At 40.1% G+C, this 143,351-nt stretch overlaps 6 protein-coding genes and 1 long non-coding RNA gene across 16 annotated transcripts; 5 read left to right on the top strand and 2 right to left on the bottom strand.

The window, feature by feature from the left end:
* Positions 1–30,820: 30,820 nt before the first annotated feature.
* lipg (lipase, endothelial) lies at positions 30,821–36,474 on the bottom strand. The gene is made up of 10 exons (XM_038704061.1): positions 36,252–36,474; positions 35,018–35,205; positions 34,586–34,765; positions 33,477–33,588; positions 33,165–33,383; positions 32,802–33,044; positions 32,506–32,626; positions 31,812–32,039; positions 31,611–31,715; positions 30,821–31,507 (listed from the first exon to the last, which is right to left on the bottom strand). Exons 1-10 carry the CDS (start codon positions 36,340–36,342, stop codon positions 31,495–31,497), a joined length of 1,500 nt encoding a protein of 499 aa, XP_038559989.1. The 5' UTR covers positions 36,343–36,474; the 3' UTR covers positions 30,821–31,494.
* Positions 36,475–40,006: 3,532 nt separating this feature from the next.
* LOC119891961 (E3 ubiquitin-protein ligase KCMF1-like) lies at positions 40,007–52,995 on the top strand. Its single transcript, XM_038703980.1, has 7 exons — positions 40,007–40,161; positions 41,810–41,977; positions 44,350–44,489; positions 47,457–47,558; positions 49,378–49,558; positions 50,518–50,836; positions 51,421–52,995. Exons 1-7 carry the CDS (start codon positions 40,146–40,148, stop codon positions 51,746–51,748), a joined length of 1,254 nt encoding a protein of 417 aa, XP_038559908.1. The 5' UTR covers positions 40,007–40,145; the 3' UTR covers positions 51,749–52,995.
* Positions 52,996–53,422: 427 nt separating this feature from the next.
* Positions 53,423–61,670, top strand: LOC119891990. Of its 2 annotated transcripts, none has more exons than XR_005442498.1 (3): positions 53,423–53,567; positions 53,788–53,950; positions 61,035–61,670. It is a non-coding gene; the product is annotated as an uncharacterized LOC119891990 (long non-coding RNA). The 2 variants fall into 2 exon arrangements; XR_005442499.1 differs by having other exon boundaries at positions 53,524–53,664.
* slc20a2 (solute carrier family 20 member 2) lies at positions 55,962–106,464 on the bottom strand. 8 transcript variants are annotated; one of them, XR_005442497.1, is made up of 12 exons: positions 106,182–106,464; positions 77,345–77,898; positions 74,446–74,586; positions 73,746–73,831; positions 72,043–72,139; positions 71,678–71,809; positions 69,453–69,686; positions 68,656–69,286; positions 68,224–68,409; positions 65,220–65,304; positions 63,635–63,719; positions 61,059–61,195 (listed from the first exon to the last, which is right to left on the bottom strand). XR_005442497.1 is itself a non-coding variant. In XM_038704030.1 (11 exons), exons 2-11 carry the CDS (start codon positions 77,631–77,633, stop codon positions 61,031–61,033), a joined length of 2,046 nt encoding a protein of 681 aa, XP_038559958.1. In that variant the 5' UTR covers positions 77,634–77,898; positions 106,182–106,463; the 3' UTR covers positions 55,962–61,030. The 8 variants fall into 8 exon arrangements, 7 of the variants coding, with proteins under 7 accessions (XP_038559958.1, XP_038559957.1, XP_038559960.1 ...); XM_038704030.1 differs by lacking the exon at positions 63,635–63,719 and having other exon boundaries at positions 55,962–61,195; positions 106,182–106,463; XM_038704029.1 differs by lacking the exon at positions 65,220–65,304 and having other exon boundaries at positions 55,962–61,195; positions 106,182–106,462.
* Positions 106,465–111,629: 5,165 nt separating this feature from the next.
* Positions 111,630–124,472, top strand: mthfd2l (methylenetetrahydrofolate dehydrogenase (NADP+ dependent) 2 like). Its single transcript, XM_038704790.1, has 8 exons — positions 111,630–111,787; positions 113,304–113,488; positions 113,709–113,831; positions 114,211–114,363; positions 116,351–116,458; positions 121,260–121,352; positions 123,424–123,549; positions 124,141–124,472. Exons 1-8 carry the CDS (start codon positions 111,645–111,647, stop codon positions 124,254–124,256), a joined length of 1,047 nt encoding a protein of 348 aa, XP_038560718.1. The 5' UTR covers positions 111,630–111,644; the 3' UTR covers positions 124,257–124,472.
* A 2,049-nt stretch (positions 124,473–126,521) lies between these two features.
* On the top strand, positions 126,522–129,171 carry LOC119891215 (epigen-like). The gene is made up of 5 exons (XM_038702593.1): positions 126,522–126,955; positions 127,264–127,395; positions 127,761–127,881; positions 128,033–128,185; positions 128,755–129,171. Exons 1-5 carry the CDS (start codon positions 126,922–126,924, stop codon positions 128,807–128,809), a joined length of 495 nt encoding a protein of 164 aa, XP_038558521.1. The 5' UTR covers positions 126,522–126,921; the 3' UTR covers positions 128,810–129,171.
* A 1,683-nt stretch (positions 129,172–130,854) lies between these two features.
* Positions 130,855–140,492, top strand: LOC119892240 (proepiregulin-like). 2 transcript variants are annotated; one of them, XM_038704416.1, is made up of 6 exons: positions 130,855–131,115; positions 135,608–135,691; positions 136,533–136,659; positions 136,734–136,880; positions 139,149–139,253; positions 139,344–140,492. In XM_038704416.1, the coding sequence occupies exons 1-5, from the start codon at positions 131,076–131,078 to the stop codon at positions 139,213–139,215; spliced, it is 465 nt and encodes a 154-aa protein (XP_038560344.1). In that variant the 5' UTR covers positions 130,855–131,075; the 3' UTR covers positions 139,216–139,253; positions 139,344–140,492. The 2 variants fall into 2 exon arrangements, with proteins under 2 accessions (XP_038560344.1, XP_038560343.1); XM_038704415.1 differs by having other exon boundaries at positions 130,856–131,115; positions 139,149–140,492.
* The last annotated feature ends 2,859 nt before the right edge of the window (positions 140,493–143,351 follow it).

Genomic DNA, 143,351 nt, shown 5'->3' with positions numbered 1-143,351 from the left:
TGTAACGCTGTATAGTACAAAACAAGCCAAAAGAAGGAAGACCATAGAGGAGAGGAGAGAGAAAAAGAAAGCACTAAACAAAAACAGGTCAGATGAAGATCAACAAATCATCAAAGTGTCATTTTCAAGATGGCAAGTGCAGCAGGAGTGTTAAAGGCTGAAGAGCGATGGGGAGGTTCCCCTGTTCCTTCTTGACAGGTAAGTGCTAAAGGCAGCAATACAGCTATGTTACTTTGCTAGTTAGTTACAAAGGTTGTCAATCTTGATGTTCTGCTTCAAGCCCAGCAACAGTGAAGGAAAGTAACAAAGTACAAGTTACTGTACTTAAGTAGTTTTTTTCGGTATCTCCACTTTACTTGAGTATTTTAAGTTGTTACAACGTTTTACTTTCACTTTGCTACATTTCAAAGTCAAATATCGACGTTATATTCTGCACGAGAACTCGTTACATTGGTCTTAGTTGCCTATGCAGCGCACCTGAGTGGAGCAGCATTGAAAAGCAAATGTAAAACTAATAAAGCCAACTCGGCGCATATCAACTTCAGCCAGCTGATGCAACAACGCCATATGCAGTGATAGTCCAGCACAGAGCTGGATGGCCCCGCCTCACTTTCCTGTCAAAGGTGAACGCGAATGTTTACAACTTTGATGAGAGGATGAAGAGGGACTATCCTTCTGGGCAAGAGAAAAGAAAAACGAGAATGAAACGCGGGAACGGCAGTCAGGTAAACATGTTCTCTGCTCTCCAAGTCTGATGTAGATTACACTTAGCCAGTGCTTGAAGTGGAAAAAAATAGGTGCCAGTACCCAGTATGAATGACACCTATCTGTCAATATTTGTAAATGTCCCGCCCCATTCAGGCTGTGAGTGGTCGGTTCACAAAAAGTGACAATGAAGAGCTACATTCAGCATACTGCTGCTTGAAAGGCACCCAAGCTTCTCTGCTCCCTCGTCTCTCTCCGTCAACAGAGATTAGCAGGGAAGCGAGAACGTGAGCAGGTGAGCATCACGTAGCGCCCAGAGAACCTAATATGGAGAGGGCAGGAGGGCAAGAAGAGAGTAACGGCAGCTTAGGCGATGTCCCGGTGCGCAAGAAAATGCCTCGGTACTCCAAAAGAGTAAAATTTCAAAGTGCCGGTACTGTGAACCGGTACTGGCCTGCTTCAAGCACTGCACTTAGCCTAATATGCAGATGCAGGGAATCTCTCTGTGTGTCTGTCCTGCTAACCAGCGCAGCTCTTGTTTGTCATGTCTTGGTTGCTTGCCAGACTGTGACTGAACAATGTTGAGTGAAATACAACCATTTATTATGTTTGAAAAGCGCAGACGGGCCACGGTGTTTCTGCTTGGAAAGATGACCGTGTTGCGTGTGGAAAAACGTTCATATGCGCTTGCAAGAAAACTCATGCAGTCGAGCAAGAAACACCTGTGGGACCAGTCCAGACAGGATGTGATGGCACTCCTCATACATCATTTAAAAACAAGAAGTTTAGTTACAACTCTAGACTAATGCAAGATGGTAAGCAGTGCATCTTAGTGAACAATAAGCATCACCTATTCAGCCCAGTTATTTTATAAATGGTATTTTATTTTGAAAATGTATTGAAGGAAACCTGGAGGAGCCAGTTTGAATGGGCCTGATGCAGAATATAACATTAATATCTAGAAAATATTTAAAATTTACAGGGGCGATGCTTTAGTTTGTCAGTAGAGTAGATGCTGGATCATCAGCCAGTCAGACAGTAAAAGCACAGCTGATCCACATCCAGCCTAAGTCAGTACTAGCGCTGACCCAGTCCAGACGTCTTTAGCAGGTCACACAGACCCAGGTGAATTACAGGCAGCCTCAGGCAGTATGAGCACAGCCAGAGATGTACGGCCAGCATCAGATGCATGTAGGTTAGATGAGAAGCTCTGGAAACTCCAAGAAACCGAGCCCAAGAAACCCCACAAATGTTTCAGGGTGAAATGTTTTGTTTAAAGGTACATTCACACTTGCACACACATGCGCCCCAACTTTAACAGTATTATGGGATCCTGCAGCCTGGTATGTTTGAATTCAGCACCTCTTGTTTACATTTCAGCTCTGTGCGTGCAGTGTCCACAGTTAAGATTTAAGACATTCTTTCCACAGCCTGAACCAGTATCAAATACTGTTGAACTGAAATACATAAACACTCTTTCTTAAATTGAGCTAAATTACTGTATTTTATAGATTTTTATAATTCCGGCATAAATACTGGAATTATATAAGGGACAATTACTTTCGCTCACCGATTCCGGCTTGGCCTTCAAACCGCCTCATACAGAATTATATTAAATTGGACATTCCTTACAAAACCCCATGGGAACAAAATCCTCAGTGAAGTGCACAGGGGGAGCGAGTTGATGACTCCAGCACTGTTCTCTTTGATATACATCGTCATGGAGCTCCAACTGTAAAGGCTAACAATGAGCACCGACAAGTGCTGAGCTCTGCCTCAGGCATGCTGACATTTAGGTGCATGAAATTACCCCAGTGCAGAGAGGGGAGCCTCAGTTTGTCTCAACATTTAACCAGCAACACTTAAAAGTAGAGCTAATCAAAGACCATTGATTGCCCAATAAAAACTGAATTGGTGTAACCAAGCCCAAGGCATGTTTCATAGTTAGGATCATTTGATTACCTGCTTTCAGCTCACCTAATTATTGAGGCACATAGACACAATGTCAGGAGTTCAACGTCACTCACGGCCTTTGAAATAGTTTTACATACACCTGTTTGAACTATTAAAGGCTGCAAATTAATGTGCGTGCTTAGTATAGGGATATGGGGCTAAGAGGAAAGTTTGTAAATGTGGAGAGAGATGTAGATTCCAACTCAACTGGATGAATTCTTCTATCATTCATATTTTATTTTTTTAAATCAAGACTAAGATTCTACATCAATGCGAGTGGTGTGCACAGTGTTGTTGATCAGCATGCTGACATGCTCACGATGGCAATATTAACATGCTGATGTTTAAAAGGTATTGTGTTTCCCATCTTAGGTGTGTTTGCATGCTAACATTTGCTAACGAGCTCAAAACAGAAACTACAGCTGAGGTTGATGGGAACAGTGACCAGACGTCCCAGTTTGTCCGGGATTGTCTCGGTTTCAAGCTGGTTGTTCCAAGTCTCAACAAATATGTGTAAAACACTAAAATGCACCTGTTTTCCACATTCACTACCAAATTGTTTATGCCACCACATGAATCACATTCATGCAACTTTAGGTCTGCTCAGCATCCATGCTTGCAGTGGCACTGTGCTACCCCATGGGGGCCTGCCCACCAGTATGAGAACCACTGGGTTAATGCGAGGTTTACTTGGCGAATGTTCAGAAACCACGTCACCAACAGGGAGGGCCAAAGTCCTAAAGGTGAGTAGGCAAAATCCAAAAACAGGCATCATGTATAAACAAACAGAGAGGCAAAAAAGAACAATCTGGGAGCTCAATCTGGCCCATGTCTAGTGTTTGTGGGCAGGTATGTAAACTGAGTGGAGTTCAGGTGAAATAGGTGCGGCATGATGTGGGAATGACGAGCAGGTGTGGGAGTGGGTGTGGAGATCGGGTGACTCTGGTAGACGTTTGGTGAAAGGGAGGGACACTAATCTAGTCAATTTATTTAAGCATTTAATTGGCCTGATAATTAGATAATTATGTAATTAATTAAATTATATATATTACATAAATGAGCAATTATGTGTATTTAAGCCCCTTAATTAAAATTCTGACTGTGTGTGATGAATGTGGCAGGGCTGACACATGCACGGAGACAGAAATTGTGTCCTTCTAACAGACACAGAATTATCTTTATAACGGAATGGAATAACACTAATGGAAATGGAAAAACACTTAGGAATAGAGATTAACACCCAACCCAATCCTGCATAAGAACATTGTACAACCTTAAAACACAGGTAACTATTTAATCTGGCAAATAAACTCAATGTGACATATTTACTAGAGTTTTCTCACGGCTTTGGCATTGTATCCAGGGAAAAGAACACATTCGCACAAAGCCGCACATTGAGTATCATTGTGCATTTTCTTAATATGTAGCCACGTCACACCTAACACTGTACACAGTGTTCTTCCAAAAGTGCTTCAAATATTTGAAGCAGTCTTTTGCAGGGTCTTTAAAACTGTTATGGACAACTTTGCAGCTGACTCACTGCACTTTTCAGGGAGTAGTGCAAATGTTACAAGGATGTACTGAGATAACATCATATGATAAAAACATTTGTTTTCCTGTATGTGTATCCAGGTATGAGGTTTTTTGTTACCCAACCACAGATGATGTTTCCCACTAAGCGTGTCTTGTTGGGAACGTACATTCCTGAAATGCTGAAGGTCTCTGTCACTATGAATCTGATCTGTGTCATTCTCTGTACAGTAGAACAGATGGATATCTCTCAAAGATAGGCCTCTGCCTGACAGCAGAGTTTCACCTTTGTACAACTTGATCTACTTCCCCCTGGGGTTTACTGTAAGTCTCAACACTGGACTGAAATTAGTTCCCAAGAGTGCACTTTCTCCATTACCTAAGCGATCACATCAAGTTCATTGATATTGACACATAAAACTGCATTTTGAGCTGCTGCAAGTTTTCACACTGTTACAATAAACCATGTAGTGTTATTTTATCTACCAGAGACACAGAAGGCACTGTGGTGTCTTGTCACATGTTGAGGAAGGTTTCCAAAAGACCTAGCTGGAAGTGATCAACACGCCTGATTTGCACAGAATTTTAACTTCCTACTTCTATTCTATTAGGAAATGTCTGATGACCTGAGATCTGCATCCACATTCAAAAATAAACTGATAATGTTTCAGTTTTTTCATGCTTGTGATACTAGGCTGCTCTGATTTGTGCCTGTGGTATGGTTGTGTGGCTGTTTGTCAATGTCTTGTGGAGGGTCGGTGGTTGTAAGTGTTGTTTGTTCTTGTATTTTATCTACTACGTTATGAAATGTGCTATGTACATAATATAGCCTTGCCATGCCTTATTCTTGGTAGGGAGACATGAACCCTCGAACCACTTCTCTGGCTGTCCTGAAGTAAACATTTTATCGAAAATTATATGAAAACTTGCCTGTTAACATGCTTACTATAGGGCTGATAGCATGCTGTTATTGACATTCAGCTAAAGGCACACCATTGATAAAGCAATACTAAACTAGTTGTTCCCAACATTTTTGGCTTTAAAACAAAGTTGTGCCCCTTATCACCTGTTGCATAAGTCTACTGGCGATGACCAGTTCACAGAGTAATGTTTTCCCTTGATTTATTTTCTGTCCTGAAGGAAAATGATCCAACAATTTACCAGAAGAAGACAAAAGAAAAGCTGAAAAAATTAGTTAAATAAACTTTGTGCCGAACAAATATGCTTTTTCAGCCTTCCCCCTGCTGCTAATTATCTTGCAACCCCCAGATATGAGACCTCTGGCTTAGACTGATGAAAACTGACTCCGACCATGTAGAGCTGCCTGTGCTCAGTATGAGATGTCTTAAATAAGGCTCTTGTTGATTCAGGTAACACAGCCGTTACTCTTGCCAAATGGTGTGCAAAGGGCATCACAGCCTCATGTAGCTGTTTGCGCCACTGATTATTATAGCCTTGTTGTTTTATCTTTGCGCTCTTGGCATGGTGGCCCGCTGTATGTATACTTGTATTACTACAGAATTGGAGGCCTGCCCATGAACCACTTATTGCTAAATATACACCAAATACAATCACAATACGAACAGTAAAAAGTAGCCTGTCAATAACACCTCCAATGATAATCTCACAAGACTCCCAGCCAGTTCTGAAAGCATTTGAATCCTAGCGGTTAAGGAGACCAAACTGAAACACACAGTGTCCATAGTGCCCCTGTGCAACAAACTGACTTGCTCACTCATCTTAAGGTGCTCTGGCTGTGTCTCAGCAAAAGGCCTAAAAAGTAAATGTAAAATGAGATCTAATGTATGACTCCATTAATAGCATTGCAATTCTCCCAGGAGTATCAGCTTGTGATGTGTTAAAACTGAGGTGATGCCCTCATGCTTGCTTATGTGGCCAGAATATGGCTTGAGCGTATTAGTACAGATAAATTGTTCTCAGAAAACCACAAGACTGATGCCATCAGAAACACAGTAAATGCACATTTTAAGACCAAAACCCGTGTCAGAGATGGAAACTGAGAGCAGACGCTCTGCAGGGTGTCACTGGTGTCAAATGTCAGTACAGTCAGGAGAGCTCATGGCTTATTTAGTCAAAAAATAAAGAATTGAAAGCAAAGAAACTTTCCATTTCTTTTCAAAAGGTCATAAGAATGATATTTCACATCCCTTTCGTTAAAAACCACAGTGGCACACATGACAGGAAGGCACTGCCAGTGGAGGTGGTACTACAACCACAGCTTAACCCACACAGGTGAATTCAAGACTGTATGGGCATGTTTATATATATATATATAGGTGTGTGTGTGTGTGCAGTGCTGCCAGCGCCTAAACATAACATAACATATTTACATAACATAAAAAAGTTTCATAACACTATGATCACTATAAGCCTATTGCATGATCAGATATTTTGGAGGAAAACAAATGAAATACTGAAAAATAAATCAGATTTTGTCAGCGATCATTTTATTGATACAGATTTTGGAATGTGCTGGATTGATATCTTCCTCCCTCTTCTCTTAACTTTGTTGCACTTCTATCAATTAAAATTTAAAATGAAAATCACCTTTTTCATGAGTACATGTCTGCAGAGGTCTAAAACACCTGTGTAGATGTGCAGGGCCTTCAGCACAAATTTGTGCTGGTGGTGATTTGGAAAAACATTTAGTTTTCTCTTGGTACTGTCACTTTAAAGTCACACTTGACTGATGGCCATCAGCTCATGCACATATTGCATTATTTCTTGTTAGTGTAAACAGTAAAGTAAACCGTGTGAGTTTGGGAGTGTCTTCACTGTGTTCCCTCCTCAGCCCATCACGTAATCCTGCTCCTCCCTGCAGATCTGGCTCACATTCCTTCATTAAGCTCTAGTGTATATATACTATAGCTGCTAAAGTAATTGTACACATCAGTACATAATGTTTACATTCAGGTATAACGCAGTTGTTAGTACAGCATGTCCAAAGCGGAAAAAGGTTGAGTAGAAATGAAATAGGGTGCAGTTATAAAAAAGCTATTTGACTTGCAGTGTGTTGAGCAGAAATCATATATTCATATGTTGCCTCACCCCACACGTGAAATGTTATCTCTGCCTTTGCTAAGGTATGTTAATTATATGTTGACTCCAGAGGCAAAATGAATTTGCTTAGACTTTAAATCAGCCTGTAATTTTGTTTTTCATTCCTGCAGTTGATTTACAACGTCAGCTTGTATTTTACTGTTTGTGTATCCACTTTTCACCACCAGCCTCTTCTACAGTCAGTCACTTCCTACATTACAAAAATTGACCTTTTTTAAATGTTTGATTACATTATTTCTTTATTTAACCAGGTAAAGGTAGGTAGGTCTCACTGAGGTTAAAATCTCTTTTCTTTTTTCAGGAACTACTGCATGTTGTGGCGGCATTGCATTTGGAGGCAATGCGATTGCTGTCAGTGACCCTCCAACTCTCTGTTGGATGGGATTGTTGATTATCAGAAAGACATGAGATCATGGTCTGACAGCAAAACCTGATATACAGTGTTGATGTTTTTAGTAGGCTTAGTTTACAGTATACTCTTTAAACTATTCTTAAACAATGACATGGATGTTTTCTACAGGAATAAGATGAAGCCACCAGCAGACAACAAAATGTGTCTAGAAAAAAAGTGTTTAGACAGTTTTAAAATGTCAGCTTTGTCTGTAACCACTTGATGACCATGGTGACATTGTTGTCCATAAATGTAGTCACAGGCAGAGTCAACATGTTTAGGACTGGAGACAATAAAAACTAACAGGGTTTCATGGCAACAATTTGAGCAAGTTGAACACACCAAAATTGTTCTTGCTGAACCAAAAGACAGTCAAAACATGCAGAGATTGTTCAGGATATGGAATAATAAAAACATCCAGGAGGGCTGAACCTTTTATAAGTACATGTTTACATCAACAAACTTATCAAAAATATCTTCAAATCTTTAATCCCCAGCAGTTGAACACCGAGAACTGGTTTATGTAAAACTAGACTCCCAAAGTACATGTTCAGTTCTAACACACACAAATACTATACATGCTGTATAAAAAGCGGATGTAGATGTTATTTGCCTCTGAAAAACTTCAAAGCGGATGATGAACAATGAAACTACCACCCCACCCTCCGAAACAACAGAAATGAAAAGCTTGTTGGATGTTGGATTTTTTTGAAACTATAATTTTATTGTGAGTGAGACGTTTTGCAGTGCATGCTTGCAAAAACACATACACCCACATAACACACCCACAAAACAGCTGTCACTGGAGACTTCCTGACAACCAATTGGTGAGAAGTGGTGTGATGTGTATGAGGTGACTGGTGTGTTAATATCCATGTGTGTGTGTGTGTGTTTAGCAGAAACAGCAGAGAAGACTACGCAAGGTAGTAGGGGCAGAGGTGTGTTTGTGTATTTGCTATTGTGTATAGGCGGGTGTTTTCAGAGGGGCTTTGTGTGGCAAATTACGTGACAGACAGATTGGTGTGATATCAAGTCTATCTTTCAGATGGCTGAACACACACAGACACACACAGACACACACACACACACACACACTCGTTGTGATAACCCCAGTCTGCTGGGAATGCTCATCTGCAGCCAAACTTTTTGTCACAGAGAACAAAGGTGTTAAGCACTCCAATTTTTTCTGAACAATGTGATCTGATGAGCACATTCCTTTCCACTTGTGGATATTGCCTTCATTATATAACAGTCTACAATCGGTGCCTTAAAACCCACCATGCTACCAAGGCCCCCAAGCAAATTTAGGTAATTTATTCCAGTGCTTTGGAAAATCACCAGAATGTGGATGTGGTGGGCGAGGGCTGTTATGATATATGAGCGAAAATATACCGGGAGGTGTCCTGATTTGCAAAAATAAAGGAACGTGTATAATGCCAGTAATAGCACGGTCATATACCAAACCCCAAAGGTGTGTTTAAATGATTATCCATTTTCTAAAAGTTCTATATAAATACTTTTTATAGTAAAATATTACTGTGGCACAATATTGTTACCAGCGTGTATCGGAGCATAATGCAGCACACAACAGACTGCAATTGGAAATTCTGACCTGTTTGTGGTCATGGTCCATAAATGGTCCATAAATGGTCCATAAATGGTCCATTTCACTAGTGACAGTTTTGTGCCACAAAACAGAAGTGATGTGGTTACCTGCAGTTGAGTACAGGTTAAGTGTACCTTACAGATTTAGAAATGTGGTCGACCGCAGCTATGCCTGAGGTGTTACATGATTTTTACAGATATCTGTCCACCAATCAGAAACAATGTCCATGACTATGGTATAAATGCAACACTTCACCTTTGGCTGGAGGGATACTTCACAGGACACTGAAAGATTTCCTGTAGATGCCAAGTGCACAAGACAAATATCAGAAATTCAGTTTCCGTTTTACATCTTCCGTGTGACGGCTTTCTTGCTAGCAGACAAGAGTATTTGAAAGAGGCGCTCATTATCAGTCATGAGTTTGTCTGGGAATTTGTATAATGGGACAATTGATAAACTTCTATTCCAAAAATGGCCATTATTTCCTTAGCAATCAGTGAAAAAAATCAGAAAAAAAGTCTTCATCAATCATACTGTCCCTTTCATAAACTCTTTAACTAAATTTAAATTTTGGAGTCATGAAATATTGTATTATGCTCTTCCAACAGAACTCTCTCCAGGACCTTGGATCTTAGGATGGATTCCCTCTCACCTTTGTTTTTCTTGTCTATGTTATGCCTCCCCATGGAGAGCTAAAGACGCTGCGCAGGAAACGGGCGTCTGAGCCTCTCTGCTGTGCTTCTGAAACACTGACCTGAATGGATCGATGGACTTAAACCAAAGGAACTGTCCATTGGTCCTTCTGGCCAATTCAACAGCATTCAAAATGTCAAGTCGTTCCTTTAGGCAGACACAGACAGGTTGTGTTCATCATTTAATTATTGTGAAATGTCTCTCTTGCTTATAGCACTGAGGCAAACCCTAGTTGCTGAAAGTTTCAGCATTAGTCTGAATTAGGTCTGTTCTATGCATGTTTGCATCTTACCGTTGCCCTGGCTGCACAGAAATTGTGCATGAAGCAACAGGTGGGAATACTACACCTGATATAGCAGCTCTATACCCTCTAATTACATTTAAATCAACTGAGAGAACTTTATGGAGTTGCACACAAATATTTGTGTGACTTCTGCCTTAGTGAGAGCAGATCTAAATGTTTGTGGAGGTTTTGAAAGGTTCACTTGCTGTTTGTCAAAAGTATTATCATTAATTATTATTAAAGGGGTTATATGTAGTTTTTCAATGAAATCACTCTTAATAAATCACTTCTTTACTGCCTATTTGTCAATGGGCTGTAACCTCAATTAGAAATGAACGACATGCCTGTTTTTTACTATTCTGCTTCTTATGTGATGGAATCGGTTCGGGTCCTCTGCATGCACACTCCCCACTACAGCGACATCATCGCAGAAAAAAAATAAACAAAGGAGTTTTAGACAGCTGAAGAATATTTTGACTTTCTAAATTTTCACTCTATATTATACATTTGTGTCATGAAACAGAGCCGGCCCGTGGCATAGGCGGTTGCCTAGGGCGCAAAATGTCGCCACAAGAAAAAGTTTTCGACTCTTTTGCAAAATAAAAATTTAATAACTGAGGCGCACACTCTGGGACTGTGAGCTGCACTTTGTTGGAGGTGCTGAAGTTAACATTTGTGAGGATTTGTGGTGACATTTCTGCCTGTGTTTTCAGTTAGTTTAGATTTTCGTAGTTTTACGTAGTTTTTTCACCTGCTTGTCTCATCCAGTTCTGTGTCTGTAAGATGGTCTGATTGTATCAGCCGAGCAAAAACGTAAGCAAATGCACAGAGTAGCTATAGGACAGGTTAAAATATTATTAATTCTAATTAAATGATTGTAATTTTGCAACTTTTATGTCAGAGAACACAGATATCTGGGAGAGATTCTGAACATGCAGAAAGTTTTGACCATGAGCAGAAAACCTGCTGAAACACAGGAGCTATTAAAGTCCAGGAGTTTATAACTGAATTAAAATGAATTAATTTATCATTGAGGTGAAAAGGTGCCACTTGCACATTTAAAGAGGTTACTTCTGCAAACAAAGACACAAAAGAGAAATGAAGACTAAATCATGGTGCCCCAGACCCCCCACTTAATAACTGTCCCCTCCAGTTTTCAAATAAAACCTATGCTCTTGCATTTCTACAACAAAAGAACCCCATAAATTTACTAAATGAAGGAAAACAATCTCTGTTTGATACATTGTTCCCAGGGGAACATCCCAAATACTAGGTTAGGTTTGGTGTCCCATTTAAGGCGAGGATTTCTGGAGCATGGCAAGTATGCTTATAAAACTTATTGACCATGATTATTCACTTGGCTTTTCAGAAGTTCGGCTGCAGAATTTTAAGCCCATGGTACGAGCTCAACTCGCCTCGACTCTACTCGCCTTTTTTGGTTTTCCATTGGGGAAAAGGTGTACTTGTACCTCTTACCTGTTACTTCCTTTCATATCACCTCCGTCAAGGTTCCAAGGGAGCTGAGGCGATACTGAACACAGCAGACTACTGACTGGTCAGAGAAAATGGCAACTATTCACTGCATCATCATTGCGCGCGCCTGACAGAGGCCAGCAGCAGTAAGTTTTATATTTTACAATTTTCATACATTATTTCATCACTAAATCCACTTCTGAGAAGTTTTGAGGTGAGAAATCAACTGTGTAGACTTCGAATGTTGGCAGTTTTACAAAAAGTGATGGAGGAACAAAAAGGTGCTTGAAAGTTTTCGGAGTTAAGAAAACTATCCAAGTCATTACAAAAACAAGGAATGACCTAAATGCATTAAGACAAGGAGAACTACATCAAACTAAAATTCAAAGATCTATTTCCCTAAATTGCACCTCTCACCCATTATTTGCATATTGCTAAGAACAAAAGAGCTCCACCAAAATAGACATGCTTTGAAGGGCCTCAGAGGCAGATGTCTGGCCACTTTGTTGTATTTGCATCAACCGTTGGGTGAGGTGTGACCTGGATGGTATATAAGAGTGTGTGTGTGTGTGAGAGTGTGTGTGTGTGAAGTGCAGGTATCATTTACACGGTGAGGTGGACATCTGTGGACTCGTGTTCTCCAGCTGTCCTGTAACAGCCCTGCAGTTTAGTCTGTACTTCCGTTTACTAGCATTAACCGCTCCTATCTCTCCTCTTCCCCATCTTCACACATGGGTGTGATGGACCATGTTAACCTGCTCGCACTCTGTGTAAAGGTACATCTCTTAAAACAGATTCTATCTTGTCGGTTTCATCGCTTTATGAGCTCAGCGGGGGCCTCTGGGGAAAAGTATTCTAGAGAAATACCCCAGAATTATGTTTTACAAAATAAGACATCATTTCCAAACATATAAAATAATAAAATACAGTAACAAATCACAGATATTTTGGTAAGCGAGGGGGAAATACAGCACAGACTAAACAAAAATGGAGCCACCAGTTTTGCCAAAGCTTATACTTAAAGCAATTACCCAAAAGTGCGGCTCTTCTGATGAAGTTATGTTTGAGTAAACAGAATACAGAAAACACTCTTTCAGCTCTGATTCAACCACCCACTATAGAGGCTCACTTTCAGTTTTGACATCAAACAGCAATGGCTGACATCATGGCTGCTGGCAAGTGAATTAATATTTTCTCTGTGAGGCAACATCCAAACAGCAACTCAAACATGTTGTTTCAGACTTAGTTTACAAGCATCCTGCCCTACTGCAGTGAAGGTACAGGTACTTTTCTGGCTACAGCAGCTGGCTTTGATAAATCCACTGTACACTACCTGCCCAACACCAAACAGACAGACATAGTTAATGACTAGTTGGTGAACACGGTGGAGCGTTTAGCAGGTAAAGAACCAGATACTCTTCAGGAGATTCTGTTCACATATGCTGCCCAGTGAATGGGCATTCAGACATCAGCCTACTATAGTCCAGCTCACCTGCAGAGCAACTGTCCCACACTGAATTACTACAGCAACCTTGATGATGTTGTTGTGTGACTATCAGATGTTGAGATAGGCAACTATTCACTTACATGTTCACATATAGTTTAAAAAGATTAGCAAAACTGAGGCCGTTTTTGTTTTAAAACGCAGACCTTTTGCTACGTTTGCACCTCCCGTCCAGACTAAAACAGCAAATCCGAAGACCTAAAACAGAGAAGTTTGAAAATGCTTCTGATTCTGTTTTCGTTTTATAACTCCCGGGTAGCGTTTTGAAAAACGCTCACAGACGAATTTTAAAAAATTGTACTGTGCACCACTTACAGCCTACACTTGTACTGTGCATGTCATCGTATTTTCTTTAAGACGACTTCCAGCCTGTTTTCCGCCGCAACAGTCACTTTGGACTCCTGTGTTAATCTCAGTAACAGTTCCACCTTGTTATTGGTCCATGCTAAAAACATCTGGTGTGGTTCATCTGTATTACTTTATTCTTAAGCCAAATTTTCTACAACTGCTTGTTTGTTTACACCGGCACGCGCTTGCCCAGTGTACGTGAACGGCCACTAGATGTGCGTTTTCAAAACAAAAACATAGTAGTGTGGATGTGGCCTAAGCTTGTTCATTTCGCTCAGTCACAACAGTGGCAACCAAGGGACTAAAATATAAAAATCTAATTAGAACCAATGATTGTTGAAGTCCTTTCTCAAGTAGTAAAGACACATTAGGAATTTTGTCGGGAAATAACTCATCACGGTCAGTTTCCCACCAAGCGCTCGGTTTGGATTTGACACAAAGTCCCTTTGTTCGACCAAGTGCCACACATTCAACGGGCTAACATTCAAAGAGAGCACAGGGTCACGGTCGAGGGATTAGGGTCAGTTTAAAGGTTTGGTGGAGGAGAGTGAGGAAGGGGTCAGCATTAAGGTTAAACTTGGCATGGGGGGATGGCGCCACGACACAGAGTAGGAATGTGTAGATGCCTACAAATGAATTTAATTTGAATGCTGATTTTATGGTCCCTGTTGATGTTTTCCAAGCTATTACTTTACTTGCCATTGCTGATCAGGCTGACACACAGCCTGTCACATTTGAATGCCTGAATGGTGTAACTGAGAAGGAAGGTTTTTTTGTTAAACCTTACTAGTGATAGTTTCAAACTGCTTTGGATTTTTCTTAATCAGGTTGTTCAGCTTTAGTGTATTATCTATCAATAATTTGTGGATTAAGATGATTTCCTGTTACAAATACACACCGGGATCCTTTGCTGTTTGATCAAAACCTTTCAGGGGTTTGCTGACAACTAATGGAGCAAATATGTAATTGTCCTTCCTGGATTCACAGTAAAAACACAATATAAATGAAGTGACTAAAGGATTGGGAATGCACAGATCGATGTTGCTTCACTGTCTGCTGCTGATTTGAAGAGCATGCCTTTCTTGTGAATGTAGGTTTTTCAGCCATGCCACAACACGCACAGAAACCTCAAAGTCATTGAACTGGAGTAACCCTCTTTTAAGGTGAGGCCATACCTCTCAGCCAATCACAATGTGCCTAGAATCAGGCACCCTGTCCTGAGCCAATCAACATGTCTGTGCTTTCTCTCCCCTCTCTCCCCTCTTAGCTCTCTCAGTTTCCCGTCTCCTTTTCATTCTTTCTGAAATACTATGAGTAACAACCCACCCCCCAGAGGCGGAAGTGGTTACCATTTGTTGGTGTGTGCCAGTCAGTCACTTTTTGTTTCTCCTAAAGCTCTCGTCCTTGTATCTCCTAAGCTTGCTGCCACGCCATTGTGTGCTACTCATTCATTCACAAAATACACTATCCCGGGGGAAATCCCTCCACCTCAGAGGCCATTTTGCTCATGACTATATCTGTGTTTGCACTGAAAAGGAGTGTCCCAGCTTTGATCTTTTCCTCTTTGGAGAGTTTGTAGGTGTTAGGAGCCACGTGTGAGCATGAGTGTGAGCGTGAGAGTGCTTAGGTATGTGCACAGTGTGTACATGCAGTGTCCCTCTGCATGTGTAATTTGAGGTGGGAACACTGTCATCTGCCTTCAGGGGTTGCATAATCTATGTCAAGCTAAGACACGGTTGTCTCTGGTTTTTTTTCTCAAGAGAATACCATAACATACAGTAAAGATCAGGTGTTCCATTCCCACACATCAGGACGATGGGAAGGTTGAGAGTTGAGCTTTTCTTGATAACAAGTCTTTGTTTTATTTGGAGGGGATCTTTGGAGGAAAGTAACAAAACCAGCTTTTGGAGGATATGTTTTAATCTGATATGGAGGGAAAAAATAGCAATGGGAAAGAAAAATTTAAAACATGACAGCTGCACAAATGACAGCAATACAAGTCAAACCAAGTTCAGTGTACTATATCCCATTCATTGTGTATGGCTTGGTTCAGCCAGAGGAACATGCACGCGCTCAATGGGCTCAGCCAGAGAAGGATGCTAGTGCACATGCTCTATAGACCCAAAAACATGGAAGCATGAGAAAACCCTTGGAGACTTCCTTTTTTTGGCATACAACCTGAGACCCTTTGACAGGAATGAATAGAGTACCCTCTTGTAACTTGGCATCTAGTTCTCCTTAATACAATGGAAACTGCTTTCAGTGATCACGGTCAACTGCTTATATGGATCAAAAAACTTGGGACAGAATCATTTTCATAAAAATGCTGTTTAAATAATTTGTTTATAGTAGTCCCCTTACAGTGTTCATTTTGGGTCTTTTTATACATGACATCATCTGAATTCTTTATTAATTGGCGTAAATTTTTTTATCAAAAACTGCTGCCAGTTGGGCATCGGTAGCCTACTGTTTATTTTTAAGCCTGTTAAACCAAGGACAAGCTGTGGCACATGGGTGAAGTTTGCCCTGAGGGATTTCTGCCAGAAAGCCCAGAAGCCCTGAATTTGCCAAGCTGTGGCTTAGTAGCCCATTTGCACTACAGAAGCTCTGTGTAAGTTCCAGCAGGAAGACTATCTTCATGCTTCATTCATTCACAACTCTCTCTCACTCTCTTTCTCTCTTCCTGCCTCTCTAATCAGCTGACCATGGGCGTTCTCTCTACCAATCAGATTTTGCCACATTCCCTCTCAGCCAATCATGTAGTCACTGTCAAACTTTAAAATCTGTTCTCCTGTGTGCAGCTGTCAGCTGTCTTTTCCGTATAAAATCACTTCTCTACCCCATTCACCTCCTGCTGCTGATCAGATCCAGGTCCGGTTCAAGCCCAGCAGAAGTCACCTCCTCATGCAGCACGTCCAGATATTTACATTTCTCCTATTCATTGTACACATCAATAAATTATTATCAGTCACTCAAATTAAGTCCCTTCTGAATAAACTGATGTTACAGTATTTGTAATCAGCACAATAATTAAATATAATAATCATTATAATTTAAATTACAGTAAACTATTTTTTATATACAGTACTGTACTGTATTAGAGTATTGAGTAATTTAATTAAATACAGTAATTTCAGTTGTACTGTATTTTGAAATGGTCAATAAAATTCAGTAAATAGCAAATCTGTCTGTTTCATTAATTCATATTCATGTAATAAATATGCAAATGTCAATAAGATGGTAATCTGCATGAGAAATACAGAGAAGGAAGAACAGTTCTGTTGTAACAATCATCTGCTTGACGTGACAAACACTACAGTGGTAACCGCTGTACATCTATGGGCTAACATGTTAGCAAACAGTTGCCTATTTACACATGCAGGAGACACGAAGCAACATTAGCATTACCTTTATTTTGGTCTCCACCATCTCCTGAGGAAAATACTGTATCTTGCTCTTTAATTGCTTACTTTGTCTCCTGTTTGGTGTTGAGGTAGGGTACAGTGGGTTTATCTGTGCTTTTGCCTGCTGTGGCAGTAATGAGGTTGATGGGAATAGTGAAACTAAGCAGTAGCCTAAAGTTGCGGGCTGAAAAACCAAAACAATGAGCTGAAATGTGCTAAAACGCTCTGTCACATACTCATTTGACCCATTACTTAGCACTGTGGTGGAAAACACTAGAACACAGAGCCTCAAACAAACAAGTGCTGCATCTTCTAAATAGCTGTCAAAACAACACTTCCAAACAGTTCTTCTGTTTGATGTATTGAGTTCCCACGCTCAGTGCATCTGGTTTGTCGTCTTTTCCAGGAAGGTGTGCCTCAGGTTTATGTTCATTCCTAGACTAAGAAAATATAGGGTGGGACTTCTTTGAATATTGTCAACAGATTAACAGCATGTTCAGGCTTCTCCCTAACTGACAGACAACAAATTTATTTTAAGTTTGTGCTACATGATGATCATGCGATCGAGAGACACTGAGTAGCTACACTCAATTTTTATGTCAAATAAATTTTATTACACCAAGCGATAAATATATTACTTCTTAGCCTACAATATACAGGATACCAACAAAAAAACTAAACTGCCAGCTGCCATGTTAGCAACAGGCATATGCTGCAGCTCCGTAGTGGCAGTAGCGCAATTTAATAATAGTTCCTCCATGTTGTCTGTTGCCCTCCTCTTTGTCTTGTTTTTGTTACATAGCCTACTTTTAATCATGGAAATGTAATGCAGATGTACTTTTGGCTCAGACACTTGTTATCCTTTTTGCCTCGCTGCTGTGAACTTCTTTCTTTTCTTTGGCTGTTCTGCCATTGCTATTTTTCATTGATCATATAAATGACAAAATTACTCTTTAAGCTTAAACAGACAACTGTTTCTGCCGCCAGAATCATGAAAAGCATGATGTCACTTCCTGTGGGAAAAGAGGATGCTTATGAAGTGAGTTAGTCTTGCATAGCAGTTTAGAACTGAAAGAAAACATACTGCTTATTCAGGTCTGAAATTAACAAATATTTTCCAAGAAAGTTTCCTGGAACGAACACTTTAATGTGTTACCACTTACAGTACATTCTTGAGTCATGTTGGGCCAAGTCTGTTCACGTTTCCCAGTGTTTCATGATGTTATCCCCTCTCCCTATGTTTCTGTCTCTCTTGTATATTAAGTCCATTTATTTTGCAGTATGCCGGGCTTAAGGTTTAATCAATGGAAATTTTCCTACCCATACTAGATTATGGTGATCTGATAAACATGAGTGCTTCTGCTCAATGCCTACAGACAAAGTCAAAGGACACATCATTTTACCCTTTTCTATAAAGCTTAATGGTCTTCTCTCTATGAAAGAAGATACATTGTATATTCCTCCTTGTCTGCCACTGATGCAGGGATGTTGCTGTTCACCATTTCAAAAAACTGACCGGTTGGGAGACTGATATGTACCATGCGTCTTCCTGCTCGGCCTACGCACCTGCCTCCAATCATCCTGCCTTGCTGCTGTACATCAGCGCCGGCTTTCAATCCACTTTTCAGCAGATTGTTGTTCAGCCCTAGTGGTAGTTATTCTCGGCCAAATTTCTTGCTCTCTCGTAACTTTGTCTGTTCTGTGCTTCAGGATCTGCCTGCCTGTTTGCTCCTTGCCAGCCTGCCATCTCCAGTTGACTCCATTGTCTCTGTCAGGCCGCCTTCACTACGACCTCTGCCATTCTTTCTGCCTTCCCGACAGACACCAGATTAAAACACTCTGGTGTACTGTGAGTACAGAGATGATGCTAAATCAGCATTGTGTCAACTGAGTGTAACAGAATTCGTTCCGAAATCAGGATTGTACTTTTAAAAATTTAGCCAACTTTGCAAATACAAGGGTGGAGTTTCATTTTAACAGGGAATTGTGTCATATCAAACTACAGTAAATTAGTCTGTAGTACTAATAAAGCTCAGAATAAGCTAATTTTGTCATGGATATGGTGAACTACTTCTGGCCACTACATTTTCACTTGTTTGTTTATATTACATTTACATTTATTCATTTAGCTGATGCTTTTATCCAAAGCGACTTACAATGGCTATACATGTCAGAGGTCGCACGCCTTTGGAGCAATTAGGGGTTAAGTGTCTTGCTCAGGGACACAATGGTGGATGTGTCACAGTGGGAATCAAACCCAGGTCTCCCACACCAAAGGCAAGCATTTTATGTATCTCTGGCATTTCCATTTTATGTTCAAAATCAAATACACATAAAAACAGGTGGAAGGAAACACACCTATTGTTTCTATTGTCTTTATAATTAGTATAAATTATTGTACATACTACATACATACATGTTATTTTCAGGAAACCTTCCTTGGAAATTATTAGGAAATTGTTGACTAAAAACATCGTTACCAAATTATTATTTTAAATGCCCTCTGTGCACTTAAATTGCCTCCCGTCCCACTGTCTTCCCCAAGAAAAAAAATGTGTCTTTGGAACGTAGAGTTGGTATTAAAAGATTAACAGTAAATCCTCATTCCAAACCAGTGTAGCTCTGATGAAAAGTGAAGTTGCCTTTGAGGTGGGATCTGTCATCTGCTGAAATGAGTTGGATCGTAGACACTCCATTGTGTTTGATCTATTGTACAAGTGATTTACAATCTTCAAGTCATATAAATCAAACCATGTGACTTCAAAGCCAAAACCTTCATAAACACTTCATGGATTTATCTCAGCAATCGCACAATGTAGCTCTAGCATGAATCCCCGCCATAAAAGCCCAATGTCCATTTGGAGGCTGTTGTTCACAGTCTCATAAGGCTTTAGTGAGTGTAAGTTAAATGTTAAACGTGTCTGTATTTACAAAGCTAGCCAAGAACCACATGCAAATTAGACTAAATTTGAAACAATAGTAAGTGCTTATGCCTTCGTCATAAAGCTGCTTATTGCGGCAAAATAGGGGCCATAATCATGAGCTGCTTATAGACGTAACTGGCCTTAAATTACTTATAGTCCATGTGCACAAAACTCATGGTATCAGTAGTATTGACAGTATTGATTGTACTGACAGTGCTGATACATACATCGACACCCCGCAAGTCAGGTCAAAGTTATATCAGCACAACTCGCACTCATGCCGAATCCAAATAACTATCATAGCAAAATTACACCTAAAACTCTGGATATCCATAGTTGAGCAAAACACCAACAAACTTAATTAAAATCTTTAAAACTTACAAAATGTTATAAACTCCATAGCACAGTTTGGCTAAGTGATTTTTGTCATAAACATAGCAGCGTCCCAACTATTAGCTGACCTGCTTTCTCATGCCCAGACTGTATTTGTGCCTGTAAATGAATAAGCGGATTTCAAGCAGTATAGCTAAATCAACATGAAAAAAAACACCCTGGACGGGGACCCGTACGTATTCTTTTGTAACATGTGAGAATTACGTAAATCCTATTCTCAGCAGATTATAGTATTTTCATTTTCTTTCTGATAGAAGGGCATTTCTCTGCATTCCTTACTCTCGTCTGGCTCGTTCCCATGAGAAAGTCTCAGCCTACGCTTCTGACAACATAAAACAGCCAAAGCAGTAATGGCGGTGCTCTGACCGGCCTCAGAGACTCTGTTGGTGTGCGTGTGTGTGTGTCACTGTGTTTCAGTCCACCGTTGTCCCATTAACACTGATGTTCTCTGTGATAGTGTGGGAGAGTTTCATCATGGTTCAGTTGCGAATATAAAAAAAAAATGACATGCTGTACTTTGTCATTTTTTTATTTGCAGTTTTACAGAGAAGATCCAACAGTTCAAGTGCTTGTTTATAATACAATGACAATAAAGGCTTTTAAGCCTTTACGAGGTAGCGCCAGTAGAGAGATGACAGGAAGTAAGGGAGAGAGATGCAACAACGTTTTTTGTTGAATGATTAATTTGTTCTTAGTAACATTTTTGCAATTACCTGATATATAAAAAATATATTAGTAGTGATAAAGCAGGTAAGCATTTTACGTGCTACGTGTGAGCACAGTAAAATGCACAGGCAAATATAGAAGTCCTTGTTGCGGAAACAGTAGCTTCAAAGAATATGTTGCCATGAGGAACATTTACCTTTCTATCTTGGATTGGATGTGCAATGACTCAGTTTGACACCATGTGTTTACAGAGCTGCTGAGTAACGTCAATGAGAGCGGCAAATCTGACGCACCTGCTCATTTTTGATCTCAAACCCTGTGAGCATCTCAAAATCTGTACACAGACAGAGTTTTGATGTTTTGGCTGACAACAGATAAGCACTAAAAATGTTCTAATGCTAGAGATGCCACACATAATTGCTGAGCAAATGAACTGTTGTTTGTAGTTACAGCGCTGAGCTTTAGAGTAGGCTACTAGACATATTTTTGACCTGGAGAGAGCCAGACTAGCTGTTTCCTCTTGCTTTCAGTCTTTACATTAAGCTAGGCTAAGAGAGTGGCACTGATATCATCTAACTCATGGAAATAAAGTGAATATGTTTATTTCCCTGTCTACATGAACATTTGAAGTAAGCTGAAAAACAAGACAAGATCCCACAGAGTTAAATGAGACCAGCAGAGGACGGTAATGAACAAATCACAGCCTATGAACATAGCGCAGCCGAGTTCATCAAACTCTCTGAAACAGGTTGGTTGGGAGGGTGAACTTATCTCTGCATGTAAACGCCATCGGGTTTTCTACTGCAGATGGAAATTGCTCAAATTTGGCACAATTTCTGTTGTGGAGTTCCCCCCACAGTATATTACATTATCTTACGTGCGAACATTGTCTATGTTTCTCTTTGTAAGATCATCCTATAAGTGCCACTTGACATTTTCTGAGCAAAAGTCGTGGCAAATATGTGACATTCAGGCATGGACAATAATTTTTCTGTTTATGGGGGAAATTCCATGAGAGAAAGTTATGAGAACTGATTCTGGCTCACTGCTGACTGGGTCAACTGGGTTTACCAGATGGCCAGCTCTTCCACCATTGGCTCACCAGTCTCTCCAGTTGTGCCTCTGTTGGCACTTCGTGATAGGGGGTGTGGTCATGGTTAGATATGGTATGATACAATAACTCCCCGGTGGGGTGGGGCTTGGGGGGTGAAGGGACACTGAGGACAGCAGGGAGTGGGCAGCTCAGCTAGGCAGACGTCCAGCTATTAGTAGCTGCACTTCAGGACATTGACCGGCAGCCCTGCCCTCTTTCTCCCAACTCAAAATTATGAGTTTTAGGTCTGGGAAATACTGTTTTTTATCAAAGCATGATAACTACAACATAGGTTGTAGATGAACCTTGCGGCAATAACCTTGAGTCATTTCCAGAAAGTCATTCCAAGTGTTCTTGTTATAGCAAAATCTTTAAAATGAGTCAGCTACCAATGAAGGCAAAATATTTGAATTTGAGTCAGAGATCTCTTCATACCATCATTTATTTCACTGGTTGTACAAAAAAATAGCAGATAAATATAATAAGTAAACTAAAATCTCATCTATTTACAATTTTTGACAAAACAATCTCACGTCAAGGTCAGTTAGAAGCTGTTGTGGCGCTTTCTATAATATCACATGATTTTTATCAGGTAATGTTTGCTTAGTGGTATTGGAGATGTCCAGGTTGTTCTATGTTGGCTTTTAATTCAACAAGTTTATTCCTGGTAGTTACCAGTGGGTTTTTTTGACAGTCGTTTTAGGCCCTCTTTTGCCTGACAACTGCTTTTTGATTTGAGTAAACATTATAGGTCTGTAGTAGACTCTGAAAGCATTTTTCTGAATGTTTGTATGTCCAAAACCCACCAAAATATATACAAAAAAATGATGTTAAATATAACATTATATAACTAACATTCTGTCTATGCACAAGTCAAGACTTAACCCACATCAAATTTCAGTAACATTTATGCTATATATACTGTATATATATATATATATATATATTTATTTTATTTTTTAATATATTTTTTATTTTTTTAATACAAACATACGGTTTGATTACTTTGCGCTTTAATTACTTGTTTAATGAAATGTATGGGGTTGATTGTTCTTATGTAGTTTGTATGACGCTTTGGCAATATTGTTGTTACACATTCATGCCAATAAAGCTAATTTGAATTTGAATTTGAATTCTGCACATAATGAGATACTGTGTGAAAGCCACATGTCAACATTGTTCATGTGTCATGCCTGTAGAAATGTATGTAAATAAATATGCTAAATGTTGATGTCCAAGAATCAATTCAACATCTCAGCCAGCCATAACAACGTTAACGCAAGTCTGACCTGAGATTGGATGAGTTTTCATTCTGGCAAATGCATCTTTAATTAAAACCTGATAATTTCAAGATTAAATTTTGAGGAACAGAACATTGATAAATATGACTCAAATTATGATTCAGTTTGTTTTTTGATGACCTCTGTTTCCCCTCATAAATTCTTCCTTGGAAGTCGTGACGAATGACTTAATGACTTAAACAACAGCTGACCCTGACTCCCCTCTCAGCCAGTCACAACATCAAACAACCCAGCACTGATCCCACATTCTCTGAACAATTATGGTAAGCACAAAGGAAACAACCATAACAGTGGTGTCAAGTTTTGACATATGCACCAATGGGAGCTGAGGGCACTCACGGAAAATTGCCTTCCCTCCCACTCCCTCAAACTCTCACATACATATATATACACAGAGAGACCAGGTGACAGTGAAATCATAGCTGGCTGTAAACAAAACATTGTGTGTACTGTGAAAGTGTAAACATAGACTTCAAAACATGTGATCTCTGATAGGCTGTTCCTTTTGTTTGCTATTTTACGACTGGTTAATAATAATACTCAATGTCTTAGAAACAGCACTGTTCTCTTGCATGTGAACACTGTTCTCTACTTGACTTTTGATGTGACAACATCCCTCAGCTATATAACGGGGGGCGGTGTACAAGGACATGACAAGAAATAAGGGAGATATTTGAAAACTACAACAAGTTGCTTCAGATTTTAAGTCTGCTGAAGCTCAAGAGTGTTGATCATCTGCAGGCTAGTTCCACCTTCATATGCAGACAATTCAGATGATTGTAAGCTAGCGGCATGGCTTTAGAGAAGGCAATATCAGAGGGTCAGTTGGTCCAACATGTTGGTCCAAACTGAAATATCTAAAAAACTTTTGGAAGGATTGCAATTAAATTTTGTAGTGACGTCCATGCTCCCCAGAGGATGAATCTCACAGACTTTGGTGATGCCCAAACTTCTCCTCTAGCACCACCATGATGATCACATTTGTGGTTATCATGTCACTTCATTACTCAGTGATCTCCACTCGCTATCCATGGCCTCCCGAAACAAATTCAAGTCACTTATGCTTGCATAAAGAATGACTACTGGCTTTGCAAACTTATGTTACTTCTCGGCCACTGCGCTCGCTCCGCCGTTCGGCTCTGCCATCCCTACACACAAGGCAGTCTCAGTCCCAATCTCAAAAACTACTGAACGGATTATCATGAAATCTGGTACTGACTTTCAAGTCCCCTTCAGGATGAATTGTAACAGATTTGGTGATCCCCTGACTTTTTATCTAGTGGCATCATCAGGTCAAAATGTCACTTAGTCGAACAGTCTCGTGACTTGTGAAACTACATTCCCCTACGCTTCAGCTGTAGTGCTTAATAACAAATATTTGCTTGCTACCAAGATAAACTAGAGGGTGGACATAGTAAACATTATACCTGCTTAAAATACGCATGTTGGCATTATCATTTGGAGCATGTTAGCATTTTGACATCAGCGTTTAGCCATGGTAATATAAAAAAAAAAACGTGGTGTGTAGGATGAGTTGTTCTGACCATGGGAAAAGTGTTTATAGTTGTTCTGAACAGCAGTTCGAAGGCAGAGCGAAAAGGAAGGGGGGTTAAACATGGTGCACATTTCGAGACAGTCTCTCTTCTAGTGTTGCAATCATTTGTACATGCAAAAAGTGAAAGAATGAAAAAAGAGCTATAGAGAAAAGTTCAAACCATGGCAACTTTCTGACCTCAACACAGTTGGCCAACCATAGCCTGAAGTGGATGTTAATGTTGAATTGTCATTTTTGGAAAGTTACAGAAGTGGTCTGGCAGCAGCCATGACAAGTACATAAGTACAGCCCTACAGAACAGCTAGCATGGCTGTAGAGTCTTTTTGGCAGTGGTGGAAATACTAAGTCAACATGTGTAAATAAAGATCTGCTTTTGATCATATTTATCAGCATGTCAGTTTGGCTTTTTACTGCCAAAATGGAAAAAAGACTTCAAACAAAGGATATTTTATGCTGACGTATCCAGTGTAAACCTCCACTGCTCCAACCTTTTATTATCACAACACGTCTTCAACAAAAACATGATTCTCACATCAAATATCCAATGGTATTTGTTCAAATAATCATATTTAAGAGCATATTCCCTGAAAACAAAAGTCTGTCCAGCTTCGTCCTTCTCGCCTCTCAGATTCCTGAAAAATTTGGAGGACGTCTTTCTCGGAAACACAGACAGTCCATGTGACCTCCATGCTTTCAACTCTTGCCAGACTCTGACTGTCATGCCATAGTGACTGAATTGGCATTACACTGAGTACAGTATAAGCAGCAGGTGTTTGGAGTAACAGCTGACTCTGCTGAAAGTGTTTCCACTGTGACCACTGTGGTGTTAGGAAATATCTGAGAAACATTCTTCAAGTGGTTCCTTTTCTCTGATTTACATCAGTGCGTGCATGGACTGCTGGGATCACGTGAGCTGACCTGCCCCACCCCGCCCTGCGCCGCCTTACCTCCCTCTCTCACTCTGTACAGTTGATCCGCAGGGCAGCAGCTGATGTGATGCTTGAGCCAACATCCCAACATGTGGCAATATGTGCACCACTATCCTTTAATCTATGAGGCACGTGGCACCGGGTTAACCAGCTACACAGAACATGGCTTGCTGCTCCATACGATCTCGGAAGAATGATAGAAACGATACATGAAGGACCGCGGTACAAAAACATTTAGATTTGAAACTTTACTCAAGTTTCTTCTTCACAGGACATGCACAAATTAATTCGCTGTTGGATTGCATATGTTGCACAAGTTTGTGTTAAATCTCTTTCAATCATGTGATTCGACTTCAGAGGCTTTAGAAACTGTGGCGCTGCCTTTTTGGTAGTGCTGAAATATTTCTTGGAAAATGGCCAGAAAAGTTGCACAGTATGCAACAGTGGTTTATGAATTCCTTGTTCCTTTTTAAATAATGAACCTATGGTCACTATAGCTGGTATACAAACCCTCTTGGTTTTTGTGTCAGTGTTTGTTTCAGTTTAAATTTTTTTCTTCCCCTGAATTGTGGGGGTTTTCAGTCACAACAGTTATACAGTAGAGTTGGGATGACATATAGTCAGGCTATGCTGCAAACAATATATCTATTAGTGAGCTTTTAGGTGCTGTTAGGTGGGTTTTGTCACCTTTGGACAGAGCCAGGTTAGCCGTTTCCTCGTTTCAAGTCTTTGTGCCAAGCTAAGTCAACTGGAAGTAGCTTCATACTTATGCTGTATTCCAGACTGCTCGGAACTGGGAGATTTCCAAGAAATATCTGACTTCCGACCTCAAAGCATTCTAGGTGCGTAGTGGTGCATGAAGCCGAAGGTGAGCAAAAAACACGGCTGGCCGTGACAAACTAATGTTTCTTTATGAAGCGTGCACACAATTGAACCCTCAACAGTGCTTTTTTGACATAGCTTTTGTAGACTGTATAAATAACTATATGTAGGCTATTGTTTTAATATTACTTTTATAAATGTTACCATATTTTATATAGATTTAATTGTCTGTGTAGCATGACGGGTCTACAAACTTTTGTTTAGATATACAATCTTGTGTTGTAGGCCTATAATGACAAATTAACAACCTTGTAACATTTCTACATCAAATTACATGCAAAACAGGTTTACAATATATGATAGTATATGCACTTTTAATTGAATACATGCAAATATGATTTATGTTGCCTTTTAGGTTATGATATATCATTTACAATGTGTGCTTCCATGGGCGCTGCCATTGTTGTGTGACATCATTCAGCTGCTACTCCTGGAATCAGGGTACATATTTTTCACACGTAGGATTTCCGACTTCAGGTGGCATCCCACAGTAGTTTTTCTAGTTGGAGGTCGGACATTTTCCACTTCCGAGTTACCTGGAACGCAGCATACAGACATGACATAACAATCCTCTCATCTAACTCTCAGTGTGAAAGCAAAGTTAGCAAAATGTCAACCCTTTCCTTTAGCTACCATCCATGGGCATGGTACATCAGTGAAATGGCAAGCACACTAGTCAGAATTACAGTTAAGAAGCTTTACTGGCCAACCACATGATGACGAAAGAAGTTGTGGTTCGTTATAAGTGAGAGGCAGATGGCATCATGCACAAGTGAGTCACCAAACCAACACTGGCTGGGAGACATGGCAGCTTCTCACTAACAGACAGATGTGTCGGGTTTTTTGCCTTAGGAAAAATGGGTTACTGCTGCAATGACTTTCACACAAGAGTGGAAGAGAGTGCTGGAGGTAATTGCAACCAGAAAACACACTAAGTTGGTAAAGATTGAAAAGCTGGCTGATAGCAGCCACAATAACCAAGGATTGACATTTATAAACAACCACTTAATGTTATGTGCATAGTTTTGTTTTGAGACAATCCTCCTTTTACTTACCTTCCAGGTCTTTCGATGTTGCAACTTCACGGCACCAACAAATGCAGATGTGTCATTATACACTAGGTCAAGAATGTTGGGGGGCATTCCTGATTTATTATTAATACTCACAACCCACTGGTGTCTTTTTAACTGTTATGATTTTAATTGTTCTTTATCTTCTGTGAAAGCACTTTGTACTCTGATAAATAGTGTTGTAGTACTCAAGACCGGTCTTGGTCTTAAGACCACTTTTTGATGGTCTTGGTCTTGTCTCGGTCTCGACCACATTTGTACTCGGTCTTGTCTCGGTCTCGGACATTGAGGACTTGGAATTTTATTTCAAGACCAGTCAAGACCATAACTTTGGCAATATCAATAAATTTATTTTGCATTGTCTAATTTGTTCACATCCTAACTTCAATTGGAAGTAAAACATATTGCTTCAAATGCAACCAATAACCCTAATTAATGACTGCCACCCGTCCCTGCGATGCTTACGTTGATTTCAGCTCTTCGTGTTTGTATGTGGGTGTTTTAATGGGAATGTGGAACTTTCAGATCAGTTTGAGAACTACCTATGATCTCGTTTCACATTTTATTGCGTGCCATGCAATGCAGGGAACTGGTCTTGGTCTCGACTCGGTCTTGGTCTCGGCTGCTCTCAGCCCCTAAAAGTCTTGGTCTTGTCTCGGTCTCGATAAACTCTGGTCTTGGTCTTGACTACAACACTACTGATAAGTGCCCTACAAATTGTTATTACCCAATTAGTGTATTACAGAGAGCCTTTACTTTATGTTGAAAGATTACTAGTGAACAAATCAAGTACACCTGTGACAACAAATGTTATACAGGTGAAACTCGAAGAATTAGCATATCGTGCAAAAGTTTATTTCAGTAATTAAACTTAAAAGGTGAAACTAATATATTATATAGACTCATTACATGCAAAGGGAGATATTTCAAGCCTTTATTTGATATAATTTCGATGATTATTGCATACAGCTTGTGAAAACCCCAAATTCAAAATCTCAGAAAATTAGAATATTACATGAAATCAAAAATCTATCAAAAAAGGATTTTAAATACAGAAATGTCAGCCCTCTGAAAAGTATAATCATGCATATGTATTCAGTACTTGGTTTGGGCCCCTTTTGCATGAATTACTGCCTCAATGCGGCGTGGCATGGATGCTATCAGCCTCTGGCACTGCTGAGGTGTTATGGAAGACCAGGATGCTTCAATAGCGGCCTTCAGCTCTTCTGCATTGTTCGGTCTCATTTCTTTCATCTTTCTCTTGGCAATGCCCCATAGATTCTCTATGGGGTTCAGATCAGGCGAGTTTGCTGGCCAAACAAGCACAGTAATCCCATGGTCATTGAACCAGGTTTTGGTACTTTTGGCAGTGTGGGCAGGTGTCAAGTCCTGCTGGAAAATGATGTCAGCATCTCCATAAAGCTCGTCTGCTGAAGGAAGCATAAAGTGCTCTAAAATGTCCTGGTAGACGGCTGCGCTGACTCTGGACTTAATAAAGCAAAGTGGACCAACATCAGCAGATGACATGGCTCCCCAAACCAACACAGACTGTGGAAACTTCACACTGGACATCAAGCATCTTGGATTGTGTGCCTCTCCATTCTTCCTCCAGACTCTGGGACCTTGGTTTCCAAATGAGATGCAAAATTTGCTCTCATCAGAAAAGAGAACTTTGGACCACTGAAAAACAGACCAGTTCTTTTTTTCCTTAGCCCAGGTAAGATGCTTCTGGCGTTGTTCGTTGTTCAGGAGCGGCTTGACAAGAGGAATACAACATTTGAAGCCCATGTCCAGGACCCGTCTGTGTGTGGTGGCTCTTGATGCAGTAACTCCAGCCTCAGTCCACTCTTTGTGAAGCTCCCCCACACATTTGAATGGCCTTTTCCTGACAATCCTCTCCAGGCTACGGTCATCCCTGCTGCTTGTGCACCTTTTTTCTTCCACACTTTTCCCTTCCACTTAACTTTCTATTAATGTGCCTTGATACAGCACTTTGAGAACATCCAACTTCTTTTGCAATTACCTTTTGAGGCTTTCCCTCCTTGTGGACAGTGTCAATGATGGTTTTCTGCACAACTGTCAGGTCAGCAGTCTTCCCCATGATTGTGAATTCCACTGAACCAGACTGAGAGACCAATTAGGCTCAGGAACCATTTGCAGGAGTTTTGGATTAATTAGCTGATTAGAGTGTGACACTTTGAGCCTACAATACTGAACCTTTTCACAATATTCTAATTTTCTGAGATTTTGAATTTGGGGTTTTCATAATCTGTATGCCATAATCATTGGAATTATATCAAATAAAGGCTTGAAATATCTCACTTTGCATGTAATGAGTCTAATATATTAGTTTCACCTTTTAAGTTGAATTACTGAAATAAATGAACTTTTGCACAATATACTAATTATTCAAGTTTCACCTTTACTAGAACCCTTACTCAGATTACTAGTTAAGCCCCACCCCCAAGAAAGCTGGAACATGGGGTATATCTTAAGCTTTCCGGTTTAGAGGGAGCAGTGTTGAGGTTGGCTAAATGAGAGCTGACAAGGCCTTAGGAGGCTAAATAAGTTGTGTATCTAGAATGAAATAAACCATTTAAATAATCCTTATTCTGGTGTAGCTTCTGAAGAGCTTAACAATAACTAGTTTACTGAGATTTGACAAGTATCTCAGGGCTGCATGAAGGTGAACGGGGTTTAAACACTGTATAGATTTTGAGCATGACATTTGCTTGATGGTCAGGCACCGTTTCACAAAAGTGATTTGTGAGCGCAGCTTACGAGCAGAATCACAAATGACGGCAGTGCCCCTTTCTACAAACTGTTGTGTATTCTGATTCATACGGGGCTCCTGCATAGGTTGCACGTTTGCAATTTGTTTAACTTAGTGAAACGTAAACATTTATAGCAAAGGAAATGATCTTGTGATGCAAATCATGTTTGTAATGTTGCCGAAGTCCATCCTTACCAAGGCAGATCACAATGAAAGACACCATGCAGTCTTTCGATATGAGACAGTTAATTGATAGGCAATAGTTTCTACAAATAACAGGTGGATTTATTTTTCCAAAAGGTTATTTACATTATGTACATAAACACACCCAAAATAAGCCACATACAGTAACACTAGAGATCAGGTATATCCTTCAGTTACACAGTGTATCAGTAATCTCAACAGAAAGAAAAAAAAAAAAAAGGCACACTAAAACCCCCCAAAAACTAAAAACCACAAACACACAGCCACACATAACATACACACACACACACACATACTGCATCTGGGAGAAATGCATTCACTATATGCTTCATTATGGGATGTGTTCCGATAAATAAACGTTGGTCGTGCAGTGCTTCCATTTTTTCATAAATAAAACAAATATTTTAAAATGTACAGTACAGTGACTACAATTGCTGGTGTATGTCCACTGGCACAGATGTGTATTCGTCACTAGCCCACACAAAAGGAACATTCTGCAATCCTTTGAGCATTAACACATTTTACACTGTCCCTCGCCTCCAACCTGTGCGTCGTTTTCCAGTCTCAGGCTGGACAGACCCCCGGAAACCAATGAAACCTTCCAGGTGCAGTTAAGCCCCTCCCATCGCGTGCTGATCATTCTTCCTCCATCAAAAAGTGCTCATAAAGAGAAGGCAGTGCTTCTCCGATCCATATTCAGTCTGCCATGGTGATTGTGTGTTGGAAGTGGTCGTTACATGACAAGCCTGCCGATCAAAAACATGGTTTCATTTACTTAGACTCACACACACGACAATAGCTAAATTTAACATTATTCTGACAAGATAGCCAACATTTTATGTTTTGTACCGTTTTCTTGGATTCACCTCCCAGCCATCACGACACTTCACAAAAGTTAGCGAGCCCCCTGGTGAAATTTCGGTTTTTGCAGGGTCCTGGGTGCAGAATGTAAACCTGAGACAACCAAAAAAATCTCAGTAAATGTTTGTCAAAAAACAAAAACCACCACAACAACATCGTGGGGGTGTGGCATCTACCAGCCCTACTTACTTCTTCTGCGTTTCGCCAGCTTTTACACGAATCCGTCTGACTTGCAGTATAGGTTTTGGAGGCTTAGTGTTCCAGGCCCAGAAAGTCTTCTTAATGTTCTTCCAGACGGAGTTCCAAGATTCAGATTCTCCTTCCCAGCTCAGACTGATCTTCAGCAGGTCGCCAATATCCTCTTCAGTAAACACCAAGAAGGTGTTTGTCAGGTTCAGACTTATTGTGTCCTCATGGCTGGACAAAGGGAGGAGAAAAAGACGCTAAGTCAGGTGGTCAGAAAAGTTCTTGCAGCTGTGTGTCAGTCAATCATTTTAAAACTAATTTTTAAAAGAGTAGTGTGTGACTAAAGCAGACGTTACATGCTGAACAATCTGAACTGCTGTGTCTGATTGCGGACATACTGCCTTGCCAAGTCATGCTTTTACATTCAAGCTAAATTAGCTTTAGCAGCTATGGAAACCTGAGTACTCAAGTTCTTTTTCCAGTCTAAGCTTGTTGTACATCTTTGAAAAAGGTCAGTGCAAACAAGGTTCAAATTCCAAGTATGCCAGATTGCGTCTCAATATCACAGGCAGCGTAGCTACCAGGTTGAACATAAGGGACCATAGCCAAGCCAGTGCATTAGTAGTTTTATGGATAGTCATGCGGAAGTGTTGTGAGAAGAGACCAGTTTTGCAGGAGGAATTTAATTTGTACTTACACATCGACAAATATGTTTCCTGTATCATTATGGGCTCCGTACAACTTGACGTGGAAGGTGGGATCTGCATTGTCGAAATGTTTTCTGTTGAACACGTGCATCTTCATCTGGTAATGGTAGCCTTCAAAGAGAACACAAAAACAGTTAATGTTTGACCCAGTAGTCAGTGTAGTAGTCTACGCTGGCAAGTGAGGCTAAAGATAGAACGGAGCTGCTTATCAGTTTTTACTGTAGGAAGTACACATAGTAGTAAGATAAATTGATAGATTACAATGCATTTCCTTGTTGTGACTCACCTCCGAAGGGCGTGTCAGCACGTGTCTTCAGATACATTTTACTGTTGCGCCTCTTGCGCATCTTTCTGGTGTTGTAGCCAATGTTGTTGCAGCGATTTTTGCGGCAGCTGAGGCAGATGCCCTTCTTGAAGCGATCGGGACCAGTGCACTGGAAGGCAAAGCTCATGTGGTCCTTGTTCATCAGGGAGTCCACGAATAAGTGTACTGCCCGCTCATGTTCACATTTCATGACCTCCATGAAATCTGAAGGAGAAAGGCATGTTAGGTCTACTGTATATGGTCAAATGTAGAATAAAAGGATAGGTTTGATGTCACGACAGCCAAACAAATTGATACTGAAAAATGGAGAAACAGAAAACTTACTTCCAGCCACCGCCAGCACATCACCCAGAGCACAGCCAGGCTGCACGTCACCACCATTGGGGTAGATATCAATGTCCCCAATTGGCTGCTGGATCCCAATGCTGACACCCAGAGCCTCTCGAGTGTATGTGTGCAGAACGTCCACAAAGTCAGCATCATCTGGGGAGAGGCGCCTCGATTCCTCTACACCCTCAAACATTGGTCCTGCTGGGTCTAGACCTAATAGAATTAAATGATGAAACGGATAGTCAGTAAAATGAATCAGCATGATGTTTGAGGAGCATTTGCCAATTTGTGTTGCACTTCACTTGCCAGTGATTCTGCCGATAGTCCCTCGTACATACGTTCCTGCGTAGCCGGCTACGTGAGCGCCTAAACTGTAGCCAATCAGGTGCACGTTCTCCAGAGGCAGTTGCTTCTCATCCTGTTGGGAGAAAAAATAAAGAAGTTGCACTCACATCTGCAGCTGACACCATGAGCGCCAACGTACAATCCTGGAATTCCGCCAGCAATAATCAGTCGTGCCTGCAGCTGAGCCAGGCTCAGTTAACCCAGACAGAATCTACTGACAGTCCCTTCCATGCAACAGCGCCTCCACCATCTGTCTCCGTTTGTCTCCATGAAATACTCTTTGTCCATGTTTACAACTACATGGCAGGATGCCTGAATCTCTCCTCACTCGCCATTCGTGCACAGTCCAATTTTGTGGCAATCCTGCTGAATGAGAATTGTTGTCTTTGCCTTAGAAGAATTGAATAGACCGTGATCCTTATTAGATGCTCTGAAGAGCATTGAGCTAAAGAAAAGGATACTAGAGGCAAACTTTCAACTATCTAAAGCCGTGAAGACAACATGCCAGAAAGAAATTAAGCTACTGCCTCAGTGTGACTTTAAAAAAAAAACATCCAATAAAAGTGTATATTTAGCATCTCATTTCAGGTCTTGAAATGTGTTTTGACAGCTCTGTCATGCTCACAAAAGGTTGTGATTGCTTAAAAATCACACAAATGGAAAGACAGAAGGGGGACAGGTCTTAAGGATTTGTAGGTACACAGCTGCTCTTCTGTCACATAGCATTACTGTCTTAAATGCCAAGATAGCTCAGGTCACAAAAATAATTTATAAAGAAAACCACATGACACTTGAGACCCACCTACATACTAAAGACACCTTGCTTTTATAAGACCAAGCTATGTCAAGGGTGAGTGACAACACATGCATGAACCTCTGGTATGCAGTGTAGTGTTGCATCCAACTGGTTCAGAGCTATTGTAAATGATTTTTGACACCCAAATAGAAACAGTGGTGTATTTGCATGATTTGTTCAGTTGGTTTTAGCAGAACACTCCGTACATGGATTCAAAAGAAAACCAGATTGATTTTACAAGGTGCTTCTGGAGCCTAAATGACCACACACGCACCTGAAGCCAGTTGAGCATGGTGGCAATGTTGAGGCCGACGTCATTAGTTCGGTTGACTGCATCGGGGTAAAGCTGCTGAGCCATCACTATCCAATCAACCACCACCACATTGGCATCGCTTTCACGCTGCATCACTGCAGAGACCAACTTGTGCATCCAGCTTTCGAACATCCCGCTCATCTGAGAGAAAAAGATAGCAAGTCATTCAGCCAGATTACTTTAAACCCGGTGACTCAAGTTCTCTCACATTCACATGATATGTTCAAAGAGCTCTAGGTGGAGAGACACCACTTCCACCAATGCAATACACACATTTCCCCTTCTCCCAGTGGAGAGAGGTTGCGGTTTGTCAAGGGTGACCCACATAGAGAAAGAGGGGGACTGCAGCTAGATAGTGGTGATTGAAAAAAAAACAACATAATTTCAACTCACTGTCCAGCCATGGATGATGAAGATGGTCTTGGCTGTAGCATTGAAGCCACACTCCTCTAGACACTCCTTCTTGCCTGTCTGCAGGTAGCAGCCCTCATGGTCCAGATCCAAATTCTTCCTCATGTTGTACTTGATGCCATTGACAGCCTTGTTGTCTGTTGACAATTCATCAAACCCACCTTCTTCACCTGAAGGATAATTGGTTAGATTAACTTTATTTCTCTCCTGCTTTTCAGATTTTTCTGCTTCCTGAAGTTTGTTAATTAAGACAAAACATCTCTCCAGGAAAATGTTCCAAAACACTCAATTCAGCTAATCATCCCTCACATTTGCAGGAAGCGTCTGCCGATCAACTTGCTTTTGCAGCGAAGTGCTATGCCGGTTGAGTGCAGGTTGTACAGTAGATGCAGGCGCAGGACTAAAATGTCACCGCCACCCTTCTTTTATGTCACCGTGTCTTTCACACAGTTGCTGCCAGGGCTCCTATAATTATCTGACTTTAACACTGTACTCTCAGGCCTGAGGCTAAAACGGCAGACCTACAAGAACAGCAAGAAGGGGACGAGATTGCCGACAGTTTATCCAAAATAATTATTGAAATGTTAAGAAAGAAAAGGTTATTTTATCACTGTATTTGGTCTTTGTGTTTGATTCTCGATGAAGGGGATAAATATTTTAATACCAGTCTGGATTAGTCTCGCGCACACAGCAGTAACGTCAGACCTTAATTTAAATGAACTCGACACCCTTTGGTAAAGGGCCACACCGACCTAAATGACTTCAGCTGGGTTGTAAAAAAGCTGGTGAGCGGTCAGTGGTAAAACGCGGATTCAGCGGAACATCTTTCCTAATAGTTCACACAGACGTGGCGTTGTGTGTCCCCCACTTGAGCTTTGCGTCAAGACGCCTTTGGTGCTCTCCCAAAAAAGGACATGTTGCAGTCTCTTAAAACTCCATTCCCGTTTTTCCTAGTTCACTCCCCGCCACACTTGTTCGTATTTGTAATTTATCCTCAATAGCCCAGAAATGCAGATTAATTAAGCATGTTGTGTGTGGGGAAAGTGGAGGTTTAAGCTGCCTATTAGATTGTTTCATTCATAGATGTTTCACAAGCGCATATTCAGCTTTCTTTACGCATGTGGTGTTAGATTTTGACACTTTGTTTTGAGGCTGGCAAGGAAATTGCCTAAAAGAATAGTAAGAATTGGACAATAGACACAAAGCCGTTTCTTACCTTTAAGAACAGCGTTTTCCCCAAGAGCGGACGAAAAGAGCGTAGTGGCACACTGTAGGAAAATCCACAGTAAAAGGGCTTTATGATTCATTTCTCAGTCACAGACTAGTGTTCCTGGGAATATAACCAGTTTTGCCGGTGGTAGCGCGGTAGACCAGGCCTATGTGAATGAGTTTAGATCCGGTGGTGACAAAGAGCAACGGAGCCGGTGATGCGTCTTGGTGGAAGCACCGCGTAAGAAATGTATTAGCATCAAGTGTATGATTAGAGTTTTAAATAGTTTCCCCCTTTTCAGTCATCTGATCATCGGCTGATCTATCGCGGATCTTATTGGTCAAGCCCCCGTTTGTTTACGTTTAAAGGCGTGGCAAAAGCTGAATGAAGTAGTAGTAGGCTGCTCACGTTGCGCGTATTTTAACCCTTGTGGGTATGTACGACTGACGCAAGCCTCCATAAACCACATCCAGTAGCCTGGTGTTTGTATAGGCTACTGAAAGTCATCCTGATCACACCTTTGTTGCTCAACAGCATTCCAACAATGTGTAAAAATAATATCAATAGAGGAAATGCCAATGGGAGGGCTTCCATAGAACCAGTCCCGGTACCCACATTAGGTTACTTTTTAAATCTTACAGTAGCCCAATACAAACTACAAATATCTTTCCGTGCCCATTATTATTCGTGGGAAACCCACAACCCCCTCTCTGGGAATATTTAAAAGGCTCCGAACCGTGTGTGTGTGTGAGGGGGGCCTGGCGCGCTGCCAAACCATCTTAGCTCATCTTAGCCGGTTTCAATTGATGAGGCGAAGAATGGGCGCACTCACGCAAAAATCTCTGCTACAATAACACCACTGTTTTGTGTACATACACCAGCGGCCACGGCCCAGGAAGTGTCACCTGCCACCACAGCAGCCCGTGGTACCCGGTATCTTATCAGCTCTTACGCAGCTCTGAAAGTCCTGCTGCTGCTAGGTCGTTGGGTTTAACCGCTGTGCATGGTCAACAAGCCATAAAGACATTTCACCATTCAGTGATTGTCTGACTCCTCACTCTCTTTATCATGGTCTCTCTTAGGAGGTCTTCCTCAGATTGATCCGCAGTGTCTTCTGTATAAAGATTATGGTCCTTTCTCTAGCCTGTATAATATTTGTTATATTTATATTTTTTGTCTTGTCATTGTGTTTTGTTGTGAGGCTACTCTCCTCTTATTTTTTTTAACATCAGTGCGCTGAAGTGCGTTTTGTATCCACAATGTAGGCCTAAATAATGTCAAATGTAAATAAAACCCAATCTCTTTCACATTATCATCTTCATTGGCTTCATCATGACTTGGACTGACATGGCTAGAAATTATGCATATCTTTGAATCTAAGGAATACACAACTGGCATTGATATTAAAAATGTGTTTTTCAAAGGAGAAGTGTGAGCCGGTGAGTCATAAAGGGGGGTCCAAAATAACTTGTCCTTTTTTTTTTTAACTCATACTTGTATTAACAATATGTATGCTTGAGAAAACTGAAGGTTAGTGAGAGGGCACTATACTTCAAATGATGATGATGATGCATTTGGTGCACAAATACCTTCTTGCTCACTTTTTGCAGTGCAGTCCAGAGCACACAGTGAATGAGGTGAAGTAACATTAAGATCTGCCTACCACCGACATTTAAACCTATAGGAACACAATTTTATGTTTTAGAAGGATTAAATCTGGCTGGTGACAAAACTACTTATTATAGTTTGCACTCCTTTTACTTCAGTTCTTTATCTGAACATTAGAGTAACAAAACGTCTGTAGTAAAATAGAGCCAAACTCAAAGACCCATAATGAGTCTGTAGGACTGACCTGATGTCAGACATTGGCAGTTATATTGAGTTAAAAGTTAAAGTCGCTTCTCACGCAGGGTTATTGTTATTCTTTTCATCCACACACCTCAGCCAGCTACCAGTGAGAGGGCCAGTTTGATTCTGCACTATGCTGATTTGTCCTGATTTTGCTCTACAAGGTCTGTTTGGCGAGACCCAACAATGAGGCACTGTGAAATTCTAAAACAGTCAAACAGACCTACACAGGCTGCTCTGTGGTGAGAGTAGAGGGAGTGTAATTTAAACATCCTTATTGTAACCTTGCTCTCCCTCATTCCTCAGGTCATTCTCAAAAGCTTCAGGTGTGAGCCACGATGTCTACAAACTGCTGGGGTTTCATATGTGTTAGTAGCAGGAGCTGTTTCTCAAAAGGGCTTTTGGATGCCTTTGGTTTGTGCTTAATGCAAACTCTTCCAAAATCCAAAACCAGCTGTGCATTCGATTAGTAGAGTCGATGGGAGATCGTTTTAAGGTTTACACAATTATACATTTCGATGATTTGCTTAACTGTGCATATGTAATTGCGTTTTGCATTTATTTTTGATTAATTCAGTGTAAAGCTTTCAAACATGATCTTAGTGCTATCTGTCTATAATACATGATTATTTATTAAATGCTCTTTTTAATGTCATTAAGATAAATTATTAAAGCTTAAGGTGTTTTTCCTAGGTTGACAGGTGATGAGCATTGAGCTTTTGGTATGTAGGTCTAAGTAGGCTATTATTTATGTAGCCTATAATCAGAATCAGAAATACTTTATTGATCCCAGAGGGGAAATTCTTTGTTACAATTGCTCACTTGCACATCAGTGTAATTAAGGTATAATAATAATAATAATAATAGAAAGATAAAGTAGAAAATATAAAGAAATATATAAATATAAAACACATGAATATAAAATATAGAGAAAGGAGTGTGGATATGTGCAGTATTTTACATTATTAACAGAAGTGTAATGATGAACAGTAGTAGTGAATAAATAGCAGTACTAATAATAGTACAGGTAGAGTTGAATCGATGGAGTGGAATCGATCACAAATCCTTAAAAACTAGGACATGAGTAACCAGAGCACTGAAGCAGATAATATGGCACATTGAATAATAAAACAAAGAATATTGCACAGAAAGTGAAGTATTGCTCCAAGGTCTGTCATGACCTGACCATGACATTCAAGTATATCTGTCTTATAAAGAAGATAAGCTTTGTTTTAAAGTCTATCTCAATCCTTCTTTCTAGTCAATAAACAATGAAGCCTACTTCAGCCTATTTTAGAGTAAGTGAAAATATTTTCTGTCATGGAGCTCCACCACATGGAAATATGATGGAAATATATTCGCATATCACTGCACAAACTGCCAAATTGCACATATTCCTTATTATTCTTGTATGTTTTGTGAATTTTATATTTACATATTTATACAAATCCTCTCCCCCTGTTATATGTTTGGACAACACAAATCCGGAGTAATGCATATTGTAAATAACTGCCGCACTGTTTTGTTTTTCTTTACACACAATTATTTTACAACTAGCATCTGTTTATTCCATATTTATATATTTTTAAATCTATTTATATCAACTGTATGTTTATGTCTACCTAATCACCATAGCAAATTCCACACATTATTGAATATACTATGTAAGATATTTTATGCTTGTTCAGAAAGATGGAGAATGAACTAAATCTGGTAAGTAAATTTTTGTTTTGGGGGGGGGAGTAAAATCTAATTTGGGGGACTCTTGGAAACTTTTCAAAGTCCCTGAGAGGTCAATATATATCTCAGCCACACATCTGCCAGGGCTTTACAACCTAAAGTGAGACAACAGCGCCACCGTGTGGACAGCGGAGCAGCGCACCGGACAGTGACACAGCAGGAGGCGGAGGGGGGCAGTGAGCCAGACCGGATCCTTCATGAGGGAAGAGGCCAGGGACAGCCAGCCAACCCCGGCTTCTCTTCTCTTCACTGATATTATTCTGTATTGTGAGCCAGAGAGCCCGAGCAGGGGGCTGCGTTAGTGTTCATAGGATGTCCCGTCATGAAGGTAAGAATATAACGTTACTTCCACTCTGAGGTGTGAACACGCAGGGGTTTGTGGTGGAAAACGTTGACAGAGCACCGCTAGCTCACGTTAGCTAGCCGAGAATTTCATGTTTTGCAGCCCATCCTAGCTAACGCTGGCTAGCGTTAGCTAGGATGGTTGCGGTGTAATTTCGTGGGGACGCATTATGGCGGCCACAAAATGTGCATCTAATCAAACGGACCATGCTCTTGACGTGTATGTTACGGACAATGTTACAACAGTCAGCGTTAGTTGACCAAAACAGTGCTGACATACAAGCGGAAGGAGCTAACTAGTTAACGTTAGCTATTTGCGCTAGCTCGCCTGCGAGCTAACTGGTGATAGGTTATTTAGGTTAGCGTTAACGAGCTGGGGAGCAAGGGGGAGTGCCGAGAATCGGAAAGACTCAGAGCAGCGAAACACCAGAAAGAGTTGCGGTTAGTCTCGTTAATGTGTTGGTTAGTTTTAGCTTCCTTCCGGGTGTAAGTTGGCCTTCAGATTTCAGTTTCACAAGCTAACATATAACGTTAGCAAACCAACATTCACCTCGTCCTTGCGGCCAACCTTGTTGAGCTTGAAGTTCGTTGTTAGTGTCAGTAGTCTACTTCACACTTGAGTTAACATTGTCCGAAATGTTAGATGTTTCAGCTCACCAACCGTGAAAAAGTTCGAACTCACAGCTGTCTAGGTTTCCAGCTAATAGTTAAGCTAAAGGTAGCTGGTTTATTTGTTAAATTGTTTGCCAGCATCGAAGGTTAGTCAGGCCTGAACGGCCTTTATACTCTATGCCTGTGTTGGTGTTTTTGTTGTTGTGAACTTTGTTGTCGGTAGTCATAAAGTCTTTTAAGACTGAGACATCGTTGTTACTGTCATTAACCTTTCTGCAACAGCTAGTCGTCAGGCGATGCACAGCAGGATCAGATTGGGAAGCTAACTAGCTATGAATGGATATATGAGGGAGTTTAGACACTCTGCTGTCATGCAATACACCAGAGCTGCACGACTGTCTTAGTCAATCAACAAGAGGTTCCCCTATAGCCCATGTGACGCATAAGGACCATTTTATATGTGTTGTTGGTATGAATATAGTGATGAGGGTGGCTTTATGAATGAACTTGGTGTCGTGAGTGTAGCTTTATTAAAAGGTGAATGGGGAAGGCACTAGTCTGTAAGTCTGTTGGGCACTCCTGAGTAAGAGGATTGCTACAGGGGGTGGACACAGTAACATGCCACTAAATTGATTGATGATTGTTGAATGCATTATTGCATCATTGCCTTCAAGTTGTTACAATCAAACAACACTGACATCCTCCAATCCACCCCTCACCCATTTGCCTTCAACACAATGACACAAGCAACTATGGTGTTGGATCGCCTTTCCTTGTGCAGATGTATTTTGTCCACTACGTGCATAAAACCTCTTGAGGAAATTTCATCCTGTAGTGATCTGGGATGTTCCAGCACAAAAATGTGGCGCAACCAGCTCAAGACCAGAAAATAACTTGTTGACCCTTCAGCAGAATGTCCAACAAGACTCCATTTTCTTCCACCACCAAATTATCTCTTTAGTATTTTATTATGTTATTTATTTTGCACTGTTACTTATCACATTTTCTCTTTCTTCCCTCAGGCGTGAGCTGTGATGCATGTTTAAAAGGCAACTTCAGAGGTCGACGATACAAATGTTTAATTTGCTACGACTACGATCTGTGTGCATCGTGCTATGAGAGCGGTGCAACCACAACCAGACACACCACAGAGCATCCCATGCAGTGTATATTAACCCGAGTCGACTTTGGTAAGTAGACTTGATATTCACGTCAGGCTAATTATGTGCAGAGTGTTTATCCAGGTTGTGCGAATATGGAAAGTGTGAATTTCAGCTATATGATCTGTCCGTCATTCATTCTGAGTACAAATTTTGATAGTTATGCATTTCTTGGCATAAACCTCTAATACTGGGTGGTGATGGCGCAATGGATAAGACACAGACATGGCTTTGGTGTGAGAGACCTGGGTTCAATTCCCCACTATGACCCATCTACCAATGTGTCCCTGAGCAAGATACTTAACCCCTAGTTGCTCCAGAGGCTTGTGACCTCTGACATGTATAGCAATTGTAAGTCGCTTTGGATAAAAGCATCAGCTAAATGAATAAATATAATGTACTGGTGTCGTGGAAATTGTATATTGCTGGTGAGGGATTAAGCAAATAATTGAATTACAACAAACTGTTGTCTTTGAAGAATTTATTAATAAAAGAGAAACAGAGAAGTACTAAAACACACATACAGCTGGTCCAGAGACCTGCTGCCTAGGGCAGCTTTGGGCATCTGGCCCAGAGCAAAGGGATGCACAATCATTTACACAGGTTTCTATGTTTTGGGGAATAGAGATCCTCTCCCGGCCTTGAATGAACATTGAAGGAGAGGGGAGGAACAACACGAGGAGGAAAACACTAAACAATGGTAGTCTTTGGAAACCTGCCTTCAGAGGCTGTAATAAACCTGCACAAATAAAACTGTGTATGTTATCTTTAGCTGACACTAAATTTTTTTGTTCTCAGATGGGAAGGCTGCTCCCAAATGGCTTAGCAGTGACTGATTTGACCCAGACAGCCTGAGGAGTTTTTGAGAGGGTTTTATTGGGCTACTGGGTTTGATTTATCCTCCACAAAAAAAGCATGTTGTCGTGGCAGCAATGGGAATAGAGATCGTCCAGTCCTAACTAGACCATACTGTGAATACAGTTGCAATTAATTATTGGTAAAATTGGCATTGCAGTAAATGTGGTGTCACCTCAAATAGTAGCTGTATGGTTTTGATTCAATTGGGAGACTGCTTCTACTAGTATTTCATGTATTGGTGCTGTGAAATATGTTGGTATTCAGCCTTTCACACATTGGTAATGCTGTTTTACAATCTGTTAAAGGAAAAAAGATCAACTGTTGCTGAAAACACAGCAGAAGGTGCAAGCTCACAGAGAAGTCCTCATTTTTGTGGTTGTGGTTTTTAGTGTCTGTTGGTTCTTCACCAACTGAACAAACTGTTTTATTGTGGATCTAAAACGCGCACACTCCCCTCAGTTTAATGGTAGAATTAGAAAAATTCATATTTTTTTTTAACTGGATTGTTGTAATATTGGCTACAGGTAAACTCTTGCTGTAGTTTGGCTTCTTGATTTTATATGCAGTAGGCTAGAAAAAGTGCATTACAAACTGCTTTCTGTAAAGCTGCACTAATCAATGTTTTCATATTAACAGTAACAGCGATGTGTAATGTCAGAGGGCTTGCTTGTATTGACAAAACCACAGATATTCCAGATTCTGCACATCCGCTCAGCTGGATAGAGCGCTTTTGCATCTTTGATCCCACTGTTTCAGTTTCACGGCCTACAATCGTTACAGTTTTGGTCTAAACACTCATCAGCTTCGGAAATAAACCCACAGTAACATATCTGTCCGACACCAAATATCAGCCAGACAAAGGCTGAGCATGGTGGAGCATTTATCAACCAAAGATCCAGGTATTTCCCTCAGTAGTTGATGGAGACTCAAAACAGAGGTTGTGGGAAAGTGAGACGTGGACTTGAATTCATCAGGTGGACACAAACATGACTCCAAATGAATGTTAACTGTGCTCTGTGTCTGCTGGATGGCTAACATCTTCACCATAACAACTTTATAAGGTGAATGGCCAGTTTTGTGTTAATAGCTTATTTCAACTGTGGAAAGGTCACAACAGCCAAATGCTACACTGTCGTTAAAGGGACTGTTGTAAAGGAAACCACAGGTTAGCCTTGGCTGTAGAGTACCTACAGGGGGAAATGGGCTGGGAAATGTTTTATTAACAAGCTTTTCCTGTAATGTGGGAAGGCTAGACATTGCTGTGGTTAACTAGGAGGTGTCGCTAATCAACTTTATGAATTGAACACATTTATTAGTTAACGCTGTACAAATGGGGTTTAACTTCACCAGTATCCACTGCTCTTAAGTTTTGACATTTTATACAGGTTTTGTTTTTTAATCATGTATGATTCTGTGGCAGCTGTGATAAAACTTAAGCTCCGTGTGGGAGAAACACTGCAGTCCTAGCACCTGAAATGGACTTGCAGTTAAAACGTGCCAGAACGTTGACACTGAATGCCGTGTCCATCTTGATTCCTTTCCAGACTTGTACTACGGTGGAGAAGCATTCTCAGTGGAGCAGCCCCAGGCCTTCACTTGTCCTTACTGTGGCAGGATGGGTTACACAGAGGTCTCCCTGCAGGAGCACGTGGCTGCAGAGCACACAGAGACCTCCACAGAAGTGGTAAGTTGGTGCTGAAGCTTCACACACAGATCTTAACACCTGGAAACATTTACACTTGTGTTGGTGTAAATTTAATCGGTGTCAGAGAATGTCCCTCAATGTCACTGTCAAAACCTAGTTCTGATGTCAGCTTCTGACTCTGCAAGAAAAACTGAACTGCAAGTGATGGCAGGTAGACTGTGCAGCTCTATTTATAGAGCTCACTGCTTTTCTTCTGACAGCAAGACAACACGGGTTTGAACTGCTGAGAAAAACTGAAAAGAGCTTTAGCTCATGTACTCTACTCTACTCTACACTTCTGCTGCTGCTGACCTTTTTGACAGCCGTCCAAAGCATTACAATGAAGGGACTAGCTCATTTAAATGCTGTTACTCAGATTGGAGAAATAATGTACCTACCCTGGAATTAGTGTTAACTTTGAAATTGTTTTTGGTTAGTCAAGGTATATTAATTACCATAGTCATGGTGTGGCTAAAGAACAGTTTATATTTCTGCATTACGCATAGCTGCGTACCCTACGCCGCAGCCTGATGCGCACCTCCCCTAAAATGTAACTCCCAGTCACTGCGACGCAGACTGCAAGAAGTGCAATTTGTTGGCTCGGTAGCATCGCATTTCATCCTATACATTTCTGCCGTGACGTTCTTCAACCTCAACAGGTTCATACCATTCATTCAACTGCTGTTCAACATCAGTCAGATCCGGAATTCCAACATGATATGCTCAGTCTCATTTGCTATTGTTTGTAGCAGCCTACACCCATGAAGAAGAAGAAACTCAACACAGTGGAACATAGAAACTCTATCACCAACTAGCATTATGTTTGTAACTGCACCAACGCACAAGTCTGTGCTCACTACAGCAGGTAGCCAGCGTCATCAGCTACAGCGTAGACTCGACGCAGAGGTATAAATTGGCCTTAATGGTTCTTTTAAGACTTCAGGTTACTATGAAAATTAAGACCATGTCTCAGGTACTCACTCGTGTACGTCAACACACTTTTTGCTGAAATGTTGTATGTTCTCAAAAGTCATTGCCAGTCATAACTCACAATAGCTAAATGCAGCTATACAGGAAAGTTGTTGTTAGTGAGTGACTATTCATGAGTAAATGACAGGGTAGCCAATTAATGTCCAAGGGTGAATAACTTGGTTAGCGACTTGTCTCCCACTGCAGCAGGTGGGCAGCAAGCAAAAATCAAATTGCAGTTCATGATGATGAATATTGTTTTGGTTCATCACATTATGCTAGCCTTAAGGGAATGACAGTAAGTCAGGACCCCTTTGAATGAAAACGGGGATGTTGGGCAAATACCTACCTGTTTTAATTCAACACTGGAAGTTAGCTCGGCTGATTTAGATGTTCAGCCTTTTTTAAATACAAGAACCCAACAAAATCACATGATGCTCTTCAGTGTCCATGGTGCAACCGTACAGCTCATACAATGCTTACGGTAAAGTTCAGAACTTTTTAATTCACTGTTTGTCATCAGTCTACACACACCACTCCAAAGAAGAAACAAAAACAGGGTTTGTTTTGTTAATTTACTAAAACTATTCAGATCCTTCACTTAGTACTTGGTTAAAGCACCTTTTGTCAGCCTCAAGTCGTCTTGGAAACAATCCTACAAGCTTGGCATGGCTTTCTTTTGGAAGTTTCTTGGCAGAATCCCTCCAGCTTAACCAGGTTGGATGGGGAGCATCAGAGCACGGCCATTTTCTAATCTATCCAGAGATGCTCTTTTAGGTTCAGCTCCAGATTTTTGCTCACTCAGGATTGCTCTTTTTCTGCATCCATCTTTCCCTTTATCCTGACTAGTCCCTGTTGAAGGAAAAACATCCCCACAGGATGATGCTGCCACCACCACCACCATGTTTGAGGGATGGTATTAATGAAGTGATGCCCATTGCCTGGTTTCCTCCACATGTCCCGTAAGGAATTGTGGGCAAAAAGTTTAGTATCTTAGTGTCATCCGAGTGTTTTGCTTCTTGCAGTCTGACAGCCATGCAGGTGCCTTTTCTCATGTGCCTTTCAGTGGCCACTACCATAAAGCCCTGATTGGTGGAGTGTTGCACTGATGGATGTTCTTCTTTACGATTCACCCATCTCCATAAATGGGCTCTGGATCTCAGGCTGCAGAAAAGTGTTGTATCCTTCCCCAGTTCTGAGCCTTGACACAAACCTGTCTCGCAGGTCTACAGACAGTTCTCTCAACCTCATGGCTTGGTTTTCACTGTGACATACACAGTCAACTCCAAAAGAAATTATGTCCAATCAATGTAATTGGGCACAAGTGGACTCTATTCAGAAGCATCTCACAGACCATAGATAATAGGATGCACCAGAACTCAATTGCGAGTGTCCTAGCAAAGAGTCTGAATCCTTAAGGCCAATTTATACTTCTGTGTCGAATCTGTGCCATAGGTATGCCTTGGCCTAGGTTTAGTATTTTTTACTAAACTCCTATTCAGCATCTCCAACATCCCACTCAGTTTCAGTCACCATTGTTTGTAGAAGCCTACATCAACAAGAAGAAACAACTCAACACAGCGGAACATAGAAACCCCACCACTGACTAGTGTTTTGGTGCTGTAATTGCTGTGACCTCGACGCAGATGTATAAATTGGCCTTTATTATGTAAAATGTATTATGTGTAGAGTGATGAGAAAAAAAATTAATTGAATCTACTTTAAGTCTGAAACAAAACCAAACTGTCAAACATTTAAAATCAATCCGTGCCTTCAGATCTGTTGGCGTGTTGACACACTTGGCACAGAGCTAGAGCTTTCCTGAGATCACATCTCTCCATGTTTAAATACGGTATTTGTACAGTAGATATTTACCGATCTCAGTGTTTGTTCAAGAGGACCCAGCACCAACTGGTGAATGTTGAATGTACAGGGTGTGTGTGATAGTGTGATGATATTGACGTGTCCACTCTCTTTCTCTCTCTCTCTGCCCTCTAGATCTGCCCCATATGTGCGGCACTACCAGGTGGCGACCCGAACCATGTGACAGATGACTTTGCTGCTCATCTCACACTTGAACACAGAGCACCCAGAGACTTGATATCCTTTTCAAGTAGTACCCCCCCACACACACACACCTCCACAGACAGGACCATAACCTGCCTGCAAAATTCTCTGTAACAACAAGTTGCATTTGGGTTTCAGTCAGTGAAGTTTGTATGAAGAGAAGCAGATAAGTTTCTGTGCTGAAACTATTGAGATATTTATGCGTTTGCTACGTGAACGAAGTGATGCTGTTTGTGTAATCCAGACTGCTTTGTGATTTTTAAAGATTAGTGCGCCAGAGAGGCATCTGTTCACAGAAACTGACTTTTGTTGACATTTCGCTAATAACATTAAAGCCTCCTGTGGTAGTTTTCCAAATCACCATGGTGGGTGAATATACATGAGGTAAGAATATGTGCAGTAATGATTTTATGGCTGTTGTGCTGTTTTAAACCTAATTATGTGTCTCATGTCAGATTGATCAGTTGGTTGCCACTGTTTTGGTGAAGAGCTTGAGATTTTCTCTCAAAACAGAAAGCTGTGAGGGGTAGTGGTAAATCAACAGCATTAATAAATGTATTAAGAGTGTTGCTAAACAGCACTTTCATGTTTTTGTTTTGGGGCTGTTCTCAGGGTAGAAAAAAACTTAAAATACTCTGATTGCAGCTTCTTAAATGTGATTATTTTCTGGTTTCTTTACTCCTCTATGACAGTAAACTGAATATTTTTGGGTTGTGGACAAAACAAGGCATTTGAGTATGTCATCTTGAGCTTTAGGAAACACTGACTCATTTCGCATTGTTTTTATCACCTATTGTAGTGGCGTGATGCTCATTTCTGCAAACAGCAAAAGGCGGGAACAGTTGGGCACAAAAAATGCATAAACAATGCAGGCAAAAACAAACAGTTGGATTATTTTATTAGAGAGAAACACATTTACACATGATTTTAATTTTGAATCAAATCAGTTGAGATGGCAACTCAAGCTGAGAACAAATTGAGGATTGGTCTTGTCTTCTCTGTTACTTGCTCTTACTATGGAACTTCAGGCTCTGCTGAAGTGTATTAGTCAACTAATATTCTGAGTATTTATAAAAAAATATTCCAGGAAAGCACGCTCATATTAACCTACATGTGTGATTGTACTTGTCCATGAGAGCCACAGAAAGAAGCGTTTGCAAAGGCAGTGAGCATTGCATTTTAATTATTTATCAAATTGTGTGAAGGGTTGAAATGACAACATCTGCTTTTGCCTGTCAGGAACCAGCTGAAATACTTTGTGCGAGTTGTACTCAGGGATAGAGATGCAGAGGACTGACGACAGCAGCCTGGCTATCTATTTACAGACTACTTTGAATAAGTGGAGAAAACAAAAGATGCAAAAATGTAGTCAAATGAGACTCCGACAGAACAAGTGCATCTGAAGATCCACCAAAGGAGGCCACAGCCTTTGTTTGTGGGTGCACCCAGTGTGCGGTGTCTTGCGCGTGGGTTCACGGTGATGTCAGGCAAATATGTTGCAGCTGGTTCAGAAGGCCTGGGTGTAGTGAGCATTTAGAGGAGTGACAGTTTCTGTGCTGAAACTACAAGTTTAACACATTTGTGCATCAAAAGAGAATTCATCGTTGTTTGATCGCTTAATCATTTTAGTAATTTTGCAAGAAAAAACTCCAAATATTTGCTTGTTCCAGTTGTCAAATGTGACAATTAAAAAAAGCTAATTAAAGATGATCAGCTTGGTCTCTGGGAGAAAATGGTGAGGCGTCTTTTCACAACTCTTTGACATGTTGTAGATTGAAAGTGTTGTAAAAATAAAACTACGAGTTGTTGTACCGTTACGCTCTTGATGTGTTCCTTAACAGCAAGCTTTTACGATGAGTCCAGCGGGGTGCGGCATGTGAGGAGGATGTTTCACCCTGGGCGTGGGCTGGGGGGTCCACGAGCCCGCAGGTCTAACATGCACTTCACCAGCAGCACCACAGGGGGGCTCTCCACCAGTCAGAGCTCCTCACAGAGCTCCAACTACAGCAGAGAGGCCATGGACCCCATAGCAGGTCAGTCACACAGCACACACACCTAGAGGTCATGGGTACATGGTAAACCCATGCTGACATGTTTGATACAGACCGTACAGGTGTCCTGTGAGCCACATGGGTCCAGAAGAAGAGACTGTGGAGCCTGATGTAGGTCACACAACAATAATCAATATTCTTATTTGTACTGTCAGGCAGAAAACAATTATTTTCTTATTGATTTGTAATTCAGTATCACGCAGCTGCAGGAGGTCTGACACACACAACACCGGTGCTCAGTACTAAATCATTTCTGTAAATACACACATTGAATAACCTGTCTTAAGGTACATTCTTTGTAACACACACGGATAAATTGCCTGCAGTAGAATAAATATTATACACGCCTCATCAGTAATGTGTGGGCAGAGTTGTTGCTGTGGCAATTCCTCATTTATGCTGTTATGCTGCTGCAGTTTTTGATCTGGTTCAGTGCTTGGCATTCGCCATGTCAGCGCCAGCTGTGCCATAATGAGGGTCCCTGTTTGGTCAGCTTCACAAACAGGGCACCAGCCTCCTCTCTAATGACACGCTGTACCTGCTGGGCCATTGACTGGTTGACTTTTAGCCTAAAAACCTCACTGCTGAGGGTCTTATCATACTGTGCATGTGTGTCTTATAGTTGTAGTGCTGTACTTTTGATTGTGGATCAGAGGCTGCGCTCATAAATGCTAGTTTTTTGTGACATTTCACTCATGTAAAATTTTTAAAAAGGTTGTTGTATTATTAACTATGATCAGTTTGCATTATCGGCTACTTAAAGATCTTGGTACGGTCTTGTAAACTGGTGTACCGGCCTTCTGATAGAACTATCTCATATGAACCAGTGTTAATGGTTGAAGTGGAGGAGGGTGGTGCAGTTTAGTAGCACAGGACGGCATTAACTCTTTCCTCATTGTCGCTGACATTAAGGCTTTGTCTTCTCCATCCTGTTCCTCCAGAGCTTCTGTCCCAGTTGTCAGGAGTGCGGCGTTCTGCGGGCGGCCAGCTCAGCTCAGGCCCCTCGGCCTCCCAGCTCCAACAGCTTCAGATGCAACTCCAGTTGGAGCGCCAGCAGGCCCAGGCGGCGCGTCAGCAGTTGGAGACGGCCCGAAACGCCACCCGGGGCAGCGGCAGAGCCAATGCAATCCTCAATACCAATTCAGCCACAGCAAACCCCAACCTCAGCGCCAACCACAATACCAACTCCAGTCCCAACCCGGGTCCACCTGAGTCCAACACACAGCATTCTGCACATAGCTCCCAGTTTCTACTCAGCAGGTGGGGTTGTAGATCTAATTTTTTTTGCATCTACTTACAATGTCTGTACTTTTAAAGGCTACCTTCACTCAAAAATGCTTTTTGCTTATTGTTATCTAACTTCACTGTGCAGAATTATGTACGCGCAGAGTTTGAACACTAGAAAGCTGTTTTCAGATTTATCTTTAAAGGGGGACACTTTCTCTGTGCTCAACTTTAATATTGCCTTTGGAGTTCTCTGTAAACTAAGTTTCTGTTTACATTCAGTGTTTATCACAAACACATGTCCAATGTGCTTTCATCCTTGTAATTGTGAAGCTGTTTAATATTTTGAAAGCTGCATTCTTTACATCCATATTTACTTATGATTTTATTTTCTGCATGTGTTGGTGCATTTCTGCCACCTGTCATTCAGTGGAATAAAGTGAAACTGAGACAAATAAAATGCAGATCGGTAAAAAAAACCTCCAGTGTATCATTTCTTTATTTATAGAATCTCACGTTAAGGTGTGTATCTACCAGCAGGATTTTGTGACATCACAAATTTCGTTGTCTTATCAACTGTTACATGCTCCCCTCACCACTTTTCAATCTCTCTTCCGCAGGCTGAGCGAACCGCGGCTGTCCGAGGCGGAGCGGCAGGCGTGCGAGGCCCAGTGGGCCGACAGGAGCCTGTTTGTGACTGAGCTGCTTCTATCCACGCTGCTGCCCGACGACGACGCCTCGGCTTCCTCCTCCGAGGACGAGGACGACTGTCATGGCTCATTGCGGAATTTCGCTGACTTCGAGGCCATGGGCTGTGTTGAGGTCATGACCTTGGACGTGGCACTGGAGAACCTCAACCTCAAGGAGATGACCCCGGCTCCCAAGACGACAAAAACGACGACTAAACCGGCACCAACGAAGAAAGAGCCTCCCGCGCCGCCCCTTTGATGACATGGCCACTCCCTCCCCTCGAACCACCATTGTAACTGGCTGACGACGGGGTCAGTCCAACTGCCAATGGATGACAAAAAAGACTGCAGTTCTTTTTGGCTTTGTTTTATTTTTATTTTTTTTTCTCAGTGATTGTCATTTCAGCTCTGTCGCTCCCCACTCAACCCCCATGTTTATTACTTTGTGTACATTGAATAAAAGTAGTGAGACGAGAGAATGTGAAAGCAAGCAAGTGTGGTGGGTGCGTGAAAGAAAGAGAAAAATAACTATATAAATATATTATAGAAAAATATATGAAAGTTGATAATCAATTCCACATAACCCGTGTTTCCTCTAGCAGATGAGCAAAGCGTAGTTAGCCGTTTAAGAGACAAACACGTCACACACTCACCCAGGGAGAGGAGGCAGACGGAAACCTCTCGGATAAAAACGCTGCTGTGTATTTATAGTTATTAATTAAAGAAGTGCTTGGATGGTTTACCACAACTTAAGCATGAGCTTAAATCACCATGTGCCCATTTTTAACTGCACAGTCACTATATGGGGAGGTGTTTCTCTGAGTAACTGTAAATTAAGGGTGCTGAGTGCCACATCTCTGGCATCTTCTGCACCACACACACTCACACACACACAGACACACACTCACACACACACACAGACAGATATGGCCGCATTTGGTTACGTTCATGTCCAGTCTCAACCCCTCCCCCTTATGTGACATCACCTGTTTTGGGTCATGTGACCTTGCTTTATATCGACTGTGGGCACTTTGGTTTTAAATTGCATATCCAGTGTCCATTTGTGTACACTACAGATGCTCTACATAAAAGGCGTTACACAACCCGGAGGCAGACAGAGATGAAACAGTCTCTTCAGCGTGACCATTTTCAGGCCTTTTCTAATATGGAAGAAACACATACGGTTGTTTGTCTGTTTTTTTTCCCTCTCTCTCTATTTTACAGAAGACCAGAAGCTACTTTCTCAAGTTTCCCGTGATCTAAAATTAATCTTCTCTCCATTACTCATGAATGCAAAGATTACTTATCATGTGACTTGAAGGAGAGAATCCTGTATCGCTCTTTCAATTACTTTCTCTCAGTCAAAAAAAGATCTTTGTATGCCTCCACTGCTACCTGAAGAAATGCAATGTATGTTTTTGGCTCAGCGAACAAGCCAAATCACAGGGTAAACCTTTCAGTTTGGAGGACAATAAAAATGTTTTGGATGGAAACAAACTAACCCAATCCTGCTCTCTGGTTTGTGTTTTTACTCCTGGGAAAAAAAAATACTACCTCTGCATGTTTTTCAGGTTTAAACACATTTAATAATTTTTTTGGTTACAATTAATATTATGCTAAAAAGACAGTACAATTGAACATCGGGGCTCTTTGCAGTAAAGATACAGCAGAGGTTTACATATCTGTTTCTTGTTATTATACAGTAGCCACTTTCATCATAAGTTTACAGAGGTGTTTGTTATTCAGCCTACCCTCATTGATAATTGGGTGGACAAACGACAAACGACAAACACCCGAGGCAAGTTCAGCGGCGACTAAACGTAGCAAAATGTTTTTTTTAATCAACAGAAACGGTGGTGCCTTGAACACCCTGTTGTGTTCGCAAGCGCACTGCATTTTCCTGCACCGTTGTGTTTACATACTTGTCGCAGCTGATTGGGTAACACCTGTGACACGCCCACCAAACGGGACAAAACACACCTCGAAGCATGGTTGCAGAACGTTGCGAGGAAACGTCGTTCAATCCGAAAACGTTGCAAACCAGTGAAAAACGTTTTGACACTGAACTCGCCGCCCATGTATGTATAAACCATGATGATGACCTTTGACCTTCGAGGGTGCTGGTAGCCGATGTGTTGACCGCTGCTTGAACTGAAATATCGACAGCACTACTCTGTAATCTGCTTGTGTTGTTGAATTTACAGAACTGTACAATAACAGACATATATATATATATATATATATATATATTTCACATATATATATTCGGCCAGCTAACAGGTTTGTTTTCAAACACAGTCTCTGCGAAGCGTATGAGCGACGTCCTGCTAACCACCATCGCAACATTAGCGTCGAAGCTAAAGCGGCGCTATGTAGTGACTGTGCAGCGCCACCTGGAGCCCCGGAGTGGTAAACGCCGGGGAACACGCAGCTCAAGAAGACCCTTACTGTCGTCCAAACAGTGAGTCGTCCATTTTTATGTAGTTGTTTAATTTAAAACAGGCCATGTAGGGCCTACGAATCTCTAACATCAAAGGACAACATCCATAATATGCCTGGAATTACAAAACTTATGTTGGTTTTAGAGCAAGTCCAGGGTTCAAGGTAGCTTACTTTATTCTATAACACAAAGTTGCACAATGAAATTAAAGTTTCAAATTAAACATGGGGGTTATTGATGACTTTTTGGAACACGTTTTGGTGATCCTGCCAGGGCTTGAGTAGTGTCTTTAAGAAGCGTTAAGTCCAAATATAAAAACAGTAATCCCATAAATCAGGGGGAGAGTGTCAAGACATATTTGTTGGAGGATAATGAAAAGCATAACGAGACTAATTGTTGTTAAATTGACTTAAAAGAACAGGCCATGGTCAAAATACTCAGCACTGACTTAAAAAGATATTAAAAAGATATTCCATACTTAATAAAGGTGAAACTATTTGATTGGCTGGATCCCAAACACTACTTCCATGTAGTAATAATAATAACTAATGGCAGTCCAAATAAATGCAAAGAGGGGGTGCAACCATGAAACTACAAAACATAAAATTTCTTCTTGCTATTGTTTTTCTCAAAGGAGAGGACAGAGTCTGATTTACACAGCAGATGTGTATACTCTGCAGCAGAAAAAAAAAGTTGCAATTTAATTGCAGCTGGTCTTTTAAAACGTGCCGAAATCTCACAGATTTGATTTTCAGTCTTTACAGAGTATGCCAAAAAAGACATCCGACATCTGGATGGATAGCTTTTAACTCAAGAACCCGCTGCCAGCAACACACAGGCTTGCTAAAGGAAGTGGTTCAGATAAAAATCTGATTTAAGTGGTTGTGAATGTCACTCAAAAAGACAAGGGATATAATTACATTTGCAACACACTACAATTTACACCAAATGTTTAAAATAAAACTATTCAATTCATTACTTGGATTGACAATATAAGTTTTTTTCCTGTTTAAAATATTCATTAATTTAAGTGAGGCTGAGTCACTATACCATGAACAAATGTCCCTGTTCTCCGAGTCACTGCAAACCCCCCTGACTGCAGGGAGTTTATCGGTTCCATCGGTTGATTACTGATTTAACCAACATGAAATGGAAACCATTATCCCATTTAAATGGTGTCACTTGCTGTGTGCCAGCCTCAAACCAGCATTTTTCAGCATTACTGTAGAGATGTCTTAAATTAAGCCTAGCACAGACGGCCAAAGTGCTGGGAACTTAAAAGTGCAATAAGTGCCAAGTCACTGAATTATTATCGGAGCTCGAAACCTTGAATAACAGCAGCCTGAAAAGACATGGCAGATTAATTCAGTCTTTAAAGAGGCCGGTTGCTCTAGGAAACCAAATGCATGCAAAGTGGGGGGGAAATGAGCAGAGACACAACCACAACATTAAATGTTTTAGGGGGCAACCATATAGTGTAGATATACAGTTACAAAACAAACAACAAAGTTACTAATAATCATGTTGATGAAAACGCTCTAACAAAGTCCAGTTTTTGTATTAAACTTCAACTATTACTAACCAATGTCATTAAATTTAAATTTCAGTTGTCATGAATTTTTAATGTTATAGAGAAATACTTGTGATATGAAAAGTTTTCAGGGACTCCAACATCTAAATAGCTTCACTGCCTTAACATTTGCCTTGTAGCCTGTAAAATATGGGAATGATCCCCAAGAAGTTCGAAAAGCCCGTCTTACGTGTAAAACAATAAAAAAGTAGTAGTTTTTGTCAAATTGTACAGCATACACATAAATTAACTTCATCCCATATATCTGAAATGGGTACATACAATATATATCGTATGAGTCAAAAGCCTAAACTTTATCACCTTGCTGCACCTGTACAGTGTAAATGTTTAAGGATGTAATAATAAAGAATTTCCCCCCCACTAAAGTCAGTAAGAATCATGCCTTCAACACACACACACACACACAACTTTCCAAAAATAAGGCACACAACTCTGTGGAAGTTAGGTATTCTTTGTAATTTTTATTCCCACAATTTAGTTTAAATGCAGACATTTTTTCACTAAAATCTTAAAACATTACAGTACAATATATGCAAATCAGAAGAGCTTTAAGATTTTGTAGAAGCAGGCTACAGTTTCTTTGATTTTTTTATTCGTTACTTTATTATTATTTTTTTGAAACTCTTGAAGGACCGGACAGTTAAATAGCAGTTAACAGTAAAAAGACAACACAGAGCTGTAAAGCCTGCAGGCCAGCCAAGGAGCACATTCTATTACAAAACAGACCAGAAAACTAGAGACAGCACGCCACATCCAGATGAAGGTCTGAACTGATGCCCCCTCCACCTCTATGAGGCAATGCTAGTTCCGTACAAACAGGAGAGGGCGCTATTACACCAGGGCAGATGGAGCTACACGACCACACAGTGACAGTAATGTAGTTGCACCCTCACAAGAAACCGTTTATATTGCACATTCAGGGAGAGAGAAATGGCACATCGTTCCTCTAGATTTTCTCGACCAAAAAAAAAAGGTTACAGAACATTTATAATGCAATAGAAGCACAGTGACTCCCTCAATGGCAATTACACCATTTATTGATTTATACCAATCAGTTGAAATGGACCGGTCTAAAATGCTGTTCCTCTCTACGGGGGAGGGAAAGTGTCAAGACTTCATCTAGTGGCTTAGCTAGTCCCACCTAACCGATGAGTTTAAAAGATTGTCACAAATTTTACAGACAATCATTGGCTCTCAGGATACAATCTGAACTAAAAATGTATCTAAAAAGTTTAGCTGATAATTGATAATGTAATTAAACTCAATGTCTGACTCTTGACAATCAGCTCCTTACTGTAAATGATTGTGTCCTTAAACACAATTCTTCTGCCAAAGTTAGTTTTGCGCCCCCCCCCCCCATGAGATATTTCTGTAATATTCATCATGTAGCATTAGTTGTTGAGTTGAGCTATCGTGCACCAGAGCATGATTTTCACTTCCCCTCCCTATCTTGAGCAGTGCATCTCTTTTGGCCTATCAGAGCTGAGAATGAATGGAACAAAACAAAAAAAGTGACCTCGTGCGTTACAAAGGAAGGCCTTGCAGAGCATGGTGCTACAGCACAAACCAGATCTCTGAAGTGTGCTGGCTGACCTCAGACCATTTACAAATAAACCTCATAATCTAATGTTAGGGAAGTGGATTCAGTTCAATTTCATTGTTTACTAATTGCACACAAGAGCAACAAATGTCCATCAGCTGCGGCCAGACAATAGTCTTTCATCAGTCCTCTAAAAACTTAAATAATATGGGTTACTATTGAGTTCTAGACAGTAATATATGAATACATTTTATTATTTAAAATATGAATATATAAATATTTTGTTGGCATTTAACAGCAGCCAAGACTCATGGTAGCACTAGTTGCTACATGCTAACAAAATAATTGTTTTATCTTGGATAAATGACAAGGTGCTCAAATGGTAGTGTCTTCCTAATCCTACCCAATTTATTTTAGAATGTGAACAAAATAGATATAAGCTTTTTTGAAGAATGAAAATCCCTCTATGGCACAATACATTGAGAACTGAAGGCTAGTGGAAAAGAAGCTAACCTGGAAGTTCAGTTAGCTTGTTGCTCTATACAATATGACAAAATGTGCATCTTTGTGTGTCTGCTACTGTAAATTGAGTGTTGATGTTTGAGTGACGCTTTCCATCTAGTTAGTATGAGACTCTGCACCCTTTTAAGTTTAGTGATTTCTGTTCGAGAGGCGTGGACTGGGTTTACCTTCAAGCAATGAAAAGTCACCCATTAAAGCAAGACTATGTAACCTCTGAAAGTAACAAAGTATTTTCCAAAGGAAAAGCTGAGTTCATAAGCAATAAAACAAACGCTTGCTCAGTTCAGAACACTTTTTTTTTGAACATATACTGTCAGAACTCTTGTGCCTCATGAGATTTCAGTTTAAAAATGTACTTCCTCCTGGCACCTGTACTGCACAAGAGTACAAACAGAATTTCAACACACCAGCTCTGTGCAGCCCCCCCTTGAGTAACACACAGTCTGTGGAAGAGTAAAAAAGGTATGAGCTTCAAGAGTGGTTACCTGCCAAAACAAGGAAACAAATGTCCTCACAGTCCAGTTATCAGACACCAAGTTTAAGATTTAAGTTTCTCAACTAGAGATTTTGCTTCTAGATTTCGCCTTTAGTAAGCGGTCGTCCTGGTTTTAGCAAGATGCTGTCCTGCTCTCACAGCTCATGATCAAAGCAGTAGGGAAACAAAATTACAAAGCGTTTTCATCTAAAATTCAAAAATAAAAATGGTAAATTTCAAAATCTGATCTATTGGCAACCCGACACATCAGTCTACATGTTACAAGAACACACTGGGCTTAGAGGAAGGGTGGCGCATGGCACCAGCGAAGTGAGAAACCCTGCGATAAGACCATATCTCAGTGTCACTGATCTTATAACAACTAGTCCCTGTTTTCCATATTCCCATCAGTGTGTCCTCCAAAGTGTCTGGAAGCTTGCCCAGGTTATAACTCAGATATGGTAGAAAAATATATAGTCTTGATGAAATTTCTCTAGTCATTCTCTTCATTACTGAATTGCACCCATACATGTACTGTTAACTCATTGTAGTAGCAGTGTAAAGTGACAGGGACATGATTAGCACTACCCCTATTACTACACCAAAAACAAACAAAACAAAACAAATGAGTCATTGCGCACGCTGGCTCTCGCTCTCTTTCTCTAGACACTTCTGGTTATTATTTTTTTTACTTGCACTTAAAAAATCTTGGTTAATAGTGTCTTTCATTGGCATCATTAGGCAACAGTTTTTTTTCTTCAGATATTCTACGATATGGTTACAATGTAAACACCACAGTACTTAATAATTTTACTGTATCTTCACAAAAGTAAAACACAATGTTACAAGGCAAGTGGCTACTTAAGCATAGATTTGTTCATGAGAAATAAAAATGAAATAAGGAAACACCACAAGAACGAAAAGAACTTGCAACACCTGGCTTCGAGTTTGTTCAAAAAACAAAAAAAAAAAGCTTTAGACTTTGTTCATCTACAAGTCAGGTGACCCTGTTAAAAAGCTGGTGATGATCAGTACTACCCCCCCCCCTCCACCATCTCATTCAAACATAACGATCCTAAGACAAAAGTCTTGATATTTTCATGAGATGAGTGGCCTCAAAACCCCCGCTGGGCTTCGATTCAGCCCTAAACTTGACCCTGCGATATCTACCTAACCTTTAGCACTTCGATTGAAACACAGGTGATCAATAGACTAAATACTTCTACACTTCAAACACCACCAGGCTTGAGGAGCTACACGTGTGGCTCGGGGTTGAATCCCCCTTCTTTCCACTTCTGCATAACTGACTGAGATATAATACAAGAGTTAGTGTTTGACATGACATAGAATTTGATGTGACAAGGCTTTTAATGTTTAGAGGCATCTTGAGAGCCATACCTCAGATTTGTCACATGAGTGATATGAGACAGGAGGGAGATCTGAAATGACCCATGGACAGTGTAGAGGTCAATCATTGGCAGGGAGCCTTCAATATGAGGAAATGACTCCAGTAACTGAGCTTTGTGTATGAAAACAAGAAGGCATACGGATGAAGATTATGTGAACATTTTATGGAACTGTAGTGTGGTTTTGTCTGTGTTCAGTTTCAGTGTTTTGGCTTCTGCTGCACCCAAACCTCATTCTACTAGAAATGCTCTCCCTCGAATATCACCATCTGAAACTCACCTAAGTATTTTCTCAAGGAGGAGACCTTGACCTTTCTACCAATACTGTATACTGATAAGATAAAACCAGAAGGAATTGAATATCTCCAGTTTTCTCTGTTGTGAACAGGTTAATTAATTTAAATTAATATACTGTTTTCCAATTATTATACTCCTACCAACCTCTGAAAAACAGCAGCTTTCATGTGTGTTCATTAAGTGTGTTTGCACTCCACTATAAGCCTCTGGGATGAAACATACTCTATAATATGACATCATGAGGAGGTGAAGAGCCCACCTCTCCCCACTTATGGCATTAAAAACAAGTCGTGAATCCCTTTCCCGCCCTCCCAAACTCTTTCAGGACAGTATTTACAGTACAAATTACAGTATAATACATCATTAAAAAATATGAGATCCATCTCTATAAACATACAGGAGCTCTGGACAAAAATCAACTCTTTAGCAAATCAGGTTTCTATGGTATCATGTGGAAAATAAAAAAGCAGAGCGACAGTCCCACTACCCCTCTCTAAGCCGTCCTTTCCATTTGGCCCTAGTTGTACATGTAGCATGTTAAGGGGGGGAGGGGGTGGGGGGTGATGGATGGGTTGGCTTTCATCTTTAAAAAAAACAAAACAAAAAAAAAAAACTTTAAAGCAAGCCGCAATACAACAAGTCACACTCAATCCAATATAACAATATGTACATTTTTTTTCTGGCATTTTAGAACAATAATAATAAGCACTTGACCGACTACACTACCTGGGATAGCAGGCAGAATGATATAGTTTTACTACAGGCCTGTTTGTCAATTTATGCCTGCAGAATTAATCATTTGATTACTTTAAGTCATGGGCAGTCTTTTTTTTTTATTCTTTTTTTTTAAAATGAAATGACTGCTGCCGTTTCTCCAACAATCATAATTCATGTTAAAAATTACTGGAAAACTCCAGATTATTGTCATATGTACAGTAGATTGAATGGTACGGTGGACATGTTTGTTACACACTTTCTTTTGCACCCAAAATGAGAATAAATAAAAAAAAAACTTAAATTCAGAAACTTAAATGAGTCAAAAAGATCTGGACCAGGCAGCATATGAACCAACCCTCCTCACATCCACAGTACAACCAAGTCCATCTGTAAAACTCTGCCTCTTCCTCCCTCTCTTCCCCGTCACCCTTGCCCTTTGCTTCTCTTCAATTCCTCCTCCTTTATCTGCAACACCGACACTATGATTTTTACCCAAGTTTCCCTCTCTCTCTCTCTCTCGTCCTCCCCTGTTCTCCCTCCATGCCGAGCGCCCTCAGACGAAGGGCAGGATGCCGTAGACGAACAGGGCCATGATGGCGGCGCTGAACAGGCCAGCCACGGGCACTGTGACAAACCACGCCAGGAAGATGTTCCTGAAGAGGCGCCAGTCCACTGCTTTCTGGGAGCGGATCCAACCCACGGCCACGACTGAGCCCACCTGGAGGCCGCAGCCAGGAGGGAAGAAAGACCGCAATCAGCAGCAGCACAGAAATGAAATGTTACAAAGTTAAAAACGCTGTGAAAAGCTGCAGGTTGTTCAGGCTTTCATATATATATATATAAAAAATGATAAAAGATAAAAGCAGTGGAGCAAAATGTATATTTCCCTCTAAAATGGAGTATAAATCTTTAAGGAGCAGAAACAGGGATGTTCAAAATTCTATTCAAGTAAAGTAAATGTAATTACAGTCCACCACTGAAAGCAGTTGAGAGTGGACAAAACATTAGCCTGTAAACAGCCTTCAGCTCTTCAATACCAGCTCAGTCCAAAAATGTCTGTTAGTTAGAGCAAGCCCATTGTAAAAGTTACTAATACCAAAATTACATTTTGGGGGGTGGAAGTCTGAAATCAGCAGTTAAAAAAAAATCAATTAAATAAAAAATAAAATTATATATATATATATATATATATATATATATATATATATATATATATATATATATATATATATATATATATATATATATAAAAAGAAGCAAATTTTAAAAGCGTAGTTTTTTTTCCTTAGCTAATGAAATTATTTCTGCCAAATTCAGACGTCCACCGGTGAACTTTTCTCTCGTCTTTAATAAAGTAATCACATCGGAACAGCACTGAATAGGAATTCATTTTGGAGAAGACACAAACACATTTCAGACACCTAAGTGTGTTGGAGTGGCATGTGCAGTGACTGGTTTGTGATGCTGCAGGTGGGCCTTGCTTATTTACAGCCAGAGAAACCACGAGACCCGTTCTGTCACACTCAACGACTAAATGTGGAAAGTCAGGTCAACAGAGACCAATCTTGTTTGTGCTAGATTGGCCTGTCTTACCCTAAATTACACTAGTGCTAGACTACGTAAAAATCAAAAATCAACATAGTCTTCTCCGAAATTTACTTAGATTCTTTTTCATTCAGATAATTAGCATTATATTTAAAGCAGTCTTTCAAAAGCCTGTGTGTGGAACTATATCTACCTATAGCCTTGTGGTCAAGATGTCCATTTACAGCTGATGTGAGTATTTCAGGCACACAGCAGCAAAGCCTGAACTCAAGTTTGCCTCCAGTGTTTGTGTTGCTGACTGCCTTCCGAGCTTTTGAAACGAGTCATTGTACATAATCACACCACAGCACTTCACACACACCAGGACTGGGCATCATTCAGTTTTATCTGCACATGAGTTAAGAAGCCAAACACACAAAGAAAATCAGACAGACTAGAGTCAGATCAAAACCAGTGGATGCCCATCACTGTTCACACATTCTGTGTCACAGCCATCTCGGGGATGTTCAGATGTTGTTGGCCATTTATTCTGAAACCTTAAGTGTGACTTTTAACAATCCTTAAATTGAGGGAAAAATGCCTTATAGTGAAAAACTATTACTAGTTCATAAATATCTTTAAAACACCGATTTCCTGCAACAATATCTGTGGATCCCCGGACACAATCAATACATTCACCACCACAATTATTTACCTCTAACCATCAGTAGATTTAGCATTTTGGCATAGCAGTTGATTAGCTGAGGTTTTATGGGAAGAGACGGGGGTATTCGGAGGTGAGAAATGAAAATGGATGTAGATGCTGATGTTTAGACAAATTGATCACCAGAAATTAAAATACCAGTTTTGAGTCCTGCGCAGTTTCCCTTCAGCAGACAGACCCTTCAGAAGTATTTATCTAAATCTTTAATGTTTTCATAGATGCAGTTCTTATACAGTACAGTATCTTATCGTAATCTATAAGTAATCTTATTGCTCGTTATAATTATTGACGACATGCTCAATAAGATGCATGTGTTACACTTTATCAATACAGGCTACCTATTTAAACTAAAGACATTTCCCCATTTTCAGTGTTTGTGCTAAGCTACGCTAACCGGCTCCTGGCTGACTGACATCAGAGTGGTATCAATCTTTTCATCTAACACTCCGCCAGGAAGCTTATTTCCCAAAATCTCACAACTATTCCTTCAAATATCTTTCCTCACGTTACAGGAACGCAAACACAAGTTTGACCTTTCTATAATCTAAATGCCAGTCCATCAAAAAAATGAATACGACTATACAAAAATGTGATGCTTCCAATCCAATTAATAAAAGACAATGTGAGGAAGTAGATCAAAAGCATAAGTAAAATAACTGAAACCATCAGATAAAACATTGGATCACGTTAGTCTCTAAATTGCATCGAATTTCATCACATTTTTCATACACCTCTTAAAAAGACAAACGTGGAGGGTTTTGTGCCGGAAGAAAACTGCAGCAGAGGTCAAAACAGCAACTTTCAGGAGTTGTGATTGATTTTGGCGATTGACAGCTACTGGTGAAGCAACGAAGTGGAGCACTGAGAGGGCTCTCTATTCACAGCTTCACTACCAAATGACTCCAATACCTTGCAGTGGGTGGAGCTTATTGGGATGCCCACATTTGATGCAACAAGCACTGTTAGCGCACTCATTACTTCAATGCAAAATCCGCTGTGAAGACAGATGAGTGGAGAGAGACAGAGAAAGATGGAGAGGGAAAACAAGTGTGACAAGTGGGCTCGGGAAGAGGCTGGTGGTGGGGGGTCTGCTTGCAGCCAAGCACGGGAGGGTGAAGGACCCTATACGTCAAACCATGCCAGTGCTTAACGGGCAAAATGGAAGAGTTGGTGGAAATGGAACAGAGGATGAGACAACACGTTGACAGGGAGGGAGCAGGACAGTGTTGGGGCTGGAGTGGTCCGCTACGTCTTCCAGCCTGGGTCCGATGTTCCTGAAAAAAGACAGGGGAGAGGGGCTGCACACTGCTGCCTGGGGCTATCAGCAGCGGGCTGGACACAGCTTAGATCATTTGATTGCCTTTTAATGGAGAGAAAAGGATTATGACAATTTGGGTCTTATTGTCATAGTTTTGGCAACCGTTCCTGATTGTGATGCTATTGTACTCACCAAGTCAATCGCTAATAATCTGGAAAAACAGACATTGCACAATGAAGTCCAATACATTTCTTTATCAATATGAATGCATCAACCCTACTTAAAATCATGCTCAGTTTCCTTCATAGAGACCAGATACATAATGATGCATAATGTCTGTGATACTCCATTGTAGCATGTTTTAGGATAACCTAATAATCATATAACTATAATGAAAAGCATATATTAAATTATTTTTTATTTGAAAATAAGCACAAGAGGTACTTTTTTTTCCCAGCCCTGAGTTGTGCCTGCAGATTTTCCTTACAGGCATATCCAACCTCTAGTAGTAAGGCAGGACAAGTTGTGTGTTGCCTGGGAGGCAAAAACAAACCCAAATCAACCGCCGCTGGTCGTAAAGCCCACTGCTGTGAGCGCTCAGTAAAAATGAAGGGCAGCTCGGATTAGTGTGTGAACATTTTTAACCAGCACCTTGCTTGCTCTGTAGTTTGGCAGCTGGACAGTCAAAGGACACGGTTCAGAGAGATTATAGTGAGGAAATTGTAAAAGTAGGGGACAAAAATAGTATTTTAAAAAGTAAGGGAGACATGCTCCTCCCATCCCCAGTGGAAATTCCTCCCTTGCTTGTTTAACAACCTGCCTGATCACAAGACTGCTGTTTCTTGCCAAGTTTGGCTTTGTTTACAACTTTGTTTGTAGCAATGTCATGCAATGTTCCCAGATCTCAGCAGTTACTTTAGCTTGTACAATGTTATCATAACCGATACAAACGATGGCCAAAACTAATAAATAAGACCCAAGTTGTAATAAACTTGAATGCTTTGTCGTCTCTGAAGCAATACATTTTATCAGGGCATCCTAGTAAACACAACCAAGAGACGGACAGACTGCTTGGCAAAAATATGGTCAGAAAAACAAAGGAAATTTGGACTAAAGGGGTGTGTGTTGGTGTGTGTATTTCCAGCCCGGTGCCCTGGGAAGCAGTGTGAGTGTCCTATCCCCTGGAAATGCCTGGAGGTGATTTCAGAGGCCAGCCAGAGGGCCGCTCAGTCATACCTTGCAGTGTGTGGTACTGACAGGGATTCCGATATTGGAAGCCAACACGACTGTGAGTGCAGAAGCCAGTTCAATAGTGAATCCACTGTGGAGGAGGGAGGGGAGAGGAGGGGGGAAGCAAAGAGACATCCTTCATTGTAACGTCTTGGACCTGCTGCTGATGGCATGCTCTGACCATATTCCAGCATCCACATTAACAACAGAACGTTCAACAGCTCTTTGAAGAGTGCTCAACACACACAAAAGGGGAAAAATAGGGTAATCACACACACACACACACTAAAGACAGCATTTGGACTGAGTGTTCTTGTATTGCCTTGCGCTGACTAGGATACACTTCGTCTGACGCCATGTCCTGTATCCAGAACATCATTCACATTTGGACACTGGAAGAGAGAATCTTTTCCTTTTTAAAAAAAAAAAAAAATAAAAAAAATCTACTGCTCCCCAACTACAGAGGCAACTGGCAAACTTAGGAATGGAAATAAGTTATAAAAACAGAGCAAGAGACGAAAAGAAAAAGAAGATGAGTGAGAAAGCATCTTGAAGTTACGTCCTAGAAAAACAAATAGCAGCCAATAAAACTCAGCAACACTGAGGTAAGGCTCTGGGGACAGACTGTTGACATTTAATTTGTCAAAGTGAAACAGCACTTTCACTCCAGTGGCTGTTGTGGCATTCACAAACAGCAAGGGTCAATCTCTTTCACAGCAGCGTTCTAATGATTTGACTTGGGCCAATCTTGAACACAACTTGATCCCATCTGTAAATGGGAACTTGCTCCAACTGTGTGTGTAGAAATATTTAAGCCTGCGTAGGTGTGGGATGTGCTGGTGGCTTAGGGGTTTAACATGCTGACCATGCCATTGCAAGATCAAGTCCGGGACCTTTGTTGCATGTCATTTCATAGAGCTGCGATACCTGCTCTGTTTTCAGTATAGCTCTTGATTTTCCAACATTTTCACAGCTGACATTTTGACTTGTCATTGTAGGAAAAGCACAGGTTACTAATAACATTAATGACAGCTCTGATCTATTCAGGTGTAAGCTGTGAACCGTGAGCCAGCATGCACAATACCAGGAAACCTGAAACTGAAGCAGATTAATTGAATTCAGCCATCATTAATTTTGGTTTTGACAAAATTAATAAATTTTATCATTCACACCTGTGCTTCCCCTACTGTGACATGTCCAAAATGTCTTGAACCCTGCAGGGGTTCAACAGCAGAGCCGGTCAGAATGAGGAAAATCACATTTTTACTTCTGTGTTCACTGCACTGTTCACTGTGCCTACTTAACTATATGCCCCCCCCCCACACACACACACCTCTGTCCCTGCCCCAAACAAACTTCTTTGTCAGATTGATGTATGGACACTGGAGGGAAGAGAGCCATTAGAACAGTGCACCGGAGCAAATTTGTCTTTGAGCCCTGGCAACAAACTAAGCTAGTGATGGGGTGGGGGGGTGGGGGAGAGACTAAAAAAAGAGGAAGAAGAAAGATGGGATAATAATTACATGGAGTGAGCTAGACTTAAGGAAGAGAGAAAGCTTTAGAGATGAGAAGCCAATAACAAAAACAAGTCAAAAAGATGCAGTGAGGAGACGAAGATGGAAAGGAACAAAGAAGGATATAGTGAGGACAAAAAGAAGAGGAGGATTAACCGCATAAACAGATTTACAGGAGAGAGTATGAAGAAATATAAAAAAAAAAAACAGGGAAAAAGAAAAGTGCAAGAGAAGGAGTCAGACTGGCGTCTCTCCCTGCGGTTGGAGAAGAGATGCCAGGATTCCCACTGTGGCTTTGCCCCTCCCTCACCCTTCCTGCTCTTCATTCTTCATCCAGAATGCCAAACAACTTCCTGAAACCCTGTGTGATGTTTCTGCCAGGCAACAGCACACACACACACACAAATTACTGGAAGAATTAGACCTTAAAATGCATGCACGCACACATATAGTACATTCACCACACAGCGACCTGCAGGCATAGAGCCTGGCTTCTTTAAGCTGACACGATCCACACAAACCATGAGGTACACATACACACACACACACACACTTCAGCTAATGCGTGGGAAGACGAGAGGACGGCAAGAGAAAGAGAAAGGGGGGGGGGATTGATCTCAAGGACAAAGGAGCAGCAATTAATGTTTAAGGATGCATGATGTCCGCTGCTTAGGTTGTGGGATGAAGTAAGCCCTTGGGCTTCATGTGTTGTGGTCCAAAAGACTACTTATTTATTCATAATTATTATGTAATAAGTTAAAGGGCAGACGAAAAATATAGAGTGCATCATTCCTACTTCAGCAAAGTTTTAGTTCAAGGATTGTGTGATTACTGCCAGAATGTATAATTATGTTGCACAATACTGAGATCATGATATATTCATCACGTGTTCTTAAGCTTAATAAAATGTATTCAAATCTTTATATTTAAGTACTGACATTACGTTCAGTCTGTCCTCTTGATGAGAAATATAATAATTATTCACAAATATGATTTAACACATGCAACCAACATAGAAAAAGGAAATACAGCTATGTACTTATGTACTAAAAACTAGCTTTGGAATACAGCAGCAGCTCTGTTTGGGAAGTAGAAAAATGGTTAATCAGTGCAACACCCTTGATTAGTCAGAAAAGTTTACTGTATTTGTGAGCAGGGAGCATTGGAGACAACAGAGCATGCACTCTTAACTGTGATTATTCTGCTTTAGTTTTATGCATTTTATGGTCAGTTGAGTTACAATTACATTTCCCAATAACATTTATCAACTTTATTAAGTTATGTGTGTGCATTCTAATACAGCTGTGTGCACTTACCAAGGAAGCTGTTGCACCGGGCGAACTTGTGGCTTGAGAAACCAAGCATGTTGTAAAGTTCACCTCTCTCTCCCCAAATGGTTCCTTCTCATCCCTTTCCATATATTCTCTCTCACACACACACACACACACACACAAAAATATCCTTCAGCCCACTCTCCCATGCAGTGGCTTTCTCACCTTGAGGGGGTGATGGGAGTCAGGTCTTTCCCCATGGTCTGGATGACGCGGCGGCCCCACACCCACAGGCCACAGCAGATGCCTACGCCACCGTAAAACAGCAGCCAGACGGGAGTGGCAGCGTCCTGCATCACACCGCCCTGCTCATAGATCATCCACAGTGCCACCAGGGGCCCAATGGCATTACTGCATAAGTGAGAAAATAGATTATAACCTCAGGCATCTCTTCTAGAATTAATGCTAGACTAAACATCAAGGTTCAGAGGGTTCAGAGTAATTTGTTTTGTTTGTTGTTACAGAAACATTACTTGTATGCAATGTAATAGGGGAAAAAGCTTCAAGAACAACAAAATTTACAATCGGGTACGAGAGAAATGTAATTTGACAAATGAATTGGCTACATGAGATGTTGTAAGCAGCAGAAGGCGGCACCTGACATCGTTGCCTCCATGGGCGAAGGAGCCAAAGCAGGCAGTGAGGATCTGCAGGAAGTGGAAAAGCAGGAACACCTCAGGCTTATCCTTTTCCTCATGATCCTCCTCGGCCAAGTCGTCCAGAGGCACTGGGGCTGGAGCCCCTTCCTCCACTCCCTCCAGCTCCGTAGCGAGCTTCATCTCCACCCCACCCTCCTCTGCCTCGATCTCAGCCTCAGCCACAGCGTTACAGTACGATGAGTAGCTATCATAACGTACCCTCTTTTTGGAATAGGACACGCTGTTGCTCCTGCCGCCTCCCTCCCCTACCAACTTTTCACTGTCCTCACGTGACTCTGTGCGAATGAGCGGCTGGACGGGCATGCCGCATATAGCGGCTGTGTAGCAGGTGTAGCTGTTGTTGCGGCGCAGCAAGCGGTAATTGTTGTCAGCCGGGCCGGCGTTTGACCCTGAGCGGTCGTCATCCATGCGGCCCAGGTGGATTTTATGAAGCAGGTCTTTATAGAGACCTGAGTCCTTGTGCACTGTGTGGTACACTTGTCCATCGCTGCGCATGTGGCCATCGAAGCTGAAGCTGCCATTTGCGATGGGTGACTTAAGGCTGCCATTGGTCATTGAGTGGGTCCGGCCTGAGGGGGAGGAATTAAAGTGGATGTGGAACAGTTGCTAAGTAGTAAGCAATAACAGCATATATACATTTTTTACTCTAAATATACATACGATTAAAAAGGTATATTTATCAGAGACAGAACAAGACTCTAGAATAGCTAATCAAAAATTATATTCCAGTTTTACCATATACCCTGCCGTTAGGCAGGACAGAGCCTCCATTAGCCAGGTTAGCGAGCTCTCCACTGGAGTCGCGGGTGCCCCGTTCACTGCTGCCCCCGGTGAGCGGCAACACAGCCTCATCTGTTCCTTTGGCCCCTGGTAGCTCCTTAAAGACGGGGCTCTCCTCCTCCTCTTCAGGTATCTTGTCCAGGCTCTCATCAGAGATTCTTGACAGAGCCTGCTCCTTCTTTAGACGACCTGGAAGAGATCAAGTAATGGAAGGTTTAGATAAGACAACATCCTGGAAAGACAAAATATCACAACCAGATAAAATCTTTAATCCTCTTAACAATATGAACAGTGTTTCCTGGGCTGTGTATACTAATGAGGAAAATACCACAACTGTATTTACATTACATACTAATATGTCTAAGGGATAATTTCCAGTTTGAAAATGAAACGAAATACTGGTAGAAAACACTGTCAGAAAAGAAAAGAGGTTTTACTGAAAAGCTATCTGGATAATTTCCAATTATGGCAAGCATAGGAAATCCAGACAGGAGTTTCACAAGTGAATGCCTAATTTGGCACACAGATTATTCTCTTTCAGTATATTTTTCATGCATGTTTTTGTTGAAACTGTCACTACTCTGCACTAATATCAAAAATCATCAATCATCAATTAGAAGAAGCTGGTTTTAGGTCAGAAAAACAGACAACTATGCAGCAATCCACAAATACAGTCATCAGCTGATCCAAACTAATCCCAGTGCTGAAAGACATGGTGCCCCCCCCCCCCCCCTCAGTACAAACACATAAACTCAGCCATCGGCTGCTTCATTTTGATGGATGCAGTAATATTCAGATTAGGACCGATATCATCACCTATAATCCTCACAGTAGTGCTGAGCCCGCCCGGCGCTCGGGTAAGCTTACTACAAAATATCACGAGTTCGGGCAGGTGGGTCAAAAAGTGACAAAGCAGGGTTCTGAGTAAGTTATTAATAACTTACAGAAACATTGTGTGCAATAGCCCACCTTCTACCTTCTCTTTCTTGCCATGCTGGCTAGAGCGGTGCTGTGCATTCAAGCAACAAGCCCATCGAGTGAGCGCGCCATCAGCTCAGCTGGCCGTGTGCTTGAGGCGCAACAAAAAAACAGGCTAAAAAAACTAAAAATAAAGATAGTCTACATGTACACATGTTGGCTACTATTTAGTTAACATTCACTGTTAATATATGAAGAATGCAACATTTGTTTGTGTGTAAGAGAATAAGCAAGTGATTGAGAGAGAGACAGTTCAAGTCTGTAATGAAGGGTTATTTCTTTTGCTGCTATTCAACAATACAGAACACTGTAATAATTTGTCTCTTTATTTATCTTACTATTGTGGGCGGGGGAGAAAGAGCACTTGGGACAGCTCCCTAGCTGCTCCCAGCAGCAGGTCCGGGCAATACAGAGTGCTGCGCATCACTTCGTCACAGGCATTCAGAGGTCACACTGCACCCTGCACAGCCCCGCTCGAAGGAAAGTTCACGAAAATAAAACTTATTTTAAGCCTCAATGTGGATATTATCGCTTCAACAACAGCACTGTTGTTTGGACCACATAAGTCTATAAATACAGTAAAAATTGTTTCACATTAACCTTAATTTTAATGTTAGTGCAAAGCATTTATCAGATTCATCAATTTGAAAGTATTGCTGGCATCTCAAATCAGATGAGTTTGAAGCTTAGTCTTTGGATTTCTGCAATGAACAGAAGTTCTTATTAATCCTGCGTGACATTAAGTTGGATATAACAGACTGGCTGCCTTGCTTATGTCTACTACTCCCTCAGATATTCCACCCACTGCTCTTTCCATTGTTTTATTTAACGTGTCATGTGTTTTATAGTGTTGTCTGCTTTGCAGCAGGCTGATTTTACCATTAGGGAAACTATTCCTAAGCTTGATCTGAAAGCTTTCTACACTGCAGGCTATGATCTTAACCCCTTGCATCTGGCCAAGGAGCTATGCGCCTACAAATGTAGGTGTCTAAGCAGAGCAACTGGAGTATTACACAGAGTTCACAGGGTTTTTTTGGAGGCTTTAGTGGCTCTGGCAAAGGCCAATGAGAAAACACATCCGCTGGCATCCCTTGTTTGGTGTCAGAGCACAGAGTGTGCAAGCAGAGGCTTAGGCTCTGTTGTTAGGCCTGGGTCAGAGTGCTGGGCTTTCAGACGGCGTGAGAAAGGCTGGAGATACGCACATAGATACCTACTTGCTATTTTCCTCCTCATCCAGGGACAGACGAATATCCAGACCAGAGCTGCACAGATCAGCGACTCAGCTAAAGTGATGAGAAAGATGGACCACACCGGTAGCATCTCTAACCCAAGCACTGCAAATAATGAACACACACACACGTATAAGAAAATAAGACATTGAAAGTAGTTTCGAAGCATTATAATCTACTCATGCTCCTTTCACACCTTCAAAAGGAATTTTGAGCAAGCATATAACATTGGCACTATCAGCCGTTAAGACTGAGGTGATAATTTTGATCATACATTGGTGTCAGGTTAAATAAACAGAGAATATTTCTATTAGGAATAACTTCCACCCGGCACTTACATGGGGCTCCAGTGTACATGATGGAGAATGTGTTTATCCCAATTGTGGAGGCATAGAAGAGGGGCAGCGCTCGCAGGCCATTAGGGACAGAGTCATCCTGTGTAGGAAACAGATTTTTAGTACGGTTTATGAACTTATGCATGAGTCATTCTTATTGTTTATCAACTTTTAGTTTAATTTCACAATGTAATCACACTGTGTCAGTGTTTTACAAAATAATGATTCCAGGCAAACTTGTGATTGAAAGACAAAACAAAATAATGATTTTTGTTTTTATATGTATGAAGAGTTGTCTGATGTAATGCATAACAGACCAACAATGTTTTTTAATACTCATGCCATATTGTCATATACCTATATCCATATAGCTAATATGAATGATTAGTTAATCAATTAGCCAAGAAATAAATGGTTTTGATAACTGTTAATAGTTCATCAAAAATGCCAAACGTTCTCTAAACCTAAGCTTCTCAAAACGGACGTTTGGATAAAACAAAGAGTATGAAGATGTCATCTTGAGCTCTGGGAAATAAAAATTTCTCATATTTTTCTGACATTTTACAGACAAAACATCAAACATTTATTAAAGATTAATAAATACTGACAAAAATCAGTATTTGCATCTTTATCAGTACTGGGTAATAACTGGCATTATGATACTGATGTTTCGCTCTCTGTTCAACTTGCTCTTGTTTCTCTCCTCTTTAATTTCCTGTGGGATGTCCAACCAGCTCTATACCATATAAAAGTGTATACACCACTCTGGCCTAAATAAATAAATAAAAATGTACGAGTATCAAATGTAAACAGGGTAATTTTACTAATAAATCACTCTCTGGTCAGATTGGTCTTTTTGCAATGTTTATTTTATCTGTTTTTGAGGCGATGACTATGCTAAACATATAGTATGTTACATTTCCTGACATCTAATAAAACCACTACTTCTTATCGAGGTCAGAAGTACAGCTCAGGTCAATAGTGGTGTGGAAAAAGTGAAAACAGATGACGAGGTAAATATCCAACAACTCACTCTTGTGAGGAAATGTGTGGTTTATGCAATTGGACCTGACCTACCAAGGTTACATTCTCACATCTAGACACCACAGCATTGTCTCGACTGTGAATTTTGGAAAACACAGCGTAGATATAATACAAAGAGGACTTATTCATACTTTGCTGGTGCATGTCATGAATATGACCCAGCTATACAGTAACTCCAGTCCAAATCTTCCTATGACTCATTCATACATAATCCTGCAGTCGTGACCTTAGGATGATCTGCAACACTTCTCTTCCTGGTCTGCCAGAGTTTGCCTGTTACATAACACATCTGCGGGTGTTTCCAAATCAAATGGATGTTTATCTGTTCTTTGGACAAGTTTGTGTGTACACGTGTCTGTCTGTGTCTAAGTTCATGTATTTAAACCAATGACTCACTCTACCTGCTGACAGAATGTGACAACAAACTCAAACTGCATAGAACATAAAATCGCAAAAGATTATGCGCCGACGCCGCAGGCATAAAACATAATTTTTCATGGTCTGCATTGCCGTGCCCTGATATTAAGACTTCTAACCTAAATGGATAAAATGTTACTGAAACAGATATACAAATAATATGTGTGTGTGTGTGTGTGTGTGTGTGTGTGTGTGTGTGTGTGTGTGTGTGTGAGAATAAATACAGTATGGTAATGTGAGCCCACCTTGCTGAGGATGAAGTGTCTGATAAGGATGAAGAGGAGTCCAGACATGAGCCCAGAGAGTAAGGGGGAGATGAACCACGACGCCACTTGAGAGGAGAAAATGTCATCAGGAAAGGGCAGCAACACACATCAGACTGAAATCACTCATTGATATAGTATCATCAGGCTGCGATGGTTCAGTGTTAAAATTGTAATTTTTCTTCCCCAACACGGCTCATCGTTTGTTCTTCTATAGGGCCTACCTCAATTAGTAATTTCCTACCCTTCCGAAAATGACTTCTAACAGGTTTGATTAAAAAAAAAAAAAAAAAAAAAAAAAAATTAAGCTGTGGTTTACACATGCCGCCGACAGAAGCAATAGCCAGGGTTTCTTTCTCCAGCTAAGATAAAATGAGTTTATTTATTTTTTTTACATGATGGTCTATTGAGGCTCTTCCGGTGGAGAAATCTGTAACTCTACCTCTTCTAAAATAAATTTTCTCACTGTGTAAAATGGTCGAGGGACTTATCCTTGTGGACAACAAAATCTGATGATTAATGTTTATGTTTTACAGAGCTAAAAACCTCTCAAGTAAATTCTACTGTAGCTGTCCTGAAAATATATCAGTGTGTGTTGGTATACCGGATATAAAGTCATGAGGATATACAGTAGGCATTGTAAACACGCACAAACTGGTCTCACACAGCCCCTAGCCATTACCAATCTTGACAAGCTGCATCCACTGCACGCCCCTGGTGCCGATGGCCACCATGGAGAAGCCGATAGTTGCGCCAACAATGCAGTGAGTCCCAGAGACCGGCAATTTGAGGAAGGAGGCGATTAGCTGCCAGACTGCTGACCCTGTGATCCAACCAGACACACAAATCTCAGACATTTTTCATATTTAATTTGATGTTTTCCATCAAAAATGTAGCTCTGGAACTAGAGAAAACAATCCCACAAATTCATTGAATCATTGTGTAATTTTTCTGGTCAAGTGGTCAAACTGGATTATGACAGCATGCCACATCTTAAGTGAGGGTCTTTCGGTGTCTGCTGTTTCAAGTTCAAAATGACTGGCTTTAGGTTTGTATTGTTTGTAAAGGCTTTAACAAATGAACCTGCATTTTAATTTTCACTATAATCTGTGAACTGCAGATGCATTCTCCCCCATCACCACAGACTACCTTTCAGTTACAGTTTGAACATAAACACAACAAGAACTTGGATCTAAAATTGCTGAATGAGACACAGTAATTGCAGTGCATTTAAGATATGGGATTATACATCTTTGATGCTTGCATTTAATCTGTGACAGCCAATGAAAACAAAATCAAATAAGAATGCTCGATCAAAATCAATCATTAATGTATCAAGACATAAATCCCATAGGGTCACAATCTTTTCTTTTCTACACTGAACAAAATTATAAATGCAACACTTTAGTTTTTGCCCCCATTCCTCACGAGCTGAACTCAAAGATCTAAGACTATGTACACAAAAGGCCTATTTCTCTCAAATACTGTTCACAAATCTGTCAAAATCTGTGTTAGTGAGCACTTCACCTTTGCCGAGATTAACCACCCACCTCATAGGGGTGGCATATCAAGATGCTGATCATACAGCATGGGTATTGCACAGGTGTGTCTTAGGCTGGCCATAATAAAAGGACAATACTTGGCCTTGTGTACATATAGACTCTAAAGTCTTAGATCTTTAAGTTCAGCTCATGATGAATGGGGGGAAAAAAAACTAAAGCGTTGCATTTATAATTTTGTTCAGTGTATAATTTTTTTTTTTTTTAATTTCAGGCAACATTAGACATAGACAACTATATACTTTATTGTGCAGATTCTGTGAAACACTACAACCTGCTGGACACAATAGAAGTATTTCCTGCTTTTATCTAATCAAACCAAGAAGTCAAAAATTCTTCTAATTCTGTAAAAACAATGTGTCAGTGAAACACATTTCCTGATGAAGGAAAACTGTTTAGTGTTTCCTCAATGTTCACTTGCAGCAGGCTGCCACACCTGAATTTTCAGCGAACCGGGAATCCCCTGTGCATAATATCGCCTTATTTATCACCGTATCCCAGCAGTCACTTGGTCATTAAAATGGCATTGTCTCAGTGGGAGCCCCATTGTTTTCAGTTCAGCACAATTCATTTACTGAAGCAATCTATTGTTGATGTGTAAAGCTACGGTTAATACTCAACAATTCCTGCTTGTGCCTCACTGGGAATGTGTTTCAATGTGGGGGAGGTCTTTTCTGTGAAGCAACTCGGGGGATGTTAACAATGCTTCAAGTTTGGTTTGCGTTCCCAAAACATCACAGGTTTACGATTTATCTGAAAATAGATTTTCACACCGTTTGTCAGCACAAAACTAATTCTATCATTTCTCTCCTAAATTCAAGATAGAAAAGTGTTTTTTAAAACAAGCACAGATGTTCCCCAAATTAACAACTATGAACTTTTACAGTTTATGGTAGAATTATATAATTTAGCTGTTAAATTTTAGTTTGTGGCTCCAACTGTTTTTCCTTTTTGCTCACAAAGAGGTAAGATGAAGAGTTGCAGAAGCTTTTTAATTTCGGGAAATGCTCAAGCTTCAAAATATGTAACGAAGAGCGAGTGAGTCCTCGTCCCTTGTGTCCCTATGTGTCCTACGAGTGGCTGCAGCTCAGAGCATTTCAGAGAGGCATGTAAGGTCTGCATCTTGCAGGAGCATGTATTAGAATATTTTATCCTCTGCTCTCAGATCAGGGGATTAAATAAATTTGACTTTAATTGAAGCAAAGTTGCAAAGGTCTATTGTTACGGGATTATGAGTTAGAGAATGGAGTTCTCCCATCATCCACGTAACAAATTTCCCAAATATCGTCAACAGCAAGTGTTTGTATAATGCAGTATACATACACAGAGGTTTCTTATAATGTATTTCAGGGCTGCAACTGATGATTATATATTAGTTTTCATTATCTGGTGACGATTGTTTCAAGAGCCTTGTCTTATTTAGTTTGACCGACAGTCCAATACTGACAGATATTAAGTTTACAATTATTTAAGGCAGAGCAATCCAGCAAATCCTCAACTTGTAAGAACTTGTAAACAGCTTATTTTTTGTTTTAGTTTGATTGACTAATTTTTTCAGCACTGATGTATTTATTATTCATTAGTGAATTCTTTCTAAAACCTTTTCTCTGCAGTTATCACCAGTTTGTTTCACTTAATGTAGCCAAGAATCAGTAACAGTTCAGCTACTTTTTTCAGTTACTTTTGTCAAAAGTAAGATATAAGCAGCAACAACATGGTTCACTGGATTAGGGCTGCAGCCCGTGTTTATTTACATTATCAATTTTTTTTGTTTGGCCATAAAATGTTTGTTTTGTGTGAAAACTGGCCACTATGATTTCAAATCCCAAGTCCAAACCCCAAAAGGTATTCCAGTTTCTATCATATATCACAAAAGCAGCAAATCCTTACAATTGTGAAGCTGACTGACAGACATGCCTAATCAATTACCATAGAAGTGGCTGATTAAATGTCAGTTGATCTCATAGGCTCCTCGACTAATCATTTCAGTTCAGCACTCGATGTAAAAGCAGTCCAACTTACCGACCATGGCGCTGACCTCCCCTGCCATGAGTACGGGCACAGTTTCGTTGTACAAGTTGACATCTATGATGCCCTTTCGAATCGTCTCACCCACTTTGGCCCCCAGCAGCATTGAGCCCAGCGTCTCAAAGATAGACGCCAGGATGCAGGCCTGCTTCAATGTGACCACACCGGACCCCACTGCTGTGCCGAAAGAATTGGCCACATCATTGGCGCCCACTGAAAAGGCCAGTATGAAGGCGATGATGAAGCCAACAATGACCATCCACAGATACGGTTCCAGATCCATCTTGATATGATTTTGCCAGGAAAAAAATCCAAATCGGAGAAAAACAAATAAAAAACTAGCTTAAATATTCTACAAAAACAAGCGCTCTGTGCAATGTGTTGGACTTGGTAAGCCCACTCCTTTTCTTCGTCCCCTGGTTATAAAGAGTTCGAGGGGAGAAGCACAGCCGCTAACTAAGCGTTTGGAGTTCAGTCCAGGGATTGGATATTAGTGATGGCGAGTGCAGGGAGCATTCCATAGCTTAGAGTGAGACAGTTTCCTTCACCTGTGAGAGAAACAAGAAAAGAGACAGAAACAGATTAGCAGCATAAGCCATGATTACTCTTTTTTCAGCAGCAGCTACCGTCTGACAACACCACCCTGGGACTTCCTCAGAGAGCCTAAAAACAGAGGGAGCGAGCGAGGGAGGGACCAAGAGAGGGAGGAGGAAAGCTTACAAGAGCAGAAGAATTACGGCCAAAAAAAAAAAAGGATGATAACACCACAGAACTGGCATGGATGAAATGGGTACAGAACACCAGAGCACTCCAGTGGAGAAAGCTGAGGACATCTCAGATAGCCACAATAGGAAATAACAGTCTGCACTTCAAAGAAATCAAATCAGACTGTTCCAGAGAGCCTGCTGACAGCGCTGGCACTATAAAAAGACCACAGTGTCCAGAGTGAGATGTGAGCAATGCTCCCAACCCCTAGACTATTAAACACCTTATCCCCACACAACACGGCAGCTGACGTCTCTGTCAAACCTGCTTTTATTTCACAGCCTATGCCTTGGACAGGACTATATAATTTCAGTATTAGACCACCAGACTATCTCAACCACCATCACTTTTATGTCTAACACAGTGATGACAAAACTGATATAACTGAATTACAGAGGATATTAAATGTTTTACATCATGATATTGTAGCCCTTGCTGAAATGTCTGGAAGCAGTTTGATCCAGTTGTTCTTAGTGAAACTGTCATTGTAATTGGTTAAACATTTCTATTTCAATGAGAGCCTGGTGTATGGAAAATTATATTACCCTTCTAATCTCTGCTCATTCAGCCTCAGCATGGCTGCGACAGTGCTCGCTGGGATACAGTCAAAGTTACACACAAGTTTTCTAACAAGCTTTGGAGTACAAGTTCAAACAAAATCGAAGGCTTTGCTGCAGCACAAAATGAAAAAAATAAGTGCATGGATATATGTTAAGACTGCAATGCAGTAAGAACATCAGCAGTGATGCTTTACTGCTGCTAGAGGTGGGAACAGTTCACAAAAATGCACTTTTTGGGGGTCAGGTAAGTAAAGTGATAAAACAGCAGAAAAAAATGTAACTTCTCTGTATTGTCTAACATCTTATGTAAAAATATACAGCTACGATAAGCATTTCATTTCAGTGACAATTGATGTAGCACTTGTAATCACATCACATCACATACTGAAATCTGGGAGAGTGACAGTCTCAGTTTTATCTCCATAGATCCTGAGGGGACATTTCTATGTAAATAATTATAGATGTAAATAACAGTCCTGTCTGACAATAAGCATGATTCTCCTGGATGTGAGGTCATAAAAAAGCAAAATACCAAACATTCCCTTGTTTCAGTTTCTACAATAAGAAGAAATGCTGCTTTTCTCTGTTTTAAATCATTGTAAACTGAATATCCTTCAGTTATGGACTTGGTTGGACAAAACAAGACATTTTGAAGACGTCCCCTTTGGCTAAGGAGATTGTCACATGCATGTTTTACAAATCTGTAAAGATAAAACAATTAATCAAGATGATAATTGACATATTAACCAATAATGAAGATGACTGTTCATTGCAGCCTCACTAAAATCATTTCTTTAGAGCGCTGGTTGGTCGGTGATCCAGTGACTCGGGCTCTATACTTGCAAAAGTTGATCGCATTAGATCCACTAGTACAACAGGCAAACTGCTTCCCATGTCCCTCTAAAGTTCCACCGGGCTAATTTACATAATAACAATGACAAAATGCTTAAAAACTGCTGATGAGGCCACCAACACTGAAGCCTCTGGTGGTCCTTAAGAAACCTCTACCCCACAAATGACTTGGTCTCCTCTTTTTCTTTTGTCTATGCCACATAATCAAAGTTATTTCATAGAAGTTAATGACAGTACATTTCCTTCTATGGTTAAGCCAATTGTTAATGGGGATCATTAAATGCAAACAGCTTGAAGGCCAGACTAGTGCATTTCTCTTGGCATGGACTGAATGTTGTGCTTCTCATCGCGTGGGGGCAGGCAGCCCCTTTCTGAACAGCCTGCGGCACGTTATGGCTCCCTCCTCCCGACCAAGAGCTCCATCTGGAACAGCTGAGGTCATGTACTGCTATCCTTTATCCTTTGTTGAACCACAACACACACACACACACACACAAAAAGATGATAATAATTTGCCTCTCTATCAGGTCAGCGCAAGACCACCCTGAATCAGAATCTAATACCTTAAGCGACTCTGAAAATTATTACATTGTTAAGAACAAACGTGACATGTTTCATTTTCCTCCTATCCCATGCTAGTTCTGTCTTATATAGAGGGAAAAAGCGCTCACAGGTTTCCAAATCTCAAAGGAGACCGAGTAAAAAATTATTTAATACTTCATGTATCCCTGAGGGGAAATTCTCATTTCACCTCCTCCAAAGAGAGATCAGAGCACAGGATCAGAGCCCAGCATCAGTGCCCTTGAAATTATAGATTCAGTGTCTTCAGACAGTTCTGAGACCTCTTGGGCTCAAAGTCAACAAACCGAAGTCATGAACTCTATCCATGAAAGTCCATCAAGACGACTGCTACTAACAACCCTAGGTAGGATGTTATCTCTATCAGAATTTTTGTACAAGAAACATTAAAATGAGATTTCATAGCACCAATGTGCACCAACATTAGAACTGAAACAATCGATTAATTCGATTACTAAAAAGCATCGACGCAAATTCTTTCCATCAATGCTCCGTTTAATCCATATAACTATATAGCACACCGTTTCGTACGGACAAAATATATACTTTTACAGCTCATTTCATCAAGAATTTCATCTAAAATCCTTTGCGTTTGAAAAACTCTTGTACTTTTGAGAAGTGCTGTATAAATAATATGTTTTACAGTCGAAGACTTTGAAGGTTAAATGCAAGAAGCTGTGTAAAAGTTTAATCCAGGGAACACCTCCACCACAAGGGGAGCACAGAGTCAAACATGGCACACCACCAAGCAGAACCAAAGACTCCACAGGGGAAACGACGGTCAAACACATGGCCGGAGAAAGGAGAGAGCACATCGTTCAAGTGTGTGTGTACGAGCACGACAGTGTGAGATGTAGGAAAGATGAGCATGAGTGACTTGAATGTGGGCGTGTACACAAGTATCAGGCCTTTAAGGCACACATCTTCTAAACAGGGAAACATGGCAGCTGCAGCTGATGCTTTGGTTCATTCTGAAGACCTTGTCCTGCTGCAATACACAAACACCAGCTCACATACCACCTCTCCCAGTTGTGCACGTGTAAACTATTTTCTCCAGGGCTCAAACTTGTAACGTAGAGTAATTAAGTTGTAACCTGTGGTGCCCTCTTCGTGACTTCTGTGTGACAGGGGAAATTCAAACATTCAACATTAAAACCTCTGTCCTCTATGCAGCAACAGGAGAAGGGCAGCATTCAGTTATAACAACAATAATAATAATCGTAGTAACTATAAAAATAACATGGGTTTGGTCTTTCTTTGCCTTTCCAAAAAAGGGGAATAACCCTGGGCCAGGGTTACAGGATACAGTCGGTATATACAATGAAACCAAAAAGTGACTGCCTGGGGGCCCAGATACCAATCAGAGAGCCAGGTGTAGTACACATGCTCACCTTCACCCCTAATAATCTGTGAAATTTGGAGCTTAATAGTTTCCTCTTTCTAGAGGAAATTAATAGGTTTTCAATACGGTTCTACTAAAGCTTAGTGCCCCAAGAACTTCCACATTTAGTAAAATATAATAGTGATTATGAGCTAAACTTAACTTTATGCCTGTAGGTAAATTCTGTCTATGTATTGGATCCATCCTAACTATTTAGAAGAAGTGGGCATCCACAGTGGGGAGCCAGCCGAGTGTCTCTTCAAGGGCAATGGCAAAAGTATTCTAGAAAGCAATATCTCGATATTTGCTTTCTTGCTAAGGGCTATATGAGCAGATACATACCACTCATGTTTGCACAGTAAATGTTAAACTCCAGCCAGCAGCCACATAGCTTAGGACATAACTATTCCTTTACCATGCATGTCTCTGGGATGGAAGAAAACCAAAGCACCTGCCGGAAAACCCATGCAAACAATCTGGACATCCTTGTCATGTGCAGACTCTCAATACCAAGACCGCCAAATATAGACAATAGCAGGCTGCATTCCTATCCGAGCTGTGAGACACAGTGTCATAAAAAAGGCTGGTCTTTTGTAACCTCAGAAAGGAATTGTCCAAACTGTGGTCAAACATACACCACACTTCCAAAACAAAAACCTGTCTGCTGCTCTGAACATCTGCTGTGTTAACGCATCAAAATGTCCATTGCACAGTTTGAATATGGAATACACAGCAGGGGGATGTTTATACATGCTCACGGATCAAAAGGTGTCCTTGCATAGCAAGTCAACAACCCTGCCATGACTGGCTACATACATGGGTTTGTTCATACAGGAACCATTCAGAGAACACAGTATGATCCAGAGATTCAGTTTCAGATTCAAAAACAAACAGAGCTCATGTGAAATGGATTTTTTTGCAAATAGATTGGCTATATAATCTTCATTATGTTAGAGCACCTCACCATCTCAGGCTGCACAGCCGACTTGTGTGACTTCTGTGTTTACACTGCTACAATCAATGATTTATCGGGACCTTGAAACCTCAAAGAGTCAAGTCCTTTAAAAGAAAAGCAAGAAAAGAAAATCTGTTGCATAAAATGTTATGCAACCTGAGTGAATGTTCTCCTTTCCTCTTTATTTCTCAATAACAATCTAATATACATTTATTTTTTGCAATTTACCTTCAAGGACAATTACACCCCAAACTATAATTTAAACAACTGCCCAGTCAGTCAGCCAATAAAAAAATAAAAAAAACAAGCAGGGGCGACAGTTTTGTAATGCAGATTCAACGGCGGTGATAATTGCTTTTTGCTACCTGGGTAAGAACGCACTACATGATTATGTTGCTGTTTTGCTGGTCATTGGGATACGGAATAAAATGCTGAATTTAATTTGAAAAACTGGCAGCAGTACTTGACCAGAGGGAAGAAATGACTGCTCAATCAAACTATTAAAAGGACAGATATTTGAGAGGATATGCAGGAAACTTACTACGTACATCTTGAATAGTTGTTGTAAGTTAATGTATAGTTATCATTTAGAAAAGCACAGATTGCATGACAGCTACTAAACACAAAATAAAAAAATTTTTTAAAGACCACTATCGTATTAAAATACTGATAAGTTAGTTTTAAGCTGTTGGAGGAGAGATCTGCATTTTTAGAATAGGTGAAGGACCTTTTTTCCCCCTTTTTGAGGGGCTGCAGCTCAGGTTGATTTATCTGTCCGTAGGATTCTAGATCACAATGTTGTGAATTAAAATCCTAACCAAACTTAACATCATGTTTAGCTATGATAAAGGTTTGACAACCTACAGTGTGTAACACAGAGCCTCGCTGTTCAACTCAGGTGAATCATTTATAACAATCTGCAGAAAGTGTGTCACGACTGCTGCCCAAATTGCTGAACCTGAGACCGCCAGGGATGTGGGAGCTGTCTGAGGTGATAGTGAAAGTGTTGTTCACACTGATAAACTTTGTGACACCAGGAGAAATCTGTGAAGTTATGTTATGCAAGTGGTGGTAAGTAGTGTGGGTACCTTGGATTATACTGCCTGAGTAATTTCAGTTCATGTCTGTAACAAAATATTAAATGACATTGATTAATATTGTTTTGGTGTTGTTAAAATGACCTCAGAAATACTGCAACTACAGCTTTTGGAAACTGTCCTCCATGCAGGAATGCCAATACATCCCCTAGCACTCCAGAAAATAAAGAGATTGGTAAATTGATAGTGTGATTCATTTGCAGGTTGTGCATTATTCATTGATGGTTCCATACTCTGCTCCTCCTGTCCACATGTCAAAGTGTGCTTGAGCCCCAAATTGCTCCAAATGGGCAGGCCAGCGTCTTGCATGGAGGCCGTGTGTGCGTGTCAAATTGTAAAGCCCTTTGTCCGCTACAGTAGACAAGCACTTTAGTGTGCAGTCCGTTCACAATTTACCATGTCATACCTGAAATAAACTGCTGTCCCATCTAAAAGCTACCCTAAAGAAAAACACTTTAAGGCGACAGTGTGAGGCAACATACTCTTAAGGATTATTTCTGGCAGACACATTTTCTTCCTGTGGGTGTCAGGTGGCAAACAGTCCACATAATGAGGACACTGACACAAAACACAACACGGGGAAACAAGACTAAATTAGGTCTTCATGTTGTCTATGCTGGAATATTTAATCATGATGTCTGGAGGACAAATTCAAGATTAAAAAAAAAAAAAGGAAATTGTTAAATACATGTGGAGAATATTAATTAACTTTAACTGAAGGGAATCATAACTAGCTCCCGCTACCTCACAACCAGAGCAAAGCATTTTACAGCACTGACCTCAGGGAGTATTAGTTGTTTGACTGCTCACAGGCTTCTAGTTACAAACTGTGATCACTAACTAATCGTTTGCCACCATTACTGTACAAAGCTCATTAATCTGCCCGAGATGCCACTGCACCACAGCCACAGCTGGTGCAAAACACTGTCACGAGCTACAGTCTGCATTGACACGCGGCTGCACTATCCACGCATTGATTCAACCCTCCCCCTCCCATCACCTAACCATTCTTCTGTAAGCACATGCTGAAAGGACCAGAACTCGAACATACATACAGCGTCAGATGATGACTCACAGCAGCATCCTACCAGTGCAGGCTAATTGTTACACCTGAAACGTACGCAACTGCAGTCCGTGCTTTCAAGGACACGGGACGCTCACATCTACCAGATGGCTTATAAAGTAAAAAAAAACAAAACAAACCTGAGAGACATGGTTAGGACAAAACACTGAGAGAAACAGGCAGACTTGACAGACTGGAAATCAACTCCACTCACCTTCATGTCTCCTCACATCAGTGGAAGGTGAGAAAGTGGTGGAGATGAATGAATGAATGACAGAGAAATGTAGGTTGGGGAAAAAAAGAGAAAAGGACCGGTAATAAAACAGGGACTGAGCATGTGAGGGAAATAAAATATTGAGGAGAGAGGGAAAGAGAACAGCTGATGACAGGAGGAAAGGAGGAGAGAGGCTTAGTGAGAAATCAGCAGGTTGTGGTGGTGTTGCAGGAGAGAGGAAGGAGAGAGCGAGCTAACAAGAGAGCGCCGAGTCTAGACTGCCTCTTAAAGGAAAGCATCCGCATTCACAGCACACGCCAGCCAATGACAAATGGCGGAGAGGCTAGGATGTACCGCTGATTGGCTGTCTGAGTGCAGAGAGGATGGACAGATGGAGAGGAGGCAGCCAATGATTGCGGAGGAGGATAACCAACAGGAGGGGGAGATGACAGGGAGAGGAGGTGAGTCTGTGTGTGGATGTGTTTTACAGACGGAGAAAAGCAGACGGATCAAGGGCATTCAGAGCGCTAGCATTCCCTTGGTTACACTAATCAGAATGCTGCCCAATGTGAGTATTAGAAAGATTAATATAATATGCACATGTTGTCACCTAAAAAACAGATGGATGGAAAGAAAGCAACAGTGTGGACAAATAGAAGGAATGAGCTCTGGATTACACAATCAATATACGAGGCTCGTTACTGCAAGTCTTCAGTATGATGAAATGAGCTGGGCCACTTGGGACATTTTTCTTGGTAGCATAGAGGGCCCATCACACAAGAACACACACTATCTCAGCAATGATAGCTGGCTACAATCCACCCATGTCTGCCACAATTGTGCCTTTCAAAAAGACATGCTCAACAGTATGGCTCTATGTGACTTGGTTTCAGCCGGCAGAGACATGGGCTTTGGTTGACAAAATGAAGAGTGCAGGGCCAGATCCACTGCAGGCTCGTTGCCGACAGTCCAGGTCTCTTCAGCAGTTCCTCAATGCTCGGTGATAATACTACAAGAAGCACGACAGGAGAAATCCTACACGCAGACCACCTCAGACACATTAACAGGCCTTTTCTAGCAAACTAGTCTGTGAGAGAAAAGGCAAGAGAAGCAAACTAAAAGAAGCTTTCTGAATGTGTTTTTTTCTAAACTATGATTGCGGCAAAATACTCTGGGCTTTTTAAGTGGTTATGGCATCTGGTTTTTCAAACTTCGGAAAATTTACCAGGCTCGACTGGTTTTATTCAGAAACCCCTGTGCGTGGTTGGTTAACATAACATGACTGCCCCTAAGACCTTAAGAATTAATTTTCTTCTCTTTAGCCTGAGTGGCTTGTAAAAGCTCAATTCTCTCTGAAGCTGGTTCTCGTTGTGCAGTCTATTGCACAACAGATATTTATCATTTTTATGGAGATTTGTCTCAACCGCAAAAGACCTGCCTCACACAGATCCTGTCGTGCAATTTCTTGCTCGACCAACACACAATCTATGCAATGGTTTAACCATATAATTAAAGACACTCGTTACTCACGTACACCATTGAAGCTAAGGCAATGTCTTGTGTCACTCAGCAGTTCAGGTCCCGTTCCCCTCGTTCTCACATACTGTGTAAGGACTAGAATGGGGTCGATAAATTCATTTGTCCAGTACTGTTCAGTGGGCTGATCTTGTGTTTGTTTGAGTTCCTGTGGCTTCTCCCCTATCGTCTCTTACTCATTCTCTCCCTTTCTGTCCCCCAACTGGCCCTGCCTGCTAAAAAGCCTATCTGCGTCAGCTGCACCTGCTGCCTCTGAGCTTCGCAGCAGGGAGGCGCTGTCTCCTAGAACGAAAACACACACAAATACACACACACACACACACACACACACTCTGTGCAGTGTTGAGATCAGTCAGCCTCTATTGGCAGGAGGGGGTCGTTTAAGAATGACAATAACGGCGTGCATGACTGCAAAGAGCATGTCGCTCTCACCACCATCTTCAAAGCCTCCTCGCACAAATTTCCATAACTCATTCTATTTTCTCTCCGCTGCTGTGGGTCTGCATTGCAGCACCAAGTCAGGTTGTCAAGAAGCAAGTCACTCTGGTAATCCTTCAGATTCTGTCTGACGGCCATTATGAGCACACATGCAATCTGTCAAAAAATGAATGTGGGCCTGCAGCTAAATCAATAGTTTTCAGTACACTTTTTTTGGCTGATGTACCCTGGCAGGGACGATTGATCACCATCCTACTGTCTCCTCGCAATCACTGAAGTCCCAAGAAGGCAGTGAAACATCTCCGGGCACAATGCCTCCTTGGAGGAAAAAATAAAGAAATCGCCGCTTAACTACATGCTTGATGAATATTTATATTCCCGTCACATTCATTTAGGTTTTGCACAAATACCGACAGCGTGTGATATCTATATTAGTTACATGTAATTTTGGGTGCCGTTTTTGTGCAGAGTTCAAATTAATTACGAGCATCTGAATATACTGTTAACACACCGTTGATTATTAAAAATCTTGATGAATGGTTTTTGTGGCACTCTCACCACCAACCACAAAGATAAACAACAGTAATAAAAATAATACATCACTTACATTTACCCATCTACATTAATTTAAGCATCAACGTTCTACAAGGCTGTATACTGTGGATTTCCACAGCAGAACATGCCAGTTCAAAGATTACTCCACTAGGGCTGAAATGATTTGTCGATTAAGTCGATCTTCCGTTTAATCCATATAACTATATAGCACACTGTTTCGCACGGACATTTATTACTGCGCATCGCGCTTACGCTGTGTGAACACAACATGATTATGATGGTGCTGTTCGCAAAGTGGATAAAGAGAGAGAAAATAGCGAGGGACGAAGAAGTGTCCCAAGTATGGGATTATTTCAAGCTAAAAGAAAACAACAACTCTTACTGTCCGTCCACCGTAAAACGAAACTTATGTCGCCTACCACAACAGCACCTGATCAAAAAGCACCCGGTGTTCTGCCAGCGGACCGCAGACAAGGTAACAGTAACTTTAGCATTTTACTGAAATCATCATTGTTGAGTTGAAGGCTAGCCAAAGTAAGCCGCAATCCTCAGCTGTGAATGTACCCACGTGCGTTTGTTGTTGTCCTGGTTGGGCCGTGAGTTTGGGTTGTAACGTCACAGTGAGTTAACTGGGTGTCGGGAGCTGCACCTTAGTATAACTTGTATAGCACTTGGGTGATGTTTGTGTTGGTAAAGCAGTTGTCTGGTTGTTGGTCTGTTGATGTTATTGGCCTGATGTTTTCAGTATGACACACTGAATTTCTGAAAGGACTAATAAATATCTATGAACTTACACAGCTATGCACGTCCCCTTTAAGTATTAAATTAAATTCATAGTATGCTAATTTATTGCCCACTAAATACATACAATATTTCATCATTACTTCTAATGAGACATCTGTCACATTAGTGTTTGCTACCTATGATGTGTTCAATATTTCTTCGGTGGATTAATATGGTGGGTGGCGTGCTACCGTTTTCAATCGAGTACAAGGGATGACAAAAATCAGATATGTCAATCTCACACTTCATAGACTGAACAAGTATCTGAGCCTTTAGCAACACTAAAGCAGGCCATGTACAACAGCAAACAATTGGGGCCCCCCCTCTGGCTTGCAGTGTTGAGTAAGCCGTAGGTTTAAATACTCCTTTAAGGTCAGCTCTCTCTGGTTTCAGGGGAGAATGTGCACGAGTTTGACTCCCTCACCCTGAAATGGTAGAGTGACTAAATCGACTCCTCCCTATTTGAGTGTCTGAACTCCACTGTCTGTACATTGTTTGTCTTTGCGGTGGTTTATAAAGGATCTTTAAAAAAAATGAAGCAATACAATGAAAACATGCAACATACATATATAATTGAACAGACATTCAATTAAGCAATTCACATGTTTTCAACAAGTGAAGTAAGTCTTTAAAAATGGGATTTGAAATGATTCTCTGGAAAGGTCCAGCTCCACACAATGCATAAAACCCCCTAAAATAGCAACACAAAGGATGCAGTGCCATAAATAAAGCTTTAGTCTGGCAGAAAATATTAGTCATCTCTGAGAATAAACCACGCTCACAACAGGGATCCTAATTGACCAATCAAAATGTGCTTCAAACATGAATATAGTGCCAACTACTTTATTACCAACAGTAAGGGGGGTCGGTTTAGGTTACTAGCCTTCACATCAAAAGACTACCGACACAATTAGGTTTGGTACCTACCAACAATTTAGGTTTTTTGAAGTTGTAGTCCAGCTTTCTTCTCTTTCTGCCACCTGTCTCCATGTTCCTGAGTGTAGGAGTCATCTTATCCTTGACCCCTCTCTGTTTGCCTCTCCTCTCTTACCCCCCTCCCACGCTCAGCTTTAGCCGGACAGTTCCAGTTCCCTTCCACGAATCAGCATGGGTACCTAATGGCAAAACATGTCGCCTTCACCCTTGTCCTTGCTCCTCTTTCCTCCTCTGCTTACCCCTCTCAATCTCTCCTCATCTTACGTGTGAAAACGGAGAAATGTTGGTCTGGCCCTGTACTCACAAAGCACTGCCAGGACCTCCAACCTACCTACCTCTTTCTCGACTGCTGAGACTGGTAATCTACTGTTGGCATGCTCTGTGGTATTAAAATGTGTTACTGGGCCGGAGTGGGTGCTGGCATTAGTGGGTGCTGAAAATGCAGCACAAAAAGGGCAAGAAACGCTGTGAAAAAGGAGAGGCACGCTAATGGGGATATCTGCATCTTGTAGTCTGTTCTGACCTTCCATCTACATTTCGCTGTCGACTGACTAATGAAGTCTTAACGAGGGTTCTCCAAAGTGGAGCTTTTATAAAAGCTTATAAAAAAATATTAATCCCTTGTACTTTTTCATGCTTTGTTGTCTTATAATATTGAATCAAAGTACATTTGATGTGGTTTCTGACCTTGACTTACAGAAAAGGGTAATTTAATGTCAAGTGAAAACAGAAAGCAATCTAAATTTTTTATTGTTTCTTTTCAGGTCTGTTCTTACATGTTCATATTATTGTAGTTTTTTTTTTTTTAAATAGTACTAGCATCCTCCAGGTGGAACTTAAAGTTACTGCATTTGTGTGGACATGGGCTTAGGTTACATTATTATTAGTGTTTGTGAACAGATTTAAGGGGGAAAAAAAGTTATTAATTCATAAGTTAAAAAAACTAAAGAAAACACTAGCTGTTGGACAAACTGAAGATTTATAGTAGGTATACTAGTATAGTATGAAAAGGCATATAGTTTCTATATAGTGTAACTCTGTGTTTAACTACAGTCTAACAAACATTTGTGACCTTGGATGACTGTGCCCCCACATGTGAGGTTAAAAGATAGTGAGAGTGAGTGAGAGAGAGAGAAAAAGAGGGAGAAAGAGGGAGAACACTCCCTCCAAAGCTGGATCTAGTGGCCTGTGCCCTCCTGCTCTTAATCCTGGCTTCCAGCACATGACCCAGCTAACAGTATTATGGAGCGCTTTGATTAGACCTGCTGTTGTGCGCACGTAGTGGGAGATGTGGAAGAGGAGGGGGAACGTGGGGTCCTTTACTCTGCCACCACTTTGCAAGAATGCCAGGCCTTTGCACAGACACACGCACACGCTAGTTTCTCTATCCCAGTGGGGACATCTCATTGACACAATGCATTCCCTAGGCCCTTACCCTAACATTAACCATCACAACTGCCCAACCATAACCCTTACCCTAACCTAACTCTACCAAAACCCTTAAACTTAAAAGTCTTAACCCTCAAACAGCCTTTTAAACCCACAAGTGTAGCGGAATCCCTGTTTTTGGACCCCATAAATATAGTAAAATAAGCCCCCCTACACACACACAGTATTAACTATATGTTTAACTTCAGTGTACAGTCTATACACAGTAGAAGAAAAGACACGAGACTGACCAGATTAGGCCTGCAAGTCCTTGCAAGCGGATTACACCGGTACTGTTATTCTAGGTGAAAACTAAGAGTAATGCTCAAAAACATGCTAGAATTAGCCATGGCTAATAGGCCACAGAAAGAGTTGTGAGAATGGCACTCATGGCTGTCACAACAGGGAGGGGAATTTCACATGACGACTTCAGCGGTCGGCATTAATCGCATCAACAGGTCTCGCAAGGGAGACGTTTAGGAACCAATAGAAAAAAGTCAATTTAAAATAGGGCTGAGGATATTGACAGTCAATCCTGAATATTACAGAGTATCAAAAAAGTTGGCTTTAAATTTGTGGTCAGATTTGTGTATGATCAGATTTCTTGATTTAAATCTTAATTTTATACTATATTAACTAAATGTTTATACTCATTAAAGAAAAATGTATGGTTTTAGTAACTGTACTGAGTCTGTTATATTGGCTCAAGTATCAAAAGTTTGAACGATACGTGGCCCTGTTCAATACAATATTATAGAACTAGACAATTTCTGCTGTGCTCCTACAATATCATGATAAGGGGAGGAAAATAAAGCTGGTCAGATTGGGAAAAAAATAAAAATAAAAAAGATACTGTAGAGAGGAAAATGTTGGGGAATTCAGCACAGCATGTCTTCACCACGTGGGACGAACAGTATGTTGTATTCCCTCTAGGGAAGATACTTCTATGTCCTTACAATGTTTATACAAAGATAAACCCCACAGCAAAAGCAATAGAGGTAAAAAACATAATACAACATATTTAAGACAAACCAGTACAAGTCTCAAATTAAAATTATTTTTGGTCAGATAAGGGAATTTGCCACTGATTTAACATCAAGTTGATTTTTTTAAGCCATTGATGATATTTTAGTCGAGAATGAGGTTTCTGAACTACAAAACTCAAAACAGATTAATGAAGATAGAAACTGAACCGTCCACAGGCAGGTTCCTGACAGTGAACAAATGTGCACCAACAAAATCCAGGACTGTCCACAGAGTAAAAATATTGGATCCATGCAGCTACAAATGCTACGACTACTAATGCAGCATGAATGAGTTCATCTTAAAAAAAAATATATATATATATCTCACACACAATACACACTGTTTGACCAGTGTTATCTATCACATTTACAGGTTGTGTTGCACACTTACAGGACATGGTGAACACACACAGATTCAGATACTACTACGTACTTTTCATAAAGGAGTGGTGTCTATTTTTGCATTTGTGTGGCAGGTTTTCAAAACAGGTTTTCAAAACAGGTTACACCCAGATGCACCACATGATATAAGAAAAACTAAATCTGGCAGTTTATGTCTACCAATGTACTCAACTAAAGCTGTACTTGTAATGTCTAGGTTGATAAACAGGATAACTTTGTAATGTATTCTTTTTACAGACAAAATAACTATTATTACTCTTGTTCTGTCCAACAACTTAATTGCTTTCCTACAAAACACCACCATTTCAGACTATAGAACAAAACGTTTCAATACGGCTGTTGCACTGACTCTAGGAAGAGATATTTTTGGGGACAGCATCGTTTGAGGCTGTGTGTGGCATGTGCTGCTTTCTTTGTCTCTTGTCGCAGCATGCTTGACGCTGAAGGAAACTCATTGTGACAAGTGGTCTGCTGGTGTTCCGGTGATGGAGGGTAGATGGGGAGGAGGGTGGGTTTTGAATGGATCACCTCTAATCATGTTGGGATAAATCATTTCCTTCAGATTTTTCCACCCATCACCTCAAATCATCACATCATCTTGCCCCGCCAGGAGGGGGCACACTGAAGCTCAATTACCCTTTCAACTTTCAATCCATGGAGTAAAGTATTTCCATTGCTATAAATGCCATTTAAAGCCTAAAACACTCCATGTAGTGCATTTGCCACTGCAAGAGGTTATGCTACTGCTGTCTCTTTTAGTTCGTCTTTCTGCACCTCCTGCAAGCTGTTGTTTCTTTTAAAACTTGCTGTGATACACAGCTGCCTTAACTGAAGTAATCACTTTTTTTTTTTTTTTTAATATACGCGTATATTTTATTTCCCCCCCGACATGACTTCATAATGACCCAGTCATAGCATTTGCATGAAACATAGCCCCATTATAGCAGAACTGAATGTGAAGGGATGATTTTGTGTCTCCGGCTAGATGCACTCTCTCATGAGAACATAATGTGTGGAGTAAGATAAAGCTGCAGTAGGACAAACAGTGAGAACTATAGACTGTGGTGACTGCCAAATGAGTAAATGGTGAACAAATCAGTGGTTTTAGCCTCTTGGTAGACCTTAATGGCGATTTGAGGAAATGATCGAACTGCACATTTTCTGACCAATATTGTGATTTAAATTGCTTTTGTTTTCTATAAATTAAACTGCTCGTGTATTTGTAGTCATGCATCTACCAAGGATCACCACATATGTACCTTTTTTCTACATTAATAGAATCAGACAAAAATCATGCAGTTGACCTCCCAGGGTTCGGTCAGTTAGACAAAGGTCTACCTGCCTTCTTTTCTACAGAAAAAATAAATAATCGACCAACTCATTGAAGTAGTAATTAGTGGCAAACCGGACATTACTCACTATTCAAATACAATCATGACATTTTCAAGTGGCTTTATATTGGTTAATAAGTTGCAAATTTGACGACTAACGACAAACAGTTCAAACCACTTTAGCTGCTTCCCTGTTATTCTGCAATGGAGTTGGGTGACTCCGGTATGTTAGCTTTGCATGATTCAAAAAGAATTTCATTTCTTATACTGGCCCTTCATACAGGCCCTCATTTCAGCCTCTGTCTGATACAAGCTGGAGATGCTCCTGTCTCTTTGAGGCATGAGTAGAAAAAAAACTGTAGAAACCAAGCATTCAGAACAGGGGGAAGTCTGAGGTTTTGGCTCACAGGGATTTCTTTTAAATACGTTTACCTCATCATTTGAAGCTTTTAGCCATGTTTTCCATGACCATGACATTGTGACATTACAGATAGGACATAAAATGTGGAGAAGCATAACAGGTCCCCTTTCAGCTAAAATTATCTTCACAGACTGACAGGACTGACTACTTCACAGGCCCAAATTCTGGGAAGGTCTCAATTCAGACCTTTTTAAGGTGTTGAGCTTGACTAACTGGGAGATTCTGACGTCTCTGCCCAGCTAGTACCTACTAGCTTTATGTACAGAACAACATAGGCTATCACTCTGAAGTTCTTTTATGAACATTAAATACACACTCTTTAGCCTCAAGTGTTCTTAAAAAAAAAAAAAAAAAAGGGGGCCATATGTAGTTTTTTTCTAATGAAATGAATCACTTTTATTGCCTGCTGAAGGGATTGTAACCTCACATAAAAATGTTACCTCTGACAGCCAGTATGTCTTGTCCTATGTGAAGACTTTGGGTTGGATTTTCCAAAGTTAGGGCTGGACAACAATAATTATTGCAATATTTTTCTTCAACAACAATATAACAAATGTTCAATAAATATTCAATAAATGTTTGATTTTATTCACTTAAATCAAACAGAATCAGACTTAATTTTTTTACTAAAGATGTTTATTTGGTTGAGGAAAAAGGACCAAAAAATTTTTTACTTATACTTACTTTTACTTATTTCGTCATAATTGTTTTCAATGTTCAACCTGAGATTTGTGAGATCCACTGTTTGGCATCAAGTGTTAACCATAAAGAAGAGTTTAATTACAGTTTACATTTACAATGAATTAACCATAAAGGTATATATATATATATATATATATATATATATATATATATATATATATATATATATATATATATATATATATATATATATATATATATATATATATATATATATATATATATATATATATATATATATATATATATATATATATATATATATATATATATATATACACAGAGACCCCTAGAAACCATGTACCATAAGATGGTGAGAATGTGTGGACAAGTTACCCTTTATCCTATCAATCAAATTAGGCAATTTCACTCATCAGCACACCGAGAAAAACGTGGGTTGTCGATGCCAAAAGTAAATATTGCCATCATGCCAGCAAGATCTTTAATTACAGTATGGACGTGCAGGAGAAAGGAAGGTACTTAAGTTTTATTTCTGATTGATTGTGGAGCCACTAAACTGTCAATGACACAGTCATGTCACCGTAACTATACACATCCATGACAGTAAACCATTTAGAAAATTGGTTTGTAAAATGGTTTGTTAAGAAAGAAACCAAAACCAGAACTCAGAAAAACTCTACAGCCTCACTATGATCTCTTGACATCCTGTTAACTGGCATGACAGATGTGCATCTGCTAACAGTATGTGTGTTTATTCGGAGTGTGTTAACTGAAGAATGTGCAACCGTCACTTGAAAATGATGGATTTGTAGCAACACATCACAGCAGTCACAGCACATACCTTCATTTGACTCTTACCTTCAACAGAACCATTTACATTTGCACATGCCATTGTTCTACCTAGCATGTCCCCACCTCGGAGGTGGCCTCTGTCAAATAGAGTGGTATCTATGCAAACTGCCCCCACCTTCCAGCCTCGCTGCTTTCTGAGGTGTCACGTATCCACCACTTGCTCTTGTTACTAGAGGCAGTAGGGAGGAGGAATGATTTAGCTAGAAATAGCAGTGTCACATGAGTGTGTGCAGTGACCAGTCAGCCAGCTGCTCATCCTTACATGGAGCCCAGCTGCATCCGTACAATCAAATGCAAACAGGCGGTAACATTATCAACACAACAGCGTGGACCAGCGCAGACCAGTCGATCATTCATCTCACAGACTTGTCACCCTCTTCACCACACTCAGCCTTAAAACTAAGCCAGAGGAGTTAAAATGGACACGTGAGCTAACACCTGTTCAAACATCAAGATTTCTACAAACTCAGAAGAACTTTCACGTGGACAAAAGAAACCCCTGAGCCCTTTTTCCCATGAGAGGAAATGGAAAAACACATGCCTTGTTTATAAGGTTATGGCTGTACAATTAACTAAGACAATATTTACACATAACTTCAGGCCTATGTTCACACTGAAATCACAGAATTATCTTCATCAAACTCCATTAAAGTGCACATGTGTCGTTAAAGATTTCTTTTACATAATTTAAACATTTTAGAGAAAATAAAATATTGATAAACAATAACTTGCACCTTATACAGTGTTCACACAGAAAGCGAAGCGAAATTCATTTAGTCGGATGGATTGACAATATTATAATAATATTATATAAAAATTGTGTGCGTATTGCGGGGCTTTGCAGAGCGTTGAGTGGGAGGGACCAGAGGCGCTGGAGCTTCTGGAGGAATAAACACCCAGATTCGATCCAGAGTCCAGATCCAGATATTTCTATGGAAATATGGACCACACACATAAATGGTTCCCTTGCCTTCGTGGTTGCAAACTCAGCAATAAAATCCTTGGACGCAACATCCCTTTCAATTAATTGAAGGGTGACCCACATGTCTGTCCTGCAACATGGAAGCGCACATAGATTTGAATATTTATTTTTTTTACTTTGAAAAGCATCCCTCGCTTGCTAGCCCTGATCGATCCGAATGCCATCCAGAAAACAAGCATTTTAAAAGCTGTTTGCTTGTCATCTTGCGGACAGACAGCTTTGTGTGGAAACAATTATTTTCACCAAACTTCCCACTAGAAAATATAGCACCAGCAATCCATACTGCAATATTTAGTAGTTAAAAAAATAATGAGTAAGAAAAAAAAACCCCCAAAAAAACCCCACTAGCTCTTTGGAAATAAGGGAGGCTATTTGTTGTAATAGAGGCATGTAATTGTATCCACAAGGCAAATAAAAACAAAATGTGTCATTTAGATGACCTGACAGATCATCCCAAATGTCAAGAATAACTTCCCATGCTTCACTCCCACGCTTTCCTCTAGTACTGTGCCATCAAAAGTTTTCCAAAACCTCAAACCCATCCTATGCCTTAGTGGCAGAATGATGACTCTTTAAAGTCAAGCAAGCCCTAGGTGCTCCTGGACAAATGTACTAATAGGGAAATAATGTCCATTCTACTTTCCATAAATAAAACCACAATGCCTCACAGATCAGCAGTAAGCTTGTCATTAGCATAGTTAACACCAGGCCAGCACCCAAACAAGAGACGCTCTGTGTGACAACGCTTTGATACAGACCCTGCCGCTTACAGAAGGCCACCAGAAACACTACAAAACGGCTCTCATGGGCCAAGTGGAGAGGACAAACGCAGCCAAAAACGCACAAAAGGTCAGAGAAAACGATGCAACTAGTATAACCAGACACGCTAACTAGGGTAATAAATAGCTAATTGTTTTCATGCAAGTTGTCATGAGTTTCGTTTCTGTGGGAAGAATCTAGGGGTTTTTTGTCTTTAAGGAGGCCATAACTTAAAGAACTGAGGTTTTCTTGTATGCGTCATACTCCCCGAATAAGTGAGTGTCTTTTGCTTCAAAGCAACCAAGACAGGAAAACTACCGGGAAGCCTATGGCCACCAGCGTACTTAAACAAGTCAGTAAATGCTAACTGTAAATGCTGATATTAAGAAGACAAAAGAAACCTTCAAAAATACCACAAGCATTCTGTGAAGATGTGTCGTAAAAGAATTTGGGCATTATGAGCAATTAAGGCTCACTTTTGGGTCAAAGAAGAATGCAGGCCTACGTGACAGTGGTAACAGGAGGACAGAGTAACTGAAAATTTTTATCGGTTGTAAGCTTGCCATTAGACAGGAGTTCCCTGAAATCAGCCGCATACATATACGTGTGTGCAAACCACAAATATTTAAGTGTATAAATGCAGCCTCAAACATTTTTGGTTCCAGAAAAGTTGGTTAAATACTGAGACAAAGCTGAACCAGTGGTTGAATAGTGGTCTAATTAAGAGCTGAAACGACTTTGGTTATTTTCTCAAGCTTTAATGGTGCCCTGACCCCCGAAGCAGTGCTGAAATTAAATCATCAAGAGACTCACAGAACTGTGATGTCTGAAAAACAACTGATGTTTGTACCATGTGTCTTTGCAGCCTTTCTCAGCTTAGCAGCTTGCTTATTGTGTGCACTTCTCAGTTTCCTTTAACAACAACCCCCCTCCTCACATGCTGACCTTTCCTACTCTCTTCTGTCCAGTGTGCTCGTTTTGACCTTTCTTAATAAAAGATGAAGACACGTTATCAGCTCCACATGATCAGTGACATGATTAACCAGGTATTCAGCAATATCATGGATTAAGCTATGCTGCTACAACACGCACACACACACACATATACATATACACACACACACAGCAACAAGATTCCTACTCTTTCTATGCAATCATGTGATGTTGCCATGGCGGAGGAGGACTCAGACATAACAGTGTGATTGTGCTCTGAGGGCGAGGTGGGCCGATCAGAGAGACAGACTGTTCTCTGACTGTGACACTGCCAGCCCTGGTGCCAGCAGCCCTTCCGCCCACAGAGCCACAGACACACCCACTGGCAGAAGGGCCAGCCAGCACGGGGCCCAACCGTCATGGAAACCAAAACACACTCCAGTGCATTTTCCATACATTTCTTTTGCTTTACTCCCTCTGATGTCGATCCGCAAGATCGAGGCCATTGTCTTATTTTGTTAGAAAATGTGAATTCACTTTTAAAAATCTAAATGTTCTTTTTAATCTGGCAGCCGACTGTATTAACTTAAAACATAAATCCATCCATAAAAATGCATCCATCAGCTGTGCCAGCAGCTTTTATGTTACACTGTATGGCAGCAATTATTTTCATTACTCCAGTCTAAATGTTAATCAATAAGCTAATTGTTTCATCTAAACAGGACACGTCCATGCAAGCAGCTCTGTGAGACTGTACTTATGCACAGCGGCGCATAGTGAGCTGATACATGTTAGTTTAGCATGTTAGCAGTAGGAATGGGCCATGTGGCCAAAATCGTCTATCATGGGAGATGTAATTTTATATCACGCCAACAGTATCACAATACATTAACCGTTCTGTAAATTCAACTAAGAAATGGTTTAAAATAACCATACCATCACATTTGTCTGTCACTTCTTATGCTGTGGTTGCCAAACCAGCTTAAAGTTGCTTTATTCCCACCAACCACTGCCATCACATCACGTTAGAACATGGTAAGCAATCCTGCTGGCCAAATCACCCAAGTTAGCCAAGTTACCCTGCAAGGCAGCAGCATTCGCGTGATCACACAAGAATTGTGAAATCACTTGAAAATCGTTTCTACTGTTGCACGGTATTATATAGTGTCACGTCGCTCCAACCGTAGTTAGCATGCTAACATTTGCTGATAAGCAATAAACAAAAAAAAAATACACCCGAGGATGATGGGAATGTCACATACTGGGGACAAATTAAAGGTCTGACTTGATGATGGCACTGCAGGGAAAGTTAAGGGATCAATAATTTTTTACAATCCATCCTAAGGCAAATACCTGTACCAAATGTCATGGCAATCCATCTGACAGTTATCGAGACATTTCACTCAAAACCACAAAATGTCAAACCTTGTGATGGTGCTAGAGAGAAAAAAAAAAAGCAGCACACACTGATAACTGATCACTCTAATGCATTTATTTCAACTAATGAAGATTAATGTTTTGGTACTCTGCCTAATTAAAGATGAAATACAGCAGTCACCTGACATTTATACCAAATGGGTATAGTTGTTAATATAAGATCTAGTATTGGTTGAGATATATCTAAAAAAAATATATATATAAAGATAAAAAAAACAGCCCCAAGACCAGCCAGCACTAGTAAATATTAATCTTAATAATTAGATTTTTCCCCTAATGATTAACTGATTATCGAATCACTACCCTGATAATGAAAATATGGCTTTGGACGACATCTCCAATCATGTAGACCAGTGGTCAGCATTAGGCGGCCTGCGACCCAAAGCTGGCCTGTTGCCAGACTACTTTGATAGCAGCAAAATGAACAACAAAACAGACAGCAAAAGTTACATAATCACTTCCTCTTAAGTGACTGTGCCTACAAAATAAAAGCAGGAGAACATCTTTCTAGGAGTACTTCAACTTTGTCGTGTTTAATTGAGAGCTTTTACTTTGAAAAGTTCTGAAGGAAATTCAAAAGACTTGCTTGACACACTTTTGAAAAAGCCGTCAGAAAATGTGAGATCGGATTCCTCTGAATGAGAATCGCAGGAATTTCCTCTGCCTGGATATACTGGGGAAATGAAAATAAGCATCCATAGGATGATGTGGACCTTCATAATCAATTTGTTGAAAAGGGAGAAAAACACTAGCAACAAGAAGGGATTGAACATACAACCCTTCGACAGATAGGGTACCCCAGGATTCTCAAAGTTAAATTGAAGACTTTAAGACCTTTTTAATACCACCTAGGATGAAATTTAATACCAACTTCACTGCTGTATAATGGAAAATCTGTATTAATTTTAAGCCCGAGAAAATTCAAAGTTACATACAAAGTTTTGCATGAATTTAATAAAATATTTTATTATAATACATTCATATTTAATACACTAGCTTTTTGGGGTGTGTTTGTGATCAGATAAAATGAATCAAGGATGTCACTTTGTGTTGAAAAGTGGTGGGGACAAAAGGGTTCAGATTAGGGGTGTGACGATACACTTAGCTCACATGCATGATTCCCAATATTGGGTTCACGAGAACAAGACAATGCGACATTTTAACACTATTTGATGAAATAATCAATGCTGAAATAATTTTGAGCACTAAACACTTAATTTCCTGCATTCTGGAGAGATTTTCTGCACCAATTTATGGTAGAATTGTCTTTATTTATATAAAGTGACAATTCAAGGAATATAATAGAAAGAATATAATGCAGTACTCAGCAGCTTGTTTTTTTAAGCTACAGAAACTTTTTTTTTTGGACAACGCACATTTGTTTCTTCTATCTTTAAATTGCATTTCATGTTTTCTTATTATGCAAATAAATCTTTCTCAAAGTATTTTCATTTGTTTTTTTAACATTTCTTGTTGCAAGCCATTTTCAGAACATATTTAACAAATGCTTTAAACGAAGTGATGGAGACATGTCCCCAGTATCCACAGTGTAAATGACAACTATGAAATGAATACAATATTTGTGCACTAAGAACTCTTAAGGGGTAAAATAAAAAAATACCAAAAAATTGTGTGGTATTATTGCAATTAGTTGCACCTTGGCCTAGATAAGGTAATGTAATATAATATGCCAATTGCTTCAGTGGTAATTAATTCTATTCTGTGTTTGCATCTAAAGGCTGCTTGAAATACAAGAAGTTAATGTGCGTCATTGTTAGTTGGATGTTTCCATTCACATAACTTTACAACAGTGGCGCAACGCCGACACACAGACACCGTCCTCGCCTTGTACACACCCGTCTCTCCATTGCTGTTGTAACAGTACTGACCAGCAACCTGCAGCGGGTCTTCCAGCTCCGCTGTTCCGTTAGCGCTTGCCAAAGTGTGACTGGCTTGCAATCCAATCCGCTTGTTGCGCTAACCTCAGCGGCACTGCCCTCAGCCTCAACTTGTCCATATTACTGGCTTTCTGAACTTCAGACACTTGCCCATTCTCAGGCGACGAGCTAGCCTTAGATTGTTAGTAGTACGTCCGAGAAGTTTTGTTTTCTTTCCTGACAACTGACTGATGCGCTCCAGAGCTGGACGGTCAGAGCTCTTGCACCGCGAACATTCCACAGTCCAGAGCGTAAAGCTGACATAAACAGGAACGTTACCTGTACTGCCATATAACATCAGAGTCACACCAAACGGAGTATATTATGAAGTCTCACACACACAAAGTATTTATTTATGATGTTACGGCATTAATTTAATCCTATGAAAGAAAGGACAAGAAAAAATTTAAGACCATGGTAAATGAAATGTAATACTTATAATGGCCTTATTGTTGGAATATGAAATTTAAGACTTTTTTTTTTTAAATACTTTTAAGACCCCGAGGGTACCCTGGACAGAGCTAAACAGGCACACAGTAGGCTAAATGACGGATTATAAATGATAAATTGACTATGTTCTGGCCTGCCATCTATTGACCTGAAAAACATTAGACCCGATGCCAGACTTATTTGCCGACTCCTTATGTAGACCAATCTTGTCCTACGGTTTGTCTAATAAAGACAAAAGTAGCATAGAAAGTCTTTTGAGGAAAAAAGGTACACACAGAGGGAGGCTGTGAAGTAATGTGGTTTGACCTGCCCACTCATGGAAGACATTATTGTCATGGAGTGAGATGCCTAAGGTGAATTTAACATTGACCTAGAAAAAAAGGTTGAGTCATAGATGATAGAACGTTCTTAGAAACTGTAAACTGCCAGTGCACTTGTGCTGAGAAAACACCTCTGTGAAAACTGGTCTGACTCTGCTCTCTCAGAATTTTGTTGCATGTGAAAACATTACACAATGTACGCATACTTCTTCAGTGCATGTGAACAGCTCCTCCTTCACCTCCTCCACTGACAGCCAGCTTCATCACAGAACTTTAAAAACACAAAGTTAAGCTGCCTGATTTAAGTGCTGTTTAAATGTGCATTGCTATGTGTCTGTTATGAAGCATTTGGATTTACAGGTTAGCATAAAAGAGAGACTCTATGGACATTGTGGTCTAAGCTGTGGCTGCACCCAGGCAATTTAGTGTGAATCACTCTGCCTTGACTGTTTTTTTTTTCCCCCCAAAAGGATTACACTGACAAAAGGGCAGGTCAAAGTACAGTCAAAATCTAAACTGATTCTGTCCCTAAGGTTTCTGTGAACCCATCTTAATTCCACAAGAAGGTGACTTAAAAATTTAATGAAGGCACAGTCAAAAGGAGGGCAACAATAGTAATATCTGTTTTGCCAAAGCTGTCTGATGAGACAGCGTCACCTCGGCCAGACTTGCTGAAGTTCAACACAGAAGTTTAACTGAAATGTCTCTGAGAAAGCCGGTTCCCTTAGCAAATCAGACAGCTTCAAATGCACAACAGGAGATTAAACTGTTTGGGTACAAGAACTTTCAAATTTATATAAATCCCTGCATGCTTAGAGGCCATTTCTAGGCAATTACAGGCTGGTTACTTTTCAAGAGTTCTACAAATAGTGTATCAAGGTATAAACATTACTGTGCTACTTCATAGATACTATTAATAGATGGCTATACTTTTAAACAATGTAGTGATGGGAAAAACTGGTGAAAAGATCCTTATCATAGAAGGTGGTCAACAAACCCCCTAGGCAGTGCACTCAGGTGTTCACATAAAGGTGTGTATAAACAGGGAAGTTATTAATCTGCATATCTCATAATACGCTTTCATATCTGTCCTGTTACATTTATGGCTCAACAAGATACAGCAAACACCGTTTGGTTCTTCCATTTATAAGCCCCTGCAGTGTAAAAGCACTGATGTTACACTTTCTTAAAAGCAAAGCATTTTTGAGAGAAAACAACTAAAAGAAAACATGTGAGGAAGTGAGATACTGCAGCATCCTTCTTTCTCACTCTCTTATCATTATATTCAGATTAATCATCAACTCACAAACCCCATTCTGGCCGCTTGAATGCTATGTACTTCCACTGCCGGTGTGGGCCATAGGATAAGATATCTTTAGTGGGGGCTATGTTTAATGCAAATAATAACTTAAGATTGAATTTGACATATTCTAGTTTAAATGATCGGAACACATGGCAATACCATCCATAACAATGGCCATTAAATAAATATTAAATGTAAATAATCTCTTTTTTTGTTGTTTTCAGAGTGTTGAGTGTTTCAGAAGGGCAATTTTTTTAGGGTATGCATTACAGTAGTGAAAGGTTACCAAGTACATTTAATCAATTACTGTATCAATTTGAGGTACTTGTACTTGAGTATTGACATTTTATCCTTCTTTATACCTCTACTCCACCATATGTTAGAGGGAAATACTGTACAAAATGCATTTGATAGCTTTAGTTACTTTACAAATTATATTATTATTAGCAGTAAGCAATTAAAAATAGCTCCACCCGCTATAACTATAGACTGGAGTGGACGTCACCCATGCCTCAAGTCTGGCATTTTGGCCATCACTGCCTTGTTTTGTTTTTTTTGGAACCAGAAGCGCTTCTGCTTCCGCCCCACAGGACCTTATTTTGGGAAAAATATCTATGGTAGTCAAAGGCAAGAGATTATTTTTTAAAATTCTGTTTGAATTGTTGCACTTAATTACACATATGATATTTGTCAATTTAAAAGATCATTTTGTCCATGAAGAAAGTTGCAGGTTGTCGTAAAATATTAAAGTAACATTTAGTTTTGTGTGAAAACTGTTCAATGAGCTACATCTCTCATCTCGCACAATATACGTCACCAACATGTTAACGCGGTAATCCTAGCTAACGTTCATTGCTTGGTTGCTACTAGCTAGGTAACTTAGCTATACCTAAAGCATGCGTTACAGTCCTCTAAATGGGACCATAATTTACAAAATGATCATCATGCTGTACTGAATAAGTCTTGAAACTAGCGAGCGAGACCATAAACTCATCAGGAAAGTGTTTACTGGAGGTAATAAATCAAGTGAAAAGTAGGGTCATTTTGTCTTGTATATAATCTAACTTCTTTTGCAACCCCTAGAGTGACCTCCTGCTGGCTACTAGCAAGAATGCAAGTTTAAAGGCACTTCCGCATTGGCTTCACTGTTCAAACCCACAGGTTTCCCGCTTGGCTACAAATAGTAAAATGCTGCTGAGACATTTCCCCAGTACCAGGACAATAATCTATTATTTAGATAGTGTAAATGTAATAGCTAGATAGCCTACTCCAAATAATTTACAAATACTTATCCAAGAGCAATAATACATGCTTGTCTGCCCTCCCTCCTTTCTCTTCTCCCAGCGCTCTCCAACAAGGAAAAGCTACACCAATGGTTATCCGTGTTTGTCCTCCGCCTTAAGCTCTGGCATACTCCTAGTTGCCTACTCCATTGCTATGGTGCGACATTTTTAAAGCATATTAACACAATCTACACAATCATCACAAATAAACACAATGAACAATACTCATTAACAAACACTCTCTCCAAAGGACCTTTTTTCTCACAGTTCTTTTTGAACAGCCATAGCGGTTCGTGAATTTCGCCACCAGTCTCTACCAATCAATGCCGTTTGACCTAAAACACATCCCTGCCGGTGCGCCAGCGTGGGAATATCGCCACAGACACCAGATTTAAAAACTCTGGTACACTGCTCATCCAGAGAGATTTATTTGGCGGTGATAGTTTAATCAGCATTGTGTGAACTCTTTTAGCAGGGGCTTGAATGTAACAGCCGTTCATTTATATGGAAAAGTGCTGCACTCCAGTTTTAAGTAACATTTTCACTACTGTTACTTGTAATAACAGCGCAGTATTTCTAGAGATCTTTATACTTATTTTTCAGAGTGCTCCTGTAATTCCTGTTATACTGAAAATAAGTTGTGTTTCCAGTGATTATTCTTGCTGTCAAATAGATTATAGTGACAAAGGAAGAGACCCGCCCTGAACAAGCCGGGGCTTCAGCAACAGGGACATGTTGTATGGCTTGCCATTACAGATACACATCTGTAGATGAACATATCAGGTTTACTTGCCTGTGCCATCTGACTGGCTACAACTACACCACTCACAGTTAAAAATCAAAGTCGACACACTTGCACATTGACAATACAATCTTTAAGCAAAGTGAGGCACTTCTGATATCTTTGGATTAGGCCAGTCCCAACTTCTTATTGTTATTGGGCAATGGAGCGGTAGTGGCAATGGTGCGCATGCCCAGTTGTCGACCCTTCAAACAGTGTCCGTTCGTTCAAGAAAAGCTAAACAGAGTGTAATGAACTCGCGTGATTAACAGCCAAGTGATTAGACGGTCGTTTACAGCAGCGCTGTGGGCCAAGTGCTCGCCTTTGCTTGGCTTGTCCACCTTCCCACACTGGTTCAGACCGGTGGACAGGCCATCAGTCTCTGAACTGCTGCTATTGAGATACTCCGTCGATGTGGAGTCACACGTGTGGCGGCTCCATTCACTGTTTTAGTAGTGCGCGACCAGTGGCAAACATGACGAGCACGCTAAAACAAAATGTAGTCACATGTGGAGAAATGCGACATTCACAGGTATCCCTGTCAACGCTACACGGATACAAATCAAAATACTGCGTGGCTGTGAGCTGCAGCAGCTGATTTAAATGCAGACATTTCGGTTTTTACGCTGTGGTTCACGCTTACCAGGCCCCGTTCCTCCTCCTCAGAAGCCAGTCCGCACAGACTCACCACAAAGAAATGCGCGAGGAAAGTGGCTAAACAAGACAGAAACCCAGTCGAAGGGGTAAAAACACACAAGGGCAGCGGTGTTTTTTTGGTGCTGTTGTCAGACAAGATGTAACGTTACATACCAACGAAACAGGACAACACTAGGGGGGAATGTGCCGTTCTTCTCCGCGTCCACGCCTCTGTGTCTCTGCCTGTACTCTCCCAGAACCGTCCTCCGTGGGCTGCGTCGAAAATGTCACGGATTCCAGCAGTGGCTGTCGTCCCCTCGGAATGGTTGCCCCCGACTCATGCGACCATGATGACCTGAATGTCGCCTGCTGCTCTCGTCATCCGAGCGTTTAGCGACTGAGCGGTCGTCTCTACAGTGCTCAGGATGACAGCTAGCCTATGTGATGAAAGGGGGGAGGGGGTGGATAGCGTGAGACAGGAAAGGAGAGAGGGGAGAGATGTGTGTTGATATTGCTTAATGAACAAATTGGCTACAAGTCTTAAGGCTGTGTTTGACCGGGGCGCATTTAGCTTAAATCTGATTGGATTATTCTAGACTATCCGAGTGGTCACCTTATCTAACGTTTTCTTTAAAAAGCAGGAATGTGTGGGTATTCCCAGTGTCCAAACCCGAACTTTGCTTTACATGGCGCGCGTAGATTCATGTGATTTTCCTTCTCTCAGACAGCCCCTCGGAGCCTAGAAATAAAAGAAAGACCACTTCATGTATTTTTTACCCTGAGCAAAGATGACACAACAGTACAGGAACTGAATGTACCTTCACATCTAATTAAGAACAAACACATTGTCCTGTGCGCTGCCCTGCCCACAGTGTGCTTTCATTGTGGATTATTGTTATGGTTAAGACCGAAAGGACCCGTGCTGAGCAGAGGAATCTGTGTTTTTGGTGTGTGTTTGTAAAAGGGGGGGATCGGTTATATGACCAGAATTAGTTTTTATACGCCTCAAAAGTAAAATTGTGGGTCGCGTGTGGACGGTGTGATCACTGGGTCGATGGTAACGGTTAATGCGTTAAAATGTTGGCTATTTATTATGACTGTGGCCACGTGCGCAAGGCACCAATGTGTTACGTAACCAACCCGGAGAGTCAACAACAGTGGGTGGGAGAGAGAGAAAGGAGGGGTCGTTTGGGCTGGTTATTACCTGCTTCAACTGTATGATATAAATTTACAGTACAGATATTTGTTAGTTTCATTCAGATGTATAGAATAATTAACCTCAAATGTTTCCAGTTGTCACCCTAAAATCCCTCCTAAGTGGCCCCACAGTTTGAATGCTATGGTAGGCACACTGGTATGTGTGATCTGAGAAATAATTTCCCTTTTGAGTTGTATAAATGCTATGTCTTGTTGAGACATGACTGTTCCCTTCAGCTAGTAGTAGGGTGGAACAGCTGCTCTTAGGCCTACCTTATTATTCCACATTAACAGCCATACAATTGTTCTCAACCCACACAAGGTCATGACAACATATTACCAGACAACAGCAAACAGTATTTTAGCCTGTTGGCCAACTCTCTCTGCATAGACTCCTAACAACAAATGTGTGTGAAATCTTTTAAGGGTCTGTGAGCAGATTTACTTATTTAATGCTCACCACATAGAGAATAAAATAGCAATTTATATATTTAAATGTCACAGGGTTTTTCAACATTTACATATAATTTCAAAGCCCCCTGGTTTCCTGGATATCATCCACCATGTCCCCTGAAGAACTGTCCAGCACTCACAATGACTGTTGTGAGTAGTCCATAAATCCCAGTAGTCCAGGGATGGTTGCCATACTTCATGGGATTTATTAATCAAGCCCTGAAAGTGTATTAAAGCTTGTCCAGCTTCAGATGAACCATCAGCTTGTCTACCCAGCAGCTATGCATAGGAGGAGGGCAGTGGTGGAAAATAACTAAGTACACATTTACTAAAGTACTGTATTAAGTTTAATTGTGACATACATTTAACTCCACTACATTTATTTGACTCTTATAGTTACTTTTTACATAAAAAACATATGATATGCTTAATGCAAAATTGAAAGCCTAGTCCCAAGTAGACGTCTGTCTCTTTTACTGGCCAGGTGTGGCTACATGTTTTGACAAATAAACGCATTTTTCAATTAGACACCTGATCTGGTTTTTATAGAAGTTCTATGGATGTATAAAACCTCTTAAAGCCCACCAGGTCACCTGCTTGAGCTAGTACTAAGCTGCTTAGATTGTGCATACAACTATAAATGTTTAAACTTTTGTCAGTATGGACATGATACACATTAGGTAGGTCGGTTAGATTCTCCACAGTTCAATCATTTGGTTCGCCAAAGTATAATTCATGCCTGCCTCATATTGACGCCTGTCCCAAATGTAGGCAGGGTGAGTTCAGATATTTAACCAAATAAAAGCCCAGGCTATTAACAGAAGTTTTACGGTATATGATTTAATGAAACACCATACTCATGATAGCTACTAGTATATTATTATATGCATTTGTTAGTGATAAAAACAGAATACTGTAATGTGCAAGACACTGTGAAAGGAGATATTCTGCATGATGAGTACTTTTACTTTTGATACTTTAATTACATTTTGCTGATAATACTTCTGTTACACTTTTTCAGGACTTTGACTTGCAATGGAGTATTTTCAGACAATTGTATTTCTACTTTTACTTAAGTAAAGGATCTGGAGAGCTATTTCCAATTGTATATAATGAGAAGTCTTGCTAAAAACTACGAGGAGGCTGCAGCAGCAGCCTGGTCTTAAGAGAGGGATTCAAATACCGCATGCTACATCAAAAACTGCCCAACGTTGTCACATCTTTTTCAAAGATGATCCAATTTTATGAGAAGAGCTATTTCACTGCTTGTGCTTCACTCAAGTGTAGCGACCCTGTTTAGAAGCTGGTAAATGTAATGTAATGTATTGAAGTCTTTTTCTTTCACAGTAGCGCTTGTCCACCGAACACTTAATCTTGTGCCTCTGATGTGCTGTCTGCTCTTTAACAGTCACACAACAAATATCACAGCTTCATCACAGTTACAGGAAATTGATCCTCTTTGTTCTTGCTTTCCTGGATTCTTTCATACCATGTTGAGCTCCAGTTGGCAACTGCACTATTTGCTGAACTTTATTTAATAAACTTTTTAACACCCATATGCTGGAATCAAATTACATAACCCACAGCCAGATTGCTTAGTCCTTACTTGAACAGTTACTATAGTGTTAGTTTCTGTATATATCTTGCTCACAATGATGACAGTAAAGATAGTTGGTTCATGTTAGTTAGGCTGCAATGGGTAGTACAACAAAATGAAAACAAATTGACATGGTATTACCTTAGAGATGCAGAGCAACATTAGCATTCATTTGGAGTCGCCTTTCCGGCCACCTGATGAATGTAAGTCCAATAGTCACTATTATAATAATAATGCATTACATTTATATAGCGCTTTATCATTGAAACTCAAAGCGCTTCACAGTGAAGTGGGGGGCCTCACCTCAACCACTACCAATGTGTAGCACCCACCTGGGTGATGCACGGCAGCCATTTAGCGCCAGAACGCTCTCCACACATCAGCTTGAGGCAGAGAGGGAGGGAAACATTGAGCCAATAACTATGGGGGATGATTAGATGGCCAGATGGAGAAAGCCAGGTTGGGAATTTTGGCATGACACCGGGGAACCCCCTACTCTTTGCGACAGGTGCCATGGGATCTTTAATGACCACAGTGAGTCAGGACCTCGGTTTAACGTCTCATCCGAAGGACGGATTGTTAAGAACTTATGGAGCCCTTTTCATGTGTGGAAAATTCATAGGCACGTGCTTTTCAGACATTTCACTTTGTAAATTAACATACAGGCACACTGTTTATGTATATGTGGATTATTACCTGTAAATTGCATTTCTGCGAGGTTCATGTGAGGTTTCCAGACATTTCACATGTAAAATTTTACATTTGATGTATAAAATGTTATTTCACATGTGAAATGTTCCAAAACCACATACTCCTGTAGGTGAATTCACTTTGAAGGTTTAAACTGAAAACCTGAATTTCATGTGTGATTTTTCTGTGTGCATATGTGCTGCATAACCTCTTGTCTGGCCCAAGTTACATTTGGATCAATATAATGATAAAATGTTCATATTGTAACAATATTAACCAAAACCTCACGCCACAGTATACAGAAAGAAACTGTTCTTATGATTATCTTACAATTATATTATTCTTACCATACACCAAAATACCAAACAAACTATTCCTTGTATTGTAAACCTACTTGTCAATAAAACTTCTAAATCTAATATCCACATTTTTGATGTTTATGTTTAGACAACTCACACTTGTTATAGAATAGGGAAAATATTCTGACTTGATTGACTTGAAGCATGAGACAGGATAAAAAGTCCCAAGCAAATGGCTTTGTGCTCACACCCAAGCATCCAGCAAGCACCTTTCTCTTAGTTGCATATGAATGTAATTTGTAGGAGACGGGCTTGTGTAAGTGACATGTTTACCCTGCCACCATTTTCTTGATCGGTCTGGCTAAACCAGCAATCTTATGGCCACAGTCCTTGTTCTTTTTCCATCAATTTGGGCTGTAGAACAATTTGTTTTACATGTTTTCCCGGGAGCTACAGGATACAGGTAACGGCCAGCGACTCTTGCTGCCAATATAGACTTACCTTTATACAAGCTAATGTGGCCCAGATACTTGGCATAGGTGTGATTTGTACATTATATTCTGAGTGCACACCTGATGCTCATTTTCTGAAATGTCAAGCATCTTATTTTCAGTTCAGTTAAATGCACCAAATATTTGCTGCCATCTTGTGGCAAAACATGACACAGCTGTGACAATCACTGCTTTTCATTTTTGGTTGTGACTTCATCTACTTTAAATTATATTTCTATATGGTTAAACTTTGATTTACCCTTAAATCCGTGGCCATGTAATAAGAGCCCAAAACAGGAAGAATTCATAGTTTATGTCACTTACATACTATACAACATACTGCGACTGATGCAGTTTGCATACAAATCCTCCAATATACAGTAAGACATAGAATTGTATCTGTAATAATCATAGAAAAACTTCTTCAAAGCTTGTTACATACGTGTATATATACAGTATATTTTTCCACATCTTTCTAAAGTGTTGAATCTTTCTTTCCGACACAAAATTGTATATTCATGCAGCTTCAACATCACCTGAACAGATGGACACAGCAGGGGTAACCAAACAGTCCTTATCATGTTTTCCTTATCACTTCATTCATTTTAATTATCTTTCACTTTAACTGTGAATAAATGTACTTAAATGTACTTGAGTATTTACTTAGTTACTTTTCAAATATGTGGTAGGCCCTCTTTATGTTTGCAGCTGTGTATTTACTAGGCCTACAGCAGTTTTATCATGAATAAAGAAATAAAGAAATCCCTCTGCCTCATAAGCAAAGGTATGATGTAGCCCCATCATTCACTAGATTTATTGTCTGTACGCTACCCTGCCCCCCTTTCTCCATCTCGTGCACGCACACACGCACAACATACACACGCTCTACAACACACACGCACACACAAACATGGCGGCCTCTGTTTCACCGCTACGCTCCTCCTTCAGGATTTGTAACCCGTTAACGTTACACCATAACTGCTGCCGGGCCACACTGCGTATGCACAGAAAATGCGAGAGTCAAAGGAGACATCTACACCAGTCGGCGACGAGGTAAATGGCACCACGTTCAAAACGGTTTTTTCTCTTAATGCACTCTGCCGAGGGATGAGCGGCGCTTCAGCGCCGGTGAAGGCGTGTGTACCGTCACGTGCCAGAGGATGGTGATTGACAGCCGATTTCACCGTTCACGGTAGAGAGGGCATGTTTAGCGGACGTCCCTTTGGGAGGTCATTTACAGGTCTGAATTAATGGACAATGCTGTCAAAAAATGTGTCACAATTAATGTTGCATAACTCCCTGCAGATTCGCCCGTTGCATCTTAACGTTTAAGAACGCGGTAACGTTATTTGTAAAATGTTGGCAGCTGCTGTTGCTAGAGGACGGTTAGCTAACGTTAAGACTGAATGAAGGTGAATCACCGGCCCTAATAATCCCGCTTATTCTGCAGTAATTTGGTTTTCTTAACACACAGATGTCTCGTTAATCATTTAAAAAACAAGATCATAAATCATTCAAAATCAAAAGTAGACAGGAAAAGAGTAACGTCAATTCGTTAACGTTACTGTCGTTCCTAACTTACCGTTAGTAACGTTAGTCGTTTCCCTTACAAAGCCCACGGCTGTGGGGGTTTCTTCAGAAAATGGCTAACGTTAGACCGTCTGACCAAATGAATCAAATAGCATATAAATCAAAATTCTTAGCTTTAGTAGCTTGTACACTTTAGCTAAAACAACAAAATAGTGCTTTTATCAGTAGGTGTATTAACGTTACGCCTCTGAGGTGCTGTTGTGAAACTATCTTAGCTAACTTAAATCTGCAAATTAACAAATGTATGTAGACTAACGTTAAAAGTAACGTTACACCTGCGGCAGATGGGAATGTTCGTTTTTCAAGTATTTACCCACAAACCAGTGTAATAGGCATATTGAAGTTAAAACCTCATGGTGGCGCTTGATGAAACGTTTAGGGATCACAAAAGTTAAGACAATTCATCCAGCTTCAGTAGAACTTGTCCCCTGAGGACTAGCACTACGTGATCTGGACCAAATTTCATGGCAATCGATCTAATAGTTACTGAGATATTCCTCCCCTGGACCAAAGTGGTGGACAACACTGAAACTTCCACCCCTAAAGAGAGGAAGGATTAGGACAGACCCAGTCCCATGATTACAAATGTGTTGTGTTGAGTTGATGTTCCCACACATTATATAATCAATTGTTTACCTTACAAAAGGGTATTTACACTGATTTGCCAGATGTAATAGCATTCACATAACCAAGTATGATACAGATTAATTTCACAGATGTTGTGGTGGTCACATGTATGTTGTGCTGTACAGTATGATTTGTTGTTCTTATCACCTTGAACTCAAACATATTGGGAAACCAATGAATTGATTCAGATTCATCAGTTATGAATTGTTCCTGATGACTAGTCGTCTCTGTTTTTCTTTATTTGGAATAATGTGTTAGATATCTTTTTGGTGTTATTTCTGTTTTGCAACCTGTGATGTTGCGTGTGCTCTATATGTGTATTCATTCATGCCTTTACAATTTACCCCTCCAGGCATGCTGCTGTGGTGATTTCGGGCACAGAGTTGGCTCGTCAGCTCCACAGAGAAATCCAGCGTGATGTGGAAGAGCTGGTAGCTCAGGGCAACATGAGACCCCACCTAGGAGTGGTCTTAGTGGGGGACGACCCAGCCAGTCGTACCTATGTTAGGAACAAGACCCGGGCAGCCAGCATCCTGGGTCAGATATGAGCATTACGTAACACTGTATGCATAATATGTATCATGCAGATCAACAAGCATACTGTAACACACACACACACACACACACATATATATATATGTACACACATGGATAAACACATTTTCATAAGCAAAATTAGTGTAATGTAGTGTATTATCACACAACTGCAAACTAACATACACATGATAACATGGAGTGTGTGTGATGTGCTCTCAAGGTATTTCCAGTGACACAGTGGTGCGGCCTAGCTCGGTCTCCCAGGAGGAATTGCTGGAGCTGATTGACAAGATGAACCGTGACTGGAGGGTCAGCGGCCTGTTGGTGCAGCTGCCACTTCCCGGTAAACACAGGAGGCGCAGCTGCACATCAGATTTTCTTCACATGACATCAAAGTTAAATAAATTAGTTGCTCTGTGCAGTTACATTTTCACTACAGTGATTGGTAGTTTTTTCTTAACGTGAAAAACATGCTATATGAAAATTGGAACAAGGTGGCTCGTAGTTAAATAAGTACATTTACATTATTGTTAAAGCTTTCTTTGTTTCTTACACTTGATTTTTTAAGTTGACTGACAATATTGAAAACATCCACATATTGTATATTTAGAACAGCATGTAGTCCCACTGTATGATATGGTGGTCAACAATTAGCCGTTATGTTCCGCACCTTATTATATGTAATATCATTGAGTATCTGTCCTACTCCCTTCCCTGTTCAGATCACATCAATGAGCGAGCGGTATGTAATGCCATCGCTCCAGAGAAGGATGTGGATGGCTTCCATATTGTGAATATTGGTAAGCTGTGTCTGGACCAGAGATCCATGGTGCCTGCCACACCTGCAGCTGTTTGGGAGATCATCAAACGAGCAGGTAAACCACAAAAACCTCTGTTTTGTAACCTGGTTTTCATAGTGTTTGTCTGTTCTTTTTTTTACTTTGCTGCAAAAAAATAATCCCATAGCGGACAATGAATAACCTATTAAACTGAATGATGTTGAATATTGAAACCTGTTAATTTAGTCTTTATCATTACTTTATTGTATTATTAATTTTATTTGTATCAATCTTAATATTACTTAATAAAAACACATTTACAGTAAATTGCTTTCCTTTACTGCAATTGTGCTCTGTAACTCACACTGTGTTCATATGCTCTTCACCACACCTCAGTATGTTTGATCTTCAGTTACAACATTTTAAGTCAATTCTGGACTCAAAGTGAGGAGCTGCTATGTCTTTTTATGTCTGGCCCACGAGATGGCGCCTAACAATCATTTTCCCACTTGCACTTAAAATCTGTGGAAATGCGCTGGAAGACTCATTCAACTTCGCTACCAAGTCAGGATTTAAATAATCTGTCAATTAACAACTTTGGCTAAATGTGCTATGTCAACTGTATGTAAGCAGGGAAATGCAGTGTGTTGGCTCTTTATCACAAACTAGTCAAACAAACTATACTTTCTGAAAGAAACTTGTTAAGAGAGACATTTGTATGCTGTGTGGTTTCTGACTGCTCTGAGATGCCATGCAAGAAATAAAAAGGGTTACAGCTATAATAAATAAAAGTTCCAATACTGTATGGACAATTGTCTCCCATGTGAAGTGTGGGGGAAGCACTTACTCTTGAAACCCAGTAAAGAGTGTTGTTGTTCATGCACAACGAGAGTTCAACCTTCAGTCAAACTCCACTGCTGGTTAGTTCAGCTTTGGTAACTGTTGTTGCCAAGAGGCCTCTTCCATAAATCAGGGATAAAGATTCTGTGAGAGTGTGAGAGGGCAATGCTTGGATGCTGTGTTTAATATGATCAATGATAGTATTATTGATGATACGTGTCCTCTGTGGAGGAATGAGGGAGCCTGATGGCTGTTTCCACTATCAGTTACTATCTATCAGCAAGCAGAGAATATTTGCAATACCCACGTGAGACTTGTTTAAGCAGCTTGGGATTCTTTCTGTTGTCCCTTAAGAATGTGTTGAGGATAGTAGTGTGAATCTCTCTCTCTCTCTCTCTCTCTCAGTCCCACTGCTGGGCTTTTTGGGCAGGGAGGAGTAGAGACAGTGTTGACCATCAGGTTGAGATAGTTTGAGATGTTCTTTCCAGTAAAGCAAGTCCTGCACTGTAATCTACTTGTCCATCTGAATGCTCGGCTGTTACAAAGACTCCAGGCAGTATGTTTAGTAATTGAATAATTTACGGGTTTATCGAGTCCCAAAGATTACATATCCTACCACACCTGAAAAAGGTTTTAAACCATTTAACCATGAAGATGCCGGGCTAAATAAAGGCTTGTAATGTACCCTATCTCCTTGCAATACCTAAGATTGCTTGAAGAATGTTTTTGAAGAATACCAGCTTTTTTCCGTCTTCAACAGCCTTTTAAGGTTACTTGGATTTCTGAATTTTAAATTAAGTCAACAAGTTGATTGGGGAAGGTGAGAAATAATACTGTCATTACACAGATAATTCATGCATAAAACATAAAGAACTGACTAAAGATGTAAATAAATGAATCCACATAGAACGTTTCATAGACTGTGTTTGTTAATTGACAACACAACTGGAAAACATCCATACATTTAACATAAACCTTATCAGCAAACGGAGGTAACAGGTCTGATAAACACATACCTGTCCTCCTAATATCATTCACCTTAATGGCTTTGGTGTCGGCTGGTAATAGATGTAGTAACTGTCAAAGACATTGTGGTGCATCCTCTCTCCACACGCCCGTGTGTTCAGTCGTTTTGTGCTTATCACACAATTTTGCAGCTTGCATACTTTTGTCTCACCTCAGCAACACAGTCACTCATTCATAACGTGTTGAAAATTTACCCATGAAAAATGTTTTTGTGTAGGTATTGAGACAGTGGGAAAGAATGTGCTGGTCGCTGGTCGCTCCAAAAATGTTGGAATGCCCATCGCAATGTTGCTGCACACTGATCGCAACCATGAACGCCCCGGTGGTAAGTGTGTGTGTGTCTGTGTGTTTCAGATGAGTCAGAATTGTAATATAATTGCTGTGCTGCTGATATTGGCCAATTACATTGCACCATCTTGGCTTTCCCTGAAAGATATTTGATGGTTAAAGCTTTTGTCGGGACTAGCTGCTGCTCACTCTTTTAATCAGGCGTTAAATGCTGATGCACATCCTGCCGGAAGAGTTTAAAGGGGGGAAAAAAAACAGGGAGTGTGAATGAAAAGTTCAAACAGGCTGAGACTTTTGGCATTGTGCACCGCCTACAGATAGATCAAATGTCCTTATAAGGGTGTAGGAAGAAGGGAGAGGATTTGGAAAGGCATTGTGTGGAATTTTCTGTTTAGATGAAGCAACAAGATATGTTTGACCTGTTAAAAGTATATCACTATAACAAATCAACTACATAACTTGTTAATAAGCCAGCTCTAAAGGTGCTGGTGAGGAGATTTTGTTACTGTGCTGCCAGGCTAGCTGTTTCTAAATCTATTCCTTTAAGAATACAGAATATGAAATGTGGATGGATTAAAGTGCTGGGTGTTATAATCTTTTGGAAGGTCGTCACCTAAAAGTGATCTTTGCACCTTCATCGGACATAAAGGTAATTTGACTGAATTGGCTGTCCCCCGCTATCCATCACTAAGAGGGCTGTGTCATGGGTTGCTTTGCTGGTGAAATTGTAGTGGTCTTATCCAGATTGAGTATGTAATGTAATGTAATCATTAACATTACGATTGTTATCATTATATCATTGTTTCATTTAGTCTATAGCAACATCACCTTTACTGTCTGTACCTCTGTGTGTATATTGTGTAGGCTGCCTCCCTCCCCTCTCTCTCCTTCCATCCCTCTCTTTTTCTCTGTTCCTCTCCTGCCCTCTCTCTCTCTCTCTCTCTCTCTCTCTCTCTCTCTCTCTCTCTCTCTCTCTCTCTCTCTCTCTCTCTCTCTCTCTCTCTCTCTCTCTCTCTCCCCCCCCCCTTCACCCCAACCGGTCGAGGCAGATGACCGCCCACCCTGAGCCATGGTTCTGCTCGAGGTTTTTTCCTTGCCTCTGTCGCCTAGTGCTTGCTCTTGGTGGGAACTGTTGGGCTTCTGTAAATAGCATCATATGAGTATGAGAGTATGGTCTAGACCTGCTCTTTTATGAAAAGCGCTGTGAGATAACTGTTGTTGTGATTTGGCGCAATTGCCAAATCAATTGAATTGAATTGAATTAATGCTTCTGATACATGCCATTCAACATTATAACAAACCAGAACACCCCTTTGAGTTACCACAACACGTCTGTCAGAGAATAAAAAGGAAGAGATTGTTGGAAAACTATTGATCTGCCCTTCTCAGGCTTCACATAGACTAGTGAATGTAATAAATAACTTCTTTTGTGTTTTAACAAAAGAAGATCAGAATAACAATAGGTTAATTGAAATACCAATAATAAATAGCAAAGGCAATAGAATAAACAAACACACATAAAAATAAAATTATACCAGCAAAGTCAACCCAAATTAAAAGCCAAGTAAATAGATTTGTCTATAACGTCTTTTAAAACATGCCAGCAGGAGGAGTTTGCTGTTCTAAGATCCAAGGAGAGGGTGCCATAAAAACAGAAAGCAGCCTCACCAGATTTCCACTTTAGGAACTTGTCAAAGAAAGGCAGCAGAACAGGCTGAAAAGGCTGAGAATTCTTCCGAAAATCTCTTGTTCTTGACATAAATTGTAAGGCAGCTGCTGATATATATTAGGGTGCTAGATTATTTTAGGCTTTGTAATTAAGTAAAGGGACTTTAAAATCAATTGTATTTTAGGATTTAAAGGAACGTAAAAGAAAATCCTTAACCCAAACAAACCCTTTCTTTTAGATGTTTAAAAACCTTAGGCTTGAACTGTTAAAGCTTATAAGCTATCCAGGGGTTGTATTTTGCTATTATTTGCAAAGCCAACTGTCAACACACCAAGTTTACTTAGATAACCTTCCATTGTGTGTTTTATTGACCTGGAAACTAAGCAAGTGAAAGCATGTCAAACCCAGATACATCTTAAAAGATGTAGAACTTGTATTTTTAACATAGCCGAAGTAGAATTTTGTGCATTACTATTCCTTGAAATACAAGGCTGTCAAAAGTGCACCAACATAAGCCATGAAGCTAAAAACAAGCACCTAGTCCAATTTTATGAAAATTTGGATCAGGTCTCTTCTTTTTTTCTCTCTTCCATACACACGCTCCTTTTAGGTATGTGACCTTTAGGCTTGATGTGCTGCGACTTGCCTTTCCTTTGATTTCCAACTCTTTCTCAGCTTCCTATAGATGCCATCCCACTGCAATCTCACACCTGTACTCCTGCTGGCACTGTCATTACCCCACCACCACCTGCCACAAAGTGTGCTGGAGGATGCAGCACTGTTTTGAAGTTTTGAAGAGAATTTCAGGCTCAAGTCTAACATAGTTAACACAATTATAATAGACAGGCTATAATAAAAAATATATTTAGAGTGTGTGCACACAAATTATATATATAATCATTTCTGTTTTTCTTATCTTTGGCTAGTCCATAGTTCTATTGAGCTATGCAGGTTCTCTAGATTTTATGTGGTTGTGAGAAATCCTCATCTGAAACTTGTTCATGTCAACTCAGTTCAATTGGGGTGGAATTTTGTTTTGCTCGCAGCACTAACAAATTACATACTTTGAACAAAAGCTGCTTGCTTCTACTTTTACAAGCTTGTAAATACTCTGACTGACTTTTCTTTTATACACTACGGAACACTTCTCTGACTATTTACTGCTGAGTGAACTAAGTGTGATCAATCAGTCACTGAAACCTCCTTAGAAGAGGCAGACAGATAAATGAAATAAAACAAAAACAAATAAAAACAGTAAGATTGGATTAACTTTCTTGTCAATAATTGTGAAAATGAAAACAATGGCAGGCCAGGAACACCTGTGTATGAAAAAAATGTTCTAAAAGGTTTAAATGTTACATTATTATAATAATAACCTAAATTATAATTTCAATGTTTTGTTTTAAATAAATAGCTGCTTGGTCCCGGCACTTTAAAACAGTAAAGGGCAGTAAATGAAGTAGCAGCTGAAAATTCAAAATGGCAGCCCAATTAGCTTCATTCCAGCAGAAATGCTGAAAGCTTTGGATATGGAGGGGATATCTTGGATGACTAGCCCAAGGAGGAGCAAACCAGGGTGATTGTTCCCTTGTTCCGCCAGGGCTGCTCTTTGTCACCAATCCTGTTTGTGATATTCATGAACAGGGTATCGAGGCGGGGGGGTTGGGTTGCGGTTCGGTGGGCTGTGGATCTCATCGCTGCTTTTTGCAGATGATGTGGTCCTCTTAGCATCAATCGGTCCGTAACCTTCAGCACTCACTGGATCTGTTCGCAGCTGAGTGTGAAGCCGCTTGAATGGGGATCAGCACCTCTAAATCTGAGGCCATGGTTCTCAGCAGGAAACCGATGAAGTGCTCACTCTGGGTAGGGAATAAGTCCTTACCCCAAGTGAGGGAGTTCAAGTACCTCGGGTCTTGTTCGCGAACGAGGGGACAATGGAGTGGGAGATGGCTGGAGAATCGGAGCAGCAGGGGCAGAATTGCATTCGCTCTACCGCACTGTTGTGACGAAAAGAGCCGGAACAATACCGGTCAATTTTCGTTACTACCCTAACCTATGGTCATGAAGGCTGGGTCATGACCGAAAGAAATAAATTGTGGGTACAAGCGGCCGAAATGGGTTTTCTCAGGAGGGTGGCTGATGTCTCCCTTAGAGATGAGGTGAGAAGCTAAGAAGCTAAGTCATCCATGAGGAACTGCTGCCCCCGAGCCCGAACCCCAGATAAGCGGTTGAGGATGGATGGATGAGACTTTTTGTGTGATATGGTGCCTCAGCTCTTTCCCCCCCGAGTAAATGTTATATTTCATGATTTTTCAAGAGTTTGTTATGACGTTAGCAGGGGCAGTCTGTGTTTTCAGGATAAAGTGTCAGCAGAGGGACAGCAAGTTCTAACACCTTTCATACTGTAGTAATGTCTGAGTTAGGGTTGGGCAATATCTGCAAAATTTCCATCGGACGATGTCTACAATGAAACATCGGGATGGACGATGTCATCGGGTGCGCAGGAGGCAGCAGTCATCTCATGTGTTCTCGCGCAGACTTCACTCGGTAAAACAAAAAAAAGGTAGACTATTAAAGCGAGCACCAGATAAAGCAGTAGGGAACATGTTGATTTCAGTTGTTTGATTGGCTACGTCATTAATAAGCTGATGTGCGGCTCACCTGCTGCCGTGACAACGGATCACAGGAGGAAATATACGGAAAAAAGACGAGTTACATACTACTGATGGTGAAAATGGAGCAGAGGGGGGCGAGAGAGACAGAGAGAGGCGGGGCAAGCCGGGGTGTTTTTCCTGACATGTGTGAGTGTGTCAGAGTGTGGGAAGAAGAGAATTCAGAGGCAGGTGCAAAGCATAGGCTACTTAAAAACAATGATAAGAATGTTCGTGGGCATTAAAACCTGCTTTCACAGGATGGTATAATGTGAAAATTTGAGATTTCTTTTGCTGGGGGGGCAGGGGTGCACGATGGCATCTTCTATCGGCCCAATCCTAGTCTGAGTAACATTTCTGATGAGTTTTTGATATATAATTTTTGACTGTTTTAAGCACCAGATATCTCACAACAGTATCACATAAAAACCTAAATAATGTGCAGAGCTCATTACCTCTTGAGGTAGGTGAGATTTTTCTTTTTGTGAATTGACTCCCAATGTCCTGTTTCCTCTCAGGTGATGCCACGGTGACCATTGCCCACAGATGTACACCGAAGGAACAACTGAAGGAGATAACCCGCCTGGCTGACATCATTATTGCAGCTGCAGGTAATTACACCCCAGACACCATCACCATTTTCTCTCATGTATATATAATGTTACAATATTGGATGTTTATATTAAATGTGGATAAAGTTTCAAATAAAGAGGTAAGCGTATGCAAAAGTAATCCCTCAGAGCAGAAAGGTCAGGCTTCATACTGCTCTGAATACTAGGTGTAGTGGCTAAGTCCCCACTTAAAGCCACTGAGGGTTGCATAGACAGGCATCTAATTGAGGCGCTCTCCCAGCCACCATAGCCCACTCCAGTGTGATACGATATAATGTTGTTTGCACTTGCCCTTTTGTTTGAATATTTATTGTTCATCGATGATGGTCTTCAGGTAAATACAATAATCCATACTGCCATCCATTGAATGTTACACATACAACACTTGTTGTACATCAGCCCCCAGAAACACTCTGCTCTGGCGGCGTCCACCGGTTTTCCCAAATAATCAAATTCAGCGCCCCATATCACTGTTTTCCAAGTTAAAACTGTCATTTGCCATCGAGCACACTGCCAAGAGAATGAGGCAATGCATGCTCACTGCACTGGGTGTATCGAGAGAATGACTAATAAATTAATCAACTAGTCATTTTATTGCAATTTGTATTGATCAATAATGTTATCGGTACTTGGTTTGGGGTTTTATATAGTTAATCTGTAATATTGTATTACTGTTAAAATCTGACAAGTACACAACAATTTTGAATAGAGTCGATTAAGTAAATATAAACTATTTTTGAATCAGATTGTTGCCTTTTTGATTTGTTTCAAAAACTAATTTCTTTTATTTTCACGCAAGGTTGCAGTGTCTGTACACTCTCTAACAGGGAGCCCAGCAATGTCCATTAAATTTGTCTGTTGTTTTGTAAGCACAACTACTGTAGAGATATTGATGCACTTGGTCACTGCACAATCAAATGGAAACTTACACACAGTCTAAGTAATAACTTTATCTTTCATCTTTGTATTCACTTTTGAATAACTGGACATTGTTTAACTGGAGAGTTTAAAATGTGTGAGCCAGCATCAGATGCCATATCGTTATTTTGACACAGAGGGAATTACGTGGCATGATGACGTAACATGCAAGAACAATTGTGAAAGTGCTCACTAGCCCTCACTTGATGTGATCTTGCCTGAAGTTTCGGTATAGTTATCTGTGACTCTGCTCCAACTGCTGTCACAGCTTTTTTGAAAAACAGTAGTGATCTGTGGCAGCTGGAATGTGAGACAATGCGGGGCAGAAGTATCAGTCCAAAGTCTCCAAAGTAACTTTATATGCCTAAGGCGGTTTATAGTGCCTTTCCCTGATGACTAAACGCAGCTCTCTGTCTAGGGCATCTCATTTTCTTTTCATCCACCGACATTTGGAAATCAATTATACTGTGCTGTATGATTATGTGGACCCCAGCGTACAACTATCAAAAACTGTTTTCATAGGAGGCTGAGGTATCAACTTATTCTCCTATGCTGCCTTTTAAGTCTGAAGCGAAGTGGTAATTGTCATGGTATTCTACTAGTGATTAAAAGGAGATGAAAAGCATCGCTACAGATAGGAAAAGAAAACTCTCCATTCAGCCATTCAGTGGCTGATATGAACTCTATGGAACCAGCAGAAATGTTTATCTCTATTCTGATGTGGGTTGTGGGTTATGTAGTGTCTGCAGATGAACTTTAATGTCTGGTTGTCTGAGTCGAGTCAACATGTTCAGCATGAGCAGCCGAACAGTTTGATTAATTGTAACTTTGGTATTTGCAGCACTAAATCACATTGTCAAGGTCCTGCTTTATTGCCTGGTCTTGAGATGCTGTGTTGAAGAAGGACCCTGTGGCAAAGTCTCATCTCAAAGATCTAAATAATTTCAGATGATCTTTAGCTCGCAAGGTGCACATTAAATTCATTTGTGTTTAATCACGTTACCACAACACTTGGGGCCAGGTAGTTCTCCAGGAATAATGCTCACAATGCACAAACAGAGGGGGAGGGGACATCTTTTTCTCGGAACAATTAACAAAGCTTTAAATTAGTATCTTCTGTAACTGTAAACCCCTCCTTGGTTTCTGTGCACAGGTGTTCCTGGCCTGATTACAGCAGACATGGTGAAAGAGGGTGCAGCAGTCATCGACGTAGGCATCAACCGGATACAGGACCCGAAAACTGGAAAACTCAGACTCATCGGTGACGTGGACTTTGAGGGTAAATAATCAAAAAGTTATTAGAAATTCTTCAGAAAGGAACGTTTCTGTGAAACTGTGTTGCGAATAAAGTGAACAAAGCTGCAGCTTTCAGTAAAAAAAGGTTTAAAACATTATGTCCTGTAGTGTAATACCACTTGTACCTCAAGAGGCGATAGTCTGACAGTAAAGCTCGGGCCTACCCCCACACAGTTTCAACTGGGAGATGTTTACGAGCGGCGAGTTCTATTCGTTACACAGGCTCTCTTAGCTCATTTAGTCTAATATATAAACAAAATAAACGCATAAAAAGAAAAGAAATGAATTTATTTCTACAAAACTGGTGTATCATGTTAGATTTCCTTAATGTAGCTTTTTGTGTCTGTGAAAATATCCGCTCTCACCACAGTGCTAATAGGATTAACACACTACAAGTTTATTAACACAGACAAATAAATTTCTGAATTCTGAATGTCCTGTAGTTTGCTGTATTTAATGTTGTTCCACAGAAATACAAGTCTAAACAGAGAGATAGATTTATAATTATCTGTCGGTCATAGCTCTAGTTCTTCAAAGTGACTTGACTCCATGTGAATTGTTTGACTTGTTGTAGGAGTGAAGGAGAAAGCAGGTTTCATCACACCTGTTCCTGGAGGCGTGGGTCCGATGACAGTCGCCATGCTGATGAAGAACACTGTGACTGCTGCCAGAAACGCACTGATGCATTAAACACACATAATAAAGCCGGTCACTTTGTTGAATGATATACAATATGCATACACACACACACACACACACACACACACACAAACGCATCCTTTAATTTAGGTTTATGCACACACACGTTTATTTAAAAAGACTCCATATCTGCTGGGAAACTTACTTGATGATGTACTTTGTTTATATTTTGAATTTGTTCATTTATTTATTTAAGTTATTTATTTCAGTTCACTTTTTAAGAATTTAGATTAATATTTTTTCTACTGAAGTCATTTTGGTTCATTTTTGAACATCCAGATTCACTGGAAAAGGAATATTAAATAAAAAAACAATGCTGTGCAAATACTACAATGTATTTTTCTGATTTACCGGTGACTCTTTTGGCATTTTGCCTTTATTCAACAGCGGAAACTGTAGTGAGAAGGGTATAACAAGCAACAAAGGTCACATTTTAGTTCTCTTTAATTCCTCAGGGAGACCCCTCCAGTGGACTGTTTGATCACTTAACAAGTCCTTGTTAATGGCTGTTGAGCAAGTTTGACTGTGGTTAGTTAGTATTAGTAGTTTGTTAGTAGTTTAGTAGATCTATTATAGGTTACTTGGAAAATGGGACTTTGATTCATGCTTATTTTATCTCACACAGATTTGCTGTTATTCATCACATATCACTTGAAAAATTCATCAAAGGAGAATGGGAATTCATTTTATGATTTACGTGTAAGCAAGGATTTCCCACAACCTGACAAACCAAAGTTTATTCTTATTAATGACTGATCTATAAAGTATTAGAGTAAATAATGTATTAACCATTATTAAAGCTGGTAATTACAGCTCATAACCCCTTTATATTGGGTGTATTAGAAAGTGGTTCTTGCATAAAATGAGATTTCCAAATAACAACTGGAGGGCAACTCAACTATGTTGGCCAGCATCACTGGAGAAATCCCAGGTTTGGCTGCCATCCAGTAAAAAAATGCTTCACTTTGTCTTTACAGCTTCTGTCAGGTACAGGCCATACTGTATTTGTCACCTTCCTAATTTCTCATATTTTTGCATATTTACTTGAATAAACACAAAATACAGTTTTGGATTTTAATTTTATTTATTGAAAGAAAAAGAGTTATCACCTACGCATATCACCCATGAGAAAAAGTAATTGCCCACATAAACTTAGTAACTGGTTATGCCACCTTTAGCAGGAACAACTGCAACCAAATACTTGGGATAACTGGAGATAAGTCTTTCACATTGCTGTGGAGGAATATTGGCCAACTTTGCAGAACTTATCACAACTGCAATCGCTGTGAAAGGACTCAAAAGCAAGTCTGACAGGCAAAGTTTGGTCCACAGGAAGTCAGTCTAAACAGCAAAAGTATCCAAATCAAAGGGCGAAAGGCAGAGTTGAGGTTCACAGAACAAAAGGTCTTTGACTGTCACTAGGAAATACAAAAGAATGCTGGGACGCTTACTACAGGGAGTCGAGACAAACTGGCACAACAAAGGGGGACAGACAAACACAAGAACACTAGTGAAGAGGGGATAACGAGGTGCAGGGGAGATGAATCAGGGTATGGCAGGTAATCAGGACTTTGACTAGGCCACTCCAAAACCTTAATTTTATATATTTTGAACCATTCAGAGGTGCACTTGGATTCTGTGTAAATATGCTTTGTTACTGCATGCAAATGTTTTATTCGCCCATTCACTCGCATAGAATGAAAGTGAACAGGAGGCACATTTTCTTTTCACCAATTAATTTTTTGCGCATTTTTGTGTCATTCTCCAGTCGTGCTTGGGCTTCAGATCATGGACCAATGACCGCACATCATCCCTCAGAACTTTCTGGTAGAGAGCAAAATTCATGACTGCCAATTATGGCAAGTCGTCCTTGTCCTAAAGCAGCAAAGCATCCCCCTGCCACCCCCATATATGACTGTTGGGATGTAAAGGGACCCGGTTATCAATTCAGTGTGGTTTACTGGTTGAATGAGTAACTAAGAGGACAATTTTCACACAGGCCATTTGGTGTTTGATAACTTTTTTTCCTTCAGTAAATCAAATGAAATGAAAATTTTGTGTTTACTCATGTTATCTTTGTCTTAAATTCAGTCTTGATTGAAAAACACAATTAAGTGACAAATATGCAACAATAGAAGAAATCAGGAAGGGGAAAAATACTTTTTCACAGCACTGTATTTCTCTATATTTCTTATCTATGCATCCTCTCTTTACCTGTGTTGTCAAAATCCTTCCTTCTGTAATCACCCCTCTGATGAAATTACAGATTTCACAACACCCATGAAGCAAATTCTTAAAACTGTAAAGAAAGCATTTGAGTGGAACTATCCAACTGTGTGCCAAAGGATTGCGCGAATCCAGAGACTTCCAGGGAAAGAAACCACATTTAAAGAGCCTCTGGGTAATCACATGCCCTCACCAGCATCATCATCAAGCTCTAAGCCTTGCCTCTGCATGCAGAGCGTCGGTGCAAATGCAAACACATTTTTTGGAAGGACACGCTTCTCATTTTTCAAAAAGCCTTGGCTCATTGATCGTCATTTTCAGTGGTTGGGAGCTCCCTATATAAGCTCACCAAAAGCCGGTTGAGGGTCACATCGCATAGGCAGTTGGAGTTGAGCTGAGAACATCAGACATCGCGCTGACAGAAGACAAGATGTTTATACAAAGACAGACATACCTGGAGAAGGGTACGTTTCTAGTTTACTCTTTGATGTCAGATTTTAAAATGAGGTAGTCATTTTGTCCTTGAATACAGCAAATCTATTGACGTGTGTGTTTTGGTGACATACTCCTTTCCATAAACGTATACAAAGGAATGATGCTATACCAAGTTACAGCCAGTGTTTTCTCTGATTTGTGATCACAGTGGTGCCAGGATCACATAATTTGTAACAAGGATAGTGACTAGAAAACAATGTGTTTTGCAGCACAAAACCAAAAAAAATCACAATTTTCACATAACATAATCTAAATTCATATTCTCTGTTCTTCCCAGCCCTCTTCTCAGCACTGTCGATGCTTCTGCTCTTCACCACGGTAGGAAAATCTGCAATGCTGACTGACAACCTCCAGACCACAGCAGCGCCTGCTTTGTCAAACTCATCTCTGAGCACGCAGCTCAACAACAGTAAGTGTCTTCAGAGGAGAGTTTAATATGGAAAGGTGTTTAATCTCTGATTTAGCTGATAGACTAATGTTTATCTTGTGTATACAAGTTAATAATTTGTGTGCACAAGATAAACATTATCCATCTTGTGCAAATGAATGATACCTATACATATATATATGTGTGTGTGTCTATATATGTATATATATGTGTGTATATATATGTATATATATATGTGTGTGTGTGTTTTTATTAAATTAATCAAATAATCACTTAATTTATTAATTAGTCAGTTATTTAAAGGCACAAATGGGCCCCCATATTTTTATGTTAAAATTGTGTGATTGATGGAGCTTCTCTCTCTCGCTCTCTCTCTCTCTCTGCAGACAGTATGGAGGAACCTATGGTTCTGCGCTCACACAGATCATGTGGAAGTGAACATGTAAACTACTGTGAAAATGGTGGAGAGTGCATGTACCCTCAAGACAATGACCAACCTTTTTGCATGTAAGGAGCACAAGCGCACACACACGTTAAAGCCTTGCCTATAGGTTCCCTGTGTATCCTGAATATGTTTTTCTTATGATCAGTAAAAACACTTCACATGTTGGTTCATGTTCACCTTTGGAATGCTCATATTTCTCTTTCTGGTCTGCAGTTGCAAGTCTTCGTACAGCGGGCATCGCTGCCTGTTCTTCAGTGAACGCTCTCACACTCTGCCCGAGTTAGAGCAACTGATTGGCATCATTTTTGGGGTGGTTATTCTCTTCTTTGTCCTGGCCATCATAATTTACTGCTTCGCCAGTAAGAGGTGAGTATCTACAGGCTTTCACCTTACAATGCTGTACTTGCATGAAGGAGTAGGGCATGAAGGGGCATGGGGAAATGTCGTACTATAGATCTCCGAGGTGGATTAAAATCAAGGGCAATTGGACATGGTTGACTATACTCTAAGACATCCTCGAGCATCTTCAGTCAAGTCCAGTTTCCCCTTTATTTTAACCCACCTTGGAGATCTATAACCTGGATGACTAAGAATCTTCATAGATGTAGTATTATAAATTTAAAGCCTCAAAACTTCCTGACTCTGAACATGTTGTCTTTGTCTCTCAATGACTGATAAGTGAGGCAGTCACATTTAAGTCATGGCATATTTGTCTGGGATTTCTTCCTACCATCAAGCAAAATGATGAAGATTCAGTTCTTTGTTGGTTTACAGTTGTTTAAGTTTACTGTTTGATTAAATTATAAAATAAACAAGTTCACATTTTTGTAATTTTACTGTGTGTGAAAAACAATGCTTAAAAATGTCTCGAATGGGTACCAAGAATAAGTGAATAAGTTCTAATTCGGATTCTTCTTCTTTTTATTTTTTTTCAGGTGTAAAAAATCGGTACCGCTGATAAAATCTGCACCATCTGAGTTGTCGGTGTAACCCCCACAACTAACTCTTTGTCATCATCATTGTCACCACTTTCAGTATTATCTCTCAGTGGAAAAAACATAAACCATAATGTTTTATCATACTGTATAAGCCACAGCACAGATTTACAAAGCAATTAAGAGACTAGAAGATTAATCTGCCTTTTGATGTTGAACAAGGTCAGATATTAATCACTTTATTGCCTTTAAAGATTGAGGGAGAACAAATATGACTTTCTATCGTAATATATCATCCATCCATCCATCGTCAACCGCTTATCCTGTACAGGAGGGGCTGGAGCCAATCCCAGCTGACATCAGGCAAAAAGTGGGGTACACCCTGGACAGGTCGCCAGTCCATTGCAGGGCCACACATAGACAGACAACCACACCTAAGGACAATTGAGGGTCACCAATTAACCTAGCCTTTGGAGGAAGCTGGAGCACCTGGAGAGAACCCACGCAGACAACATGGAAACTCCACACAGAAAGACGGAACCCCCACGACCTTCTTTCTGTGAGGCGACAGTGCTAACCACTGCACCACCACACCACTGCACTGCCCATATTGTAATATATCAATTAATTTATTTAAAGCGTTAATATTTTGTAATAAATGTAATGAATGTTTTCTATTATAAATAAATAATATGTACAAATGGTATAAAAAACAGTCTAAAGAGCCTGTACAGCATCATGTCAAAATAAAAAGGTGTCTTTAAAATACTTAACGAATGAAGAGTTATTACAGACCTGTTCCTATTACATTACATGCCCCTAAAGGAATATCACAACCAGACCTATCTGCAGTGGTGGAAAGTAACTCATCCTGCTGTATACTTCTACTCCACTACATTTTTTTTACTGCGCTGCGTTTATTTTTCAGCTATTTTTCCAAACAAAACATACTGTAGGCCTAAATGCATATGCTGATGCGACATACAGTTACTAAAATGAGCTCCCCCATGACCATCTACAATAATAAAATGCTTCTTACATGTTTTGAATCAATAATCTTAACCTTTTATATAATATAATAATCCAACTCTGAGCCATTCTGCTGTATAACAACTACTTCTATATTTGTAGTAAGTATATTTTTGCTGACAATGATTCTGGACTTTAAATTAAGTAAAGGATCTACTGTCCAAGTGGTGGGGACACAGGGGCTCAGATTAGGAGTGTGAAGAAACACTTAGCTCGTGAGACATCACCATACGCGATATAAGGTTCACAAAAAGGAGATATTATCAGGTAGGTATCATCAATGCCGAGATATATGAGCGGGGGTCTGGGGGGACCTACCTGAGGAAATTGTGATCTTTAAATACTTCAATTCCTGCATTCTGGTGAAATGTTTATTTATGTAAAAGGAAACACAAAATTTAGGTAGTATGTGACATTTCAAAATATATAAATATAATACAATCTAATGCAGTGCAGCTCTCAGGCATTCTGTGTTGCTTTCAGATCTGTTTCTTCTGTAGATCAACTTTTCTCATGTAATATCATCCCTGGCTGAGGCAACTCATATGTAGGCGTGATTTAGTCTTCCCTTCTCTTTTGTCATGTTCAGAGGTAGAGAATGGAAAACATGGCCAAAAAGAAACAGTTTACTAATTGGTGCATGCACGTTTTTGGGTCATTATTATATAATCAGCAGCTTGTTGTTTTTGTTTTCAGCTTAAGTTACTTTTTTTTGGACAATGCACATTTGTTTATTCTATATTTTAATTGCATTGCATGTTTTCTTAATGTTCAAATAAACCTTTCTAAATGCGTTTTCATTTTTTATTTTTCTGCAAGCTGTATTTCACAACATTTTTTAAACAAATTATGCTTAAAAAAGTGATGGGAACAAAATCATTTCAAAAAGTGGTGGGGACATATCCCTAGAGTCCCCAGTGTAAATGACACCTATGCTGTCCATCAGTTGTAGTAAAGCCGGACGTCCATCTGGAAATGAAGAGGTCTGTCAGTAGGCTAATAAAAGGATGACGGTGGTAGACGCAGCCCCTCCTTGTCTTTTTGGAAAGTGCCTGTAGGGTTTGTCTTTCATTTGGACCTTTGAGGTGTAAGATTATCTAAATTACAGGAGTCTGTCACCACACCCCAGACCGCATGATTGAGCCCATTGGTTTCTACGTTGTCTCTGCCAGGAGAGGCATCGCCTGCCCCCTCACCTAATAGTTATTTGAACAAGTCGGAAGCGTCTCCATTCCAGACTGCCACACACCTGCGCACACCGAGCCTGTTGGCCGCGACCTGTCAGCTCTGAAATGGGGAACAGCAAAGCTTCTGCGCTGCTCTCACTTATCGGTAAGTTTCTTTCTGTTTGGTTGAAGGAAGTCAGGTCCACTCGTTTGTTTGATACTGTTTTTATTTAATATGTCGATTATTGATGAGAGGGTTCAGGCGTGGATTGAGTGTAAGTCAAGTTATTTTTGTAAACTCAAATACATGAAATGTGCACTAAAGCTAAACGTAGCAGAGAAGACATGGGAATAGGCATTTAATACGCTGTTAGGGAACTAAAAGGTAACAGAGTAGGGTTACGCAATTAGGCCTAGTGAAGTGCAATTTTGAGGCCTTGGTATGCTATGTGGTTTAGTAAGAACACAAAATGAAAATACTCTATTAACATGGCCTACCAAGGCCTTAGAAACAGTGGTGGAAAGTGCCTAAGTACAATTTTACCCTTTTAACCTTTCTTTAATAGGCCTATTTCCATTTAATGCTGATATATTTCCACTCAACTGCATTTCAGAGTGAAATATTGTACTGCACTTAATTTATCTGACAGCTATACTTTCATATTAAGATCTTACAAAACATTTAATTAGCCTGCATCTGTACATTTACTTACATTTTGGCTGTGAGAATTTTACTTGTATTGGAGTATTTTTCCTTTGTGGTGCTGTCCTACTACTTTTACTTGAGTATTTCTTCCACTGCTGTCATTTTGTGCAACAATATACTTGTATTCAACCATATTGTGCTCCACTACATTTATCCTGCTCATTAGTTTGTTTTTTTGCAGCTTGCATTGTTGTGAAAGATGTATTTAAACCTTTTACAAATTAAAAGTAGCAATGCAACAGTGAAAAAAAAAAATCTCCATAAGGTGTAAAAACCCTGCATTTAAAAAATGTACTTAAGTAAATGTACTTAAGAGTAAAGTATCAAAAGTAAAATTAAACTGCTCATGTTCCTGCATGCCGCTATTATCATACCATATATATTGGATTATTGTAACTCATCCATTAATGGTATTTTGTATGTTATAGTTTGCCAAGACGGAGCTTAATTTATTTTATGGGTAATTTGATCAAAACAATGCAGATTTTATAAACAGGTCATGTTTTGTGTGTAAAATCTTAATTTGTAAATAATAAGTAACTATAGCTGTCAGATAAATGTAGTGTACATAATATATTTTTGGAATACTAATAATAAAAAACACAATATTTACTTCTAAAAGGCAGTGGGGTTGAAGTATATAAAGTAGCATAAAATGGAAATACTCAAGTAAAGTGCAAACACCTAAAATTATTCTACTTTTAACCTACTTTATACCTTCCTGACTTTCCACCACTAGTTTAAAGGCATGGGAGGCTACGTTAAGAATTTTCATTTTTTGCAACGTCATATCTTTACATCACCACATGTTAGAGGGAAGTGATGTAGCAATCCTGCAGGGAAGTGATGTAGCAATCTGTGGCTGTTGCAGGACTGTATTAAGCCGGCCTACCTGCCTGTACACTCACTATGTACTATGTGAGGCCTGAAGTGAGGGGGTGGGAATTTTTTTAATCTAGCTGTCTCTTGCAAGTTTCTCCAGCGTTAACTACTATTATTGACTTACGTTACAATGAGCAGTATTAACAGACTCACTTGGATCAGCTGCAAATTAAATTCCCATCAATTGAGCTAAAATTTTAAAATTAATGGTTTTACTGTTGAACTCATTGTACATTTTACTCTGAAGTATTTTTCATGGGATTTTACTCAGTAAAGGGTCTGATTTCACAGATTATCAACAAATATGAGGCCTGCTTCTTCAGTCATTTCAAAAATCAACCTGAGTGGAAGTTTTAGACTTTGCCACATACCTGTGTTAATGAGCTGACGCACATGCTGAGGTCACAGCCTGAGGGATGCCAAAAGATGTTGGCAAATAAACAGTGAATGGAAGATTTACTATCTGAAAGCACATGTGGTTTCATTGAATCCATCATTTGCTTGCTTTTCAGGTCTATAAAATGTCACATAACACGTAAGAAGGAAACAACACATTGTATAAACTGATGTGTACCCAGTAGTGGAGGAAGTACTAAGATCCGTTGCTTAAGTAAACATACCAATACTACAATGTAAAAACACTGCATTACAAGTAGAAGTCCTCCATTTAAAATCTTTACTTAAGTAAAAGTACAGAAAAATGATCATCATTTTTTGCCATCTGTACATTTTACCACTCATGGAAATCCAAAAATAAAATAAGCCAAAAAAGCCTGAAATAAGCCGGTTCAGAGTGAAACTGCCACTGCTATTTCTCTCTTTGTTTATTTTGAATGTGTAGGCATGAGTGTATCTTATTAACCAGTTGTCCATTATGGTAGGAGTTTGCCTCTGTTAACTTTCCCTTGTTGCCTTGCTCACCATTGCTCAAGTCATATTTCTATACTGTTGTGAAGAAATATGGTGTAATTCTCATCCAAATTAATGTGATACGGTACGATGGGTATCGGGAACATATTTGCCCTTGCCAGATTAGAATGAGTCACTGATTAATGATATAAATGAACTGATTGAACAGTGATTAATTAGCTTTCAGCTCAAATTCACTGTGTACTTTACACCAATCACCCATGTCAGAAACACCCAACAACCAGCCTGGGTGCTCTCACAAAAACAGAAAACACAGAGGAAAATATCTCTGCAGCCGTAACAACAGACACAAACTCTGAGAGAGCACGATTGCCAGGCTTTTTTAGCGAGTACAACCAGCTTCATAACCAGTCATAACCAGACACATCTTGCATCCAGATTCATGTGCATGTCCTGCCTACAGGAATGTGGGCGTCTGCAAATTCTGTTATGAAGTTGTGCAGGCTGGTACAAGCATGTGGGCTAGGCAACACAAGCCACACCACATCACCTACTTGGCATAGTTTACACACACAAAAATTGTCAGGTAAGCTGACGTTTCTTGCCAAAAAAAATGTTTTGCATATTTAGGACTTTTGAATTTTTCCTTAATGCTAGTGTGGTGTCTTATCTAAACACACGCAGATGAAGTTTGGTAAAAGTGCTTATATGGGAAAACACTTTAACAAAAAAATCTTTTAAAAAAGTACACTTTTAGACATTTTAGTTAGCATATATATATATATATATATATTTTTTGTGTGTGTAATTTCCAACCATGGTGCCAGGGACTAGTCACAAGATCAAAGACAATTGCAAACATATCCTTTCTACACTAAACTATGTATTTTTTCTGTTTTTTCCTCTAACAATTACCTTTCAGGGCTGGTATTTATCAAGCTTCTCAAAGTGCCATTTTAGTCTTAAGTGCTGAGAATTCATGAAATTTACTCCTACTTTTAAACTTAAGAATAAAAGCAAGTTATCAAATTTCTGAAAGCTAAGAATCGCTCTTACTCTCCCATTTATTTAAGACAGCTTTAGAGGTCTCTCAAGTGGTTAGGAGTTGCCAGTAGGGCTTGTGATGGCACTGTGGAGACAGAGACATGTACAAATCTTTCAGGAGAGGAATATTGTTTCTGAATTATTTGATGACACGCAGTTAATAAGATGGGGTCAGACAGCGCAGGCATACACTTTGTCAGCAAGTTCGTGAGGGACGCCATCTCACCACTGACTTTACGCAGTAATGCGTTTTCAGCTAAACTGAAGGTGATGATGACGCTTTTGTTTATTTGCCACAGAACAAACGCAGCAATGCTGATGATTTTGGCCCGTCACAACCATCAATAAGCCAAAAAGTCATGGAAACAATTATGGGACTTCAGCTTCAGAGCTCCACACATTGTCACGCGTTTAATGGACTTCCCAACAATCCCCCCCCCCGTAATCCGACAGAAGCAAACACAATTCATGTAAATAGCCGGCTTCACAGGAGTAGCAGCCGCAATTGATGGCGCTCATATATAGATAAACTTTCATTTCTTAATGTGTAGGCCTATATCATAATGTATAATCTTGAAAAATCTTTATTGTTAAATGTGTGTTGAATATAAACTCCTCTTAGGAATTTCACCATTCAATGTGAATTTATCTGAGAATCTCTTCAGTGAAGAGTGAAGAGTCCTTGGCTACATCGTCATCCAGAATCCTGTTTGCGGCACAGCAAAGTGTCGTAAATCAGCACTAAGACTGACACTCAAGATTTAGTTCTACACTTCACTCAAATTAGGAGTATAATGCTTGATAAAGAACTTTAAAGCACAGCTTTGAGCCAAGAATGTTTTTACTCTTAAGTCAGTTCTTAGCAGTGTTCTTATGAGTAATTCTGAGAAGCTTGATAAATACGGGCCCAGGTTATTTAAATATACACTTTGAGAAGAGAAAATCACCTTTGTACATTAATTAAATCAGTGACGAGGGGTCACACCTTGGTTTTAAGGGGGCCCAAGCCAAAAATATTGGGAGCCAGTGCTTTGTGAGATTGTTCAACTTCAGTAATAGTAAAATAAGTTTGGATGGCACTCTACAGGGACATAACAATAACCTACACCGGGCCGGTAAAACCCAGTGTAATTAACAAAAATTCTCTGTTCAACAGGTGTCATGCTGCTCTGGCCGTATGTGCTCACCAAAAGTGTCTCATCCCAACTGCAAACTGCAGACAGTGCCGCTCTATCTACAGGTAATCACACGGACAACTGAAAACACATCACTTTATTTGTCAAGTTTAATAAATGTACAGGGATTTGTCCTCAAAGTCTTAGTACAAACACAAAATACCAAGTATTGTAATGCATTTGGACATGGAAGCAATCTAAGAAGGGATAATAGAGTCTTGATAACTGTAGATAATTTGTATCATGTATTTTGTTTTTGGTGTATCATGGTGTGACGCTGTGGTTGTAACAGTGGTGAAATCTGGAGTGGTCCAACATAAATTAGGCTTTCACAAACTCATCAATTAATTGGGGAAATAATTGTTAGTTGCAGCCCTAAAGTGCTGACTTCCAGCTTTAATATGAAAAAAATAAAGACTGTGAGTAAAAAGAAATGTGAGTTCCACACTGTTACCCCAGTATGGTGGTGATCACCGTCATACACCCTTAAAGCCCAAAGCCAACAATTTAAGATAAGATAAAACACATAACTAAATAAAAGGCAAATTGAGATACAGAAAATGAAATCTAATAAAATACACCACAATAAAATAGACATAAGAGTTAATTAAGCATGTCGGGGCTGCAACTAACAATTATTTTCATTATGTCAGTTTTTCTTAAAAAATTACTTAAACTATTAATTGATTATGAAAATAGTTGTAGATTAATTTTCTATTGACTAATCATTGAGGCTCTGAAGCAAATGAAACATATCAAAACTGTTGGCTCATTCTGAAAATCTCAGACCCTAATAATAATAATAATAATAATAATGATTGCACTTTAATTTTGCAAAAGTCAGTGAAAATTATGCAGTTTTCTATGATAATGTTTCCAACTGCTCTCTTCTTGTTGGTGTTTCAGGGCAGGTAGAAGGGCACCCTCATGTGTCGAAGCGGTCGACACAGAACTGTGAAAGCACATTTGACAATTACTGCCTGAACAACGGCCAGTGCATGCTGCTGGTGGACATCGATGAACACCACTGCAAGTATGTGTGTGTGTGTGTGTGCTGCTTTCAGTCATTGCGTGTTATCATGTATGACTCGTCTCTTTGTGTTGCAGGTGTGAGAAGGGTTTCTACGGCCACAGGTGTAGCCAAACAGAACTTGTCGTTCAGCCAATGGTAGAAAAGCAGATAATTGTCACTGTTTTCTGTGTGAGTCTGCTGATTATAGGTCTGGCTGGAGCTCTGTACTTCTTCTGCAAATGGTAAGGCTTTAATCTGTGAATGTGTGTGTGTGTGTGTGTGTGTGTGTGTGTTGCAATTACTTTCAATGTGACTTTACTGTTTCTGAGTTTGATATATAAAGGTAAGTAGTAGTAGTAGCAGTAGTAGTAGTTGAAAGAAGTGCTTACACCAGAGAAGAAACTAAAAGTCAGACAGCCATGCCAACAACAATGGTTGGTTATTCATCACCACGGAAAGGTTTTTCACTGGATTTGGATAAGCTACTTGATTGAATATATTACCAGGTCAGCTGACATTTATTTTGGTCTGTCTCTATGTGAGGACAGACGATTTGCCTACCTCAGCCACAGTGAATAGTATACCATCATATTTTATTTTACCCCATGTCAATTTCCGCAAATGAGGGGCAAATCCCTCTGAGTGGATGAAAGATATGCACTTCCTGAAACATTTCATTGAACATGCAAAGTGCTCAAGGGAGAAACCCTGTTTCCTCTTTTTGGACAACCACAAGTCTCATTTGTCCATTGATGGACTCAATTATGCCAAAGAAAATGGCATAATTATACTGTAATTCCCACCCCACTGCTCACATCTGCTCCAACCATTAGACAGTATTAGTAACTATGTTTGACAAGCCAGTGTGCCAACTAACCTGATGCCTTACCTGCCGATAGGGCAAATTGTCCCAAGAGCACTCTCTCTATTCAACAGTCTACAACTGAGTAATGAGATAAGATATGAAGATGTAATGAATACAAAATATGTGCCTAAGACCCCCTTCTTTAATTTGGTATGACATATATACACAATATATATTGTGATGTATGGTGCCCAGTAAATCCTAGTATTAAAAGTGTGACAACATACACTGCTCTCCCCTACTGGACTTAAAGTTGCTATAATCAATGTATCAATAGTTCATATGTAGTGATTAACAAATTATCACCTGAATCTGCACCTCCCCTCATATTTAAAGCCAGTTTCAGCTGTTTAGCTCCGGCCCACAACTTTACTTTTCTGATTCACTCTCACTGCTCTCATAGCGTAGTTTTTCAGACTGAGCAGGCAGCTGTTTTCTGCAAAAATAATATCTAAAAACCCGTTGTACACTATAATTGCTCAACAACAAACATCAGACAGACAAAGTCAGAGACTAGCTGGTGAACATATGGGAGCACGTAGCAGCTGAAGAGCCAGATGTTTCCCTTGGGAGTTGGTGGAGACCAAAAAACAGAGCTAAAAGAGAGTAAATATTGCCCTTACTTTCGGAAGGAAGCCAGACACATGACTGACAAAAATGATAAAGTTGCTCCATAAATTCTGTATGTTTCAATAAGCAGCTGTTTGCTAATAACCTCACTATACCAGCTTAGAAGGTGTTGTGCCTAAACTGTGTCGTCAACTTGTTTACACTGCCTCCAAGTGGCCAAAAAAGGTTATTGCAGCTTTAAGGACAAGCCTGATAAAGTAAACCTATTGTAATAGGAGGAACCTGGTTTTGTGAATTTTATATAAAAAGTTGACACATTCAGTGATCCCATAGTCTGTCTTCTTTCAAGATTCTCACCCTCATTTTTTAAAAGTTCTATATAACTCAATTATAAACACAATTCTTCTCTTATTTTAAGAAAAAGAGACTTTTGGGACTCCATACATAATTTTGTAAGATGGATTTTCCATAATATCAGATCTGAAGATATATGAAGTAGTTCAAACTTGGCTGCACCTTGACCTGCTAACATTCAAATGCTGCTTACATGTTAATGCACAGGTAATAATCCATTAGCCATTTCCTAATGTGGGCCACTGGCTTTAATGCTGATTATTTTGGACTCTGCTTGTTTCTCCAAAATTCTCTTTAGTTCTTGTTAAAATAAAAAATGCCTTTATGTTGTTACAGTTTGCCTGTCATTGTTAAGGCAAATATACATAAAATAAGTATAATGGAAACTCTTCTTTTTCTTTTGCTGATGCATTTTGTTCTTGGTGGCATTCAAATTCAGCTAAATAAAATGTCATCACAGATTTTAAGGGTGACTCAGACACTACCAATCACCATGTAAAACCTGCAGGTGTAGCTTGTCTTTCAAATGAAGCCCTCATGATGTAAAGTCTGCCCCAATATCTTATTTCATGTAGAGACAATGTCAAACCACAGATGATGCTTTGGATATTTAAACCTAGTTTTTAGGTTATCCCATTATAGAATTATTTTTAAGGATGTTTCAATATAAAGTTAAAGATTTGTTTAGCGCCTAATAATAAATTGTGTTTTATTTTTACAGGTATAAAAAAAACAGGTTCCCACGTCAGCAGAAGCTGCAAGGTTACAAAGGAGTACAGACTGCTTAGAGTGCCACACACGCCCACCGCCCCTGCAACTGGAAAAGGCAAACCAGGATTTTTTCCCCCCAGTTTTCTAAATAAAGATTTTGACATGACCTTACCTGACGAGCTTACACTCTGTCGCTTGTTTACAGGATTGTTCCTACTTGCAGTACTGTACGTCACACAGCTTTGGATCACTTGATCAAGCAGGCAGATCGGCACAAAGAGTTTAAAGAGATTAAAATGTTCAAAGAAACCGACCTATGAAACAGCTTTGTGTGCAGTTGTTGTTTCCAGTTGCGCTGGTTCTAGTGTTTCAGCACCTGCCCCCCTCATGTTTGAAAAGATGAATGGTGAGACAGAAAAACGGGTTTCTGTTGGTGACAACCCCCACAATGATGATGGGTCATGGAAAATCCATGGAGAAATGTGAAAGTCTAAACAAATATTAAGGGTAAGAGGGCACCAACATGATCCATGCTTTTAGAAAGTAAGTCTGTAAACCTAGAGGTAAACCTACTCGTGTGCTTTTTGAACTTCAAAAGCAACAAGCCACAGCTTAGCACCAGATTTTACTGAATTTGGCAGACAGTAATGGCCACAATAATGACCATTACCATTAAGCAGTTATGATGTAGTGTCTTTAGGCTCTCTTTTTTTGCCAGTTAATGTGAGACTGAGTTTTGAGGTTCCCATCACATCTATTAAACCAGCCTCAGAGATGAAAAGGAAAACTTATTTAAAACAAAATAATCAAGTCTTAACCATCTATTGTCTTTTAAGCCTTGATTTTTGTTTTATCTAACATTTTTGCCTGTGTTAGCTTGTATTTATTGTTGGTTTGTTTGACTTTGTAACTATTGCCGTTAAACTGGCCACTGTTCTGTGTTTTGTTATATTTGTATAGTCGCAAAGTATTCTCATTTTGATAATTTATTATAGAGTATAGGTGTATATGCTTGAATCTGCTCGGGAAGTTCTGTTACTGTTAAAATTAATACAACTTGAATCTTTTACACCTTTATGAACTTTTTTTCTGTGTCATTGACTTTGGTTTTACTTCATATGAAGGGTGAGAGGTTTCACATTTTTCTCAAGTCTTTTTAGTTTCCGCATTTTTCTTCCATGTGATCAGTAGTTCTCTTGAAAGAAAATATGTCTTTACAAGCTCTTGAACATCCCCATGACCAAATGCTGCACAATGACTGTAATGTTTTTGTATACATGACATTTTTGTAATGGCAGAATTATCTATACATGTGCCAGAAAACGATGTTTAATAAACTATTATTTAAAGCAAATACTGACTTTCAACTTTCAGCTAGACTTGAGATTTAGGACACAAGTGTGAATATTATTAAGTGCTGTTCACAGGTGTTTGCGCTGGAACTTCTTTCAAAATGTAGGTCTACTGAGTAACACTATACAGTAAGTCAAAGTTCCACCCCTGGTGGACAATAAAGAAATAGTCTATAGTCTATGTATTCTAAAGATAAACGTGAATCATCTGATATGTTAGATACTTAAGTAAGTAAATAAGTTTCCAAATGTAGGTTGCTATGGAACAGCATTTAATGTCTTAAACTGTTGCTCTTTTATTTAGAGCTCTACTTAAAAACTCAAGGTGTAGCTTCATATATCCTAAAATCCTCTACAGACCTGTTTCCCAATGAACATTGCGACATATTATGGTGTAATTACTTAAATTGACCTAGCTGGGTTTGATTTACAGTCCCAGGGCCCTGGTACTGTGCATGCTGGCTCACTGACACTTAATGGATGCGAGCCATCATTAATGTTAAAGTCAAAACGTGTGCAGTAAAAAAAATCTATAAAAACACGCAAGACTGGCTGAATACAGCTACAAGGAAACCAGTACATTAGCAGTACATTTGATTCACTAACTAACCTGTTACCTTTCAAATACAACTGACAAATTATGGCGCTGTGAAAGTGTAGCACATTAATTAAATCTAATTATTTGGGTTCAGAGGATGTGTAAGCGAACCATTTTGCAAACACATACACATTCATGTACACACAACACTGTCAAGACCTACACATGTGTTTAATGATGTCAGGTTGGAAGAATCTGTGAATATTTTGATTCTAATTGTTATCAGACAGCAGAGTTACCTGTACTGACCCATCCAATTACATTACAAGTATAAGTGCTTCATAGGTTTACCTTTGTTCTACTTATATCTACTTTCACATGAGACTGGTGCACAGAAACTCCCTGCAAAATAAATACCAGCTTAATTGTTAAGATGCATGACAAATGCAAAACAAGACAAATCTTTAAATTTAAAAGTGCAGGGTCACGCTACACTTACATAATGCAAAGAAATAGGCATGTTTGTAGTCATCGTCTGACCTACTGATGACAGTGTGTCAAGTTAATCAATAGCACCAAATTAACTCCCTCCACTCTCATTACAGCTTCAACCAGAGTCAATGAGCCGTTTTTAAGGCCTGACTGAAGTATCTTTATATGTTCTGTGTGCTAATGAACAGCAATGATCACACGTAAACATTAACTTACCTGCAGGCGCTGCTCTTTTTAAGACATACTTAAAAACACATAAGCATGCACTTACACACACAAACACCCACAAATACACCCTCTCAGTGGTGTCCATTTTGTTCTAAATATAAAGCCTGTGGATAAACAGATCTAAAATTCAGGAAATGCTGCTCTAATCTCCACACTACACTCATTCTATGTAACTGGTATTACCTAATTATTGCATAAGTAATAGTAGGTTGCTCATGCAGTGAGTAATGTGGTTGGTAGAAGCCCTTATAAGCTGCATCCTTGCGTGTCCTTTTACAAAACAAAAGCTTCCACGTGTACCATGTGCACATTTGTTTTGCAGCTCAAGGGTGATTCACGCTATATTTTCACTGTTGTTTTCACGCTAGCTGCATGGCTCTAGGGATGGTAATGTCAGTCTGTTGATCCATCACTTTGATCCAGAGACATTCATGATCCCCAGAGGATGAATCCTCAAGATTTTGGTGAACCCGTGACCTTTCCTCTAGTGCCACCAGAAGGTCAAAGTTTCCACTTGTCCAGTGAAAATATCTCCAACATCTACTACATGAATTGGTACACTTTTTTGTACAGACATTAATGATCCCCAGAGGAGGAATGAGATTGACATTTATGTTTTTGAGGGATATGTCTCAGCAACTGTTGGATCATATGCCATTCAGACATTTGAGTTCCACTCACAATGAATTGTAATAACATCAGTGATCCCCTGACTTTGACTCTAGCACCATGGTCCAGTGGCGGCTGTGGCTCAGGAGGTAGCGCGGGTTGCTTGTTAATCAGAAGGTTGGTGGTTCAATCCCCGGCTCCTCAGGGCTGCATGTCAAAGTGTCCTTGGGCAAGATACTGAACCCCAAATTCCCCCTGGTGGCTGTTCCACCAGTGTAGATGTAGTGTGAAAATGGTTTGAGTGGATAAAAAGACTAGAAAGGCACTATACAGAGCGTTTACATTTGCTCAAAATTTCAGTTTGTCCACTACTTTGATCACATCACATCAACTCTACTTTGTGTTTAATTGCTAATTAGCAAATGCATGTGAACAATTGGCACGTGAGCATGTTGACATTTAACTTGAGAAAAAAAAAAAAAGTACGGTTTATAACATAAACTAACAAAGATCAACACAAATTGCCTTATTTAGGATTAAATACAACCATCACCTTTAAACAAGATGGGACAGGTGCCACATGTCAGGGCAGTCAACTTAGTAGGCTAGTGGAAGGGAGGCCTGAGACCAAACACAAGTTCACATAATCAGAAAATCAGCCAAATCAGTACAAACTTGAAAAACACTTGAAAAAACTTGAAAACTTGAAACACTTATCTCAAAGCACTAATGTGTCTAGGTACTGCCTTATTGACCAGCCTCAAACAGTTGTTAAGTACTTACAGGTGTAATTGCAAGCACTAAGTCTAGGTTCTGCTTCATGAGGGCATTAATCCCTTTTTCAGATAAATGCCAACTGCTACTGAGCTTGTAACTGTTTTGTGAAAATGCATGATTCAGAGTTTTATCCAAATAGATACTACTGTTTGCGTGTCAGAAAGTCTTCATCCTTCATGCTGTTAGCTACATCGCAGTGTGTTTACAGTGGGCGGCT

Source organism: Micropterus salmoides, unplaced genomic scaffold (genome assembly GCF_014851395.1).
Source record: "Micropterus salmoides isolate LMB-PRFRI ecotype aquatic unplaced genomic scaffold, ASM1485139v1 Ms_hic_scaffold_7, whole genome shotgun sequence".
Lineage (NCBI taxonomy): Eukaryota > Metazoa > Chordata > Actinopteri > Centrarchiformes > Centrarchidae > Micropterus > Micropterus salmoides.
The sequence above is the reverse complement of the archived record's forward strand: the minus strand, read 5'-3'. Positions and strand labels throughout refer to the sequence as shown.

Bases quoted from the DNA above. Each gene is read 5' to 3' on its own strand.
- lipg (XM_038704061.1), bottom strand. From the start codon at position 36,342: ATGAATCATAAAGCCCTTTTACTGTGGATTTTCCTACAGTGTGCCACT. The intron at 32,627-32,801 runs GTGAGTCACAAC...TTCTCTTTGAAG, and splicing joins TGCTGACACGCCCTTCGGAG to GCTACCATTACCAGATGAAG. The intron at 32,040-32,505 runs GTAAGTACAAAT...CCCTTTGTCCAG, and splicing joins GGAAACATATTTGTCGATGT to CCATGAGGACACAATAAGTC.
- LOC119891961 (XM_038703980.1), top strand. The intron at 47,559-49,377 runs ATATCCTTTTCA...GCAAGCTTTTAC, and splicing joins ACAGAGCACCCAGAGACTTG to GATGAGTCCAGCGGGGTGCG. The intron at 50,837-51,420 runs GTGGGGTTGTAG...TCTCTTCCGCAG, and splicing joins TCCCAGTTTCTACTCAGCAG to GCTGAGCGAACCGCGGCTGT.
- slc20a2 (XM_038704026.1), bottom strand. From the start codon at position 77,633: ATGGATCTGGAACCGTATCTGTGGATGGTCATTGTTGGCTTCATCATC. The intron at 74,587-77,344 runs GTAAGTTGGACT...GTTGGATCACAG, and splicing joins GGAGGTCAGCGCCATGGTCG to GGTCAGCAGTCTGGCAGCTA. The intron at 61,196-68,223 runs GTGAGAAAGCCA...TGCGGCCTCCAG, and splicing joins ACTCCCATCACCCCCTCAAG to GTGGGCTCAGTCGTGGCCGT.
- mthfd2l (XM_038704790.1), top strand. From the start codon at position 111,645: ATGGCGGCCTCTGTTTCACCGCTACGCTCCTCCTTCAGGATTTGTAAC. The intron at 114,364-116,350 runs GTAAACCACAAA...GTTTTTGTGTAG, and splicing joins GGAGATCATCAAACGAGCAG to GTATTGAGACAGTGGGAAAG. The intron at 121,353-123,423 runs GTAATTACACCC...TTCTGTGCACAG, and splicing joins CATCATTATTGCAGCTGCAG to GTGTTCCTGGCCTGATTACA.
- LOC119891215 (XM_038702593.1), top strand. From the start codon at position 126,922: ATGTTTATACAAAGACAGACATACCTGGAGAAGG. The intron at 127,396-127,760 runs GTAAGTGTCTTC...CTCTCTCTGCAG, and splicing joins GAGCACGCAGCTCAACAACA to ACAGTATGGAGGAACCTATG. The intron at 127,882-128,032 runs GTAAGGAGCACA...TCTGGTCTGCAG, and splicing joins AATGACCAACCTTTTTGCAT to TTGCAAGTCTTCGTACAGCG.
- LOC119892240 (XM_038704416.1), top strand. From the start codon at position 131,076: ATGGGGAACAGCAAAGCTTCTGCGCTGCTCTCACTTATCG. The intron at 131,116-135,607 runs GTAAGTTTCTTT...TCTGTTCAACAG, and splicing joins TGCGCTGCTCTCACTTATCG to GTGTCATGCTGCTCTGGCCG. The intron at 135,692-136,532 runs GTAATCACACGG...TTGGTGTTTCAG, and splicing joins CAGTGCCGCTCTATCTACAG to GGCAGGTAGAAGGGCACCCT.